The sequence below is a fragment of the Lynx canadensis genome, chromosome D3, assembly GCF_007474595.2.
Source record: "Lynx canadensis isolate LIC74 chromosome D3, mLynCan4.pri.v2, whole genome shotgun sequence".
Taxonomy (NCBI): Eukaryota; Metazoa; Chordata; class Mammalia; order Carnivora; family Felidae; genus Lynx; species Lynx canadensis.
Genome location: NC_044314.2, coordinates 5,687,522 through 5,831,700, shown reverse-complemented (window position 1 = coordinate 5,831,700; position 144,179 = coordinate 5,687,522). Strand labels below are relative to the sequence as shown.

Sequence of the window (144,179 nt, the reverse complement as noted above, 5' to 3'; positions counted from 1 at the left end):
AAATCAAATTTGAAAGAAAAAGATTTTGCTTGTCTCACAGGTCAAAAACGCTTTGATGTTTTGTTTACTTTCTGAATACTAATGAAGTGGGATATTAATCTGTAGGTGTCGATCATTGAGTTTCTTCTTTAGTGAATTGCCTACTCGTAACAAGATATGAATGCTTGATTTTTCTCCCCAAATTGCTCATCCCTCACCTCCACATATAAATGATACCCCACTAAGCCATTACTGGAGTTACAGGCTAAAACCGCATGAGTCATTCTTGAGTCCTCTCTTTTCCTTGACCAAATCTTTCAGCCTGTTCTATCTATCCAATTTCCAAAATATATCTGGAAGTCATCTTCCCCTACAGCCACTTATCACCTATTGTGTAGACAGCTGCTATAGCTTTCCGTCTGGTTTGCATTTCTCAGGGACTCTCTATATAAGCATGCACTTTGAGAGATTGGCCTGGAACCATCTCAGCTTGGAGGATGGGCGGCTATTTTGCAATGTGTCCTTCCAGTAGGGAACCTTACTGTATCTTTCCCCAAAAGTCACATTCCAAGAGTGTGACAATCCTTCCACTCTCCCACTCTCCACATATACTTTCCACAGAGCTGCCAGCACAACCATTTAGAGATATAATTCTGATTAAGTTGCTATACAGCTTTTATCTTCCAATTGTTATCTGACATTTAGGAAAACTCTCTATATATTTTTAAAAATTATTTTGACTTTGAAACAATCTCAAGCTTTACAGAAAAATTGCAAGTACAGGACAAACATCTTTTTTCCCCCAAAACCATTTCAGAAAAAGTAGCCAACATGTTGTCCATCATCCCAAATATTACAGTGAGTGTGTATTTCCTACAATCGGGGCCTTCCCCTATCTAATCACAATATGGCCAATTAAAAGTAAGAAACAAAAATGGGGACATTACTACAATATCATCCTTAGACCCAGTTCAAATTTTTCCAGTTGTTCCAATAGCATTTGTGTGTGTGTGTGTGTGTGTGTGCGCGCGTGCACCTAGGGTAGACTAAGCACTTGATAAACATCAGCTGTCATTTTTGAAAACTAACCCAAGCTATTCATTTTGCAGAAGGAAAAACTGAGGTCTACAAAGGAAATATGACTTCAACAGCATTCTTTATAGCAAAACGATCCAGATCAAAACCATGCCTTAAAATCATGTCTCTTTCTCAACCTTTCTTCAACTTTGACACTTTCAAAAATTACCAGCTAGTTATCTTCTAGAATGTCTTTTCACGTTGGTTTATCTCTTGTCTTTATATGATTTGACTCAGTTTATGCATCTGAGAAGCAAAAAAAAAAGGGGGGGGGATAATGTGTTCTTTTCGTTGTGTCGTATCCAAGTTTGATTTGAATCAATCTCTGTTGATGTTAACTTAAAGCTACCTTAAAGTAGCACCTGCCCACTTTCTCTGTAAAGTTATTTGTCTGGGTAACCAACACCATATTTGAGAGTCAGGGCATTTCTGTCACCCCCTCCTCTCATTTGTTGCTGCCACATTAACTAGTAACCAGAACTCAGCTCTGTCTTCTCCCTTTTCCTACTTCCTCCCCACCCAATTATCACACAAATATGGCAAAAAGACCAACTTCACTAGGGAGCAAAAACTTTTCCACTTTTCAACGTTATTAGAGGCATCATCAATATAGAGCTGGCAGGGCACTGATTGAAAATAGGAGCCTGAATCTTAGACGGCTGGGCTTGGGAATCATTAGCATGTGGATTACAGTAAAAAGAAGAAAATGGACAAAATCATTTGGAGAACATTTATGGAAAGGGGAGTGAAGGAACAACAACAGAATCTTTAGAAACACAACACTGATGCGATTGTTGGAGGACAGGAAGTTCAAGTAATAAAGTTCAAATACTGAAAAAGTAGAAAAAGAGCCACAAGAATGAACAAGTAATAGCTTGAAGAAGGAGCCTTTCAGAGCTTCATCAACAGCAGAAAGATCTGAAGAGTACCCAGAGGTGACGTAGCCAGTCTTTGAAAGGAGAAAAAACAGATATTTGAAACATATGCCTGGTTTCCTGGGTAAATAAAGATTTATGTATCTTGCTCTGTGAAGAAGGAAAACTAACACATATTAGATCCCAATATACATTAGTAATTTTGTTAGATGTCTTAGAATGATCTTATGTAACCAACTCGCATGAGAAAAATATATATAAGTAGGCATTATTATCCCGGAATTTGTAGCACAAGCAACACTCAGTTGGCAAATGTCTCATTCAGATTGGAACTCGGTTCTTTCAGAACCTCGGTCTACACTAGATTAAGTATGCCACAGAAAGTATAAAATAATTTCAGATGTATATGATGATAAAACTACATGAAAAACTAATGTTAGATCAAAGACACATATTTCTGTTGCCCTCTCTTTTGGTGTTTATATAGTAAATTAAGGGTTTGATTTTGGGGAGTTTTAAGTTGCTTTCAAGACCTCCTGAAGGATAAGATTTTCCTCTGCCTTCTCAATGTCAAAAAATCAAAAGTAGACCACATTAATGATTATTGGAAACAGACACTTGAGACATAAAGACTGAAGAATATATAATGCAGAAATATTCCCCATACGTTTATCCACTTAGTCACCATGCACTTAGTGACTGCTTAAAATATTCCAAGCACCCTTTTGGTGTTGAGAATACAGTAATCAGCAAAACATACAAAATCCCCTGTTCTCACAGAACTTACCTCCATAGAACAAGATGACAGAGAACAAACAACCAAATACAATGTGCGAAGGGACTGTGATCACTATAAAAAATAAGGCAGGGTAACGGACTAAAGACTGGGGGTGGAAGACTGGGGAGGATTGTAGGGGCAAAAGATAATAGAGCGGGGCTTTTTAGATGGAGAGCCCATGGAGGTCATCTCCGTCAGGATGACAGGTGAGCAGAGAACTTGAGTCAGTGAGCCAACACTGTGGATGTCGTGGCGAAGCGCTTACCAGGCAAAATAGCAGGGCTTTGCCCTTTGAGGAACAGCGAGGAACCCGTTCTGGTTGATGTGGAGTAGATGAAAGACGGATGCCAGGAAGCAGGGGAAAGATTGTGTAGGACCTACTAGAGCGGATATTCAAAGGTGGATGCCCTATTTTGAACCCATCAGCCCCTTTTATTGTAGTGACACGTTCCATTCTGCTTGATTTTCACCAACAAGTACATTCTTGTGCAGATGTTCAAACTCTAATGATCAAACACTTAGAATGGAAGAAACCCACTAGCTCATTGCCTCTATCCCTCTGGCAGTGCAGAGCAGAGGTTAAAAAGATGCTTAGCAATTATCTACAACTTTAATAAGCTGAATCCTTGTAATTAGCCATACACAACATCCCACTGTGGTTCAGCTAAATATTATGGTTTTCATTTTCTAGATGGGGAACTGGAGTCAGTGATAAAGCTGAAGGCTCCTAAGGATGTTATTTTCAAGCCTAGCTTAAATTTTAGGCTTACTAACTTCATGATATGTTTTTAGCCTGGAAAACCCCAAATCACCAATAGGACCAGATGCAAAACCCAAATGTCTCATTAGGCACAAAGGCACTTAACAGCTTTTAAGTGAGAGGAGGAGAGTGACAATCACAGACCCCCGTCCTAGGATTTTCTCTTCAACCAGGAATGCATGGATTTAAGGCAGAAGGGTCAAGTTCATCACATGAAGAATTCTACAATGGCAGTCCTATGAAGCACACCATTTTGAACACAGAGTCAATGATGTGTCTCTGTAGGATTAGATTGAACCAACGAGAAGTACTTTAATGTCATGCTCTTATTACATAAACTCAGAAACAATTTTTTTTTATTTTTTTTTAATGTTTATTTATTTTTGAGACAGAGACAGAGAGTGAGCCAGAGTGGGCAATCCAGTGGTGGAGGGGCAGAGAGAGCGGGAGACAGAGAATCCCAAGCAGGCCCTGTGCTGACTTGGGACCTGAACTCATGAACCGATCCGTGAGATCAAGAACCTGACCTGAAATCAAGAGTTGGATGTTTAACTAACTAAGCCATCTAGGTGCCCCCAGAAACTATTTTTAAAACCCTAAGAGTATTCGCTGGAAGCCTAGAGATAAAAGTCTTGTATTGAAAAGAAATAAGGATATAAACATTGGCAGAATGTTTTAGAAGAACATCCATATCATTAATAATACAAGCTTTGTTGTTAAACAGGTATGGGTCCAACCCAGTCAACTTGCCTTTGGCAAGACTCTCAATCTCTTTAAGCTTCAGAACCTTGATCTTTAAAATGGGAAAAATAATAATACTCATTTCACAGGGTTGCAGTGAGTGTCAGATAGGAGAATTCCTATAACTCAATGAGCACAATTCCTGTTATAGAGGAAGCACTTAATAAACTGTAGCTATTAGAAAAAACACTTAAACGATCGCACTATGTTTTTATATTCAAGTATATTTAAGTAATAACTCAATTTCAACCCTCCTAAAAATATATTGTTTAAAGATCTATGAAAGTCTCACACCTAATACTTTAAAGAGATCAATAAACTATGCCAATACATTTTTTATCGTATCTTACAACGTAGGCTTTAAATATTATAAAAGTCATTTTGGTAAAAGTGCCATCAGGAGTTCCTGACTCAAAAAGAGATCAGTTATATCTGCACAACGTTGCATTATTTGATTTCACCTAACACATGGCTGTAAAGTACAGCTTTTAGGAAATTAGTCATGAAATAATAAATGGTGTTCATATATGTCGCTATATTTTCTGTATGTCGTTTCAGCGTGTTTTTCTGGGATTGGAAAGAGACAACCTGCATGGTGAACAGAGCTCTAATAAGAACACAGAGATGTGAGTTACTTACATCAAGGACGTTTTCTTTTTTTTTTTTTTTTTTAATTTTTTTTTTCAACATTTATTTATTTTTGGGACAGAGAGAGACAGAGCATGAACGGGGGAGGGGCAGAGAGAGAGGGAGACACAGAACCGGAAACAGGCTCCAGGCTCTGAGCCATCAGCCCAGAGCCCGACGCGGGGCTCGAACTCAGGGACCGCGAGATCGTGACCTGGCTGAAGTCGGACGCTTAACCGACTGCGCCACCCAGGCGCCCCTCAAGGACGTTTTCAATCCAAAATCGTTTTCCTAGAGAAATATCCACCCCTCAGATACAGACAACTCTAGATCTCATGCTAAAATAATTGGAAAGTGAAGGAAAAAAAAAATCTTACCCAGTCAGAGAGGTAGATAAGGATTTCATGCTGAAACTGGCATTTCCTTTGTCATAGAAATTAAAAGGCATCACAAACATTTCCCTATTCTCATGTATTATTTGATAGTGTGGTTTCTGGCAAAGAAACAGGAGAAGGCAAATGCATTTCTCCTTTCTGTATTCTCCACATGGTCTTGACGCCGATTCTGAAGTATAAAAGCTCAACCCTCCCAGAGGGATCGAGTAATAGGTATTCACACCACATGCTTGTATATGCTCTGGAATCTAAACAGGAAACCTCCCTGGTTTTCTCCTTGGTCTCTCTGTGGGCTGGTGAGGGCTAATTTCAGGTAATGATCTTCAGCTGTATTCCAAGCGCCAACACTAACCACCTCTTTCCACCCGTTTTCTCTCACGTTAACTATGTGCAGATGATTTAGCTTGCAAAAAAAGGAAATACTTGAAAGTGAGTCATCCTGAGCCACACTGCAGGGGGTGCTGCCGGTGGCCCGTTGTGTGAGGCATTTGCCATGCCAGAAAACCCTATTTTGAGTTGATTGTAGAGTACTCATTGCCTATTGTGTCATGGGCTGTAATCACCAGATAGTAACGTGCTCCTATCTGGGATAATGAGCTCATTGCCTGAATTAACACTCAACAGAATAGATACTGAGAAGAAATCTAAGGCAAAGCGCCATTAGGAAAACTCAGATCAACTTTTGGTTAAAAAAAATTATGGAGTCTGCAATCTACACATTAAGATGGGTTTTCTTTCTCAACAGAAAATCAAGGACTCTACCATTTCCCAGCAATTCTTGTCTCATGTAGCCTATATTCACAGTACCATTAATCTTCAAAGCCACATGATGACCGCAGTGTCTTATTTCTATTTAATAGATGGAAACTCAGGGAGATGCAGACATAGAAATGGTCACAGAACGCCAAAGTGCCTGCCAGACCGTCTGATTTTCCCACTTTGCAACACTAGCTGCCTCTTCAACAGCTTCTGAGATTCGGCTGATATTTCCGAAGACATTTCTAAAGACTTTATCCGCCCTCCGAAGTAGAAATTTAATTAATAGCGCCCACATAGATGGTCATTCTTATAAATAGAAAACTAGACATAAGTCCACATCAGTATGGATACCTACATCGTTTCTTCCTTTACTTACAGCAAAGTGAAAGCAATCCATATGTTTTAATAACCGACACCGATATTCTTCTTAGCAAAACAACATAAAAAGTTCTCTAAAAAAATACGAGCAAACAAATACAAAATACTTTAAAACATGGTTGAGGAAGAAAGGCAGACTTTGTGTTGGTACGATGGCCTCAAAAGAAAAAGTCAGACTATTGCTGGGGAGATAAAAAAGCGAGAATTGCTTTTAAGTTTCAAACAGAAGTTACATAAAAACATAAAAGTGGCACTTGAGGACTGCAGAGAAGATTCAGAGAGGGGCTAGGACCCTAGGCATCACATGGAAAAATTGTCAAGAAATGTCTATTTTTGCAGGGTCCAGAAAGGCTCACCAAATTAAAAATTTCTACTATGTGATTTTAGGGGCACCTGGGTGGCTCAGTCGGTTAAGCAACTGACTTCGGCTCAGGTCATGATCTCCCAGTTGGTGGGGTCCGAGCCCCATGTCCGTCTGTGCTGACAGCTCAGAGCCTGGAGCCTGCTTCGAATTCTGTGTCTCCCTCTCTCTCTGTTCCTCCCCTGCTCGTTCTCTGTCTCTCTGTCTCTCAAAAATAAATAAATATTAAAAAAAAATCTCTACTAAGTGATTTTGACTGTATATTGGGGTTGAACGGCAGGCAACCTTTCCTATGATCCTTGGGTGTTTGGGGCACACAAATGCTCTGTGTGAGTAGACTGTGGGTGTGCCGGTCAAGAGTGAGAGGCTGGACTTCTTTCCCCTATCTTTTCAGGAAAAGAAGCAAACTCGTGTCGTGCAAGCAAAGGTGACTCTTAAAGTCTAAGACTTTCCTTTACTTAATTGACAAAAACATTTTAGAGACAGCTTCGACACCCCCCCACCCCCGGAGCTTGGGATATCAGCGATTAGCCAAATAGGAACTGGGATGTTTAATGTCAGTGGCCAGCCCAGAGAGGTACATGCGTACGTGAGGCCAACCTGTCTTGGACCCTGTGTATTTTTCTGCTCGGCCATCCTCATCATGGAGACTTCTTCCTTATAAAATCCAAATAACCGCTTCACCTTCACTATGTCGACCGTCCAAACGGACAGAAGCGAAAGTAAAAGCGAAGAGTGACTTGATTCCTTTTTGGCCCCCAAACCATGGCGTCCGCAGAAGCCACACTCAGCAGACATACCTGGGCGTCATTGACTAGAGCTCGTTCACGTGGCCCCGCCTACGCGAGGAGGTGAACACTCCATGGGGCTCACGGGTGCTGCAAACAAAACTGAGATCCTGTCATGAAGAAAAAGGGGGAATGTTCTTGGCCACACTCTCAAGGCTGGGCAACTCTCCAGGGTGCCGGGAATATCATTCCTTTGTATAAAAACAATTTTCAGATTTAAAAAAGGCTACGGATCCAAAGAACTGAGAGTTTGCCATTGTCTCCTCAATTTTAACAGCCCTCTGTGTGTTCCCCCTGTTCAGCCCATAGACCTAATTAATGCAAAGGGTAGTTTCCCGGGGTAGACTCATTAGGTAAATCCCAAATGGATCTCAGGCTGCCAGTTAGGAATAAAATGACGTAGGCCTGTGTACCGTTACCGCATTCATTAGAACCCATCTGGCTTCATGAAAGGACTCCAAAAACCTTCACAAGCCAAAAGGATGTGTTTTATCTGCTGTGACAATAGCGATACCTGAGGCTCTGTGTCAACCGGTTTGGTAATTAGTATGCCAACGTGGCTGCAACTTACTTTACCTCTGGCTCCCTCTGGGTTCTCCACCTACAGCGAATTTCAAGAAATCATTAAATTCCACAACATTCTGACTGAAGAGACCTGGTATTTCTTTTTTTCTTTTTTAAAGAGACAATGTTTTCCCCCTTCTGACGTCGTTAGTATCGACTAAGATACTGTCTCGGAAAGTGAAATCTGCTTTGCAGATGCATTAGGTCTATCTTGTTTCTGCTTGACACAGTTCACTCAATAGGTTGTGCGGGGCATTCTGCAAACAGCATGGAATTGGCGATTGGAAGGACGAGGTCGTATTCTCTGATCTGTTGAAAGACCTTCGGGAAGTAATTGGAATTTCCAGGCTTTCAGTTTCTCATCTGGAAGGCCAGTGGTTTGCACTAGATGACTCCCGGGTTACTTTACGCTGTGTATGTCATTTGATGTAGTTTCCTTTTATTAGACGGCAGAGACTTTCTCCCCTTTGCTTCCAGTTATTGTCATTCACAAAGGAGACTGAGAAGGGAGTGAGGTTTGGGCAAAGACTGAAAAACAAAAGAAATGTAAAAATGTCAGTGTATGTCTAGACAATACTGAGTGCCACCTTGATGGTCCCTAATTAGAGTCACTCATAGGCAGGTTTAGCCATCAGATCACTCCAATCACTTGTAACAGAATATTGGTAACGGTACCTGCGGTAACCCTCCAGGTGATCTATATATATTTCATATATAGAAATGTATATGAAAAATCTGTGGTAGTAATATGGGTTAACCCTGATGACCGCAGTGTCGGGACCACAGCATTTTGTTTGGTGTTGGGAAAGCAGTGATGGGGTACAAATGAAAAAGTGTGAAATGGAAGTAATAATAAATGATCAATACAAGAAAACTATGCTTACCAGTGTAAATTAATTAAAAGTGATCACTGCTCTTTTACTCATGCTAAAGAAAGTAGTAACCTTTATACTGGGGCACCTGGGAGGCTCAGTCGGTTGTGTCCAGCTCTTGATTTTGGCTCAGGTCATGATCCCAGGCTCATGGGATCCAGCCCCCCGTTGGGCTCCACGTTGATAGTAGAGATGGCTTAAGATTCTCTCTCTCTCTCTCTCTCTCTCTCTCTGTCTCTGCCCCTCCCTCTGCTCATGCTCTCTCTCTCTCAAGTAAAAAAAGAAGAAAAAAGGTAAGAAGTTATCTCTATATCTATTACAGTTCCATTTGTCCATAAGTAAGTCGCCAAAATATAAAATAAATTAGCTTAATAATTTAAGGAGTTAAAGAAAATAGAAATTAATAAGGAATTAGGACTTCAATGTGCTCTTATATTAAAGTTTTACTATGTTGCCTCATCTGTCCCCTGAAATCCACATTCTCTAAAACTACATATTTTCATTATCACCCCCAAGACCCTAATCATCTTTATAGAATGAATACTATAATTAGTATAATTAATATTGGTTAACACTTTAGTTATTTAAGGAAGAATGTTTCATTTAAATTTACTCTGCTATTTCTCCTGAAGGATGCTGCTTTAATCCCCAGGTTCCAAAAGATATTAAAAACCTCAGCGTGTCCACCTAATTCTTGGGAAACTTTTATGACAGAAAAAACAAATAGACCCAACCACTCCCTCCCTCATGGTAATGCAGTTCAGATGGGTTAATTGACAAAGTGTCTACTCATACATAATGTAAGATAATTATTCACAAAAAGAGAGCAATTTTGGAAGAGACATGCAAGGAATCATGAGTAGAATACTTAGTAAAATTTTGTCTTAACACTGGGGTGGAAGAAATTTGCTGATAAATTCCATAAACACTTATTGGACATAATCTGCATGGGCCATTTTACTGGATTCTAGTGATAAAATACAAATAGGACCATCCTTCGTCTCACATATTGAAATACACTGAAGAAAAATAACCAACAAAACTGTCATTGCAGTGGTGTGCTATGATACATGAATTCAAGTTTCTGGGAGCAGAATAGAGCAGAGTGGCCACACCAGACTGATAAAGTCAGGCATGTTCCGGCATGCAGGAAAGACAATGAACTTCCTAAGGGATTGCCAAGAGTCAGTCTGGAGGAAGAAGGAGGCAAGAAAATACCAAAGACCTTGGGTTAAAACAGAAGTTATTATAATGCAAACTGAGTCTCTGAAATGACAATTTTGCACCAATGAAATATTGAGGTCAGAATGTTCTTCATCAAAAGGAAGGTGCATTAATCGAGGATGTCCACTTGGAAAATTTAAATGTCTGAATGTCAGCAATGGCAATTAGTGAGAAATAATACACGTAGTGACTGAGAAAGGAAGAACCAGGGAAACTTCCAAGATACTTAAAGAGGGATTCTTTTTGTTGAAAGTTGGTCAACTGTAGTCTGAACTGATTGAAACTAAAAGAAACATTCAAAGGCCCTTGTCCTGTTTACAGGACAAGAGGTGGGGGTGGGGGTGAGGGCGGAATTAATGGCACATGGCTAATTTGAAAAGGGATCTGGACAACTCTGCCTGGCAAGTGACAGAAATTTCGATGATTTCCATATTCAGAGGCCAAGAGCATCACTGAGATTCAACTGGTTCAGACTAATTAAACTTAACAGGTGTTTTCTCTCACATCAGCCTTCCAAGAATCTGATCTCATTCTCCCCATCGTCTTGCAATGGTTTGGGTAAATACTCGATGCCTTTCTTCTCTGCTAGGGATGTTGAGCTTCTCAAAGTCAGAGATCCGCCGTCTTTTGTTCATCATTGTCTCTCCAGATGTGGCATGGTGCTCAGCAAAGTTTGAGTTGCAAGAGCGAACAGTTAGTGAATATATTAATTTGCAAGAAGATAACCTGAGCAAGACCGTCATGATGAACAGCGGACAACCTGGTGTCGACTTACTGTCTCATCTCACCTCCTGGGACAAACTGCTCCCCATTTACAACCAGTGACAGCAGCCCTTCTCCTTGGAAAGGCCTTGACAGCCTCTAATGGTTTCCTTTGACTGCCTGCTTAAGAGCCACTTAAGGGACACAGGGTTCGTGGCCAGGCAAACTGCATTTGAATCTTACCTCTGCCATGGAAGTTTGTCATTACGATGTCACAAGAAGGCGATGTGTATTTAAAAAAAAAGAAAAAAAGGCCAACTTCAGGCATATAGGAACATACGTTTTTCATTTTCTCAGGGAACTACTGTTTTCACAATACTCAATTTATGAGTATATATATATGTAGGTATATGTATATGTGTGTATGAGTATATAATATGAGAATATTTACTATATTATGCAATATAAATATAAGTACACTTATATATCTATGTAGCTTGAATCTATGGTACTGTAATCATCTACTTCCGTGTCTTCCTCATGAGACTATGAATGATTATACCTACATTTCTAGGTCTCAGCAGAAGAGTCTAGTACAGAGCTCGTACTTTATAAAAGCCGATTTAATGTATGAAGGCATGACTGATTGGGTGGACAAATATTCTCTGAAATACAAAAATGAGACAGTTTCCCGTGAGCACCATTAAATAACTTTATTGCTAAACTGTTATATATGTATAAAATATACATATGTAATTATACATGTACATTGTAACACGTTACATAGCTCCATAAATATTTATTGTTTGTTGTTGCTAGTCCAAAGTCAAACTAACAAACACTCTTGACTTTGACCAAGGGCCTGACAAACAGAGGAAATTGTCATGATTTTAGGCAAAATCCATATGTACAGCATTGCTTATATTTGTTAATTAAAGTTTCGTATTTTGATTTAACTTAAGATTTCTTTCAGAAGCAATCTGTCAGATTATTCGAGTTGGAAGACAGCACAAACAGTAACTTTATTCTGAGATGTTTTAAAAGCATGTGGGCGGGAGAGAAGAGAGATTCTTCTTCAAGAATAAAATTGAAAAGTTGAGTTTCCTGCTGCCAGAAACTATATTCTTACATAAGTCTCTCAATGCCTTTCTTCTGAAGGGTACAGCAAGAGATGGAAGGAATGACAGTGACCTAGCAGATCTCTAGAGTTAAAAAGGAAAAACAAAACTCCTCCTTTATTTATACCAAATAGTGTATGTTGGGATAATATATTGCCTGAGGCTGGATACAGACACCAGCTGAACCCCGAGCCCTGGAGGTGGAGAACACATCCCCAGCCGTCAATATCTAAGCCAGTTGATGCCACGTAGCTTAGGTGTGTTCTTGTGAAAGATGCCAAGAGAAAGCAGATTTCAGGAAGCCAACTGGTACGGGGCAAAGCAGTGAAACTAAGTGTTTTTTCCAGCATAAGGACATTTTAGAGAAAGGAGAAGAGGGGTGAGGTGCTGCTCTAAATCTGGAGCTGCCCTTGGACTTTTTTTTTTTTACATGTTATTATATAATGTGCATGAAAACTTTATAAGGTAGATATTTTAGTTCAGTTTGTTACCTACCTTGACGCGAAGATTCAGAGACGGCTGGTGACTGTGAAACTTACAAAGGTCACAGATAGTTAAATTGTACACCTCGAATTCAGTGTTTGTTGCCAAAGAACTTTCTAATTTATGCGATTTTAACTAAGCATTTTGAATAACAAATCCTGGTCCTTGGAAGTCACACTTAAAATGGGGGTTACTTTCTGAAACATACTTACTTTACAGGAGCAATTTTATAGACAGGTAAGGTGGATTGTATTGCTGTTTCCAAAGATTTGCTTCCCCTTTCTTTGTAAGATATTTTATGTCCCTCCCCACTGATTCTGGGTCTGGCCACGTTACAGGTTTGGCCAGTGGAAGGTGAGCAAATGTGGCATGAATCAAGACCAAACAGAAGCATCAAAAATGTCGTTTGAATTTCTTCCAATTCTCTTGTTTTTTTTTCTTCCCAATAGGAACCACATATCCTCAACAAAAGCATCTCCTCCAGACGGGCTTCAGAATGAGAAACATGGGGAGGGGAGCTGAAGGCCCCAACCCGCCGCGTCTGATGTGTAAGGAGTGCAAGAAAGAAATGTTTGTTTGTATGAGCCATTGAGTTCATGGGTCACATCTCACTCCTGCCAAGATGACTATTTTAAAAGAAAAATGTCCTGATGCTGGAAGCTACAAGGCCCTTGATATGAGAAGAAAGCAAGAAAACAGGAAGGAAGGAAGGAAGGAAGGAAGGAAGGAAGGAAGGAAGGAGGGAAGGAAGGAGGGAAGGAAGGAAGGAGGGAAAGAGGGAGGGAAGGAAGGAGGGAAGGAAGGAAGGGAGGGAAAGAACAGAAACTAAACATCAATTATTATTTAAAAATATTTTATCCACATCATTTATATATATTCGTTCACCAAATGTACATTGATAGCCTACTATATTCCTGGAGCTATATTGGATACTGTATATGGGGAGGTAATTAAACAAAACATAGCTCTTGCTCTCCATGGAATTTTCCATCTAGAGGGATGTCTGTTTCCTACACTACTTGTTGAGTAATGCTTGGAGTAATGTTTACCTCAGTGGGGGGGGGGGGGGTTGCGTTGAGGAACACGGGTGATGAGCACCCCCAACAGGAATATAGGGGTACAGGTACTGAGAATTGACTGCAGACCAGTAATGGATGGTGTTTCAGCCAAAATGAAGGTCACACAACAAGGGAAAGTGGATATTGTAGAAGCTATAAAATCCAGTAGCCATGACAGAAGTCTCATAAAAACACAGTAACAATTTTATTTTCTGAGACAATTCTTTTTATTTGTTAGGTTTCTACATTAAAAGTTGGCATGACGTTGAACATGTGTGAAGGCAAACACCACCAGGTAAGGTTCCTCTTGGACATTTGTGCAATTCATCACCACGCATGATAATTGCAAGAGACTGAACGTTTCAGGTGAAAGACGCTGAAACCAGGCGCCTTTGCTGTCACCGCAAGTGACATTCTTAATTGGCAATCGGCTCCAGATACGTTCTTTGCGACACTGTACGAAAGGCTCACTACACATTTACCATATTACAGAACTAGTTTTTCTTCTTGCTCTTTTGAAGATATTATACTAAACAAGTCATATTTTGAATTCACAAATTAGTATTCACTTGTGTCAAACAAAATACTGTCTGTAACTATTTCGATCAGATTGTTAAGAGTCACATAATGTATTTGTGTATTGTCTTGATTCCTTTCAATGAGAAATTTGCAGCAGTGTTATGGATAAAGATTCTTTTATCTGAGACCAAGACAGAATAAGTAACATCTGTAGTAGAGAGAAGGCTGTTAATCTTTATTTAGTGGATACTGATAGATGGGGCCGAATCTCATAATGAACATTTAATAGCACATTTCGTTTTCAAAAGGTTTCCTCTGCATTAATCTTTATGACAGCATCAGTGACAGTACCATCATTTTATGTTTTAGTTTTGTATACCCTGCATGCAAGAAACTGTTTTTTTTCCATTGTATATAGTTTTAATATGCTGCTCCTTGGTGTGCACTAAGACCTTATCTTTATGATCCACGACTTAACAATCCAGGCTGTTAAATCATATGCTTACCTGAACATGTTATTTTCATATGCTTGTACTACATTACCTATCACACAAAAAAATACGTAATTTCTTACAAACTCAATGGGCTCAAACCTTGTATAGACACAACAAATGGTAGCCATGTTAACGGTAAAAAGGAAAGTACATTTTCTAGAGTACAGGCTTTTAAAAATATAGTCAATATATAATATACCAATATCATTATCAACACATTATATCCTTCGTCTCATTTCTCGATATTGAGAACACGGTTCCTATTTTTGCTCTTATGATGTCAAAATCCTTTTGCACATGTGTGTGCAACCCACTTACATCAAAGCCAATACGTGTCATTCCTCTCCTCCCAAGGGCACTATACTTGACTGGTAAAAGAATTAGGTAAACATTCACCTTATCATTTCCACAGGCTTATTTGCACATGTTAATTATTTCTCTGATGCCTTCTATCATTCCCTCCCCTTCACAGTCGACTGGGTAGAATTAAGTGAACTTGCTGCAGTATACATTATTTCTACAATTTCCAGTGTGTTCCACTGAGCGGCCATTCTTTGTTTCTTTCAGAAGGGAAACACTGCACCTTTACTGATGATCACGCACTTGGGATTAGGCCCCAGTACCAACCTTCCACCTGTGTTAGCCTGGGTTCAGTCAGGGAAATAGAATTTCTAGAGCATTTTAAGAATGAGGAATTTAAGATGGGAGTTGGGGATTCCACAGATGTGAGAGGAGATGGCTAGTAAAAGTCTGGAAGGCAGTAGCTGAAGGACTGGAGAAGCAGTCCCTGAGGACCGTTGACCGCAGCATGGGGACTGGACAGAAGCCAGAGCTCACAGACACGTAGAAGCTTCCATGTCTGGTCACCACGATGGAGAACTGGGAGTTCGTGGGTGTGGCCAAGAAGCCGCTGCATCTGCCCCCCAAGACCTCCTGAGAAGAATGGCTTCCACTCCGTCTTCCCCTTAAATTCTTTGTGAGTGTCTGTCACTGACAAACTCTAACCCAGAGCCAGAGAAGGAAGGGAGACTCGGAGACCTAGTTTCCAGTCCTAGTAGAGAAGATTGGTGGTGCTTCTTTAAGAACAGACAACCCAACATCATTCCTACAAAGAGAAACCAAATAAATAACTTCTGATGCTGGGGAAAAACAGCTTTCCTAGAGATAAGGTTGTATACATATTATTGGTTTTTTGTTTTGATTTTGTTTTGTTTTGCTTTGCTTTTGCCTTCCAAATGGTTTTAAATTCTTTCTTTGGCATTGGTCACTGAGAGTCACCGAGCATCGATTCCCCTCAGAAAAAGCACGGGCTGTTTACCCACCAACCCTCCCCCACCCCTATAATGTGATTCTGAGGGTTGAACTGGAAAATGTGTATCAAGCATTAACACATCTCTGGGGCTCAGTATATAAAGTCAGTACTTTCAGAGAAAATGAGTATGTCAGTAGGAATCCTAGGTTAGGGTCTGGGAGTCCCTCCATCTACTGGCTCTGCGAACTGGGTAAATCGGTTGACTTCCTTTAAGATTCAGGTTACTCACCTGTAAGACGAAGAATGTAATAACATCTTCCTTCAGAATGACAGTCAGGATACAGTTAAACAAAACAATGTGTGTCCAAGAATCTTCTTTATAGTTAACCTTATCTTACTCGTAGCAACTTGCCATTTTCATGATGAATGTTTACTCTAAAACATGAGAAAACTAAGTGTCTGTTGTTGAAAACCAGACTCTCCTAACAGATGTGTGGTTTCGCTTGCCTTTGCTGTGACTGAGCTCCAGCTTCTGCCGTGTTCTAACCTACCCGGGACCATCAGGTAAATTGAGAGTGCTCCATGGAAAACAACAGGATCAAGTCCGGTTCTAAAGGGATTTTGCTGGGATTGCATTTTTTTTTTTTTTTTTTAGTAAGCACAATCTCCAAAATGTTTTCTTGGATAGTCCTTAGATATGTCCTTTCAGAACTTGACAAGAAGATTGAGCTGTCTATTTACAAAGTATTGCACCAAAAGTGTAATGGCATCTGAAAAAAATACAAGCATATCAATTCAATTATACTTGGCAAGCCTTGAGAATATAAATCTCTAATCTTTTCTTCCCAAGTCAGTCATGAATAGTTGAAAGATTCCCTGATGAAAATAATAACAATAATAATTAATAATAATAAAAAAAGCAGAAAAAATGAAATGGTATACTCAAAATAATCCGGAGTTGTTTTAAGCCTAGCTATGTCCTGTATACTTTATTAAAAAAAAAAAAAATCTTGCTTCTTATGTATTTTCCTGCTCTTCACATTTCTTTATTTCCTATACTTCCTTCACAAATTCACTCAAATTTGAATTGTAATTTTGTATGGATAATTTCTCTTGAATGGTGTATATCTCTTTACTACACACGTCTCTACTTGTCCATATCAATTCTCTCAGTGTGTTAGCATTCAATTTGTCCTATGATGATTCCTTTTATTATGGAAAAGTTTTCCATTCAAATAAAAAGTTTTGATTGAGTATCCAGGATATTCCAGGAAGGTGCTATCCTCCGGGGATACAAAAATGAAAAGGATCTCTGCTTTCCTCAAAAAGCTGATATACGGGTAGGAAAGAATGATATAAAAATCAGCAAGTTAACTTTTTCATAATGAAATTCACTGGGGTGAACTACGTCCAGAGGACAGAGTGTCACCATACAGTATTTACCTCTCCTCTCTACCAAGGCATTGAGGAATAATGACATACAAAAAGAAAACGACTTTGAAAGCAATACTATAAGCAGGTAATAATTCCAGGTCAAGGAATTTTAGAAAGTACAAATTAATGATAGGATTTGTCACTGATGAGCACTCATGAGAGATTCTACTGACGGAAAAGATGAGGAGGCCATTATTCTCCAAAGGCACGCACAGCCAGACTCATGGGCATGTATGATACCCACATATGTGCAGGCATGTTCTTCAGAACTATCTGTAGACTTACATAATTCCGTGGCGTTTTCCAGAGAATCTTGAGAATTTCAGGATCTTCTAGGCATCATCAGGCTAAAGACCTTTGGGGAAGCTTCTCTGACCTTTGCTCCTTGGGTTTTCCAAAGCTCATATAAGCCCTTAATTCCTAGATGCATTTTAATTCCCGGGATATGGATAGTGGCTTTGGTTTTCCTGACTCTGCACCCTGACAGATATGCCACACCTGTTTCATGCATCACCTGCACTACTGATGTCCTCCTGTTCTCGATGACCTCCCCCTTGCTCCTTTACAGGCTTTTCTCAACCCAGCAGACAGAGCAGAGCAGGGAAAGCAGCCATGTTGTGCCCCTGACAAAACCCTCCAGTGGCTTCCCATTTCAGTCAGAACAAAATCTTCATCGCCCCTAACTGATCTCAATCCTGGCCACTCCACCCTTGATGGCTCCTGCCTTCTCTCTCCCCCTCTTTTCCCACCACAGCATCTTCTCAACCATACCCAGTTCACTCCTTCTGCCCGAAAATCTCTTCCCTCAGATACTGACGCGTCCGTTTTACTCCATTAAGATTTTGGCCAAACGTCACATTCTCAGAGAGCCTGGTCATCTCTTTTCTGCATGAAGTGCCAAACCTGTATCTCAACACTTAACCCCTAATATGCCTTACTTTTCTTTCAAGGTACATGCACAACAGGCCACAGGATTTCTATTGTTATTGCTTTTCTTTGTTCTTTATTTTGTTTCCTTCACCTAGATTACATGACATAAAAGAGTGAGTATCTTTTCTGTTTGGTGACTCAAAGAGCTCCATGAACCTAGTATGGATACAATAAATATTTATTGAATGAACTGCTGTTGCTCCTGGTGTGTTTGTTGAATACATTAACAGGACTCATGACAACCACCAAGTCAAGCCAAACAAGCATACAGTTTCAGCAATGAACTCTGAATTCCACAAGACTTCAACTGGAAGAAAGTCCACGATAAAGCAAACAAGTCAGACTTCCAAGTCAGACTTACAAGAATCACGTACCTCCCACAGAATCAAAATTTACCCATAATTCAAAGAATAGAGGTAATTTTGCATTGAAGGCGACGTATGTGGAAGCTGGGTATACAAACCCAACTCACCGGGTCCTTTATAGCTGCGGCGGGAGAACCTCAATACCATTTACACACAGGAACTCTCGAAGTGTTGCACGTAAGCCATCGCTTGTACAAAGTGAGATATTTTAGTTACGAAACATTGTCATTTACTACTGAGATAGTCACGTGCTGACTCTAACAGTTTTAGCAGGCCTCGTGCTATAAATCCATAAACTCTAAATTTATTTACTAAAAGCAACCTCGACAGACCAGGTGCATCACGCTAAAATGGTTTTGTACGTAGAGATTCTCCACGACAGGTCTCCAGTATCTCCCCAGGAATTTCTAAAGAATGCTTTCAAGCAGAATTGATTCTGTTATCTCTGTCGTCTATTCCTTCTCTCTCCTGTTTCTGTGCTCCCTAGGTTAGAAAGAGTGGATTGAAATCAGTGACTAATATCTTTCTTCCCATTTATTAAAATTAATAAATGGGAAATCACTGAGAAGTAATTTGATGAACAGTCAAGACAATGGATTCTAGGGGTGCCTGGACGGTTCACTCAGTTAGGCGTCTGATTCTTGGTTTCAGCTCAGGTCATGCGATTAAGAGTTGACAACTCAGAGCCTGCTTGGGACACACTCTCTCTCTCTCTCTCTCTCTCTCTCTCTCTCTCGGCCCCTCCCCTGTTTGTTTTCTCTCTCTCTAAAAATAAATAAACAACAAATCATTTAAAAAACAAAAAAAGACCACGGATTTTGTATCCAGACTTCCAAAGTTTAAATCCGGGCCTCATAATGTATTAGTTACATGATCTTGGCAATGATATTTAACTTCTTTGGACCTCATTTTCTCATCTGTACAATAAAGCTAATAATATCTAGCTTGTAAGGTTGTTATGAGAATTAACTGTGTAAATACCTGTAAGATACTTAGGACAGTGTTGCATGTAAGCTGAATATTTGCCAATGGTGACTTTTTTAATACTTTAATGCACAGCTACTGTTTTGCTGGTTGTCACTCCACTGAGATAAACACATGTGAGTGTTCTGGTAAAAATCCAAATTTAAATGGCGTCAAGAATATTTTCTGCACGAAATTAGTTTATCAGAACAAGCTACGGTTTCATACGATTAAGCCAGAAAAATGGATCTTTTCTCCTGTATATTCACGAACTGCAGAAAATTGCAATTAAATAGACCACAGACTGAGTCAAAATTACTCAGTTCACCTATCAGCCACATTTAGTTGTCTCCCTGTTCCCTTGAGATGAAAGTCTGAGGGCGGTTGACTCAGATTAGAATTCTTACCGCCAGGTGATTAGATTCAAAGGCGCTCCCTGTGAAAGACCGAAGTTATAAAATTTTCACTTTGCAAGTTCTGTGGCTGATTCGTTAGAATTTCAATTATTAGCCCTCCTCGGAAATGCCCTGAAACTTCTAATACACCAGAACAGGGTCTCTAGGCTCTCTTGAAGGTGTCAGTAGGCCAAAACTGCCCAAGCATTTGGAAAACAAAAACAAAAACAAAACAAAAACAAAAAGCAAACAAACAAGACAAACAAACAAACAAAAAACCCACTTTATTCCTGAAGAAGAAAATAAAATGTAAGGATACACAAGAATTGATTATGGTGCGCATAAACGAATTAAGAAGTTGCCCGGAGCTGGCTAGGTATGGAATGTAAATTCAAAAGAGGATCCATAATGTTTTCATGTCAAGGTCTTGTCACTACAAATGTCTCCCCCACCCCTTATCTCAACAGGAATTGAGGACTACCCACCCCATGAAAAGGAACACCTGTTCATTACAAACATAGGCATGATCGTCATATAAATTCTAAGAGCTCATGCTATAAAACTAGTATTTCAGAAATAATTTAGCCACTGTGTGAAATGTAACTAGACAAGATCACAAAAGCTAAGCACAAGAATCTTGGGGCAGAATTTTCAAATGCTCTTAGCAAGGACCAACATGCCAGTTAAAATCCATCAGAATCCTCCGGCCAGGAAAACAGAAAACAGACCGGGTACATCAAGAGGGAGTGTGATAAAAGGAATCTGTTGCACAGCTTGAAAGGTCGAGAAAACAGACAGGGAATTAGGAGGTAGCACCGAGTTCATAAGCTATATGAAGCCTGAGCAGCCTTCAGACTTAAGTCCTTGAGGTCTCGAGCTGCTTTTCCATCTTCCTCCTCTACCTTCTGTTAGGAGACCTGAGCGGGGACCAGCTGGCAGAGATATGACCAGTGTGCAGCGTCCCAGGCCTGGTAATTCAGAGCAGTCAAACTGGAGGTGAGGTAGCTGATCTCACCAACAGGCACCGTCCTTAAACAAATGATGCCCATTTACAAGCAACTGAAGGGTAAAGGTCTGGTCAGAAAATACCTACGTAATTTGTAAAAGTCTCAATATAAACGGGGGGGAAAGCTTGGCTATCGAAAGTGAACGGAGAGTGTTTGGCCCCAAGTGCATTAACATTTTACAAAATAGTTGGGATTACCAGGTAATGACTTACTCTTTTTTTTAACACATAAAGACTGTCCTTTCAGAAAGTGGGGCGGGTGTATTATAGGAAAGTGTGTTCCTAAGATCCATCTTAACGATGATGATCTACCTGGAAAACTTGTGTTTTAAAGAGTGATATTTTTAAAAGACACTTTCATTCATAAAGTGAGCAGATGTGAGAAGTTAAAAATCATGAATGATCCACTGATCCTAAGTATACTGGATAGATACGTACTTCAAGCAATTCTACTTAAATGTGAGTCTAAGTTTTGGTTCTTCAAAACTTCCCATTTTTTTAATTTGTATTGTGTGTGTGTTTGCTTAGAAAGCAGAACCTCAAATTAGCTTTTTTGTTTGTTTTTTTAGCTAGTGTGCCTGTAACGATGGTTGCTAAATGTTACTTCTTTAGGCTTACTTTTGTTTTTATTTATTCTTAACCTTTAAAAAAAAAATATTCTTGAGAGAGAGACCGAGCACGAGTTGGGGAGGGGCAGAGACAGAAGGAGACACAGAATCCGAAGCAGGCTCCGGGCTCCGAGCTGTCGGCACAGAGCCTAACGCCGGGCTCAAACTCATAAACCGGGAGATCATGACCTGAGCTGAAGTCAGACACTTAATTGACTGAGCCACTCAGGTGCCCCTCTTTAGACTTACTTTAGAAACTGGCTTAGTTCTGTAACTTCTAGAAGGAAGGGCTAATAAATACAAGCCAGGAGTCAGGTCAGGACATTTATCTGTGACAAATAAAAAATTTATTTGTTTTTAAGTGTAATTTTTCTACTCATTTGCTCATTTAACAGACCCACATTGACTATGCACTTAACAGTTATTTTGAAGGATACCCAAATTGGTCAGTCCTGAGGCTTGTCTTCAAACACTTATATTCTAAAAATTAGCAATTCTCAATTACATGCTTTTAAGTATATTTATTTTGAGAGAGAGAGAGAGAGGGAGGGAGAGAGAGAGAGCATGTGTCTGAGTGGTGGAGGGGCAGAGAGAGAGAAAATCCCAAGTAGGTTCTCCACTGTCAGCACAGAGCCCAACTTGAGCCTCAAACCCATGAAACCTGAAAGTGTGAGACCCTGACCTGAAATCAAGAGTCAGACACTTAAGGGACTGAGCCCCCCAGGTTCCCCAACATATTATTTATACCATATCTGTGTTGGTGTCTCTTCCATGATCATCCTCATTATGCCCAATCAACCGCAACATTCCTTCCATTTGGTCCCATCATTCGTGATCGCTCATTCACTGATGTCAGTTGACTACTGCCTTGAAAGCTGAGGTCTTTTCCTGAGCTGACTAAACCCTTCGGAATCACAAACACGGAGCACTCCCGGGTCATCAGCAGTGGCTGGTTCGTGGATTTATAAAGGTGTCACAGATCAGAGACATTTTTCCCACTCTGGAGAACAGACTGGTAACGCACAAATGGACAGACAGCCCTCACGTTAGTAAAACGGGTTTCGTGTTGTTCGTTCATGGATGCAACTGATTCCAAGTGTCTCAGCAACTGTTTTCATGAGGTATAGGCCCTCTCTTTCACAGATAAAGTCCCCAGAGCTTGGAGGGTTCAAACAGCTTTTTTTAGGAGCACATAAGTAGGATGAAATGAACCTAAAGTTTGAATTCTGAATTTTCCCTGTTGAAAAGGGACACATGACTTTCAGCGCATTATATCACATTTTACATCATAATTGTGGTTAGGAGACTGTAATTTTCAATATAGCTGTCTGCATGCTTGCTTATCCATTGTTTATATCATGCAGATGCATATCCAAAAATTGTCTGGCATTGAAAACAGGATTTTCTTCCAAGTGTTGGTATTTCTGCGTATATTTGATGACTAGGGCTTTGAGGGTCATTTAGTAGCTCTGGAGTTCAATGAGATGATACGATAGAATAAGCATCCGAGAAAATGTCATTTCCTTGAATAACAGTCAGTGGGTTCTGGAAGTCAATAATCTCACTGTGAACACAGGAAGGGCTGGAGATCATCTCCATTACTGCTCTGGACAGACGATGCATTTGTTCTGTGTCGGTTGTAGATGAAGTTTACACACGACTTTGATAACGTACGTAAGGATATACAAAATATCCTCCGATGCATTGTCATTTGATCCTTAAATGCTACAGGGTGGAGAGAAGTTGCTATAATATAAATGTTTACAGTGAAGGAAAGCCAACACGATGGGGTTACTATGAATATGAATTAACTACTTTTGGCAAAACGTATGTTGACTCTTCAAGGGCCATAGGCACATGGGTGAGGATTACTGGCTGATTCCAGCATTAATCAGCTCTGGGTCGGAGTTGGATTTATCACTCCCTTTGGTGAGGTCTTGGAAAAGTTAATAAAACTGTTCAATGTCCTCCTATATACAGTGGAGTAACAGCCGTAACAATGAGCATTGCTATTATTAGTGTTGGAACTGCTAAGATGACCGACAGAATGCTTAATTGTCAAACACTCGGAAGGGTGTTTAGCATATAGCACTCAGGGTGTTGGTTAGTTAGCCAATCACAATCTTGAAACTTAAAAAAGTATGGCAGGAAATAGAAAGGCAAGACAGATATTTCTGGATATCTACCAACAGTTTATTCTTTTTTAGTGTTTTGTTTTTGTATTGTTCTTGATTCCCTTTACTTATTCCAGTCTCCTTCAACTGGACAAGCACACTGCTGTCGGAGCATTCGACTTATAGTTCATAAACCGTATCACGCTATGAAACATTAAAACATTCTCCTTGGGAAAAACACGAACTCCTTTAGATGAAACTACACGTGCTCAGAAATCATGATGCAAATGCCAAACTACTCTTCTAACTATATTTACTGTTTCTCCTTTAGTCTACTCCTACGCTCCAGCTAACTCAAATGAACACCGGGCCTCCCAAGACTGCTCCTTGCTCGAACTTCTCTAGGCACAAATCTCTCCCTGCCCCACTATTCGATGGTCTCCAATCTTGAAGAGCTACTTAGAAAGACAACCATCCATTAAGCCTCTCTTGATCCCCTTGAGAAGATATGTGTATCTCATATGCTACTAACTTCTTTATCATAAAGCATCGTCTTTATTACGTTCTCTTGACAATTGAATATATGTAATCTTCCATTCAAGATCATGAAGAAGGTTACTAATTAGCTTTTTAAGGTGAAAAACTTGGCAAATAATTTTGCATTTTGTTGTTTTGATCTAGCTCTTCTAAATACCCTTCCTTCTATGAAGTTCCATAATTATGTTCCCCAATAGATTTCGGCTTTTTTTTTTTTTCATTCCCAAAGCATTTAAGAAAAATCCCAGTATATAGATTGTACAAGTTCAAAAGAGGCTGGCTATGTTGATGTTAATTTTTTTTAATGGTTTTTATTTACTTTGAGAGAGAGAGAAAGGGTGTGAGTGGGGAAGGGGCAGAGAGAGGAAGAGAGAGGAAATTCCAAACAGATTCTGACAGCACAGAGCCCAACACAGGGCTCCATCTCACAAACTGTGAGATCATGACCTGAGCCGAAATCAAGACTTAGACACTTAACCGACTGAGCCACCCAGGCGCCCCTGGCTATGTTGATGTTAAACTTAACTCACGAGAAAGTGATTAAAGAGTACACATTTTATAGTGTGATACAAAAGAAATACTTCCTTTTAAATAATTTATACATTGTGCTTTCTGTTCACTGTTATATTTTGTGTCTCTACCTGTGACTATTAGGAGCAGAGCAAAAAAATCACTTTTCAAAGAATGGACCAATATAAAATGGCATGCCTCAGAGAGTTTGGAGATGTGTTAGGAGTTGGGGACAAATGAGAATACGTTGACTGCACAATTACTATGAATGTAAAGCCGTGTAAAGTGTACAATCATACTGGTGTGGGAATAAAACATTTTCTAGAAACCAACCCTAGACCCTGGTAACTGACCTAAGTGAGAAGCAGGTAGAGTTTAATTTCCTACCTTTGAGGAATTAAAGACATATTAAGAGGGCATTTACTTCTTTAATAATGCACAAAGAAGTACAGAACTGGAGGCAACAATAAAAAATGATGAGATATAGTGAATGTCTGACATTGGTCACCTACGTTTGGTATTTCTAGGACACTTAGATTTACTTGAATGTTATTATTCAGTTAAAGAAACTTGTAGTACAATTTAAACAACTCATTAATAAAATAAATCAGGATACATCTACGTTAACAAAAGCGGTAAGATTTATGGAATAAAATTATAAAAGCACATCTCTGGCTACTTTTACAATGTATATTTTATTTTGCTATTATTTTCTTTCCTAATTTTATTTATTTATTTATTTATTTATTTGAGAGAGACAGAGACAGCACGAGTGGGGAGGGGCAGAGAGAGGGAGAGAGAATCCCAAACAAGCTTGGAGCTACCAGAACAGGGCCCGACCTGGGGCTCCAACTCAAAAACCTGGAAATCATGACCTGAGCCGCAATCAAGAGTCAGACGCTTAACGCACTGAGCCACCTAGGTGCCCCATTTTGCTACTTGTTTTTCAACCTTTAAGAGGGGGATGTGAAATACTAATTAAATGGATAAGAGATTTATAATAAATTCAAATCCTGAATCTTCTGTTCTTTCTCTACTTAACAATTTGCCGACTGGGCCCTCTGTGCCATGAGCGTGACAGAGAGAAACAAGCAAAGAGAAGAAGAATGCATAAGTAGACGGGATATCAAAACGAACTTGTTTCAGCAAAGTGGGAAAAAACTGAAACTCACTTTCCAAGTCATATACATTTAGAGAATTTTAAAGACTTTATTTATTTAACCTCCCTCCAGAGCTGGAATCTGACAGGACTCATTTTCATCATTGCAATAGACAAACGTCATAATAAGATAAAAATGCTATCATTTATTTCACCACCAAAACATCAATAAATTATTCGCCATTACTTTAATTCAGATAACAGGAACCAGTATCAGATTCTGTCATTTATAATGATATTCTGAAGTTGAGGAAAATCGATTCATGGGATTTTTTAAAAAGCTATCAAATTTGAGAAAAACCCAAATTCCTAAGGGAAAAATAGAGAAAAATTAATGCAACAGTTTACGTGAATATGCATTCAGCTTTTGTCAAAGACCTAACTTTATTAAACACTAAGAATGGCAGTTTATGGAGTCAGACCCATTAAAATATTTTTAGTGGAAAAAAATAATGCAAAACAGAAAAGCTGGCATTTCCACAATGTGGACTGTTCTTTAAAAGTTAAGTGACATTGATCTACAGTTCTGTTTATAGCCACATTTCAATTGTCCGAGCAAATGCAAGTGAATGATAGAAAATCAAACATTACATAAGTCTGCCTGGCAATATGATACGTAGAAATTGCATGTAGATAAAATCAGCCCCCCCCCCCAAACAGTATTTCCCAATCAGCACACCCATCTCGAATTAGGCAGGTGAAATGCACTTGGACAAAAGGAAGAGGCTGAATGCAGGGTTTCACAGGCGTTGCATATAATCAGGATATGTCTCCTGGTGTTTGAAAGTTAATTCAAAAATATAAGAAATAAAAGGAAAATGGCTCTTTTCAAATTAACTAATATAGTGTGCAATTATGCTTTTGGAAAACATCTTACGGAATTAATAAAGCACTTGTGTAAGTAATCTTTAAATTCACTTTATCAAAACATATAATTATTTATTAAAATAACTGGATTTGAAACATCTTGAAACATCTTGAGAGTCTTGAAACATCTCATTCCTTACCTACAACGTGTCTCCCGATTGAAATTGGAAGGTTGATGTTCAGGTGACAGGGTCTGATAAGCCAGTAAATGGAAGTGTTTAATATACCGATAAATTTCAGTAGTGGCTTTTAAGAAGCCTCCTCCAAGGGCCTCCCAGGTATGGTGGACCCCCACGATCTCAAGCCCAGCATCCAGGGTTATTCCGAGGGCCAACAGGATGCCTCCAGGTCCTAGCCTTAGCATTGTCACTACCTTCTCTTCTGATTCGTCAAAACCATTTTTAAATATCTTTAGCATGACCACCGAAAAGACCTATTCTTCATTAGAAGTATTTTGCCCCTGGAGCTGCTGTGCCTTAAATGTACATAAGAAATCCATCTTTATCAATTTACTCAGTGTGGTTGGACTTTTCATTGTTGCTAACCTCCTTTAGCAGATTTCTGGTGCAAAGGTCTTTTCAGCAGTGAACCAACAGATCAGAAGCATCTGCAGATTTAGGAAGAGCTGCCTATGGACAGCTACAGGGCAAGTGGGTCACTTAATTTATTTTCCTTTGTTTTCTGTTAGAAATAAGTCTTGAGATAAATAAATAAATGTGTATATATATATATTTATACATTATATATATATATATATATATATATTATAATTTTGAGATTATTCATTCAAATAGTAAAGGGCCTATGAAGATTTCTAAAAAAGAAAAAGTAACATAAACAAGGCTAGCAATCTGTGGATGCATTACATTTGAATTAAAGGGCATAAGAGTTGGCCTGAGATTAAATAAATCAGTCAAGTTAAATAATAAAGGCTACATTATGACATAAGCAGTATGTATAAAATATGTAGCAAAACAATAAAAATAACATTTCTTTATCATGTCCGATATTTTTTTTCTATTCATTAGTTTATCAGATGCATGGAAGTGGTTATGTATATTGACTTTTTTTCAATATCGATTATTCAGAATTGCTATGCTAATTCTTTAACGTTTCTATCATGAAGTTTTATTTTCTTTCCCATTTAATTGTTTTTGTAGCATATATGAAATTGAATTCCTAATAAGGATGTATGCAAGTAAGTCATCTATGGGTTTGTAAAGCCTGCTTGGGTCACAAAGTTTGAACTGTGATGGACTAGATTGCTTTACTATTCAAAGGACAGAATTCTATAGAATTCAGCAGTTTGGGCGATGTTGGTAAGCAGATTGATAGTAATTCTGATTTTTAAAGTTTATTTTCTAAGAATACACATTGGATATTAAAAAGTACCCATTCACTAAATCAAAGTTTATAGAGTGTGTATATAATTCAACAGCAAGTAAATATATCATATGGTTTTACTTTATTTATATTAAACACATCATGATTAGTAAGCTTTCAGGTAGTATTTGTGCGTCTCAGTATGAGAGCAACTCAGAATGGTGTAATGTGGGGGCATAGAAGGATCTGTGATTTTAAAGCGTTTAAAAAGATTTTCCTATTCTAAACGAAGAACATATTCCATAAAATTTTCGAGATCAAATTTTAGAGAAGTAAGCCTCAATACTAAAAGACATCCTATATAGCCTAACAAGTAGAAAGAGTTGATATAAAGTGAGCACTTATGTTAAGTCAGGTGTTTTTTTTTTTTTTATCACTCTAATAGAAGAAAACATTTTTCTTAACTCAAGTTAGGAAATTATTATACATTTTTATATATCTTTATATCAAAAGTTACAAGTAGCAAGCATATGACACAAAGAAATGGAAGTGTAACAGCAGTATTCAAGAATGCATGCTTTTTACAATGTGTTTAATAAAAAGGATATTTTTCCAACTCAAATATTCAGTACTGACATGCAGGATAGTTTCTCACACTGCCAATTCAGTCATATTGCTAAGTGCTTCATCAAAAAACATTTCTATTGAAGGGTACGAATGGTAAAATACCTGATTTCAAAAACGATTTCTGAAACTTAGTGTCTTCCTTTGATATAGAACAAAAAGGAAGTTGGGGGAATTTGGGAAAGAACAACAAAAAAATGAGATGTTTCTTATTGCAATGTAGTTATTTTTGCTCAAGACTTTCGGCTGCGTTTAATCATAATCCAACAATAGATGGTTATAGTCCATAAAACCTCTAGCTGGTGTGTCCATCGTCCATATTTTCACTTCTTAACTGTAGCATGTTCAAAATCCCTCAGGAGCGCACTATTCTCAAGCAGTCTATCTAATGAAAACAACGTACATGTAACACAAAGTTCATCCACAATCGTATTTTTCACATATCACACAACGTACAATCATATAACGAGGACATAAAACAACATGGAAACAAAGTGAAACTAACAGTGAAAATAAAAATCGGGATAGTCTTAATCAGGAACTAATTTCTTCTTCAAGTTTCCAGTAAATCTCAAAATGTGTTTAAAACCTAAGGAGCACTTGGTGGCCAGCAACCAAATTACGAAATGAACATATCATTGTGCAGCGGGGATGTCTTGCTGAAGGAATAACAAATGTCTGCAATTCTTAAGATTGGATAAAGGCAGTGGAAATGAATTTAGAAATATGTCCACTTTTCACAATTCACTATAGAATTTTCTTTTCACAGTCCCCATCTTTGTACAAATAGTTCTTCTCTGAAAATAAAACACAGTTAAAACATTTTCTCCCAATGAAAAATGCATACAAATACATCAATTTATCAAGGTAATATAGAGCATGGAAGTGCATTCACCTAAGTCAAGAATAGTTGATAGGCTTGAAGTGTTTTGAAGAGTTTAGCTGTCAAGCAAATTTAATTGGAGACAGATTAGTCTAATATAGATATAGAATAGCAAGTGCTAAAAGTAAAGCTGCTATGATCTTTGATCACAAAATAGATGTACACGTAGACCACTGGTATCAATGGAACATTTTACACTGTTAAGCATTCAAATTTTATATCATAAAATTTGACTTCATAGATTTTGACATAACATGCTACATTTAATTTGGATGAGATAAGCTATGTATTCATGCAAAAATAAGAGTGCACAAATTGCATAGGTACCACCAAATACTTAGCGTAGGAGTCTGAGTAGAATATTGCCAAATGAAATCAATCAGGAAATTACCAACTTAATATACTGACTTCGGTTATATTGAGACAATCCTCAAGTGTTTTTATTATGAAAAACTTGCATTTCTTCTGCTCTTTTTAAAAAGAGTTGACTAGGTTTCGGATTTTAACTTTAAAACATGTAAAATTTCACTTCCTGATTTCACATCATTTTAATAACACTGTAGTACAATGCTTGATGGTAAGCAGGTGAACAATGTTTTGAAAGATATGTCTACGACAAATCATCATTCCATCAGCATTGAACCCATTATATTTCTGATTACGAAATATTACGAAACATATATCTCAAGAAATTATGAATAAAGAGCACATTCCTTAAAATATCAACAAGACAACTGCAACAAAACAAAACAAAACAGAATACAACAAGGTGGGAGAAGGAACCAAGGACATTTGCTTACCTTGAATTTTCTTTTTAGACCCTAGTTGTGTTGTATTCAGATTCATGTTTGCTTAGAGACCCAATGAGGCAGAACCTGGAATGTTATGGCTATTTCATTCAACAAAGTAATATTTGCACAAAAAATAAATATTCATACAAATACTTACTTAAAAGCATTCCTAAAAATTTTTAAAACTGTGGAAATAGGGTTTTTTTTTCCCATCAGCATGCAAAAATACTAAATCAACTAAAAATATTTTAGGTTTTAAGATGCACTAATGAATTAAAAAAATATGTACATTCATAAAACAAACTCAATGCTAGTAAACATGCAAAATAAAACATATATAATTTGGATTAGGGGACTTAAAATCGATTTTTTTTTCTAAATTAAATTTTCTTTCCTCAAAATTTTTACTAATTTTATGGCTAATAATTCGATACAGATAATAGTATCTTTCTGTTAAAAGGAACATGAATTAAATGCTGCTACTATTTTTCTCTACATTTAAATAGAAATGTTTTGTATTTTAGCATACCATACTATTATATGCAATTTGTAACGTAAGTATTATGTGATCTGTAGAAAAAAAGGATTTCGGTAATTTCATTGTCATACAAAAAATATAATACATTATATTGCAAAATATGTTATTTTTAATTAAAATTATTCAACAAGATGGGTTAACCATCTTGGTAAGGCAATTACTTCCAAATATCATTTTATATCTGAAAATATATTAAAAGTTGACGAGAGCGACATTTATGACCATGTGGATGCAAATTAGCAAGTCGTATTTATGATAGAAATTAAAACCCTAATCTGTGTAGAAGTAAATGTCATGTACGCGTGGGAATAAATGAACTATCTTTGGTCTGTGTGTGCTCACACACAAACACATGTGTACATAAACAGGGTTCAGGAAGCCTATGGATGACACGGGAAAGGAAAAGGAGGGGAAAAAAATCGAGATCCTATGGTTTGAATCATTAACAAAAAGAGAGAGTGAAAAATGCAGATCGACTAGAACACAATATTCTTGGAGGCATTTTGGTCCTCAGGTTATAGTCGTCATCAAAAAATCTACTGATACTGACCGCTGCACGGCTTTGTCGTGTCGGGACAGCCTGTGACTCGTCGTGGGCACCTCCTCAATCTCGTCGATGTCACAGGCATCTGCGGCATCCTGCGAGTAGCTGTGTTTCATGACGAGGATATTTCTTCTGTTCATGGGCGGGATGAGGGGTTTGATGGGCTGTGGGGGCATCTCCGTCAAGACAGAAGCATCTCTTGTGCTGAGGTTACTGCGGCTGCCCTTCGTACTGGACACGTGGGACCCACAGTGGTGGTCGTGAACGCACTTGGAAGAGGATCTCCGCAGTTTGTGGTAGTTTTCAAAGTCCTCTGCCACATCTGCAAAGTCAGCTGTAGCTCCTGTCCCTCTGAGAGTGCATAACTCATAATGGGGAGGTTCAAACACCTCCTGGAAAACTGTCTGGTCAAAGTCCGATTTCCTTTGGACATATTTTTTACGAGGCTGTTTGATCTGCACAATGACAGAAATGATAATAAGGATGATCACAATGCAGGAAGTCACTCCAATGACAGTCCCACTGGTGTTGGTGAGCTGGTCCAGCAGGCTGGCTTTCCTCTTCTCTACAGGTTGAGGAGAGTGAAAACAACAAACAAAACAAGAAACAATCCACCGCGTATTAATATGGTAGTCAAGGCGCATAGGGAGAACTTTAATAAGACGTACGCTCAGCATGGGACTCTTACAGGCTTCGAGTGACAAAAACAAATCTTTAGAAATAAAACCTTTTGCTTTTCACAGGGGCCCTATCATCCGGCCTTAGAGACAGCCCTCCCACTGCCCAGCACCCCTTCTTGAAACATAAATATATGCGTGGAGAAGGTCTTACAAGACCTTCAGCATGACATTTGGGAATGGATTAGTAATGTTAAAAACGGTAAATTATTTTCCTTCTCATAGGTGTAAGGAAACATCCCAAACTCCACTAGTGGGAACGCAGACTTACCTATATGGTTTCGAATTTATTCCTGACATGGATAATTGAACTCAAAATAACAACAATATTCTGATATCAAAAGGTAATTCGATTTCATGACAGAAATTTCTGGAATGGTGGCATGATGTCTTCCATGGGCCTCTTCCCCAGTGAAACAACCATAACTGGTAAAAGTGATTTAAATAAATAAATATAATATATGTGCATATATATTTTTTGTCTGGAAATTATCTGGAAATGTATCTGGAAATACTATATATATGTATATATATAGTTTCTGGAAATTATCTTAATGGAAAGAGCAAATGGAAGTACATTTATTCAAGAAAATTTACTAAATTTCATTAAGAACAGTGAGAATCTGGCCTTTGAACCCATTTCTCCCAACCCCACCCCAATTCACCATGATGGACACTTAGGGAGGTTTCAGACAACAGCACAGAGTTTCCTCCTCCTAAGCCTTCCCTTCTACAGCTGCAGTATCTCCCCAGGAGGAGCAAACCACTAGCATTTCTCACCACCCCCCTGAATCCCTAGTGCAGGTACTCTATCCTAGGCAGGAGATGCTGAGTTGTCAAGGGCTCCGTTCCTCCTCTCAGCCCCCACTGGTAGGATGGAAGCTCTACAGGAGGGCAGCAGGCTGGGAATGCTTGTCTCTGAGCCCACTTGCCCAAGCTCACTCGTAGAGTCTGTCCGTCTGCCTGGAGGGGCAAGCTGATAAGCCAGAGGTTACCACCCTCGGGCAGTACCCTATTCATAAAGTAGGGGTGTCACTCCAAGACAGGTAGGTCACAGCCCCTGCCTCCCTCCATCACTCAGAGCAGTAATGCAGACGTTTTGCCCATGAAGAGAGGTAAGTCAAGAACAGAGAGCGCCAGAGCTTTCCCCAAAGAACGTTACATTGTTTGGAACAGTGTGGAGAAGTTCAGGCCTAGGGATCTCCAAAACAACAGACATTTTCTGGTAAGCGATTAAGAGGAGACGATCAAGCTCTTCGGTAGCAACTAGCCAGGCCTGAGAACAGGTAGAAGCTTAATGTAAAATGTCAGGAAAATAACTAATAATTTAGAATAAATCATAAAGGCCGAACTCAAAGACTAACCCCACAACAGAATGGAATTGAATTGGGTCAGACCTTGGAGCAATTTATACTCCTGGGAACTGTCCAAAATAACAGAGCAATCATTTGGCACTTGGTGGAGACTAACAGCTGGGTGTGATACCAACAGAGACACATAAACAGCACGGGCAAAGGATGGTCAGAGAGCGCCTTACTAAGCCAGGACCATCTGAGACCATGGCATGGTCTCCGTGGAGGAACGTCAGGACAGACGTCACTGAAACAGGCCAGCCTGGTCTGTGCTCACAAACAAGTCAAGGAGAAAACAGAAGTAGCAATAAGCCCCGGGGAGGGAGGAATCAGTATCCAGAATTGCTACAGCACATTATTTAGCATGAAGTTTTCTTTTTTTATCTTTTCTTTTTTTTAATGTTTATTCATTTTTGAGAGACAGAGACAGAGCATGAGCAGGGGAGAGGCAGACAGAGAGGGAGACAGAACCCAAAGCAGCCTCCTGGCTCTGAGCTGTCAGCACACAGCCTGACACGGGGCTCGAACCCACTAACTGTGAGATCATGACCTGAGCCGAAGTCGGACGCTTAGCTGACTGAGCCACCCAGGCGCCCCTAACATGAAGTTTTCAACAAAATATCACAAGGCGTGCAAAGAAACTGGAAAACGCAATTCATACATGGGGGGTTAAAAAGCCTTAGAGAGGGCCAAACAGCAGACTAGGCAGACAACGAGACAATGATTGCAAAGCAGTTGTTATAAAATATGTTCAAGGAACTAAAGGAAACAATGGTTAAACGGGGTAAAGGAAAATATGAGGAGAAACCCGCATTGTATGCAGAATAGCAATGAAGAAACAGAAATTATGAGGGGCGCCTGGGTGGCTCAGTCGGTTGAGCGTCCGACTTCAGCTCAGGTCATGATCTTGCGGTTTGTGAGTTCGAGCCCTGCATTGGGCTCTGTGCTGACAGCTCAGAGCCTGGAACCTGCTTCGGATTCTATGTCTACCTCTCTCTCTGCTCTCCCCTGCTCACTCTCTGTCTCTCCCTCTTTCAAAAATAAATAGACATTAAAAAACTTAAAAAAAAAGAAACAAATTCTAAAAAAGAAAAAAGTGAAAAATCTAGAGTTGAGCGGCATGGTCACAGAAATAAAAACTGCATTTGAGTGACTCAGCAGTACATTTCAGCTGGACTAGGAAAAGAACAGCAAATGTGCAGATAGGTGAAGGAACGTTATGCAATCTGAAGAAGACTAAGAAAAAAGGATGCAGGAAAGTGGGCAGAGCCTCAGAAAAATAAGACAAGCCATCAATGGCACCAACATCATGGGATGGGAGTAAAGAAGGAGAGAAAGAAAGTGCAGGACAATAATCACATACATAAAGGGTGAGGACTTCCCAAATCTGATGAACAAATCTAAAACCCAAGGATTTCAACAAATTCCAAGTAAGATCAATGAATTGAGACCCACACTCTGACATATGAGATTAAAGATGTTGAAACAGAAAATCTTGAAAGCAGCAAGGGGGAAATAACTCATCACACAGAAAGGACTCCCAATCAGATTAACAGGTGATTTATCATCAGAAATCTTGGAGGCCAGAAAGCAGAGGGTCGACAAATTTAGAACTCTGCAGGCAAAAAACAAAACAAAACAAAAACTGTTGATCGAAATCTAATATCCAGTGTGACGAACTTTCAAAAATGGAGATGAAATAGACATCTCCAGGTAAACAGAAATAAACATAATTTAATGCTGAAAGAATTTACGGCAGTAAAGGAAATATTAAAGGAAATTCTTGGGACCGAAACCAAGAAACTCCAGACAGTAATTCAAACCCATGTGAGAAAAGTAAGTACAAAGTGAATTAAAGTGGCAAATAAACATTGCCGATAAAGGCGATCATATACATAACTACCAAGGACAGTATAGTTGAATATATATTCTGCATTCTTCCCTTAACTTTTTAAAAGAGTAATATCATATGCATAAAATTGTACTATTGGGCCTTTAACTTATAATATATTTGGTATTAATAGTACAAGTGAGTTTAGTAGGAGCAAAACTGTCTTGGAATAAGGAAGTGTCATCAGATGGTAATGCGAATTCACAAAAAACAAAGGAAAGAATGAGAAGTGGTAAGGAGGAAAGGGTTATATAATGAATTATGTGAATACATACTTGCTCTAAAATTATATAAAGTAACAACAGTGATGTATTCTTTGATTTGTAATATACATAAAAGTAATATGTACAATTGTAATAGGTAAGAAGGAAGAGAGAACAGACCTACATAAACAATGTCATTGAGATTAAATTAGTATAAACCTGCAATATATTTTGGGAAATTAGGCTATATGTTATAACCCCTAAAATAACCACTAAGAAAATAACTCCAAAAATACATTAAAAATCACTAAAGGAATTCAAATGCTACACTGGAATATATTCACTCGGTGCAGAAGACAGCAATAAAGAAGAAAAGAGGAATAAAAAAACATGGGACACAGAGGGGAAAAGAAAGTACAATGGCCGATGTAAATCCAACTATATATCAATACCAGCATTGAAATATGAAGGGATTAAACAATCCAATGAAAAGGCAAATGTTTTCAGAATGGATCAAAAAATGAGACACAACTATATCCTGTCTATAGAAGGCATACTTTACATCCAAAGATATAGATGGACTAAAGGCCAATGGATGGAAAAAGATTGCAAGACAAACTGTATTTATAAGAAATCTAGAGTGGATGTGCTAACATTAGACAAAATACTTTAAAGCAAAAAGTTATTAAAGATAAGATCATTTGATAATGATTGATAAAAGGGTCAATCCATCAGGAAAGCACAATAATTTCAAACATGTACAGATCCAACAACTAAACTCAAAAATACATAAAATGAAAGCTTACAGAAGTGAAGAAAGAAGTAGTTCAACCACAATCATCAGAGGATTTTTTTAAAAATAGATAAAACATGGTAGGAAATAAAAACAGAAATGGAAGACGAACAGTGCTATCAACCTACATCTATAGCACAATTCACCTAACAATGGCAAAATGCATTCTTTTCCAGGGCACAGCGAATTACTTAGAACATACTGTAGGTTAGTACATGAAACTAACTCCAATAAATTACAGGCATACCTCATTTTATTGCACTTCATCTTGTCCTTCACAGACATGTGCTTTTTTTTTAAAAATTGGAGGTCTGTGGCAGCCCTGCATCGAGCAAGTCTATCAGCACAATTTTTCCAACAGCATTTGCTCATTTCGTGCCTCTATGTCACATTTTGATAGTTCTTGCAACATTCCAAAGTTTTTCATTATTATTACATTTATTATGGTGACCTGTTACCAGAGATTCGGACTCGCTGAAAGGATTGATGATGGCCAGCACTTTTTAGCAAGAAAGCACTTTAAAATTTTTTTTTTAATGTTTACTTATTTTTGAAAGAGAGACAAAGCATGAGTGGGGACAGAGAGAGAGAGGGAGAGAGCAAGGGAGACACAGAATCTGAAGCAGGCTTCAGGCTCCGAGCTACCAGCACAGAGCCTGACACAGGGCTTGAACCCACAACCCATGAGATCATGACCTGAGCTGAAGTTAGACGCTTAACTGACTGAGCCACCCAGGTGCCCCAAGAAATAAAGTATTTTTTTTAATTAAGGTATGCACATTGTTTCTACAGACATATTGCTATCGCACACTTACTAGACTACAGAATAGTGCAAACAACTTTTATATGCACTAGGAAACCAAAATATTCGTTTGGTTCACTTTATTGCGGTGGTCTGGAACTGAACCCACAGTGTCTCTGAGGTGAGCCAATAGCAACAATCAAACCTGTAAAGGTGTGATCCCCTCTCAAAAAAGAATGAATCAGAAATCAAAATAGTGGTTCTGCCACCTGGAGAAGAGAAGCCTGAAAGCTCATAATGCATATCCGTTCACATTCTCTTCCGTCCACTGTCATGTGAAATAGTCCCTATACATGTGGGAACCAATCCCGTTAGACAAATAAAGCTTCGGACTACCAGTCATTAACAGTGCCGATTTAAGATTCTACTGCACAAATTACGTAATTTCCTATCCATCCATTCAGAAGTGGCTCCTTGAATAATCACCTACTCCTACCCTCAAAATAATTGAGAGGCTGGGCCTTTCTCACTACGTCAACCATGGCTAGGGTGGCGATGCCTGTCTGCTTCTGTCCACAGAAGATGGTTTAATAGACAATACTGGACTTTGAACATGAAAGAGTTCATTGCCTGTTCCTTTTTCTTTGCCAATCAGGTAGTATTGAATGTGAGTAAAAGAATATACCTGGCATTTTCAGGTAAAACACACAACCTTCATAGCCAAGCCGAGGACTGCTATCCAAGTAAACAGACCTTTGTGTACAGGCTAGAGAAGGGAGCAGGGGCGCTGGAAGGTATTTTCATGGGAAAGGAAGAAAAGCATTCGGGGAGCAAAACTGGAAGTCGAGCTAAGTGGCTGGGAGTACCTGAAAGCACAAATGTTCCTTGAACGCACTTGACCTCTAGAATGTGTGCTTACTATCCGATGAAGACATTGGAATAAAGGAGAGTTGCAGGCAGAGATGAAGGGCACCAGGTCTGATAGGAAAAACACACTGCACTAGAAGCTTCATTTCCTCTCCATGTCTCTGCAGGCTCTCATGAGATGTCTTTAATGAGCATCCCAGTGTTAAGGATACTCTACTATGCATCAACGAATGAGGAAACTTCTGGTGAAAGCAAAGACTAAGGTTTACAAATGAAATACCAAATACACACGAAGCTTGAGACAGTTCATAGACAGTCCATTTTTAAGTCTGATACATCCAAGCACTGTAATAAACTTCTTCCCACTCTACAGGCAGAGGAATTTTGCAAATTTTAAGAACCGGTCTTTACCTTTACAATGATTTTCGTCCCAAGGATACACACAGTTCTGGAGTCCATTGCAGACCAGTGTATTGTTAATACACATGTTGCTATGGCAGAAGAATGTATTGCCTTCACAGGGAGCTAAAAATAAGAAGAAGAAAAAAAAGCAAAGAAAAAAGTCATAACGGTGATTCAGTAGTAAATCACTCTGATTGCAAATCGAAAAACAAAAAGATGAGAATGATAATTTGCCATCAAATTGAGATAAACGATCCGACATTCCATTCTCAGGGGTCGCTATTGTGGTAATTATTTCCCATGTTGTGAACAGAGCTGGCGCTTCTCTAGATGTGCTTAGCTTATAAAACTAGCACAGGAGGGTTTCCATGATAACAATGAAGTACATTATCTATACGGGTGCGTTCTTTTTTTTGTTTTTGACTTGCTGCATTCATTTAACGAAAATTAAGTGCCCACTACATGCATAACATTATGCTTTACACTGGAATTCTGTATGTACAAATTTAGTTGTATTATGCAAAAAGTCTTAATTAATTAATATTGAAATAATTTTGTAAAGCATATGTTTACAAAACACGAACGAAGAAAGTAGACATTAAGCAAATCTCTATTGCATTATTTGAACAAATGAACAAAACAAAAAATGTCAGGGAAATTCAGAACAAGAGAAAATTAATCCTGAACAACATAAGAAAAATATATATTATTCCCATCAACATGATTGATGAAATTAACCTACTTTCATGTATTTCACACATTCTAGTAACATTATGTTACAATGGTCCATGATCGCCAGATTACGATGCGCATTTAGGGTGCTGGGAGATAAAGGAAGGATGCCCAGAAGGTATACAATACAAAGATATGAGAAATAGTACAAGTTTAATGTAGCAACGTATAAGGTTAGATAGGACTTCCATATTAGGAAAATACATTCCTTTTTTTTATCAGAGTAATACGATGTTTAGAAAAATCAGTCTCTAGGGGCACTTGGGTGGCTCAGTTGGTTGGGCGACCGACTTCGGCTCAGGTCATGATCTCGCGGTTTGTGAGTTAGAGCCCCACGTGGGCTCTGTGATGACCGCTCAGAGCCTGGAGCCTACTTCGGATTCTGTGTCTCCCCCTCTCTCTACCCCTCCCCTGCTCACGCTCTGTGTCTCTCTGTCTCTCAATAATAAATAAACGTTAAAAAATTCCAAAAAAAAAAAAAAGAAAAATCAGTCTCTAGAATAATACTGAATTAGGGATTATAGTTCACAGACTGTGCTTTTAACTTCACAATGATCCCACATATCTTCTAAAATGTAATTTCTGTGTTTCGTGTTTTTTTTTGTTCAGTAATTGTTCTAAGATCCTTTTAAGGATGACTATCCTAGAAAAGCATATTAGATACAAAACACATAATTTACAGTGGTTAGAAAATCGATCAATAAAGATTTACCAATGATCAGTATTGTCTAAATACCACAGTCATGTTGTAATGATTTTCACACCTTCAAGACTATATATCAACAGGTATTTTAGAAAGTTACCCTTTTTAGGTACATTTGCTATATTAACCACAAGTGTCAAACAAATAATTTGCATAAGGCAACTTGGTGTATTTTAACACTATTAGAGAAATCCTAACCAAAAAACGATACAAAACAAAACAAAATGAAACAAAACAAACAAACAAAACACGCTCAAGTCTTGCAAATCAGAAACATGGTAAAGACGCAGCTAACTCAAGCAAAGGGATTCCTTCTGGCTCTCCACACCCTTCCCCCTATCCCGCTTCCAGAAGACTAGTTCCTTCTTTCCTCGGCTGGAGTTTGACTTTATGGTCTTAAAGTCTGGCAAAAGATTAAAAAAAAAATGCAATAGTCATTTTCGGGGAAAAAAACACATTAAAAGGTAGAAAATACGTAGTAGTCATTTTGAAAAGGAAGTATCGTGCTTAACATGGGCTAGTGCCTTGTTAAACATCATATAAGCCTGTTATAATATAAACTTTAATGATCTGATGCATTATCGCAAAAATCTGCTCTTTAGTACGGAGCTAAATTTAAATTTCTGTAGTCAACCGTAATGGCTCTTGCAGAACAGATATGGTCTGCTAAGCAGATAATGAATGTTGTCAAACTGTGCACACAGAACGAAAAGGAGTTTTCTGCGAGTGGAGTGGTTGCAAAATGTTTTAGTAAAAAACCATAAGAAATACACACATCCTAAGAGACACTGGTGGTACTGAAAACAGAGTTATCAGGGCACCTGGGTGGCTCAGTCGGTTAAGCACCCAGCTCTTGATTTTGGCTCAGGTCATGATCTCACAGTTCTTCGTGAGTTGGGAGCCCTCAAGTCGGGCTCTGAGCTGACAGTGCAGATTCTCTCTCCCTCTCTCTCTGCCCCTCCCCTACTCTCAAAGTAAATAAGTAAACTTAAAAAATGAAAATACACTTATCCACCGAGTGAAGAAAACCTTTAAGAGAGCATAAATACTTACTTCCCTTCCAGGATGAGTTGGAAAAATTACTACAGTTACTATTAAGTAGGATGCATTAGATTTTACAATTTTAAGTATGTGAATAAAAATGACTCTGCATTCTGTAATTGAACAAAGTACAATAGAATACTCGTAAGAGCACCAAACTGTGAATTCCAAATGCTCCAAATGCAGTTGTGTTTGTAGTTCTGCTGCTTCTTGGTTGTGAACATCTCTTATAAACTACAAATCCAGGGGCGCCTGGGTGGCTCAGTCGGTTAAGCGACCGGCTTCGGCTCAGGTCATGATCTCGTGGTTCCTGAGCTCGAGCCCCACATCGGGCTCTGTGCTGACACCTCGGAGCCTGGAACCTGCTTCGGATTCTGTGTCTCCCTCTCTCTCTGCCCCTCCCCCGCTCATGCTCTGTCTCTCTCTGTCTCAAAAATAAATAAACATTAAACAAAAAGTTTAAAAAAACCCAAAAAACTACAAATCCATGTGCCTGTATCAGTTATGATTAAATACTGGCGATTTCACTGGTAACGGGATAGGTAATCCAGGACGGCCAATAAATCACATTCCTGACACACTTCTTTTCATCCAATGATCAGGCAAATGTGCCAGTTAACTGGGATCATCTTGCTTTTTAAATTTTCTATTATTGCAGGTACTAGACTATCTTTTCTCTTACTTTTGCCAGTATTTACAGAATCGCTATGCAAACAAGAGAGATAAAAAAAGCAAATCTTGCAGCGGCTAAGAAACAAATGTGTAACAACTTACAGTCCTTGAACAAAAATAAATGTTGTTTCATAGACAACACCAAAAATACAACATAGTGGCTTCTGAGTGTTCTCGTTATTGTACGTCTGAATATTTCTCTCCTGTAAATGCAGATCTGCGGAGTGCCTGGGTGGCTCAGTCGGTTAAGCGTCTGACTCTTGGTTTCAGCTCAGGTCACGTTCTTACAGTTTGCGAGTTCGAGCCCCAAGTCAGGCTCCACGCTGCCAGCGCAGAGCCTGCTTGGGATTCTCTCTCTCCCTCTCGGGGCCTCCCCCTCTCTCAAAATAAATAAACAAACTTAAAAAAAATAAATGCAGGTCTGCAATGGTTCATCAAAGATTCCTATTTCTATCTCCTATTGAAAACAGCAACTTCCTGCCTCCCAAAGCAAGCTATGTTCTTCTTGTGTTTTCAAGGATGTCTGGACACACTCTGGATACCAACCTTATTTCCTATGATCTTCAACACACTCCCGTTATCTGTGGCTCAGTGGCCAAACACAGTTCCTTCTCTCTCTCTCTCTCTCTCTCTCTCTCTCTCTCTCTCTCCCTCTCTGCCCTGGAATATCCTTTCTCTGTTCTGTTATCCAAATCATATCTGCACTGTATTATCTGTACAGTTTTGAAATACTATTCCAAGCTACCGAGAAAATTATCTTTTTCTTAAATCCTATTATACTTATAATTTTAAACAGAGCTTGGCGGTTAGCATATGCTTATCATCTTTCCCACATGTTCTTTGAGACGAAGGGCAATGCCTTCAAAAATTTTTCATTTTTAAGCTTTCATACGGTTTAACGCTCCTAGGCTTATGGTAAATATTCAACAGAGAGGTTTAATTGATTAATATTACCGAGCAAAAGGTTAAGTCCAGCCAGGGTGCTAGCTGAGTATCCCAGGAAGCGGAAGACTCCAACAGGTGTGGTGAGTAGTGGAGAGCTAACCTCCATGCCATGAATGGTCTTCAAGGGCAGTCCGATTTGCGATATTCTCAGAGACTACAGCTCAGCGTCCTTTCCTTGGCTCGCTCACCATCGCTGACCCAGACACATCCTCCCAGTTGGCGGAGGACTGGTTCTGCTTAGAACTTCAGTATACGTTGCCAAAAGCTCTCGCCTCTTAAATACCAGCTTCCTTATTTCCTAAAATTATCTGGAAGAAGCTCAAGTGAAGGGTGGGATTCACGCACAAAATCGCGGCAGCTGAGGAAACAATCCTTACGGTTCGGAGTACCTCACGTGCCCAGTTCCCATGATCAAAAGAGTCTACTTCTTTCTGGAAGGAGGTTTTCTGTTGTCAGCGGAAGAGCAAATACAGCTTCGCGTTGGCTTTTAGAAAAGACACAGGAGGAACTATTTTCGTGGCTTTTTGTCTCTGAACTGCTTTTAAAGTGTACTTAGATACGATGACCGCGGCTCTTTCCATCTCGCTTCGGTGGAAGGGTTTATGGAACCTCACCATTTCATTACCCAGATGCAATGCTAAGTATTTCATTTTAAGAAAAAAAAAAGACAGAAACTGAGAGTAGTGGAATATTCTAGTCGGCCAACAGAACGTCATGTGTGCAAGCACAGCGTTGCTCCTGATTTAAATCATTCAGGTAACACAGAATGGATAGTCTGACACTGAAAAACGGGTCTTGCCTCACTGTTCCCTCCTCCCTCCTGCACCAGTACAGACGCATTCGGGCAACCAGTCTTTTTTTGTTGGTTGGTTTGTTTGCCTATGTAGGAGACTGCGCGTTAGGATGAAGCTTCGCCTGTGTTCTGCAGACGCTTCACCACGGGATGGAAGGATCCCGACAATGCTACTGTGGGCAGAGCTGGGTCTCAGCTGCAAGGAGTGATAATCCCTGAGGATAGGCCCAGTTGTCACATCTGTAAAACGGGGATAAGGATAACACTTACCTAAGCGATTTAAGTACGCACAGAACTTAGGAGAGTGCCAGCCCGTGGACACAAGCATTAGAACTGTGCGTGCAGCTGCTCCGGGAGGGGAGCACTGCACAGGAGCCGTCGATTCACAGTGTCTGAGACTGAAACCCAGATCCATCACTTCCAGGTTGTGTGACCTTGAGCGAACGTGCCTCAAAATCCCCGGGTTTCAGTAACATCTATACAGGGGGCGAATCTTAACTACCACACGCAGCTGTGAAAATTAAATGTGATCGATCTTTAAAACCCGTAACCACTGTTGTCCGAGGTACAGTAAGCACACATTAGCTCTTCTTGAATGACGGTAATAATTAGCCAAAATTAAATCAACCAATAAAACATACGATGTTAAGGAGATACAGAAGAGACAAGTTCAGTGACCTAATATTTCACATTTCCTAATTTGTGAAGTGAGGACGGTCATTCACAGAGATCTCGTCAACACCAAATGAGAATGCAGGCTGGAAAGAATGGAGCAGAGGTTTCACACATAACAGCGTGCAATCAATAGACTCTAAAGAGAGGAGTTCTACACAGAGGTGTTTACCTTCTTGTGTAACAAAAAAGCATAGCTGTTCTTTAGCTAATACAACGTTGTAAGAGAAATAATATAATGAAACGGGTTGTGGCACATAGCTCTATAAGCTATTACATGCAGGGGTGAGATTTAAAATATGTAACAATCAGTTCTTCATGGGACCCGACCAGGCAGATCCAATGGACACTGACCGCCACAGCTGGGTGCACAGCCTCAGCAACAGCCCAGTTCATACCCACTCGTAAGAGACTGGGGAATAAAGTCATGCGTCATGAAACATCACTTCCTCAAAAACGTCTGGGGACATTTATCTTCGTAAATTTCCCTAGCATATCTTTCTCCAAGCTGTTATCTTCTACAACCTCCATCATTCATTTACAAACATCCCGCCCCGAGTGCTCAGCGGACAACCCCCGTCTATAAGTAAAAAGTGGTTTCAAGTTGCTTCTAATATTACATGAAGTAACGTAAGGGTAGGTAATGCAAATAATGAACCTCACAACCTGTAGAAATGAAGGTGTTTATCCCTCTCTCTCTCTCTCTCTCTCTCAAGCAATCATATGAATTCAGTAATGTATTTAAATGTGAAAAGAGTCACTAATACACCACAAATCTGAAGCTCCAAGCTCTTTGATTCTATGTGGCTCTAGTATTTACCTATAAAAAGGAAAAAAAAAAGTAAGCCTATATACAGTCTCCACTTTTTATAGGCAACTACACAATAAAGACAACTTTTTTTTTTTTCAGTTTATTTATTTATTTAGAGAGAGACAGAGAGAGTGCAAGCGTAGGAAAGGAAGGAAGAGAGGGAGAGAGAGAGAATCCCAAGCAGGTCTTGCATTCTCAGTGCAGGGCCCAATGTGGGGCTTGAACTCGTGAAACCGTGAGATCATGACCTGAGTGGAAACGAAGAGTCGGACGTTCAACCAACTGAGCCACCCAGGCCCCCCAATTTTTTTTTTACGTTTGTAAGACACTTTTCTAAGATATGTTCAGGACATTCCTGAAGCTGAGCCTTGCTAAGTTATTTAAAGATCTTGGGAAGTATATCCCTTTGCTATACCCACGCCCAGTGTAAAATATCACTCAAGTTTTTAACTCTAAAAAAGAAACAGAAAATGGATTGTTTGCTCACTAACTTCAATAAAAGGCAGATTTTAACAAGTGTTTGTACTACTTTCCAGGAAGAAGGTTTAGATGTATGTTATGATATTCCTTGATTTGCAGGAAAACAAGACCATGAGGATAATATGCATTTTCTAATTCCAAATTGTAAAGAGAGCTATTCAGACGCCATCTTGGAAGGCAAGAAAAGCGAGTGTGCAGAACAGATCGTGGTGTTTTGGTCCCACTATAAAATCAAGGCGTATTCTTTTGAAGGCTCTAGTGATCTTATAAACTGAGGTTTGGATATAAGTGACAAGAGTGTCCTGCAACTGAGTGACACGATTTTCAGGACAGAGAAACACGACGCACAGATGCAGGTTTCGAGAATATCTACGGGTACCTTAAATCCAGGCTTAAAATTTCAATTTAAAATACCGTAAGTGAACATTTATCCAAACATCTCATGATAAATTCTTTGGAAACACAAATTTTAATGCCAACAATTTGCTCTAGCGGGAAGAAATGTATTGTGGATTAGTAAGTAAGATGAACTATGGTGCACTTCCTTCCATACATCGGCTTTTGGTGGACCCTTGTTCACAGAGCTCTTGTGCCACGAAGCCCGTTTAACTTTGTTTAATCCAGATGACTCCAATGTCATTAGTTTACCACTCGATACACAAACCAGAACAAAAGAAAAAGCAAAATCTTGAGAAGTCTTGCCCCAGTGTTCAAAAATTATGGTGACAGATTTCTTATTTCTGAAGGGAACAGAGAAAAAGATGAGAAATTACTAAGGTATAAAGTTGGGTGAGAAATGAGGACACAGATCACTGTAAATTATAAAGCCTCACGCACAAAGATACATGTGGAAAACTTTACTGGAAATAAGCCAAAATGGTGACAATGACTATTTGTAGGATATTCACAAGTTACATTTAGCTTTTATTATAAATAATATGTAGAAATATATATGTACACACACACACACACACACACACACACACATATATATATATATAGTAATTGGTAAAAATCTTTTAACTTTTCATGAAAAAAATAGTATTCTTAAAAATCTATTCTGTCTTTCATATTTTAACTAGTAACATAGTAGTTTTCACATAACATCTATAACTTACTATATATTTAAAGCTAATGAGTGAACTTAGTATTTCACTAAATTCACTCCCTTCTTTTGGGTTGTTTTGAAATCCTCACATGTTTCCATTCTCACCACTAGGTGGCGAGCATGCACCAGATTTCCTGAAATAGCATTTGACTCTATTCTGATGTTGAAAATCCTACATGCGTCTGAGACATTTATGCCTATATGTTGCTGATCTATAAGAAATAAAAACTTCAGTAGAGACCGCAAAAATAATTTTGAACATATCTGAATTAGGTAAGGGATGATGAGAGAAAGAATAGCAGTCACAATACTAAGTGTAAAGAAAACTGCATTTAAAATTTTAATAAAGAATCATAAAACATACCGGCTGTAATGTTAAAAGTCTATTCACGAACATTTGATCATTTTTCAGCATTGTGCCACATGTTTATAAATTTTGTTCCCTTTTGGTAATTAATTTTTTTTAACTTATAGTAACTTTTGTTAATGCCAAAGTCACTAAAATTCCTTCTCACTTATTAGTGTTATGTCTACCTAACTGCTTTCCTTTTTATTATTTATTATTATTATTTTATGATCATTATTATTTTCTTTTTTTTTCATCTGTCTTTAAATTCCAGTACAGTTAGCATACAGTGTTATATTAGCTTCAGGTGTACAATATAGTGATTCAAAAATGCTGTACATTACTCAGTGCTCATCATGATAAGTGTCCTTTTAATCCCCTTTCCCGATTTCACCCCATCCCCACCTATTTCAAATCTCCCCTCTGGAAAGCATCAGTTTGCTGTCTGCAGTTAAGAATCTGTTTCTTGGTTTGTCTCTTCTTTATTCATTCGTTTTGGTTTTAAATTCCACACATGAGTGAAAACACACAGTATTTGTCTTTCTCCGATTCGCCCATTTCACTTAGCATAATACTCTCTAGATCCAACCATGTCATGGCAAATAGAAAGATTTAATTCTTTTTTATGGCTGAGTAATATTCCATTGTATATATACATACCACCATCCATTCATCCGTTGATGGACCCTTGGGCTGCTTCCATATCTTGGCTATTGTAAATAATGCTGCAATATGCATAGGGGTACACGTATCTTTTCAAATTAGTGTTTTGTCCGATTGCATTCTTTTTCAATTCAGAAACCCACTAAATGCTACCCTCAGGAAATATTGAAACAAAATGGAAAATAAAACCTGGCAGATGTCTCTCTGAAACACTGATATTTCATATCCTTGTGCTTTGTGGCTAATGAAACGATCAATGGTAGGTGAGTTCAAAGCCAAAGAACATGCTACTCCATCAAGAAAATTTGGAAATGGAAGTGATGCTTGATCCTACTTTTCTTTTAATAATAATATCAGCTAAATAACAGCTCAAATGCTCCCTCGTGTCTCCCAGCACCCGACCCAAATCTCATTCTCTCCATCCACATTCTCCGGCTTCTTGCCTCTCTCGGATTCTTCCAATTTGTTTAAGGTGAAGTTTGTCGAAAGTTCACCGCCTCTGTGGGCACTGCCACACGCATGCACACACACACGCTCACACTCCCACATCACCGAGTCTTCTACCTCTGCTCACTTTTCTTTCCCATCACTTCTCCAATCTGAAGTTGGGATGGAAATGGTTGCAGGAATGTGTAGAGCAGCAGCAAGATGAGGAGACAGCTGAGAGTACATTGACACGTCCTTGCTTCATTTGTAGAATTCAACTTTTATCAGCCTTGAAGACATTGATTTATTAAAACTTTCTGGTAGTCTGGATGTTCTAGAGCCTACCACTTTGCCTGAGAGATGGAAATAAAGCTTATGTTTATCATAAACATGGAAATGTGATACATGTCTGCATTAAATATTTAAGTAATGAATTTATGCTAAAGAGAAAAATCCAGTGCACTTGGAAACGCAATTACTTTTATTCACTAATAATTTTAATTGATCTAGATGACAGGGACGATTTTCCCTCTGCCTCTCAGAACCCTGCAGTCAGGTCTCCAGGGTAATCATGAGAGGCCCCCCTTCTCTTCTCTATTCCAGGGGATCCTGGGAAGCCTGCAAAGCCTCTGACACTCTATTTTCTCCTGGGCTTACCCTTCCAGCTCTGACTCCCATCTGAAGTCCAGATTTATTCCATACCAGCAAATCCCGACATAACTTCTTCTTGGGATTCTAAGTACCATCTTAAGTGAAACATGGCTAGACGATACAGAAACAATTGTGACCTTACTCCTCTTTAACTACCCCTTCCCCACATCATGCTTCCACTCACACACTTTCCTGATATTAATAAGGGCCATGAGTTATTAACATTAAGGCTGCTAAGGCTGAAGGGTTAGGTTCTTTCTTGAGTCTTTTCTCTTCCAACACCCACGTCCAAATAGCCTTTAGTTGTGTCAGCCTTATCTATCTATCTATCTATCTATCTATCTATACATCTATTTATCTATTATCTATCTATCCATTATCTATCTATCTCTTATCTATCTATCCATATATTATCTATCTATCTATTATCTATCGATCTATTGTCTATTATCTATCTATCATCTATCTATCTATCTCTTATCTCTCTACCCATCTATTATCTAGCTAGCTAGCTAGCTATCATCTATTACCTATCCATCTATTGTCTATCATCTATCTATCTATCTATCTATCTACCATCTATTTATCTGCTGAGTTCTTGTTGCCATCGCCATTGGTACAAGTGGCTCATGGCCATTTTTCAACAGCTGGTTTTTTATATCAGATCCATGGACAGAGCAGCCAAAGGAAATTTGGTCATTTAAAAGTATAAATCAAACCATTGCTCACCCCTGTTTATAACACTCCAAAACCTTTCTTTAACAGAGTGAATGCCAAACTCCTCAATACCCCTTGTGCTCATCCAACATCTCAACTCAGCTACCTCTTGAACTCCAATGTCACCCACCATAACCATGGCGCACTGAGATCCACACCCTTCTCCATCATGTTCGTCTAATTTGTTGTTTTTCCAAATACTTATTAGGACTTTAATTTATCTTCTTAAATTCACTTCTCTGTACATCATTTGTCTCCTCTTATAAAAATGTAAGGCAAAGGAGTTGTCTTGCTCACTGCTGTATAACTTGGGCTTTGAATAACTAACACATGCCATTTTGGAGGTGCTTAATAAATACCTACCAACTAACAGATATCAGAACAAAACTTTTTTCAACAGTAAGATAGACATGGAGTGCCATCTTGCCATTCTATTCTGACAATGATTTTATTTTATTTTTTGAGGTTTTAAGAAGTTTCTATTTTTTCATTTCATTTTTTTTTATTTTTTAATGCAATTTATTGTCACATTGATTTCCATACGACACCCAGTGCTCATCCCCACAAGTGCCCTCCTCAATGCCCATCACCCACTTTCTCCTCTCCCCCACCTACCATCAACCCTCAGTTTGTTCTCAGTACTTAAGAGTCTTTGATGGTTTGCCTCCCTTTCTCTCTGTAACATTTTTTTTTTCCCACTTCCCTTCCCCCCTGGTCTTCTGTTAAGTTTCTCAAGATCCACATATGAGTGAAAACATATGGTATCTGTCTTTCTCTGCCTGACTTATTTCACTTAGCATAATACCCTCCAGTTCCATCCACGTTGCTGCAAATGGCCAGATTTCAATTTCTAAGAAATAACTAAACTTTTTTAATGAATTTAATGGAAGAAAATAGCTAACACGTCAGAGATATCAATTATGAGTAAGCATCTGAGTAGGAATTCAAAGCCTTCAAAAACTGGATTGAAAAGTGTCTAGCTTGTTACGTTTGAATCAAGATATTCTAATTCCAGAAAAATATAATGTAAAAAAAATAAATATATTTGGCCATCCGAATTGTCCCCAAAACAAATGTTTTGTTTTTCCCCAAATAAATGGAAAAATTTCCCCTGCCACCATATTTTAAACTTAAAATGGCCTTCAGGCTATGCAATTAGAGAAAATGACATTTTATTTGAAAAATGCTGACCAGATTTCAGGCCAGAAATAGATTTGTGCCTCTTCTCTTCATCTCCTTTATCATCTTCATATATTTTTTTTGAAAGATCAATATCTGCCTCCAAAACTCTATGTTCCAATGTGACTTAGTTATCTGTCAAAAGATCTCGAATTATTAAGATGAATTTTAATCTCTTTTTTAAATACAAGAAAATCTATTCACAAATTTCAATTTAATCCCACTCACATTTATTAGATTCCCCCAATCTTTCTGCTAGAATTGCATATTGCTACTGTCCCAAAAAGACAGCATATTAAAAAAAAGAAAAAGCATCTTCATGAGAAAATTATATTCCATAGATAGAGATCATTTCTTTCCTCACATAGGACATGAGACACATCGTGATCTTATCCATTCTATTTGATCCCAAGAATGAACATATATTTGTATACTATAATTATGTCTGCCTTGGGTCAGCTACATGATGATTTATTCATCATCCCTAATTAGATAGGTCCACAATTACCATAAGGGGGATACTGCATTTCCTTGGGGTCTGTAGTCTGATTATTACCAGTACTCAGACATGGATCTCAGGGTTTGTTTTCATGACTGGTGTACATGTCTATAACAGTTAGCTGGTTGAGACATGCTGTTCCATTAAAGTCACTAGATTTGGTTTCATTGTTGTAAGTGCCAAGTCCCCAAAGCGGGAACTGAGGGAAACAAAGATTAGGGTGGAGAAAATGAATGGGCCATCATAGCCTCAACTTTGTGATCCTCCTAGTTCAAAGGCTAACAAGTCAGAATAATCATTTTCTGTCTCCATACAACAAGTACCCGCAATCTACTTCCAGTGATAGACATAAACTACAACAGCTGTAAACTGAGAATCAAAGAGATCAATACATGTTATCCCCAAGGATCCTGCCAAAAACTACAAGGAATTTGCTGCCTTTATTCTTGTCCACAACATCTCTGGCAGACTGACAACCTCACCAAGACAACACTGATCAAAACATTTTGATGGGGGGGGTGCCTGGGTGGCTCAGTTGGCTAAGCGTCCCACTCTTGATTTCAGCTCAGGTCACAATCTCGCGGTCATGAGATGAAGCCCCACCTCGGGCTGTGTTGGGTGTGGAGCCCGCCTGGGATTCTTATTCTCCCTCTGCACTGCCTCCTCTCTCTCTCAAAAAAATAAATAAAAAGTTCGTTGAAAATTCTGCAAATATTTTCTAAGTAATTCAACACATACACACGGAAATCAACATGATTTAAAGGAAGACAAATATTTTAGTCTAAAAAATCATTCAAGAAAATTGATTTTAAATTTTAATTATTCCACCAGCCTATAAATCTATAGACATACTTTAAAAAAAGGAATTTGAGCCAAGTATTACTTCCAATATTAAAATATTTCTGATCGTTACAAATGGACTCAATCACATGCTTAAGAGGAAGGAAGGGTAGGTCCCTGGAAGACTATACAATTTTATATCATTATCCCTTGCTCAAAATTCTCATTATATTGAAAGTAAGAAACTCCTGACTATAAAGGTTTCAGTATGTTGGTATCCCATTAATGGACACAATAGTTATCACCGACCATTTACCATTAGCTCTGTTTTGAACACATATATTTAAAACTCACAGCTACTCTATACCCTCTCCTTCATTTTCTGGAAAAGAAACTGAGGCTTAAAGTCAAGGTGTTATAGATAAGAAAGGAGAGGAATTAACTGTCACCAAATGGGTACTCTTTCATATATTTTCACACTATTTTGATTTTTTTTATCAATTAAAACACTTTAAAAATTCTTTTAATGTTTATTTTGAGAGAGAGAGAGAGAGAGAGAGCAAGGGAAGGACAGAAAGACAGGGAGACACAGCATCCGAAGCAGACTCCAGGCCCTGAGCCATCAGCACAGAGCCCGATGCAGGGCTCAAACCCATGGATTGAGAGATCATGACCTGAGCTGAAGTCGGAAGTTTAACCAACTGAGCCACCCAGGTGCCCAAAACACTTTTTTGAAATGATCTGTAATTTTGTTTTGAAAAATGCTTAACATTAATTTTAGAATTCAAAACACATACATGCATGCCAAAATTATATATTTATATATTTATGACACATTCTCTTCTTGTACTTTTCCTGTAGTAATAAAAACATTCAACTTTTAAATAATTTCATTATATAGAAGAATACATATTCAGTAGTAGGGCATGAAAGGGACATGTATTTAGAGACACCATTACCATTTGGCATTGTGTACCTTTGGTCTTCGAGTCCAATAAACTATATTTTTCATAATTTTAGGTGAAGAGTTTATCAATTTAATAAAAACAAACAAATAAAAACAGAATAAGAACAGCAAACCTACTGTGGTAAGCTGAATAATAGCTCCCAAAGATGCCCACATCCTAATGCCCCGAATTTGTGAACGTTACTTGATATGCAAAAGAGACTTTGCAGATGTGATTATGGGCTTCAAAATGTGGAGATTATTCTGGATTATCCAGGAGGGGCCAATGTAATCACAGGCATCTTTACAGAGGAAAGGAGGAGCTCCAAGGGACAGAATGTGATCTATAACAAGGAATCCAAGAGAGACAAAAGGTGACCTTGCTGGCTTTGAAGGAGAAGGAGCTATATAACCCACTCAATGGGAAGAGCACAGCTCTAGAAACTGGGACAGGTGAGGGAATGCATGCTTCACTACGGCCTCTCAAGACAGTGGCCCTGTTGACACCATGGTTTCAACCCAGTGACATCTATTTCAAATAATACATTTTTGTTGATTTAAGCACTAAATGTGCTGTTGGAACAGCAATAGGAATGAAGCCAATGTCCCTATTTACACCAGTAGCTAATTTCTCGGAGGAATCAGAACACGATCCACCAGCCCCTGTAGATGTAACTATGGCCACACAACACCGCAACAGGGGCGGGAAAGGCCGAATTGGGAAAAGAGTGAGATCTCTGACATGAGTAGCCAATGGCTTTTGACTAGAACACCCTGCGAGTCATAAGTCACGATTCGCTATGAAATGGTCAAGAGCAACATTTTCTAACTACTGCCATCATTTAAAATTAGAGCAAATTCAAAGATTCACTCATGGCACCCAGAGGAGGAAGGACTGATGTCACCTCTAGTGCTCCAAGGACATTAGAAAAACATAGGCTTAGCCATCAGCATCTGTCATGCCATAAACAAGCCATCGGGTGAGTGTCTTGAGGGTAAAACGTGGAGAAATTCTAGTGTAAACCATGGTGATTATTTAGTCTGAAAGAACAGGTCATTAGATAGTGACCTGTCCTCACCTGTTGGTATAATTACCACCTCCCAGAAAACCCTATTGATTAGTTATCATTTCCTGACATCATAGATGTGTCTTGATTTTCCCAACATAGAAAACAACATCTCTATTCTTGTTTTCTTGGATTTAATACATTTCTTTAGAAAGTCATATCAAAGTTATATTTATTGCTTTTAAAAAAAATGTTTACCAAAACAATAACTGTTCATTGCAGAAAAATCATAAAACACTGAGGATCAAAAAACCTCGACACCTAAAATTAATCACTATTGCTACCTTAAATGAATTGCCTTCTACACACATGCATTACATATACAGCAGACACTCTATATTAAATATTTATCACATATACTTATGATATACTTTTATGTGTGTTTTGTTTGATATTTGCTTTGAGAATTTTATTTTTTTCACATAGCTCAATGTTTGCATCATTCTAACACAGCGTCTAAAGAGTTCAAAGAATATGTACAGGTTCCAAGAAGCATTTAACCAAGCCACTTAATTTTCATTGGTTGAATGCTTTTAAACATACTTATCACTAATATATACATATATTTTTAGATTAAGTTTCAGATCCACAGAAGAAAGCATGCATATATTCTCGTTCTCACACCATCTACAAAACTGGGTATTTTATTGTTGCTATATTTTTAAACAACTGAATAGATAAAAACAGGCCTGATTCCTACTGGAATTTGCATCTCTTTGTTTACTAACACAGACCAGTGTATGTTTCCTATACCAACAGGCCATTTCTGCTTCTCTATGAATTAATTTTTCACTTTATTTGCCCCATTTTCTTCTCATTGGCTTATATAACTTTCTCAAATTGTCTTACACAATCTTTATTCTTTTTTAAAATTTTTTTGTTTTATTTATTTTTGAGAGAGAGAGAGAGAGAGAGAGAGAGGGAGAGAGCGTGCGCACAAGCAGGGGAGGGACACACAGAGAGAGGGAGATACAGAATCCGGAGCAGGCTCCAGGCTCTGAGCTGTCAGCACAGAGCCCGACGCGGGGCTCGAACTCACGAACTGTGAGATCGTGACCTAAGCCGAAATTGGACACCCGCTGACTGAGCCACCCGGGCACTCCAATCTTTATTCTTCATAGTTAAGAATATTTACCCTGCTGTTTATGTTGCCAATTATTCAATTCAGCTTTTCCTTTTTTATTTTAATTATGTTTTTATATTAACGCCTATCTTACTTTTGATGCTCATATATATGATACATCCCCTAGCCACACGGTGTTTTATGTCTACTTTAGAAACAGGTGCCGAAATAGGACACATGTGCAGCAATTTTGCCAGCATATTCTGTGTCGTACTGATACTTCTATATATGCCATCTGGTATTTATGCAGCTGTATGACAGATATAAGTAAATATTTCCTGTATTAACAAAGTAGTCTTCAATGTTTCAAAACGCACCAACTCTTAACAGTGAGGCATGGAGATCTCTACATTAAAACATCAGTTTACAATCAGCAGCATGGCTTCCTCTAATGAAGGCCATTTTCTCTCCTGGGTGAAATGCAGGAAAACACCATGCCTTTGGATCTTATCATTTACCCCAAACTTGTAACTGTGTTGGGGCTTGCTTTTTCTAGAGAGCAAATGAAACATTATTGTTGTGAGTTGATGATCATCAATATGTTTTGGTGTGTATTCTCAGAGAGCTCCTGAGCTCAGTGCACTTGGACGCTTCTAATCAAACATCTCTGCAACTTTTCACCCTTAGGATCCACCAAATTTAGTTTATTGAGGCCACAGAACAATTTTACTTGTATCTGGCAAAGTTGGGCACGTGCACTCCGGGGGACAGAATGTAAATTGTGGACACAAGAGACAGACGGCATGCCAAACTATGTTCCAGACAAGAAACAATAATAAAACTAAACGGTGAAATAATAATCGCTCACTGTGGCCAAAGAGCAAAGATCCTACTAATATAAACGAATGCTGGACAGAGAGGGAAAAAAGACCCTGTGAGAAAAGAGTAAGGCTTTTTAAAGTACAGTGTTTCAGTGGATAGTTTACTAAAGTCAATGAGGAAGTACGTGGTGACGGGGTAGAGCAGAGTACCAGATGTAAATGAACATGTTCTGGAGTGAGTCACACGCTCATTCAGTTTGAATGAGTGCGGGAGCACCATAAGAGGACCGAACATCCCATTCATCTCTGGGCCACCAGCGGTTGGGTGCTTACGCATTAGATGAAGGAACAAAATGGCGAACGGAGGGATTACAAGTAAGTATCAAAAAGAAAACACTGATGCCTAGGTTAATAACACAGTGGTCACTCTACTTTCAGGGTCAAGCTGATGTTAGAGTGATTGTTTTTTATATCTTTCCTACAATTCTACCTTGGTGCATCTCCTCAACTACCAAATCTAGAAAAAGCACGGAACCAGTTAATAAATCATAACGTATCAGTTAATATATGTAAGTGACATATACAGACTGACATCTGGATTATCTATGGCCTTCAAAAGTGCATATTGTTACAACAGGAATGTGTTTTGGTTTTCTATTGCGAAGTAACAAATTACTACAACCTTACCGCCTTACATTCAGGTCATTGGGAGCACTCAGTCTCTTGGGTCGCTGGACTGAGGCTCCCCCTTTCTCCCTGGCTCTCAGATGGGCAACATTCTCGGCTCCCAAAGCCTACCCCCATGCTCTGCCACATGGTCTTCTCTACAACGTGGCAATGTGTGGGGAATAAGTTTAAGAATTCTCTGAGCTTGCACCAATGGGTTAACAAAGCTTAGGGGGGAGAGTCGCCACAGGATGAAAGTGTCCGAGCACAGGTAGAGTCGGAAGGTCGCTGCACCAGGGCAAAAGAGCCCAGGATTAATCGTGAAATAAAACAAAGCATGGAGGGAAAAGCAGCTATAGGGCGAAAGTGCCCAGGGCGAATTAGTGAGAAAAATGCCGTGTTAGTGAGGTGGCACCCTCTATCTGTCTAAGCCCCTAGAAAAGTTAAAATAGACACGGTGCCCGGTGCCTGCAGTAAATGGCCATCTTCTCACCACCAGGACGTTGTCTTGACCCTGACCCCTAACACCACATACCATCAAAACCCCTTTCTCTCACACACGAGTTAATGATCACTGTTGTATTGTCTCTTTCTGCATGTCCGTCACGTATGTAAGCCTTCTGATCCTAATAAAACAGAAACAGGACCCTTGCTCAGGACTCTTGTCTCCTCCCCGACATTAGCCTCTCTCATATTCAATTCTGTGTCCGCTCTTTTGCTGCACAAGAGAGAACTCCAGACTCAAAGTCGGTGACAGCAGCGTGCTCCGTAAATGCCAGCAGGAGTATTTGCTACAGCTTAGAATGCCTCTGACTTCTTGCATTCATGCCTTTTAGACCTTCTTTTAAAAGGGCTTAAAGACTATTACCAGTATTTTTTGTGTATACTCAGCCCCGCCAGGACAGTTTCCCTTTTGATTAATTCAGAGTCAACTGATTAGGGACCTTAACCACTCACGCAAAATCCCTTTTGCCACGACATGTAACATGATCACAGAGTGACATTCCATGATGTTCAGATCCTTCCTGCACTCAGCGGAGAGGTATGTATAAGCTCTATACACCAAAAGGTGGAAATGTTGGGGTCATCACTGCCTATCACTGCCCACTCGTTGGCTCCCAGTGCCTCACTCTTGTCATGGATGCAAAATAGATTCTCCCTTTCTCACGGCTCCCGTGAGTATCACCGCGCTACAGCACTGACTCAAAGTCCCAAACCTCACACCTAAGCCATCTAAATGTGGTACAGAAGAGGCTCCTGGGTTCAGCCCTTATAGGAGTCTAGACCGTAGCCCCAAGAGACCATTTTTCCTCCCCCCATTAAACCCCAGAACCAAAGAGACAAATCACCTGTCCCAACACTCCGGCACACAATGGTGGGAGAGGCACAGCATCATGGGTATAGACAGTCTGGTTGGAAATAGGGAGAATGGAGAGTAAACGGGAGTCTCTGATCCATGATAGTTTTGAAGTCCAGCAGGGCAAATGCTGGATTTCTTGGTACTATGTTTCCATTTCTAGGAAAAACCCTCTGTCGCTGTGGGCTTCACCCTCCAGGCTCGTGGTGCTGTGCTGTCACTCTTCCTTTCTATGAATGGTGACATACGTTTGCAGTTGGGCACTTTTATCTGATGGCTCCATGCCACAAGAACTTGGGGGTTCTGACGATGTCTCTTCATCGGTACTCTGCCTCTTTCAGCCCAAACCAAAAGAGTTTCTGCTGAAGGGGTCTTCTCAAGAAGCCCGTGGCCCTGACTTGAAATTCACTGGGTTTTGCTCTCAGACAGATGCTCACCCAAAGTCTCTGATGCAATCCTGTCTCTCCCCATGGGTCCTGCTGAGGTGGCTGAGGGTCAGCGCCCTAGTCCTCCTGGATGCCCTCCAGTCTGGAAGATCTGTGAGGCACACCTCCAACCTCCGGAAAGGGCCCTTCTGTTACCGACACTGTGCTCTTCTGCTGTCTCTGGTGATTTAGCAGAGGCTATACGGTCACACATTCAGCCTCATCCCCTGCCATGCGTTTGGCAGTCACTTCTGACTTTTAACATCTCTGCCACCTGGAGAGGCTGGCAGTTTTCAAAACCTTCGGGTCCTGATTGCTTTTTGCTCACGGGTTCTCCCCTCGATTTGCTTCTTCCCTCTCACAAGCTACTGCAAGCAGCAAGAGATGCCAGGCTATGCCTTCAACACTCTCTGCAGTAATTTACTCAGTCACGTAGCCAGTGTTGGTCCCTCAGCAGGTCCTGCAGGACAATTTCTCTGAGCTTTCCGCCACGGCAAAACAACGATTTCTTTCCCCCGGTTCCGTCCCAGCCCTCCCCAGCAGCCCTCCGAGTCCAGATTTATCCTGCCCATCTAACGCAATGCAGGCCTTTTCTAGCATGCTCCTCAAAATTCGACCAACCTATGACCACTGCCTGATCCCATGCCGCTTCCACATTTTAGATATTTGTTAGGGCGACACCTCACTTTCAGTACCAAAACCTGCAGTAGTTTCCCACTGATGTGTAACAAATCAGCACCAGTTTAGCATCCATTAGTCTCTAGCTTAGTATGTTCCAGAGCAGAAGTCCCTGGTTATAATTTTATTTGAGTCTAATCTTGTAGGGCATAGGAAAGTGGAGTACTGTAGGATTATAGCATGTTTGTGTAACATGTAGACAGAAGGCACAGCGGATAGGACAGAGGCATCAAAATTCAGGTTGAAAAGCACATAAACCAGTGTTGACACGTCTGAGCTATATGACTGATGTAGAAGTGTTCCCTATTGTTATCGTCATCTTTATCATTCATCATCTTTAGAAAATGGGAGCTCTGTCCATCCCTTACAAGTGACAAAGTCATCCACAAGAGAACTTATGAGCTTCAGAATCAGGTCTTCGATCCTTGCCACGGGACTTTTCAATCACTAAGTATGGAGTTTTGGGTGCACAGGGAAAGTCAGTTACCTTCCCTGGATCTTTTCTTATTCTGTCTGAATTCACAAAATGTTTGGGATTAGAAGAGACAGTCCCTGAGCTCTCCTTTAACATCTAAAAATATAACAAACAAAAACCAGAATCAGACCTATACGTACAGAAAATGAACGGATAGTCGCCAGAGGGGATGGGTTGGGGGGATGGACAAAATGGGCGAAGAAGGGGGGAGATACAGGTTTTCAGTTATGGACTGAGTAAGTCACAGGACTAAAAGGCAGAACATAAGGAACAGAGTCATTGATATTGTGACAGTGCTGTAGTAGGGCAGAGGGACCTACACTTGTGGTGAGCATAGCATCACGGACAAACTTGTCAAATCACTAAGTTGTCCACCTGAAACTAATGGAACATCGGGTGTCAACTCTACTCAAAAAACTACATCGTATGGTCCCAACATGAGACCTTTTGACATATATTAGAATATTGTTGAATGTGCTGTAAGCACTTCTCAACGCTGCACTGGGCATACTGCCTAATAAATGCTAAGAACCAAGAAAAACGTCAAAGTGGTTTCTTATTATTTGAGTAAGACAAAGCTGGTCGTTGATTTCACACCAATAGTTTTCACTCCATATGTGTGTGGATGTGTATGGAGTAAGATTAGAGGCATGTATATTATTAATATTATATATGGATTATATAATATAAATAAGAGTATATTACATATAAACTATGTTTACATATATGATATATATACTATATAAATGTTATACCTATCATCATCAAGAAAACAAAAAGGCAATGCAAAATACTTTCTTAGCCACCAATATGGACTAGAACAATACCATTTGGGGAACTTGAAACGCCACAAATAGAGTTCCTTTATTTCCTTATTAAAGTCCTTAAAATGACCTAAGCCACTCAGTAGCATCACCGAAGTATTAGCACTGATCAAAGTTCATTTCTTGTTGTTTTGAAATTTTCAGCTCTTATCTGGAATACTTTGACTTTGATACAGAAAGGCTTGGTCCATACCCACACACGTCATCACACAATGCCTTTGACCCTTGGCATGTCATGGTTGAAGTCCAACCAGTTTCAGCCAAAAATAAAAAAATACAATGCAAAATATCAAAAAGCTACAGAGGAAACATGACATGGACGATAAATTTGTTCTAATCAAAGCTATTGTAAACCTTATGAGCTAAACACAGAGAATGCTACTGTACCACCTGTCACTGACGTGACCGTGATAAGCCGTCCACTGTGCAGGAACATAAAAATTGGGGTGCTTTCCTCCTATGGAGGACGGATGCCATGTTTTTTCTGGATTCAACTTTGAAAAGTCCACCCGCTTGAAGGACTTCTGGAGATCGTTTACATACCTGCATGAAAACTCTTTCTTTCAGCTCAAATAGAAATACTTCCAATGGCATCTGCACAGTATGACATAATGCACCATTTCTGGTACCAGCAGGATCCTAAAGACTCATGGAACTAATCAGTGTTAGAGTTGAACGGGATCAGTGAAGTTTACCAGTTTGTTCCCTACAAAACTCAGACATCCCCCTACACCATTCACACCACCTGGTGACCCATATTCAGACTGACTGCCACCTAGCCAGAGCCTGTACCCTCTCTGGGAATCCATTCAGTTTGGGAATACCACACATCCTGTGAGCTACACGTTTTTCCTAAGTATCGCTCCAACGTTTCCCTACAATTTAACAAACAAATCTCACCTTCCAGACATCAATCCGTATCACCAGCGTAAGTCTCAGGTAGTGACCACATTTAGAACAAAACAACAACAAAATCTCTCAGATAAACTATGCCGCTCTTCCTTTGACTTTGTCTCATGATTCTAGTTGCTTCTGCATCCTGGCCAGCCACTTCCCATGGACGATCCTCCTTATTAACAATACCCAGAACAGAATAGGTGCTGCAATCTACAGTTTGACCAGTGAGGCTCCCCAAGAGCCTACCTTCTTTGAGTTGTTTACCTACCTTTCCTTCATAGAAGCTAATACTGCAAAAGATATTTTTTGCCAATTGTTAAAAAAAAACAAAAACAAGCTTTAGCTCATACTGTGTTTGAATGAAATAAAACTTTAGGAAGTCCTAGGAGGCAGGGCTCTTCTATACTATTGTTGTTTTAGTTGATACTTGCAACCTAAGGATGTATTTTTTCATTTTTATCCCCATTGCATTTTACGGTATCGTGTTGATAAAAATAGATTTTTGTGATCTTTTTAAAAAATTGATTATATTATCTAACATATTAGCTAGCCCTTCCTTATATGTATCTTTTAAATGAAATACGAGTTTTCAACATATTATCACCCAAGATAGATAAGAATATCAAATAAGTACCTTTAACCACCCCCCCCCCACCAAAGGCAAACCTATTGGTGACAGTGGGGTAATCAGCAAGGACACCAAATGGGCTGACCTTGTAGTCTCAATTTCTTCCCACTCTAACCAAGAAAATGACGAGATTTTTTTTTTTGGCCCAATATCTTGCTGACATAAAAATGCACTACCTCTAACATTTTGATCAACTGTTGAAATGAGGACACGATAGCAACATGCTGTTTCAATCTGCAGTAATCCCAGGAAAGATAATGCACTCCACGGTGGAATCAAGATTGACAAAGACTGAGACGTTTGCCACCTCCAGGGTCCCAGAATTCTCCAACTGGGTAATCAGACAGGAATTTAAAGCCAAACCTATTCACTACATGAAAGAATTGTCCAATATATTTCATATTTATGAATTGAAAAAATATTGGATGCTGTGCCAATCACTGAGAAATTCTGGCGATTTCAAAACTATTTTTTCTATTTATAAATACATAGTTTCAAAATACAGGCTGCTGATTTCCTAAAGCGGAATTTTTCAGGATTATTTTTTTTTCATTTGTATAAATTTATTAAACATGAATTATTCAGGGTTTCTGAAGAACATTCCAAATATATCTATTAATGTGACTCATTATTTGTTAGAACATAATTTTCTAAAATTGCTGCGGTTTGCACATAACTCTGGATATCACCCATGGTGCCATTTTAAATATTTTCTGAAACTTTTTCTGTTTACTCTCCTCCCAAGCAATTCTCTCTCTTTGCTTACTTTAATGGGAACTCGGTCGTCTCAGACCTATTTGCAATAAATGGAATTGCAAGAGAAGCTTACTAAAGAGAACCTACCAAATATTTTTATGCAGGTTTTTAAGACTTAAACTCAAACTTCATCAGAAGCTGCTGAAGTTCCAGACGCTTCGTAAGAGCTAAACCAGAGACAAACAAAATCCTCATTTCCCAGTCGACGCGGGAACTGTCTTAACCAAGGCTATCATGCGTATGCTAAAATAAGGAAGCAGAATGGAATAGGTAACTCTCTCCCGTCGCTGGATCAGAATGAAGGAAAGGGAATCTCAGTGTTATTAACACCTTGTTACAACGCACCCCACTGTGCTCACGCTGCATGGACAAAACACCATTAGCGGCTTACGAGACTTGCATCGTATGACATATGTGAAGGACAAATAGTCAAGTGCAGAGAATCTTACGTTCTTGGAAGGATGTGAACAGCATCTGAAATCTGCTGTTTCGACTGCCCTCATCGGCCCACATGCGGATGACCCCAAGACCTGTGCGGAGCATGACGTCATTGGCCACGGTGCTGCAGAATTTAGCCTTGAGGTCCCCCACGGAACTGCTCCCATCATACACGGCCACAAAGTTCCTTTTGCATTCATTGGAATTCTGCATCTCGTAGTCCAAGAAACGTAGGTAGATCTGTAAAGTAACAACAAAGCCGCGGTCATTTCCGCAGATCGAAACACGCAAGTAGTTCAGTGAGTACCAGCCTCTCTCTCTAGTCTCAGAAGACAGTCTTGATTACACTCAGTCTTAGGATTTTTCTCCTGGGGATAGCAGGAAATAAAGATGTACAACTAACATCAAACCGTGCTTAATATTTTTTTCAAGTGTTATTTTCCTTTCTTCATGGACATACATGTAGGATAATAACTTGTTTGAATTAATAGTAAAGGAAACAGAAATGGTGTCGAAAGATAGTCTCTGATTTCACTTTGTTTAAATCCCTTCCCATAACCACATTGTTTCCTTTTTCAAGTAGAGCATGTTAAAAAAAAAATTTAAAGAAAGGGAGCTAATCTATGATTATTCTCACCACAACATAGAGCCAAAGCCATTTAGTTAAGTCTGCATAAATATAAATTAAATTAACACTTAATGGGTAACAATGTCCCATGCAACCTACACCGTAGATTATTTTTAAATACTCCCAACTACTCTACAAAGTTTTATCGTCCTATTCAGATGATGAAACTAAGACTCCGCGGGTATAAACTGGAGATCAGACGGGGTCTCTCTAACTCCCAAGGCTCTGACCCTTCCACAATATAACACTGCTGCCGATGATGCGGTTTTATGGTCAACAGATATTATTTGACTCTGTTCCGATGGACATTAAAAAATCACAAGCAGTTAATTTAGCTACAGATAAGTTTGAAAAGAAGTCATCTGTCCATGCACGCCATCAGTTTGGCATTACCTACACCCTGGCCTTTGACTTTGTCCCAGACACTGTTAAGGGCCCTGGGGACACAACAGTGAACAAAAGAGTGAGGCTCAGTGTTGAAAATATGTGTCAATGAAACCATGACACCAGGACGTAATGTCACAGCAAAAGAAGTGATATAAAGAAAAAAAAAAAAAACAATCTGTGCTTTGTGACAGGGATATCTGGAATAGTTCTGAAATACAGAAGGCATCCTCACAAATACTTACTAAGTGACTAAGTGTTTTCTAACACGCAAGGCTATGTATGGGAGAGTTCCTCTTCTATACCCTTCTGTCATTAATGCGGTATGGATGTAAACCAAAGACATGCGTTCACCTACAAATCAATCGCTTCCATCTCTATATTCATTTTGCTCATTTCTTCATAAACTCTGAATCCCATAAAACAAAACTTTCTCAGATTCAGTATGTCTGCCCTAAATTTAAAAGTTTCAATGTTTCAAATTAAAAGAAATTTCTCTTTTGTCCTCAATGTTCTTACTGAATGGGGTACTGACCTTTATTAATTTCACCTTCAGAATGGTTCTTTTCCATCTCTGACAGGTCTATAATATTTCAGCAGTCTCCTGCCGGCCCTGGATATGTCCTAGGTTCTTACTTTCCAGTTCATTCCCACAGCACGGCCCAGTCAAAGTTATATTTCTTTTTTTTTTTTAATGTTTATTTACTTTTAATAGAGAGAGAGAGAGACTGAGCATGAGTGGGGGCGGGGCAGAGAGAGAGGGAGACACAGAATCCGAAGCAGGCTCCAGGCTCTGAGCTGTCAGCACAGAGCCCGATGCGGGACTCGAACTCACAGACTGCGAGATCATGACCCCAGCCGAAGTCGGACGCTCAACCTACTGAGCCATCCAGGCGCCCCCGAAGTTATATTTCTAAGAAACAAATTTAACAATCCTACTACAATCTTTAACTGACTTCCAAATAATTATAATTTTTTTTTAAAAAGCTTAAAAATCACAAACGGGCAGATTCTTCTTCTTCTGTCTGAATATTTCACACTTACTTTACAAAATGCCATCCTTTATGCATATGACATTAGTTACACAAAAATGACCATCCCTATTTTCTGCCTACCAACCTCTTCCTGATATTTTTTTACACACCGGTGCCGAATATTCAAGTGCCCCTACTCTCCAGCCACGGTAGAATTATTCTCTACATCCTCTATGATAAAATATTATTCTGAATGTATTATAAGCTTTAGTTGCCGGTTCTATGAAACTTTAGTGTCACTAAACCACGTGCTCCCAAAAAGCTGGGGCAGAGGTGTACATTTTTGTATTCAAAGTGTCGAACCATGTGTTGTATATACGAGGCACTCCATCAAAGTTCCAGAGGGGATGTGCCTGTGAATGACTGACCGACTGACTGGAAAGTTCTATTTTGTTATTGACTTCACTTATTTCAGTACCCAGCAACTATTGATTGCGTCCCTGTATACCCGACTGTTTTAAGGGCTGTAACTAATAATTATACAGAATAATTGGCCTTTTATTACTTGCAGTAGGAAATCATACGCAAAAATTCCCCAAACAGGGTATTTTTAATATAACTCTGAACTGTCAGAAAACCACAAGACAGTTTGTTACAGGCTCATTAGGGAGAACTGACTGAACATAAAATGGGAGTCCCAAGTCCAGAAATACTCCTATAAATTTGAGGAAGAACAACAGAGAAATAGGGAGAAATGGACAAAAATTGAGAAACACTGGAAGGCACTCGAGTTTTATTATGCTCTGCTCGGTGAGGTTTTCACATACACAGGCAGTCTGTAACATTACAGTTCGAGCTAATCTAAAATTTCCAGACACTTTGATGTTAACTTTAATTGCCATGACTACAAACATAATATATACGTCCTAAAAAACCTTGCACGTTCCTCCTTCCCAGTGGCGTTGTGCTTTATGTTATCAGAAGGTCAACTATTACTCAGGTAACCCATCTAGGATTCACTTTTCCCAACCAAATATTACATTCCTGAAAGCCATCCAGGAAACGCCAAAATGTCTCCTTGAACCAGGCATACCTGGGAATGTTAAACCTTCCAGGGTTTTCCTAACTGCTTTGTTTTATGAGTTTCCACGTGGATTTATAAAAAGGTGTTGGGTGTTTCTGATCACCTTGACCATGAAGCTGGAGCGAAGGAGACAAAAAAGTTGCTCAAGGGATATAAGTAAATCAATGTGGGAACCTTCAGTAGGAATAAAATACCTACTCCTTGCTTTACAGCTCTTTTCACTGCACTTCATCACCCCATCCTGACTAAAGGAAACAAATTGAAAGCACTATAAAAATATAAATACCTATAAAATCTAGATATTTTTTCTTATAAGGTAATAAACTTGCTAAATGCAACAAAAAATCAAATACATATTTTAATCTTCAAGTACCATAAGGTCAACCCAACCGAGTTTATTAGCCCTCAAAAGAATTTGCAATTAGAATCGTAAATATGCATAGTTACCGATAGGAGGAAATACTGAGTAGGGGAGGTGAAAAGATCCTTTGGAGTGTCTTGTAAAGTAACCCTTCCCTCCAGTGTCCTTCCAAAGCTATAAAAACCAAACACTATGCCCACAGAAAGAAGGAATTAATCGTTTGACTAATTTAAGAAAGACAGATAGTTGAGAGCCTGCTGTTTCCAGGTTGAATGAGTCAGTGGCCTAATAGGCCTGAACAATTATTTCGAGTATCTTTCTGACGCTGCAGGTAGAAGCCCGGCTTAAAATGTTAATTTATTATTTGCATTGTGTACTGGCAATAACCTAAGACATTGCGCTGACGCATGATTTCACTCAAATCTCTCACTAACAACGTACATTTGCTGCAGCCATTTTAAAATGAAAAGGCCGAGATCAGGGGGTGGGGGGGGTACAGCCAAGTCACTTTCTCACAGTGACCCAGGCCCTTAGGTAAGTCGTTGGTATTGAACGCAGGTCTGCTGGACATTTGCTACTTCTCACTGCACTGCACAGACTCCTATAATTTTTTTTTTAATTATCACAGACTTATAGCCCAGAAAGAAAGTCACAAAGTTAAAGAAAGCAAACACCAATAAAATAAATAACTGAGCAAGCAAAACCAAACTGTTTTCCATTCTCCTACAGGGGCTTGGAAACATGTTGGCAAATCCAGATAAAAACGAGAGTCACAGAAAACAAATGGGTCCCTCTGAAATAAATGACTGTCTTAAATTTTCTTAAAAAGACTGGTTTACAGAAAAGCACTGCTCTTGTTAGAAAGGCAATTTGCATATTCAGCCCATAGTTTCTCATTTTACAGCTCTAGAGAGTTTCCACATTTTCCATGAGAGGTGACTGATGTGTATTCTTACATGAAATGGAGTGACAGAAATCTAAGCCCCTTTTTTCTATTTAAAGGCCATTCTTAGTAGACAGAATACTATTTCTGGAGGAAGTGAACAATTAGTCACTGGATTTTTATATATTCCCTTCTGGAGCATTCCATTATTTTTTAACTTCATTTTTCTTAATCATTTAAGAAAAGAAAACATGCCAGTGGTTATTACCTTTACTGGGGGCAGAGCTGTTGGGGCAAAAGCCAATGTCATTAGCCAGAAAAGTGATCGTGCTTCTCCACACTAGCTCTAGGATACATCATCTCACAGCCTTCCTTATATTATGACTTAAATGGTATCTTGCCAGCCTAAGGTTTGGGCCATAAGATCACCGAGGGAAAGAATGTCACGGTTTTTATTTAAGGTAGAAAACTACAGAAAGTTCTTTAGTCTCTCTGCCGAGAAAAAGGGGAAATGATAAACAGAATCATATATAACCCCAGTAAAATAGTCAGATTACCATCTCCTCTCAGTGAATCATTTTGATGCATTCTTCTTTCTAATCAATCACCAAGAGTTTGAGCTGACAAAGTGATTTATTGAACAGGACCAGAGGGGGTTCAGAGCACATAAGTAATTTCTAGTAATATCTGGCTTCCAAATCACACTAATATGCGAAACAGAATCCCTTTTGTGCACTTAAAGCAAATAACTCTAGCTAACAATTTACTAAGGAATAATATTTACAAACAAACATTTAATACCAGCCTTTCAACCTGGTCCCTCCCCTCGTGTCACAAGGATATGCAGAACACAAACACTGTTTGGGGCAATTATTTAAGACTTCCCAGAACAGCTTTCTCCATGAAAATACACTTTAAATACACTATGGTCTGAGAAACGCTGTCCATGGTTTCAGAACTACTTTCCACTTTGATAAAGAAAGCCACATTCTTAAGGCAAAGTGTGTAGCCTGGGGCTTCTGAGCTTGCTGTCTTATTTGTGGCCGGACATGCCAGCCTTATCATTTTAGATATGACATCCCATGAATTCGGAATGTAGCAGCATCCCCTCTATTTGGAGGAGAACATCAGAACATCATACTGTTTGCTGAATTGTTGAAAAGACACACCCTACAACAAGTCCTGATACGAATATCAAGGCGATTTTCCTGGCCTGTACGAGCGAGTATCAAAGCACTTAAAGTCCGTCTCCAAAATCTGACAGTGCGAAACTGAGATTTCGCTCGAAAACCGGGTGGAGTCCTAACAGGTCCAAGGGTGGTTTTCGTTGTGTTTACCCAATTTTGTTTCCGTTTTTGGAGATAATCAAGTCAGACTCAGTCTTCAGAACCCTAAATCTTATCACTGTAATCAAGGATAGTTACTACCTTTCATCTCTCATGTTAGTTTTCTCCTTGCCCCATAACAAATTACCAGAAATAGAGCAACTTTACTCAAGACCTGTTTTGGATCTCTGAGTCTGTAGGGCAGAAGTAATTGTGGGCTGGCCTGTGTTCTCTGCTAAGGGCATATGAGGCTGAAAACCCACCTGCTCGCCATTCTAGGACCAAGGTCCCTGTTTTCTCGATGACCAGTTACCAGGGATCACTTTTAGCTCTTAGACAGCATTCTTAGTTCCTCTGACTTCCCCTTCTGCCGACAGCCAGAGAAAATCCAGCTTTTAAAGGGCTCGTGTGATTAGATTAGGCTCACTTGGATAAACTCTCTTTTAATTAACCCAAGCCAACTGAGTGGTAGCCTTAATTGCTTCAGCACAATCCCCTTTGCCAGGTAGTTTAACATAATCAGGTATGTGATATTTTATATTCACAGTTCCACCGACGGGGCTGGAAATCCTGGGTTGTCATATCTAAGATTCTGCCTACAATTAAGTTCATCATATAATTAACTTTAAAGCAACTTCACTATAAATTATTGACTTACTATAATTGTCAAGTTTTCCTGTTTATTCAATGCTAATTTTCTTTAAAACATTTTTGAGTCACGTGACAACACATTAAACACTAATGTGAAGTTTTAAATGATGAGTGATTACTAAAAGCTAGAGTTTTATTGTCCCAACACCTTAATCGTTAAGTTAATTATCTTCACCGCTGTACTTTATAAGCGTTTGACTTATTTCTTTTCCTATCTTAACAAATTTGACAATTTCCCCCAAAATAGTGTGGTTTTGTGACATCACACCAGACCGGGAGTCAGGATACGGAAATCTCGCCTTAGCTCTGTACTAACAAACCAAATATTTGGGCGCTTATCAGAGACTCATCACGTTTTGATCTTGAAAGGAGTTTAATGTTACCTGGGCCAAAAAAATTACCTGACTTTAACATTATTGTACAAAATTTGTGCTAAACTTTATTTGGATTCTTCTTATGGATTTGATTTTGGGGCAGCTCCATTATTAAAACCAAAAGCAGAAACCCCGTTTGTACTGAATCAAAAGCTATTCTTTTTGCAGCTTTGAGCATTCAAATAAATTGTAATACTTGAAACACTGCAGATTAACCCTTACCTGCCTGTTCGTCTGTCCTACGACAGTCCTTTAAATGTCTGAAGATGGCTACCACATCCATTTTTCTAGATGCACATCAGTTTGTTGTTTTATTCTGAGTTTTAACTGAATGACAGTCATTTGGCTTGGTACTAAGTATCTAAAGAAGGCCCAGCCTTCACAGAATTAACATTCAAATAGGTACCCTGTTGTGATCATCCAACATTCTTCCCTGTTGGTTCTCTTCTGTACCGGATCCAGAACACGAAGCCATAACACCCTGTGGCCATCCTCGTTCTAGAATCTACAGAGAGACGTCTCTGGATTCCACTCTTAACCCGGGTAAGACTTCTTTATCCTGTCTTAGCTTATTCACCTTTAAAGGAGCCAATCAGTAGCCGATTTCCAATGTTCTTTCTGGCTCTAGCATGCCAAATTCTAAGAAATCTGGATGAATCACCTTCTAATTAAAGGTGATCATCTGTGTTACTATTTTCTATTTGTCAAAAAGTCTGAGAAGCAATGTAAATACTTGATATACGTTTTAGTAGAACCCCAGTGAGCTATTTATTAGCACCTGCATTGTGCAACTATGTTTCAATCCCCAGTTATCATTCAAAAATCCACCACGGGCCACTTCAAGTTTAACTTGTGCTTTGACAGTCTAGTCTCACAAGCTGCTAGGAACTCTGCAACAACAGAAAGCCCACATAGGCAGTCATATTCTTGCTTTTCTCCACCGTTATTCAAAGCCACTTCCTATCCTATCACCTTTAATTTCACAGAGAAAGCCTGTCACAATAGAGTCATCTTTGTCTAACTCTGCAGGCGGCTTCCCCTTTGGGTCACAGAATGCCAAATTCTGTAACAGACAGGTACACTGGGTATTGTTACTCTGGAATTGTACAAAAGACAGCCTATTTACCAGCCGGGGGAAAAAAAAAAAACGATGTGTGTTTACACTCCCATAAAAACCCTCTCTTTAACACTCCAGGGACAAAGATGCCGGGAACAACAATGAGGTGGGGCTCAAATGTTTCCAGCTGGAAAATTTTTTTTTTCTAATCTTTCATTCATAGAGTTTAAGAAAAATGAATAGCATTTGCATGTGAACCCACAGATTATGTAAGAGAGCAATCTAGCTCCCTTATAATCCAGGCAGGGGGTTGCCTTTTATGTTGGGAACATTCTTGGTTTTTTGTTTTTTGTTTTTTTTTTTTTTTAAGGAGGGATCACTGTGTCTTTCTTCATAATACAACAAACGTTTTCAAAGATTTGTACAAATGCAAAGAGACCTGCCGGTGGAAAGACTGGAAGCAGAGCACGGCTCTGAACCTCTGTAACTGGAAGTCTGGGGAGAGGGTGCTGCACGTTCACACTGCATGCAGACCCCAGAGACACATTGACGGGAAAGTCAAGTGAAGGAAGCCAACACGCTTCCTCAAGATCACTCTATTTTCCCCTCATCCTGGATAGCCAGCCACCAAATTCTCCTTTTTCTATCGTGACTATTCCCTTTACCTGTCTACTGTCACAACCAGCCTCCACTGTGGGCATCACGTCCACTGTGGGGATCACCTCAACCATGGGGATCACCTCCACCGTGGAGATCAACCTCCACCGTGGGGATTACCTCCACCGTGGGGATCAACCTCCACCGTGAGGATCACCTCCACCGTGGGGATCAACCTCCACCGTGGGATCAACCTCCACCGTGAGGATCACCTCCACCATGGGGATCAACCTCCACCGTGGGGATCACCTCCACCGTGGGGATCAACCTCCACCGTGGGGATCACCACCACCATGGGATCAACCTCCACCATGGGGATCACATCAACCATGGGGATCACCTCCACCGTGGAGATCACCTCCACCATGGGGATCACCTCCACATTGGAGATCATCACCACCGTGGGGATCACTGCCGCATCTTCCTACTGAGTCTTCTGCCTGTAGTGTTCAGTCTTCTGTCGCTACTTCACAAGGAAAACCTACTTTTCCAGAATGCAAATCTGATCACACCATTTTCCTGCTTCACACTCTTGCGTGTATCACTAATGCTAGTGGGGTGAATCCAAGTTCTTTAGGGTTCCTACAGAGCCCTTTGACTTAAAGACTCACCATCCACCTCCATACATACTCATGTTCTACTTGGTCACATTCAATGACTCAATTCCTAAAAAAAGCTCACTGTCCTATGATTCTATGACCCTGATGGCTATTCCCTCTACCTAGAGAGCCCTCCCACCTTGTCTACCTGATACAATATTGTTTTTCATTAAACTTCAGTGGACACCCTGGCGGAATTTGATTCCACGTGTGACTTACCTTCCGAGGTATACACGCGCTTCTCCCGCTCTCTACTACACCTTATAAATACCTCAACAAGCCTGTCTCATTCCTTGGATTAGATGGTTACATATTTGTCTAAGAATTAAACTGGAAGCATGAGGACAGTGGCCGACATGCTTTTTTCATTTCTCCAGCATGGTGCTCGAGATTTTACAGAGCCACTAAATCTATTAACGAAATAACCAACTGTTTCAAGCTCAATAAACAGTCAACTACAAACCCAATAAATCAATAATGCTTGGTTGAAACAATATAACTGAGGAATAACAATAAAGAGAGGAGGATAAGCAAATAATCGACAGTCTCCACCTATGATAGTGACTGACACAAAATCATTCCCAGTATTTCTTCATATCTTAATAGTAGGATAAATATGGTTGTTCTAAAGAAGTATTTCCAAAATAGTGGCCTGGGTTTGAATCTGACCTCTAATATACTTAATTTCATAACATATACATTAACAATTTTAAGAAAGTATTGCCAGCATTTGAAACTCAAGGTAACCTACATAAAATTCCAACTCCTGCCACATTATGAAAAAATTGGAGGATTTGATAACGCAGCAATACTTTTTCATAACGACAATCGAAAGAAGCGTGATACAGGCGCCTGGGTGGCTCAGCTGGTCGGGTGTCCAACTTTGGCTCATGTCATGATCCGGCGATCTAGGAGTTTGAGCCCTGCATCAGGCTCTTGTGCTGACAGCTCGGAGACTGGAGCCTGCTTCGGATTCTATGTCTCCCTCTCTCTGCCCCTCCCCACTCAGACCGTGTCTCTCTCTCTCAAAAATAAATAAACATTAAAAATTTTTCAAAAAAAAGAGAGAGAGAGAAAGGAGGGTAAGAGGAGGTGAAGACCTGGCTGGTCTCTTTGCCTGGGCACAGACCCCCAGCCTTATCATAAGGTATTTTATATGCCAGAGATACATGATTTTACAAATCTTGGGCAATTTCTTCCAAAGATAGGATTTTAGGTTAAAACAAGAACAGAGTGCAGATACTGACAGTAAAAGCGTATGTGTAATTATACTTAGAATCTTAGCTTACAGATAGCATTTCAATCCATTTTTCAGCGGGGGGCAGTTACATTACAGCCTCTTGGGCAGGTGATCAAATGCCCTCTTCAGCACCCTCTCCATGTTATTTACGACATCGAAAGTTTCCTTGGATGGGGAAAGACAGGTTGCGTTTCAAAACCGAAAGAAAATGACAGCTTATGATCGCACTCTGAAACCTACTAAGCGCGTCCAGTGGGTTAAAGGACGCGCATGTTGCAGACGCTTCCCAAGCTGACTGTCGAATCTGTTTTCCCCTTAAGACTGACCTTGGATCGTGGAGGTGCCCGGATGTACCACTTGCAATCCACGGCCTCGCTGGCAGAAGCTTTGCCTTCCTTCATAATCTGTACAGACTCCACAATTCCTTCTGGGCCGCCCATCTCAAACTCACATGCTAAATAACGAAACGCCAAACAAACATACAGAAATGGAGCTTGAATAATAAACCAAAAGTATATTTCAGAGCAGAAAACAGAGACCTCTGAACATTATTGAATATCTACGTTACCAACCTGGTAATGGTTTCAAAACGCCAAGGTCCTTAAAGTCAGGATCTTAAAAATTGAGAAAAAGATAATTAGTCTTATTCTGCATTTATTACTTAAAACGATGTTGAGTAATACAGCATTACATTATTCAGGAATCTGCCAAGAAATAGATTAAGAGAAATTAAGTGGCCGAATAAACGCCTGCATGGTAATGTTAAGACCGAAATGTTAATTTATAAAACCGAACTATTACCACGGGGTTTTTCGTCAATACGCAAGAAGCCACTTTTCAAGACCTTCCAAGGCCACTCTTCATGCAATCGTCAAATGGAACTACTGCTCACCGCTTCGGACTCCACAATCGGACACTGGTTGTTTTTGCAAAACGTATCCATAGGTAAGTGAGACTTTGAATAAAATTCCATCGCTGACACATATGGTCATTTTGTCTGATTTCCCCAAGTTTTTCTCAGTAGTCTGCTGTGCCTTCCCAACCCCGGCTCTCTCCCTGCCTTTCCCCTCACACCAGGTCCCCAGGACCAGGTATGTGTCCTTGTCTGCTCATGTACTTGGGGGAAGCTTGATTTATCACAAGTCTCAGAAGCGGCCTACTTGTTATAGGCCAAGAACGGTGGTCTTGATTCCATATCCTGAAATTGATTTTGAGGTTAGTATGCAACCAGTGAAATATAATGGTGAGCCTAGTGGAAGGCTTCTGAGGAAAGTTTCTTCGAGAACAAAAAGAAACAGGGTGTATTTAGTTTTCTGGCTCACATTCATGGTCTGGTTTGTACGGGGACCCGCTGGGGTCATGCATGGTGGTCAGCTTATGAGGTTGACAGGCGCTAATGTGAGAAGATGCTAACCTTAAGGCTGAGCAGAATGGAACCATGGAGAACCATGAGTCCTTATGGATCTCTCTGGTGCACCCTCTTCAACTACTCCATAGTCACACTTCTCTAGGCCTTTTGCTTTTTGCAACAATGTACGTCCTTATAACCTGTCACTTTGAGTTGGATTTTCCTTAACTTATGGGTAAAGGCATGAAGGCTATGATTTTTCTTGGAGACACATGGTATCCAAGTTAAAAGGTGACTTTGACATTTAATTTCTTTTTACTACTATGGTATTGGCTATAAATTAAAAATCTTATAAAGTTAGAAATATGTTGGGAGACACTGCTCATCAACAGTCGAGGACTGAAATATGAAAGGGTAGCAACTCTCAGGAGGCAATTATTTCTGGATATCAAGGCTGTGTGTGCATAGATGTCTGTGTGTATCCAAGGGCACTTCTTTGTATGTGTCTATCCTTGGATACACGAGGCCCATGGCTTCAGGCTGACTGTATTACCGTACTTATCTTCATTACGGTTTTTTTTCCTAGTTTTGTTAAACAGTGATGCGTACTGATATGTTGAAACTAAACGGCCTGGATTAGCCAGGCTACAATTTAGCTATGTCAACTATTTAGACATACTTTATCGTAGAACACAATTATAATGTGGTAATACATTTTGGGGTTTTTTTTTTGTTTTTTTTTTTTAATTTTTTTAACGTTTATTTATTTTTGAGACAGAGAGAGACAGAGCATGAACGGGGGAGGGTCAGAGAGAGGGAGACACAGAATCTGAAACAGGCTCCAGGCTCTGAGCTATCGGCACAGAGCCCGACGCAGGGCTCGAACTCACAGACCGCGAGATCGTGACCTGAGCCGAAGTCGGCTGCCCAACCGACTGAGCCACCCAGGTGCCCCAACATTTTGAATCAAGATATAAATTCCTTTGTATAATTATTTTGAAAACAGTCCTCTTACCTTTTAGAAGAAAGAAAGGAAAAAAAGAGAAAGGGAAGGACAGAAGGGAGGAAAGGAGGGAGAAAAGAAAGAAAAAGGAAAAGAGAGAGGGAAGGAGGGAGGAAGAAGTATTTGTATGCAATCTTTATGAAAGGAGCAGAAATGACGATGATCTAGTCAGTTTGGAGCAGGATACCCCCAAGTACTTTTTTTTCCCTCGTCTAAATTAATGGATATTTGGTTATTCTTTAAAAATGTATATTTATTATCTACTTTGTACCACAAAAGAACTATGTTTTGTACAGAATTGCTCAGATTGGTTGTCACCATTAAGCTGTATTCTTGGTATTGAAGACACCAAATATCTTTCCTTATTTTTACACCAACCTTGCCCACCTCAGTTATCCAGATTCTTTATTATTCATTATATCGGTTTTACTATTTTGCATAATGCTTAATAATCGTCATCACCGATTACAATGTTTCAGCCTTGTGTGGCTGTTCTTGTGATTCTTGTGGAAGGGTAGTTGGTATTCTATTTTCTGGTCTGAAGGCTAACATTTGTCATTTTTATAACTCATGTCGGGCAACGTTGAGAGAAATGCCAGTTCTGGGAGTTGAAAATTTATTTTTGTCTTTGTATTAATGGTGAGAGTGCTGATGGTTAAAAAAAAAATGGGGGGGGGGAGAAAAAAAACTTTAGGAAAAAAATCATTTCTGCACTTTCATTCGAGTTAGCCATCAGTAATTTCACAGTGACAATAACAGATGGCCCCCATGACCTGCAAAATACACAGAAAATAAACGACACGATAATTTTTTAAAGCAGCCTAGACCGAATTTAAGAACACGAAGATTGATTTTTTGGTCCCAGGTTGTTTGGGGGCAATGATAGAAGTTACTATGCAGAAGCACAACGAAGCCAGACTTGGAAAGCCATCTTCTACCCAGAATCTGCCCAAATCCGTTCTCCACTAAGCAATCAGAATAAGCTTTGAAAAATATAAATCAAATCGTAATACTCACCTGACATTCCATTGCCCATGGAATAAAATCACAGCTATTTTGAAAGGACTGTAATTCTCCATGTGCCCTTGCCCCTGACCCCCTGGCCCAATGCACTGCCTGCTCTTGACTTTGCTGTCTCCTCTCAAGACACATCAACACTTCCTGTTCCTCCAGTATGTGACCTGCCTCTCTTCCTTGCCTGTACTGTCCCCCCAACTACCACCCTGTGGGTGGATCTTTCTCCTTCTTCATCTCATGACTGGAGTGTTGTTTTCTCAGGAAATCCTTCCTGGATGAGCGTCTCCAAAGTAGCCCTGCCTCTCACTTTCTTTTCTCCCTTCACCACTTCTTTGATCAAAATCCACTATTGTTTTACTATTTACTTTTCTTTTCTTTTTTTTTTTAAGCTTTTTAAAATTTATTTCGAAAGAGAGCAAAGAGCATGTGGGGAAGGGGCAGAGAGAGAGAGAGAGAGAGAGAGAGAATCCCAAGCAGGCTCTGCGCTGTTAGCGTAGAGCCCGAGGCAGGTCTTGAACTCACGAACCCTGAGATGGTGACCTGAGTGTAAATCAAGCGTCAGACGCTTAACCCACGAGCTACCCAGACACCTCTATTTGTTTGCTCTTCTATTGGCCATCTCCTCCCACCAGACTATAACAAAGCACACCCTCTGAGGGACTTCTTACCTGTTGTTCCTCTCTCTCTCTCCAAGACCTAGAACATTGCTTGAGCATGGTGGGTGCCCCATAAATATGGTTGAATCTAATGTATTTCTTTGTGTATATATAAAAAAAATAGTTACTTAATATGAGGTTGATTTTGTTATACTGTTGACATACTTACTACACGTATAACTACATCTTTCCCAGAGGGTCTCACAGTAAATTATCAAATTAGGTGCTATTTGAGAGAATAATCTCTACTAAACCAAACCCAAATCTCTTTCTGGGCACCCAGCTGACTCCGTTCCCCCCAACCTCCCTTGCAGTTGTGGGTAGCTGTGGAACCAAGTTCTCCCAATGAAATGTGGACATAGTGGCTGAACTTCACTTGAAGGCTGAGCTCATAAAAACTACCGGAAAAAATCCCTCTTCCGTCTTCCACGGTCCACCTCAAAAGCCACCCAGTGAAGGTGCGGAATTGCACCAGCTTCAGCTCCTGGAAGAAGATGTGTTGTACTGCCTCTTCCTTGACTCTGATTAGACCACAGAAGCAAGAATTAACTTCAGTTACAGGAGATCACTGAGCTTTTCGATTTTTTATTCTATGGCAAAAGTCAAACTACGTTCATACTACTGCTAAAATGTTACCGTTCCACATTCTCAGTTTCTCGGGAATGTACGGCAGTTTCCAGACATGATATGTGATGACATCATCACTATTACGGTTACTAAAATATTTGCCTGTGTTTTCAAGAACACTCTAAGGTAGTGGGTTTAGGCTATAAGTGATGTACATTTTCAGAGATTAATCCCGTTTATTCTCAAGGATTTTATTGGGCTAGCTTTAATTTTCCCTGCTGTAATCTCTGCAACCTGATTTTTGTCCGATACGTTGTTATGTTGAAATCTAGAATTACGTCTTGGGGCGCCTGGGTGGCTCAGTCGGTTGGGCGTCCGACTTCGGCTCAGGGCATGATCTCGCGGTCCGTGGGTTCGAGCCCCGCGTCGGGGTCTGTGCTGACAGCTCGGAGCCTGGAGCCTGCTTCGGATTCTGTGTCTCCCTCTCTCTCTGCCCTTCCCCCACTCACGCTCTGTCTCTCTCTCAAAAATAAATAAACGTTAAAAGAAAATTAAAAAAAACGAAATCTAGAATTACGTCTTGAACTTACACGGAAGCACAAGCAAAATTCAGGACATTTTCTGTCTTATTTCAGAATTACGTATATGTGTAAAAATGTTTAAATTTTTTTTCTAGTTTTAAAAACTGTATCTAAATGTATGAATATTCTGAAATTCAATATTTCCCCTGAAATAAAAGAAATATATTTGTAATATTCTTCTTCCCGTGAGGAGGGACATTTGCCAGAGATATAGGAGATCGAGAGGCTGACTTTCTCCACCACACTCCATGGTCTACGTCTAAAACTGGAGAAAAGGACGACACTAATATTCCAAAGGAGTATCTTACTCATGAAGAGGAGAGGTCGACTCCAGATTAAAAGGGAAAGCCGTACATAATAAATGAAATCATGACAAAAGGCATCATTCCTTCAGCTTCACACATGCGAATCGTTTGTTTTATTGTGATTGGGGCAGAAAAATATTTTCTGGCAGTTTTATCGTGGCAGTTTGATTGCAACATTATTTTGAGATCAACAGCTGTTCTCAAAAGGATTGAATATTTTAGATGTAGATCTAATCAGCCTTTTCCAAAGGTCAAAGATCTTTTAGCACCCTTTTGAAACTAAAAATGATAAAGGCCCTGAAGCATGTTGCAAAGGGAGTTACTGTCCTGCCGTGACTGGAGTAGCTCACACGTGGCTGGAGTAGCTCACACGTGGCTGGAGTAGCTCCCACGAGACATGAGGGGCCTTGGGAAGCAATGCAAAGCGACCACTGCTGAATATCTACTGGCTGAGTAGTCAGGAAAGAAAGAAGTCAGCAGACTCTGCTGCTTTCTAACCACACAACCACCCGGAGATTGAAAGTTTTAGCCTTACACGAGAAGAAAGAGTTAGTACCTTGTCGACAGACTTTTACTTCTGGGTAACAAGTAGATGTTCAGACATGGTTGAGCCGCTGCTTTTGCTCGAATTCATCAGCGTCAGCGTGAACCAATCACCAAAGGCCTCCTAAGTAGCTGCTTGCCAACAAATGCAAGTCGTGCTGCAATATTCCAGTTGTTAGCAAACTTTTGAATGTTCTGAGTGATGCTGGAACATCTGTGTTGACATTTGCATTGACGTTGCAAACGCAATGGTAAATAAAACTTCTGATGCCTTAGCAGGTTTCAAGACAATGGTACCAAACCACAGCCATTCGTATTCGTTGTATAACTCATCATTACACCTTTGTGCGGGCAAAGAACTGTTTTATTTCAAAATCTCCTTGACAAAGCACTAAAAATTGCCACTCTTTTCAATCTAAAATTTCAAGGGCCTGTCTTTTCTGCAGAACGAACATAGTGAATCTGTTGACTTTAAGGAAAACAACTGATAATATTTGCTGCCAATGATAAAATTCAAGCTTCCAGCAAAGAAAACTGTATCCATCACTGGGCATCCGACAGCTTCTCAATACTTAAAAGCATTTTTAAATGTGACTGTTGACTAAATGTGCAAATATAATTTTTGGTGTGCAACAATGGACTGGGTCAACATTTGGAAGATCTGTAAAACAGTGATCCACTAACTGTCAAATGTTAAAAACTCAGGCATGGGTAAAAAAAAGATAGATATTAATGTAACAGAATACAAAAAAAAATCACTGATATGGTTTCGCATTCCTCACTGCAACTAACCTTTAAGGAGCTATCCCTTTCGGAGGTTTGAGGTAGAATCTATCTGAAAAGTCTATGAAAACACTCTTCTCTTTTTCAGCTACATTATCTCGTGAGACTGAATTTTCTTTTTTTTTTTTTTTGAATATTTTTTTTTGAATTTTCTTCATATACTTCAACCCTAAGAATACAATGCAACACATTTAATAAACAAGTAGATGTTAAGAATCCAGCTGTCTAAGAAGCCAGACATTAAACAGAATTCCAGAAACATAAAGCAATGTAATTCTTCTAAGTATTATTTTAATATTTATTAATTAATATTTTAATTTCAATCGATGCTGTTAAAATGCTTTTAAATTTTTTTTTCAACGTTTATTTATTTTTGGGACAGAGAGAGACAGAGCATGAATGGGGGAGGGGCAGAGAGAGAGGGAGACACAGAATCGGAAACAGGCTCCAGGCTCTGAGCCATCAGCCCAGAGCCCGACGCGGGGCTCGAACTCACGGAGCGCGAGATCGTGACCTGGCTGAAGTCGGACGCTTAACCGACTGCGCCACCCAGGCGCCCCTAAAATGCTTTTAAAATAACACAGAATAGGCTTATTAGTGTAATTTTTCTATGAATTAATAAATAGAAATTTAAAATGCTATTAGCTTGAATTTCTACTGTAATGAGCATTGAATGACACAGCCGTATAAGCCAAAGCCCTATGAAGTCTTCAGTTGTTTCCCGAGAGGACAGATGTTTTAAGACCAAAATATTGCAGAACTTCTGTCCTGGCCAACCCCACCTTTGTATCGTGGGTCCACGCCTTCTTGCAACAAAACTCGAAATTGCAACTTATTAACTCGGGGCCATGCGACGCATTTATTTCATACTTGAAAGAGATTTCCACAATGCCAGCCAGATTGTAGACGGACTTTCAGTAAATGAATATTTACCCGATAAGACTACACCTGAGTCAAGTCAGAGGCATATTCATCTTATAAATGAACAAAATGGAGGTTCAATTACTATAGAAAATGCAACTTGTTTTGAGCAGAAACCTAGAAGTTTTATAGCTAACGTACAATGTTAAACCAATCATTCAATACGTCTGGAATGTATTTTTCCTGAGCTGAAAATGTGGTTGGTCTAGGCTTTTTCCAGTTCATGGATGCCATTATATCACAAAACACAGTGGTATTGCTCTAACAACAGTTTATGGGAGAATGTAATTGCCTGACCTGGCCATGCAAATAGAACTATAAAACCCTCTGATTATAAAACTCAACTTCGATACTTTGATATGTTTTGCAAGGCACAGCTCAACTCCCCAACAGGATCATCTTGGAGAAAGTATTTCCCTCAAGCTTCCATAATTTCACACATCCTGAATTCTGTCATAAGCTATATAATGTCTCCACGTCTCACGTCTATTTACTTTGGAAAGTCCTGTGACATCTGTGGGTATATCTGCATTCAATCAGCTCTCGTATGGAAACTAACTGCCACTCCAATGGCCAGGTCACTGTCTCTAGCATTCCCTCCTTGTCTGTGACCCATCTCAGCGTTGGCTCCCTGTTTCCTAAAGATTGAAAAAAACTGACTTTGTAGTTTTTGCAATCAGTTAACTGAATTTAAGATGCCATTTTTAAAAGCAATTGCAAAAAATCTTGACAGTGCAGTACTAAAATAGCTTACATCAACATATTATTTTAATAATATGATTCCTTTCAGTCTTGTCTAGAAGGAACATTGCTTTAACAGAGAATCCATAGTATAACATTTTAAGCATTTTCCAAGGTTACTGTTATCGATAAGTATGAGGCTGGCAGTTACAACTTCACAATAGAGTTTCTCTTCCCAAGGGTTGTAAGGTGGGCACAGAGTTTGCATATCATGACTTCCGGTTTAACATAAAATTTACTCATATATGGGATTTAGAAATGGAAACCTAAAGAATTTCAGGGAAGAATTTTACAAGCCCTTTAATACATTACCGATATTTGCATGGCTTGTACAGAACTTTTGTTTCCTCATTTTACTTATTAAGCTGTAACACAGGAAGCTTTCTCACGATGCTTGTATTCACAGTTTTAAATAAATTGAGAAGACAGAATTCTCTTTTACAAAATGTATGCAAAGAATATTGATTTTGCTCGTGCTCACGTTAAACAGGCTTTTGCAAGGTTTGTTTTTGATAGATAGTCACAAGATAACAATATTCTTCTATGGGGAAAATGCATTGGCCATGTAGAATAACAAAAAAAAAAAAAAAACTTGCAGGACGAAGGGAAGAAGAAATCTTCAGAAAAGCAAAAGAGTAATGAAGGCAATTTAAAAAAAAATCCTCAATTGTCCAAACGTGTTTGGTGTTTCCATATTGAATGCAAAGGAAACCAAGCAAGTTCTTAATCATTAGCAACGCCCACCCCCCGAATTCTCCCAGAAGCCCCTGTTCGCTCATCCAGCTAAGTACCTCCTAAATCACATGAAACCTCAAATAAATGAGTCCATCTTTCAAGCCATCTTTTTCATAGACCTGGTTTAATAGGGCATTTCTTGCTGGCACAACAAATGCTGACCCTCCCAGCAAATGAACACCCCCAACGCCCTCTTCTTTCTCAGTTACTTCACGTTTCCCGTTTTCCCAACACTCAGCAATGCTTATCAGTACGCACAGGGGAGATACAGGCTTCTGGTTCTGGAACGAGTAAGTCACAGGAACAAAAGGTACAGCGGAGCGAGTACAGTGGATGAGGCCGTAAGAGAGCTGTACGGTGACAGGTCGTAGCTACACCGAAGGTGAGTGTGACACAGCGTATACAGAAGTCGAGTCACTGTGTTGTACACAGGGAACTAATGTCACCTTGTGTGTCAACTCTATGGAAATAAAAGAACTTTTTTACAAAAAAAAAAATGTTATTTCATAGTAATCAGGGAGGGACAGGATTCTTGACCACAGGAGAGTTTGGAGCAAATACTATGACAGGGAGTACAGCACTTGCCTCTGAGGCTCATAACTACGAGAGAGGAGCAGGAAATGACGTCTTGTGGGTGAACTTGAGAGTTTGGGCCCGGGCTAGCAGGTGTGATACTCGGCTACCGAGGAGGAAGATATTCCTGGCTCTGACATGCCAAGAATTGAACGTGCGGGTGGCACCACAAGTTGTGTGTGTGTGTGTGTGTGTGTGTGCGCGCGCGCGCGCATGCTAGGGGATGGCATTATCCTCGCATCAGCCTCTTTTATCCCGCTGTGTCACTGTAAGCTAAACAAATTGTCACTGAAAGTGAAAAAAAATACGTACGCGAGAAAAAGTTACGTTTTCCCAAATCTTTTTTGAAAATAGCAATGCAAGTATCGTGAGAAAGCCTTGTAAGTGACAGCTAACTAAATATGCCGCGGACGGAATAAAGGTGTGCAAGCCGTGCACGTGTAGCTTCAAGACAAAACTTCTCATGCTTCCACTCGATTTGATGAGCCTTAGCCGGTTCTGAATGGAGCTGGAATGGCCTCTAGTTGGAGACCGTGGGAGCGTCCTCTGTTGGTGCCCTTGGCAAGGACTGTGGAGTTTTTATGCCAGGGGCTAGCAGTGCACATGGGCAAGCGGAGCCATCGCGGGGCTGGGAGGGGGAAAGAACAAATGCAAAATGCCAAGCGCTGGCCCTGCAGGAGATTCTCATGAGAGCATGCGTGATTCATCCCCTGATCCGTCCTGGGGATACTCAGGGGATGACATAACAGCACGAACTGTCGCCCATCCCGACGAAGAGTTGGAGCTACTATGTTCTGTCTTCGAAAGGAAGCGTGTCCTAGTTTTAACCCCCAACTCTCATCTCCGTTGACCCAGGTCAGAATCAGTGAACTCTAGCCATCCTTCTGCACTTTGAACCCACAAAACCCAGCCACGCACTTCCTCTAAAAGCCACGTGTGCGCGACGCATCATGTGGGAAGACTGAGGTTAAGAGGACCCAAAATGATTTTCCAGTCAGGCAGTAAAACATGGAAGAAAAACCCTCTGAAACCATATTATGTTAGAGGAAACGACCCTAAAAGCAAAACCGAAACATACAAAACATCAGAGAGGAGGTCAAATATGAATTTCATGAGGAAGAATTCACCAGAAACATTGAATGATGCTAAACCTGCGTGAGGCAGCACCGATTCCTGAGAGAATTCTACCTTCTAAGGTATCAATTGCCTCTTTTCTAATAAATTAGGGTAGAAATATCAACTGTCCAAAGCAGAGAACTTACGAAAATGAGCCAGGTAACGGATAAGATACAGATTTCCTAAAGTGCTCTATACGTTATTCTGTTCATGTACACTTCAGAATTTTAGCTCCTGGGTGGTAAACGGATATAGTAATACCTAAACTTTTCAAAACTTTTTTAAAACATGCCTAAAATATTATTGTTGCTCTAAAACCATATTTACAAGTCAAATCCCACCGTGTAACCTCACTGTCTATTCTGCATATTGTACTTATTTTTGTTAGGAAGCATCTTAGCTTTGGGGTTCATGAAGAATTACTCTCGTTTCCTCAGATGCCTGAGGTAAGATGGAGAATCCCTGCGGAAAACTCATAATGCAGTTCCTGATGCATATTTACAAATATCGAAATAAGGACAGATACCCAGTAAATGCCCAGACATCCACTTTTCCTTTAACATACGACAACATATACTAGGTATAAAAAGCCCTTTTATGTCAATTTAGCTCAGAATCTATACCCTAGTTTTAGATAATGGTAGAATTGAGCTCATTTGAATATGTATGAATCCATTTACAAAAAGCATTCTACCTAGTATCACAGCTGGAGATTTCAGAGACTTCTAGATGCATGCACCTGTCTCAGAACTAGAGAGCCCACTATGTACTTCCTTCTTCATTAGCAGGTAACTTCGGTCCATTTAAGTATAGGGGGATTAAACAGTTACAAAAACAAAAATCCTGAATCATTTCATCTGCATTTCTTGCATTTCTTTTTGTCCCCCTGGAACTAATTTCTCCAATATCACAGCAATTCCTAAGGTTGGAATGAGTGGCTGAAACCAGTGGTTTTTAATGAGCATTTCACTTGAGAACACAAGGGATCAGTCAACACAAGTTCTGAACCCATGTGAAGAAAATTAGACTATGGCTTCTTAAATTCCTCGGCCTCTGAGAAAGAATTATTTCTCGAAAGTTTAGCCTCCATCTTGGGGACCGGAAAGAATTATAGATGTGGGATCTCCAGACAGAGCTGGACCGTCAGGGTCCACTTGGACCCAAATCTGTCATCTAAGGATTGCAAGAATCAAACACGTTTCCAGGGGCACCTGGGTGGCTCAGTTGGTTAAGTGTCCAACTTTGGCTCAGGTCATGACCTCACAGTTTGTGAGTTCGAGCCCTGCGTCGGGCTCTGTGCTGACAGCTCAGAGCCTGAAGCCTGTTTCAGATTCTGGGTCTCCCTCTCTCTCTGCCCCTCCCCACTCATGCTCTGTCTCTCTCTCTCTCTCAAAAATAAATAAAACATTAAAAACATAAAAAAAAAATCCATGTTTCCGGCCTAGGTCAAACACAACTCGATGTGTCTATTGAAATGTAAGTCTTAGAACATTTAATAGTGCTGTACTGACATCTCTTTCCATTGGCATTTAGAAAATATTTGTGTAACTGTAGAGCTGGTGCTATGTTACCAAACCTTAAATGCTTCGCTTCCCCTGAAACTGCAGTTAAAGACTCAGCGGTTTATTGAGACACTTGATAAATCTGCATTCCCTTTGCTCATTTTTCTGTCATTCAAATATAAGAGCACTAAAGCTATTTCATTAAGAGGTGTGAAAATAATGCAAGGTTTCCCCAAAGTAATGGTCTAAAGCAATACAAATCAATATCAGAATTCTTAAGTTGAAAGCAGAGAATTAGGTCTCTCTTGTTTAGTCAGAGAGTGTAATTGATGGGGGATTCTATCAATTTTATTCCTCTAGACTTTTCATTTTATCCATCACTAGACTTCTCCTGATTACCTGAGCTGAAAACTTCTAAAACAAAATTAACTTGACTCCTTCACACTTTTGCTTTCACCAAAAAAAATACCAAGAGCTCTCAAATAGTCTTTGTAAAATGTCTCACTACTAATCCCCCTTTCCAATCTACCATGGTCTTCTTACTCCTGGCCTCCTTCACCTTAGGGTACCAGAATCCTAGCCAGTCTCTTTGCCTTAGACCCCCTTCCATCCAGTGCTTTGTGTATAATATTTGAGCTAAAGTGACACACAAGAAAGAAAGAAATCCTCTCATCTACAGTCACGTGATTTTTGCCAATGGTGCCAAGACATTTAATGTTGGAAGGGCCGCATTTTCAGCAACTGGTTCTGGGAAAACTCAATATCCATGTGCAAAATAGTGGATTTGGACCTTTATCTAGCATGTACAAAAATTAAGTCAAATACATCAAAGACCTACATGTAAGACCTAAACCTATAAAACTCTAAGAAGGAAACATTGGTTAAAATCTTGATGACACTGACTTTGGCAAAGATTTCTTGGATATGATACCAAAGGCACAGGAAACAAGAGAAAAAAAATAAACAAATTGGACTTCATGAAACTCGAAAAAAATTTATGCATCAAAAGAATATCAACAGAATAAAAAGTCAATCCACTGAATGAGGCAAATATTTGCAAAGCAGGTATCTAATAAGGGACTAACGTCCAGAATGGGTACAGAAGTCCTAAAATGAGACAACACCACCAACAAAAAAACAACAACCCACGATTCAAAAATGGACAAATGACTTGAAAAGACCTCTCTCCAAAGAAGATATACAAATAGCTAATAAACACATGAGAAGATGCTCAATATCACACATTCATCATTAGGGAAAAGCAAACGAAACTACAATGAGATATCACCTCATACCCATTAGAATGGCTACTATCAATAAAATAGAAATGACAAGTGTTGGTGAGGTTGTGAAGTAACTAAATCTCTTGTGCACTGTTGGTGAGAAGGTAAAGTGGTACAGTGCCTATGGAAAACACTATGGCAGTTCCTAAAAAAATTAAAAATATAATTACCATATGACTCCAAATACCACTTTTGGGTGGGAGCAAAAAACAAGGCAGAGTGGGAGATGCTAATCATATCAGATTTATAAAAAGAGAAGAAAATGGAGGGCATACAATATTTAAAGAGACAATTTATTCAGAGTTTTAAAAGCTGTTGAGAGACAGAACATATTTAAAATAGCCCAAGAAAAAGAAAAGCAATTTCTTCAAAGGAACTAACACTTGTATTCAACAGAATCCAGAAGACACTGGAATGATGTATGCAGCATGCTAGAAGGTGAGTGCCAACTCTAGTCACACCTGCAAGAAGATATTATCAACACATTCAAATCCTAACATCCAGAGTATCTACAGACTGACAATATGTGAGAGACAACATAATATAAAATGGGCAAAAGTTCTGAACAGGTATTTCACAATAGAAAAAATCCAGGTGTCCAGGAAACATAATATAAGCTACTTAATCTTATTAATACTCAACAATTGGACAATAATTAACACAACTATGTCATCCCATTACACAGTTACTAATCAGAAACACAGATTAAGATTGACATCAAGTTTTTCTGAGGGTGTGGGATGAGAGCTCTCATCCACTGCTGATGGTAATGGACATTGTTACTCCTCCACTGAAAAAGAATTCCATTTTCTGCTTTGGAACTGGGTAGTCAGTTGGAGGTCAGAAACCCCTTGAGAAAATTACCAATGGTGGCTGGAAGAACACTTAGAAAAATCTTACTGGGCTTTTACAGACACCTGTGTTATTTCATGGTGGAACATGTGGCGACACTGTTGCCTGGGTAACACAGAAAATGGCAATGCAGTCCATGAACTTGGGGGTTTCACTGAGGCGATTTCTAGAAAAAAAGCTGAGTGTCAAATGCTTTCTCTTAGGTGCATATGATAAGGTACAGATACAGATCAATGTGACAGGAACTTTTCATCAGAATCAAGGGGAGACTTTGCCAACTCAGGACTCCATTATCATTTGTCTATTTCTTACTTCTCCAACTTGAAAATTATTCTAGAAGTAAAATCAAAGTTGGGGGCAATCAATCCAGAGTGCCGACAGTGGACCCTCTCCTTTGTGGGAGAGTGGAACAGTTCTGTGACTGTTGGTTAACTGCAGAGAGAAGGGGCACCTCAGGTGACTCCTCAGCTCGGCAGCTGTCTCAGAGGATCTTAAGCGCATTTCCCCAAAGCAAGCTGGAGTGGATCATGTTGTGTGACACAGTAAACCTCAAAGTCCTGCTGACTCTTATACCAGCTTTGATTCAAAGGGGCAGAGAAACTTCAAAATGGAAAGAGGCCTCCAGGGTGCTAACCTCCTCTAGTCAGGAAGGACGCCGACAAGCCTACTCCCTGAGAACATGGGCTGCTTTGAGGGGGAAGGAAGCCTCCAAAATCAGAGCTCTGAGCCCAGAGTCCAAAGCCACTGCAGGCACCCAAGGGGAAAGAGCCCCAAACAAGGAAAATTTCCTGCTGCCAATCATAAGAAATGGTAACTCACGTCAGGCTGTTTTCTAGAATTACTATGAATGACAGTACTGTGAGCCTCCCGATATTCCTCTTTCTAATGGGAGGTTTCTAATTATGGTTTTCCATACGGGTCTCACTGTTGCACGTTGGGTGGGAGGGTGGGATGGACAGGAGCGCAGATAATGTGAGTTTTTAGTTTACAGGTCTGGCCACCCAGGGAGCTGCATCTGAACAGCTGTGCCAGTGGGGTGCTGACACGCCGTGTCATCTGCACTTGGACCCAATATATAGATGACGGGATATTAGGCTTCAAGTTGTGTCATAGGAGGTGACACTTGGAGGCTCCTGAATGGGGTGAGCACCTTTAGCTTGTGGCAAGTATGTGGATAGTTACAGCCAGGGGTCACACTGAGGTAGCCAATCTTCAAAGATGCTCTCCAGCAGAATTCTTCTTCTCCAGTTATAGAGATGACAGTTGCCCATCAAGAAGTGGACGTTATGTGCCTTCCCTTTGAACCTGAGGTGGCCCCTGCACTCAGAAATGTGTGCCATCCTGGACTTCTGAAGCCAGATGTTAACAGACCGGCAGTGTCTGCTTCCTTCCTCGGAGCATTCACTCTTGGGTTGTTCCCTCTTACAGAGCCCAGCAAACATACTGAGAGCAAAGTCAACAGACTACATGGAAAAGCCACATGGAAGAGAACCAGGTCTCCCCAGGCAACAGCCCCAGCTGAATTCCCAGCTTATGGCCAACACCAACTGCTTGGCATGGGAGTGAGGACATTGAACCAACTCAGTGCTCAGGCCATCATCACATGAAGCAGAGGAACCAATTAGCCAACAAAAATGCAAGAGATGTACATTGTTATTGTTTTAATGCATTAAACTACAGACCTCTGTGTTGGTGTTTGTTCTTGTTTTTATTCCAAAAGGTTGATACAAATACCAAAGATTAGTGATCTATGAAACCTACATACAGAGATTCAAACACCATGCAGTAAGTAGCCTCTAAGAATGCCCTGCATGTACCCCCCACCCTTGATAGTATTCATGTCCTTGGTGTCACTGCCTCCCCTGCAGTGTGAGCTACACCCGTAGCTCACTTCTAACAAATAGTGACTCACTTCCGGCAATAACAATGGAACGTTACTTCCAAAATTTGCTAGAGAGACAGTGGCTTCCATCTTGTTCTCTCCTTTTCCACACTTTCCCATCTCTGTCTCTCTCTCTCTCTGTCTCTCTCTCTCTCTCTGTCTCTTGTTTGCTCTCATGGAAGTCAGTTCTCATACTGTGAACTATAGGGAAACCCCAGAGCAAGGAAATACTATCTCGGACCAATGGCCAGTGAGGACTCGGCCGTGTCAATAGCCATGTGAGTAGCCATGCGATGCATCCTCCCTGAGAATTGCAATATGAGCTGATAAAGATGTTACCCACTGAGCTATCGATCTTTCTGGCATGCGTCTTAAATAACATTAGCCTTTGATTGGCCCCGCAGTAAGAAAATCCAACCTTTGTACTTCTTGATTTTTAGTAGTTATTGTTAATCAGAAATATCACACAGTGATCAAGAACAAAACTAAAAGGGTATCAATATAGTTAGCAGTAATTGTTTGGAAATTGTTAGCAGGAAAACCACATACAATGGACTTGGTCCCACCATCTATTCACTTTTAGAAGACTCCTAAAATCAATAACATTTTCAAGCAGAAATATAAATTCTCTCAGGCACTTGTCTCTCGCAACTTGAGGATATTAAGGAAAATATTGACAAGAGCATATATGCTGGATTCTGCCTCTGGCAACAGGGTCCTCCATATTTAAGAAACAGTATTAAATCACAGGGAGTAATTTAGGACATTCCGCTACGGACAGCTCAAATCCTTGTGTGGCAAAAGCATGCTGGAAAGAGTGTAGCCGCTTCTCGTGAACTTCTTCCTCAAAATAAAAATAGATGGTTTGATCTTCAGAGCAAAGTACTCCTTTTTAACATTTTAAGCCTATTTTGTAGTAATCAAGACCTTATTCAGCTAGTATTTTCAGATTTTAAAAATTAAACACGAGGCATTTTTTTTAATCGTGGAATACCGCTGGCTAATTGAGATGTTATGACTGATTTGATAAAAATACTTATATTACAATTTGGGGGAAAAAACGTACACCTTATTACCATAAGTTTACAAAAAACATTTTATTGTTTATCTATCAAACAAAGAAAATAGGTAATACATTCTTTTGAAACGCCCATGATAGCTATTGCAATTATATGTATAATTTTCCAGTATTAATAGCACAGAAAAGTAAAAATTAGCTAAAAATATAAAAATGGAAGTGTGGTTATATATATATACATGCCTATATGTGTGTGTGTGTGTGTGTGTGTGTGTGTATATATATGTATATATATATATATATATTCTATTCCTAAAACACACACATGCCTCTGTAATGAATTCCGTTTTTCCACTAGCTTAGATGGAAATGTTTTTGCATAAACTCCACTGCGTTGTCCTTTCTTCCATTTATTTTCCATCTGCCATCCACTTACGAAGTCACAGTCCATCTAAATCACTCCTCCTCTTTCTCCCTGCTCCTTCTCCTCTTCCTTTCTCCTTATTTCCTCCCCTTTTCTTTGTCTCTCGATGTTCTTCCCCACTTGTGTTGAGAACCATCCTGGAGAGTGTTAACGTAAGGCCTCAGGAATCACGTGGCAATCACATCCAGCCAGCAGAGATAAGAGAGGTCCTGCTACATAAAACCGTGCCACGTTCCAATCCAGTGACATATATGCACTTAGCACAAACACTAGTTAATTCTTATATTGGATGTGGCTGCTTTACAGAAACGGACAAGCTTCTGAAGGGCTGTTATGTTTGCTGAAATTTTGAGAATTGATTACTATTTTAAAATTAAATGATGCTATCGGGGCGCCTGGGTGGCGCAGTCGGTTAAGCGTCCGACTTCAGCCAGGTCACGATCTCGCGGTCCGGGAGTTCGAGCCCCGCGTCGGGCTCTGGGCTGACGGCTCGGAGCCTGGAGCCTGTTTCCGATTCTGTGTCTCCCTCTCTCTCTGCCCCTCCCCCGTTCATGCTCTGTCTCTCTCTGTCCCCAAAATAAATAAAAACGTTGAAAAAAAAATTAAAATTAAATGATGCTATGATTTCAAAAACACTGGATATCAATACTGGGTTTATTTCAAAATGAGATATTTCCATAACATTCCTAAATTTTGTCCTGGCCATAAAGCGTTTAATTCGTCTTAGGAATGCAAACACTAAAATATATATATACGGAAATCTGGATTTAAAGAGGCTCATTTAAACTGATAAGAACAGATACTACACTCAATCGTAGCCAAAAGGCCAAAAAGAGATAAAGTTAGAGAGGGAGAGAGCCAAACCATAAGAGACACTTAAAAATCGAGAATAAACTGAGGGTGGATGGGGGGTGGGGGGAGAGGGAAGAGTGGGGGGATGGGCATGGAGGAGGGCACCCTGTTGGGAGGAGCCCTGGGTGTTGTATGGAAACCAATTTGAGAATAAACTTCGTATTAAAAAAAGAAATTAATTAATTAAAAAAAGAGGCTCATTTAAAATGTTTGAACATATTAAAAGGTGTAATATAATCGTACTTTCATTCCTTCATACGCATGTTAAAATTCCTTCCTTAAACACTGAAATTCTGATCATGAAAATTTTCACACAATGAGACATGCAGCAAACATAAAATAATCTTAGGCAAAGGCAACGATGTTACGTGTAGATCGATTTCTAAATAAAATATGCGGAAAGTGAAAATGTATACTTTTTTCTTTAAATACATAAAATTAATTTTGAATTCTATTTGATGTGACAAAGACTGTATTTAGGACATGAAATTTAAATACTGTATCAGGACCTAATTTTTCTTAGCTCATTCGATTTAAATATTCTCAGTCTGTATTTCAAAATTTATTTTACTGGTGAGAGACACATGCAACTGAAGCTCAAACATGTAGATGGCGATACTCTGGGGCCAGAAAGACTAAAAGGTTTCTATTTTTGCTCTTGTACTAGAAGGAAAGACTACATTTTACATTAAAGCCACATAAGTGGAAAAATTCAAATTCATAAGCTACTCTAAAAAATTTTAAAGAGGCTTTCTGATGTATGGATAGTCCATTAATGATCATTTAATTTGTATGCAGACAATAAGAGAAGGATAAACGATCTTTTATATTTCAAAAAAGAATAACAACGTATGTATGAGAATTAAACTTCATAAGCTCCTATTTCTCATGTTTCACCTTCAGCATTACAATGCGCCTCAATGTGGGGCAATTAAACAAGGAGATTAACATGCGGCAAACCACCAGGCAGACTGGAAAGCAAAATCAATTACAGAATACACAGACCCGCTTTCCCCTTTGCCACCTTTACCTCTCTAGGCAATAGAACTCGGTGCCTCTTTCCACCCCGGCCCATTCATTCTCCTCCTGGTAGTGCCCTTTGTTCACCAGACATCTGACCTCCTTGCCACAGCTTTGAAAACATGTAGGATGGTGTTAACTTGACTGGGCCACAGGGTGCCCAGACGTTTGGCCACACATTATTCTGAGTATCTCTTTGAGGTTATTTCTGGATGAAATTAATCTCTGAATCTGTAAGCAGAGTAAAAAGACTGCCCTCGCTAATGTGGGCGAGCCTTACCCACTGATTAAGTGAATTCCAGAATAGAACAGAAAGGGAAACCAGAGGGGAGAGATCCCGCCACACTGCTGGGCTTAGGCAACAGTTTTCTGCCTTTGGACTCGAACTGAAAAACTGGCTCTTCTTGAGTCACGAGCCTGCCTGCTCTGGACTGTAACTGTGCCAGTGGCTGTCCTGGTTCCCAGATCGGTGGATACAGACTGGAGCTAAACCATCAGCTCTGTTAGGCATCTAGCTTGTGGGCTGTAGATCTTTGGATTTCTCAGACTCCATGATCACGTAACCCAACTCCTTATAAATCCATACACGTATCAGTATTATATACCCTGTATATGTGTGTGTGTACTGATGGCACAGAGCCCTTCATGATCTGCCCTACATCCCTCTCCTGCCCACCTCCTGCCTAGGAAACAGCCTTAGGTCCCCCTGTGCTTCCTGATCCTGAAACAGCTTCCCCTGGCTGATGCGCACTACATCCGATCATTTCCCCAGCTCCTTACTGGTCGTCTCCTGGAGATGAGCTTACTTTGCCCTTTATGTCCTCCTTTTAGATAAATCAATAAATGTGTAGGAATATCTCAGAAGAATCATATAATATTTAGCAAGGTCTTACTATATGCCAGGTCCTGGGTAGGAACTTTAACATTGATGATCTCATTAATCCTCAGAGGGATACCTCTCTCGGAGGGCAGTTATCATCCTAACTTTTAAAGTTGAAGAAAGTGAGACCTCAGGTTACCGAGAGGATTGGCGAAGATCATGCTGCAAACAGGTGGCAAAGCAGGAACCTGAGTCTGTAGGCAGAGCCCATGGTCTTATCTGCTCCACAGTTAAGGTGGAACATACTAAGATTTAGTATGAAGGAATTACAATGGGAGACGTGTGAGGCAGTCACAGGGCAGTTAACTCACTGCCCACCTCAGTTACCTCCTGGAGTTTGCCCTGCTGGCATCCTGTGAGTCTTCTAAATTGTCCCCGTGGAGGTAGAGGAAGAGAGGGGAGGAGTGGAGGAGCTGACATTCACTTGCAGGGATCCGATCGAGAAGGAGTGAGCCCCTGAGGGGAGAGGGGCAAGGGTCTTTACCCAACGCTGGGTTCTCACAGCTGCCGGGGAATTTGTATGTGACCCACAGACACAGAGAGGATGGCGGGAGTTCTCTGAGGGCTCGGCTAGGACTCCAGTCTCAGAGGCCGGGGGTCTGGGTGGGGTGGGCACCAGGGGGACTGTGGCGCACGAGTGAGTCAGTGGACTGGAAGAGGGGGCCTGACTCCCCTAGGCTCACGATGCCAGGAGGCTGCAGGCTGTCCAGGGTGCTATGGAGGCGAGCCAACCAGGGGACAACCGAGAACACTGTTCAGATTGCAATGGTGACAGCTGCATGCCACGGCACAGAAAATGACAGCAGGACCGCCGCCGCCCTTATGTCCCCTTTGCAGGACGTGGGGAAATGGAGCAGAGAGCAGAAGCCATCTGCAGAAAGTACATCAAAAAGAATTGGGCAGAATCTTGAATAGGACTTAAAAAAAAGAAAGAAAGAAAGAAACCTCGCCGGAAGGTTGACAACCGTCAAGCACAACTGTGACCTCAGAGTCCAGAACATAATTTTAGTTATGAAATAGAGTGACATTTTTCTACCCCTGAGTTTTATGCATCTTGTAACTGCGACGTAGAGAATAATTGTGCTACTGTTACCAAAACAACACGGACTGCCAGAGGAAAAAAAGTTGAAGACTCGTGAAGACTTCCATGGTTCCGTCAGCTGTTTTATAAATTACCAAATTTTCTTACACTGTCAGGTTTCTGGAAGCAAAATCAGCAGTAGCAACAATTTTCCAGCCTCCCTCCCTCCAAAAAAAAAAAAAAGGATATTCCAAAGAGCTTTTAGTCCATCAATACGTTTTACTGGAACATTCTATGCCCACTCATTCCTGCCCTATCTGGGGCTGCTTGACTGCCACAAGGGCAGAGCTGAATAAATGCCACAGAAATGGTGTGACCCCAAAATATTTACGCTCTCGCCCTTCACCAAAGAGGAGCTTAGCAATGGAAGAACTCTTATCGAAAAAAAAGAACCAGTAGACGGATGTATGGAGGAGTAACTTTGTCTGACTATATTTTTCAAAGATCACTCTGGCTGCTATGTGGAAAAAACTCTTTTGGGAACAAGGGCTTGACTTTATTATACAATTTTATGTCTGTATTACAGCATTTTGTTCTACAGTAATAATGTTTATTCATCCTGAACTTCTAATGGATTAGATATGAACTTTGAAAGTGGGTAGAGTTTTCCAGTTTGTTTTCATCTCCGTAAATATAGTTCTCAGAATTCCGAACATTTAGCGGGTACCCATGCAATAATTGTTAAAGAACTAATGAACTCAAATCATGGGCAGGGACGTAGCTGAAGGTAACTCTATTTTTAATTATATTTCCATGGCGTTCTACTATTAATGTGTTGCTTTTCTCACGAGGTTTTTGTGAGCCTCAATGTTAAAATTATGATCTCAAATTGAATTTATAATTACCTGGCTCTGTATACTTGGTACAGATGAATTATATATCCCTTTTGAACAATAGCAAATGTTCTGAGAAATACTCATTAACTACGGAGGACGTCATAAGATGAGAATAGCTCTGAAGTATCTATTTCGTTTCTTGGACTAGAAAGCAACTTAAGTGACCATAAAAGAGATTTGGGATTAAAAACAAAATTACATCTTAATTTTAGAATAATAGAACAAGAAAAGCTGTCAAATGTTCTTGTGGAAGTTCTAACCAGTAAGAAATCTCCAGCTGTGGACTCATAAGCCGATGGTAACATCCATGGAAAGAGATCAGAAGTAGATGGTTTTCTTTTAGTTAATGTCTATCTTTTTATATTCCTTGATTTTCAGCCCTCCTGCACGTAGGCAGGTATATTTTAAGGTAAGGTGTGTTTTTGTAAGTATTATGGTCCTGACATTTTTCCTTAGTGGAATCCACTTCTCCCTGTTTTGTTTTCTTAACTGGAGAGTTTATTCTATTTACATTTATATTGATTAGTAAAGCATCTGGGTTTATTTTTACAACCATATTTTGTGTTCACCTAACCCTAGTTTTTTGTCTCATTTCCTTTTTCTTATTTTCCTGTTTTCTTTTGATTTATAAGATTTGTTTCCCGTTTTATTCTTTGATGGTTTGGAAACGATAGACTGTTATCTCTGTAACGTTAGTACTTACTATTTTGTTCTCAAATTTGTGAGTTATCTATTTCATGGAAACTTTCCCATATTTGTAAAGGCTCAGTAGTAGGTTGGTAGAATTTTATATTTAGTCCTTTTATATTCTCTTGATCTTTAATATATTCATAATAAAATAATTACAGCAAAATCTTGGTTTGCAAGCATAATTCGTTCCAGAAACATGCTGGTAATTCAAAGCACTTGTATAACAAAGCGAATTTCAAGAACCACTGGGTCAGTTGTGATCATGTGACGTTCGGCATCGCGTACTACTCGTAGTGCAAGACATCGCTCGTCGATATCAAGTTAAAATATATCAGAAACCTTTGCTCATCTTGAGGAACATACAGGACAAGTCACTCGCAATCCAAGGTTCTACCATATTTGAAAATAACTCTGAGGGCTTCTGTGTCTTGTAATACTAGCGATTGGGAGTTCTGAGAAGCACCACACACACGTATGCACACACATGCACCATGGACATGTCCACACACACACATGTGCACGCACTCATGCAGACACACTTCCCTAACAGAAGTCCTGCCAGTCACACTTACGGAGGCTTCACCGGTCTCGGTAGGCACAAGCGGTCTCAGCCCCAAACAATCCTAAACAGCTGAGCCCCTCTTATGCTTGGATCCTGGGCTGGACTAACCGTCAGTAGCTGGGAGAAAAAAACACCTGGAATCCAGAACAGGCAGAAGATCCAGAGGAGGAGGGAATTCGGGGAACAGGAGTGTAGGAAAATGGTCTGAATGTCAGGGCATCCTGAAACAGGTGATCTCTGATACGTGGTTCTTGCAGCAACACTTCTGTGGGGATTTTGAACTTTGGAAAAGAACACAAGGAAGCCAGGCCTGGGCACCTTTTCTGTACCGACACTTCTGGGGGTATCCTGAAATGGGACTGGTCCAATGTTCTCTTCTGCTACGGGGAGAAACAAAGCAGAAGAATAACGGGTCATCCTTGGAGGAAAGTTTCCCCCAAATTAGCACACATTAATGGGAATAGATCATTAATGGGAAAGAACAAGAGCTTACAATAAAAGGGGGGATCACTAGAGTTTGGAGTCATCAAATACAGAATATACTTTTTACGGATATGTGTGCAACATTTTCAGGAGTGGAATCTTCAAAACTAAGCGGACAATAAGAAATTATAAAAAAATACAACAACAAAGAGATCAAAAATGGAATTTCCATATACAACGTCGTTGAAGAACAGAATTGACATTTGGCAATATTTAAAGAAAGAATAGCTACAAATTCCTGAGAGCTGGTGAAAATATGCAGCCATTGATCTCAGAGGTAGAATATCTTCCATGGGAAAAAAAAAGAAACACAAAGAAATCCATGCCTACAGACATGGCAATGAAATCACAAAGCAGAAGATGAAGAGGAAACCTTGAAGAGGCAGAAAGAAAGGCCACGTCAATTAAGGGAAGTGACAGAATGATAGCAGACATTCCAATGGCAAAAACACAAGTCAACAGACAGTCAAATAATATCTACCAAGAGCTGAGGAAAAATACCTGTCAACCTAGAATTGTCAGTGAGCAAAAGGATCTTTCAAGGATGAAGAGGGAAATGAAGATATTTAGAGAGTAAGTAAACACTGAGGGATTTGATCTCTAAGAGGTTGGTCTTAAAGGAAATCTTGAGGTAGTTCCAAAAGCAAAAAAAAAAAAAAAAGAAAAGAAAAAGATCCAAGAACAGTCGCAAATGCAGGAACGATCAGTAAACAAAATGGTAACAAGGAACACTCCACATTTTCTGATCAGAATACAATTTAAGTGAAAAGTTAATGGCAAAAAATTAATTTCACTTAGAAGTTGAATACTGCCATTCGTGCAAAAAAGAAAAGGGGGAGGTCAAGAGATTTTAAAAGACTTACTGAATGGTAGTGAAAGGCACCAGGTATGATGACCGAAATAAGAGGAGAGACACAGCACACACCATGTTCATTAAACACAACACTGAACATACGAACGATGCTAGCTCTCCTGGAGTCAATCTACAGACCAACAAAAACCCCAACAGCGATTTTCTTTAATGAAATGTGACCAGCTCATGCTCTCTCTCGCTCTCTTTTTTGGTGGAAGAATATAGCGTCCAAGATAACTAAGACACTCGAACAAGTTACGAAGTCCTACTACGAGGTCATTTGTTATTATCATCACTGCTAGATTTTCAGTTCTAGCCCATTCCCAACACTCCTGCCGTATTCAAGTCGGTGAAGCCGAGATGCGGATTTGAACATCCAGCTTCTACTGTAGTGGTTAACACGGACCTACGTTTATTTTACCCTAGCAGATGTTTACTTTTCGAAATACAAGCAAATTATTTGCTCCTCTGCCGGAAAGTTGACTAAGAAACAAATGCAATGATGAAAACAGAATTGGAACAAACGGTTTGGCCAGTTTCTCTCAAACCCTGCCCGCACCAGGGTGCTTTAGTTGGGAACAAAAGAGCGCCGCTCGCTGTCCTGTTCTATCACATCCTTGCAGCTCTAAAGGCAATATGTCCATATGCGGGGATAAACGTTGCCGCGCTCCAGCTTGAGCCTAAAAGACATTACCCTAGGATTGGCCCAGGCAGGGCAAGACATTTCTGAATCTATTTGAAGCGTACCCACAGGGGGAGTAAATAAATCTCACTGCAAGAAAAGAGAGACTTCAGGGCGCACATTATCAAGAAGACGGGTGACTCGGAAGGTCATAGTGTATGTCTCTGAGATTGCCTCAAAGCAGTCTCCAGATCTACACACGCAGCTGAAACCAAAGGAAGTACCAAAAAACCTAGTGTTTCATCATGCCATCATATGCGGAGTATAAGGCATCCAGGGACTCGGGAGAGCACTGTGTTGGCGGAGGCGAGAGAGGGCGGAGGCGGTGTTGCTAGAATTGGCAAAAACGAGCTGTCGGCGTCCACACTCTCAGCAGCCTGGACGGTGTCCGAACGTCAGCAAGGGTGGCTGCAGCGAGGTGGGAACCAGAGACATCGCTAGCACCACGTGTGTCTTCAGAAAACTACTGTTCTGTCACCTCTACCGGGCACTGGAAGGGACTGGCGCATCTAAATAAGGATCCCGAGCAAGAAGTAACAAATGTGATGAAAATAGCAAGGGTCCCGGGCTCTGAGAGTTGGCTTGCAACCCCTCCCTGAGTCGGTATAATAAGGAAGACTGAGGAAGTCTTTCAGGAGCACACTTTATTTTGGGGGTGGCAGGGGCCGGGGGGCAGGTGGGTTTCACCAGGTAGAAGCCAGGCATAAGGAAACCTATCTTGAAGCTAATCCCTTGTGGAAACAAGATCTGCATAAAGAAAGGACAAAAAGTGCAATTTAAAAGCGTCCCCTTGACTCTGCACCACCTCTCAAACTCAACCACCTGCCCCCTCTCCCTTCTTGCCATCACACTATTGCTTTCACAGACGAGGTTCCGGGGGCGGGGGTGGTAGTGAGGTTCCTGCACTCCCAGGTTCCAGCCCTCAGTGTTATCCATGGCTGAGTTCTCAGCAGTCTGAATTCTACCTTAACCACCGGGAGGACACTGTTTTTAGTAGGAATATCAATAACTTCTTGTAACCTTAAAATCGCATTGATAATCGTATTCCATTTTCTCCATCGCAAACTGACGTGACTTGAATACGTCTCTTTCCCTTGGTTTCCAGGACCCCTACTGTCCCACCTGAAGCTCCCTTTGCCCTGACACCCACTAGCCACCCTGTTGACTGTTGACTTTTGGCCCGTCTACCAGCGGCCTGCCTCATCCCTTGCTAGTATATCCATTCAAATGTTCTGTCTTTATCTTTCTTGGCATTTCTCTGATGAGCAATGCTGTCCACACCCATGGTTTTTACTACCAACTCCATGCCAAGACCTGACAGGACGCCCCTGGCTGGATCGCTTTGTAATGTGAAACTCTGTTCAAACACAGGAGCAACAAACAACAATGAATTAAAAATGATCTATTTCTTCAGAGACTTGCGGGCTGGTGTGTCAGATAACAAAAGACACCGGATTACTCCACTTCCGTATTTCAATGGCATCTCAAACTGAAGTAATTCACTGTCTTCTCCTTACATATATTCAGAAAACATATATTACAGGGGCACCTGGGTGGCTCAGGCAGTTAAGCGTCTGGCTGCTGGTTTCAGCTCAGGTCATGATCTCACGGCTTCGTGGGTTTGAGCCCCCCATTGGGCTCTGCGCTGGCAGCACAGGGCCTGCTTGGGATTCTCTCTCTCTCTCTCTCTCTCTCTCCTCTCTCTCTCTGTCCCTCCCCCAGTCATGCTGTCTCTGTATCTCTCAAAGTCAATAAATAAATAGACTTAAAAAAAAAGAAAACACATGCTATAAATTTTAAGATCATCATAACACTAGAAGCTACATCTTTCCTGTTCACTTCCTGTGCTACCACTGGAACCGATATTCATTCACCTGGACACCTTTTACAGCGTCCCAATTCATAAACAACTGCAGCCTCTTCCAATGAACTATCTTGTGATCTGGCGGTGTTTCTGTTTCAACTACGCTCCCATCCATATATAAAACATTTTGGTGGTTTCCACTGTTTCGTGACTAAATTCAAATACGTTAGCGTAGCAAATACGGACTTTCATCTTGGATAACTTTTCCAAACACATCACTCGTTATGTTTTTGTGCACAGCCTTTATTTCAACCAAGCCAAATCATCTGCAATGTCTTTGGTAGAAAAGCAAAGATAACGTCTCTGTCTTTGGGCATTGCAGTCCTAGAGCCTGCAAGCCTGGTTCATACCTTCCTCACAGTGATTCTTCTAAATGCCTCGAGATCAGATACGGTGTTACGTCCTCCATGTTTCTCTACCGCTTGGCGTCATCAGTGTTCAGGGTGTCTTACTTCCTAAAGACTACATGTTACCTTTATTATGACATATCACATTGTACCCCCTCTCGCCAGGGAGGGTATGAGCAGGTTCTCAGTTTTATTTATTTGTTACCTCCGGTGCCGGGCACATGAACCGATAAATAACTGACAGATGAACCAGGTGATAACTTTAAAATGTCTGCTAGCTCTCCAATGTGCTTATTCTTAACTTTGATGCAACGTAGAGTGTTCTGTAATTATTAGAAAATCAAATAAAAATGCGGTCCCTAAAACTCACTTAAAAATATTTCACGACATCACAGAAATTCCAGGATGACGCAAAATATTTTTAGGAGAAACACTACTGTTTCCATGGTTAATAAATCTGAGGCCTGCAATTAGAGAGATTTGCATCACCCTCATAAAGATCAGGTTTCGTTCAGGGGAATACAAACCCTTCAGATTTTATTTACTTATATTTATTCTTCAGGAACGGCCCCTTCTAAATCACACTGCAAAAGAATTAAGAAATAGCCGCATAGTCTTCCTTAGGCTTCTATGAACCCATACACCGCACTACGCAGATCTGAGAACTCTGTCTCTGGAGCTCGTGGGTAACATCTGGCAGTTAATGTTTATAAGTCCTGTTACGCAACATCTTCTGGCTTCCTAGTGTCACCCAAGGGATTGATGTGTGACTAGACTAACCTAATATATTCTGCCCGCTGCTCTCACTTCCACAGGCTGTTAGTAATGCATAGGCTCATCTATGGTTTATTATAATTCAGCCTTCCATTTAAAACTTTACAGTTCTGGTGTTTATACGTGTATTTTTACTGACGTAGTAGGGTAATAAAAGCTGTTTTTAATACTGCTATATTTTTGTTAGCAAGTGATACTATGCTGTTCGATTTTCTAATGTATGATTTACAAGGCTGGTATCTTGAAACTAAAGTAAAAGTAAATAAAGAAATAAAATAAAATAAAATAAAATAAAATAAAATAAAATAAAATAAAATATTAGAAATACTCTTGGATAGTGTGAACATTGTCCAATGTACATAATTATTATTAATTTTAAAAATTAAGTATTTATTCCACTTTATTTTCTTTGGTCATAAACCCATAATCATTGTATATATATTGATTCCAAAAGACCCATGGTGGGCACTGAGTAAGATACAGCCTCAGAACAAAGGATGTTAAACCTACCTAGGAATATTTAACACATCTACATGCAATAAACACTATTACCAAATGTGGGGGTAGAGTCCATAAGGGGAATGGTACAAGAATTTAAAGCAAAGATAGGTCACCAAGGTAGGAAGATTTAGGAAGAAATACTTTATGAGAGAAGTAGAACATTTTCTCTCAACAGGGTAAAATGCAGGGAGAGCTGCCCTTGTGATGATTAATGGTGAGGAATCTGAGAAAAATACGGCAAAGGTGGTAAAAAGCTTCTCAGGGTAAACAAAAAGTTACCGTATTATCACACTTCCCTTCCTTCAGTTCTGTTTCTTCGGTGGCCATGACAACCACCAAGTTAATTTTGATATATAAAATCAAAACAGGGAAAAATAAGACAGGATAATCACTGATTGAATACACAATAATTTGTAGGTTGCACTTAGCTTACGACTAAAAGATCCCACTAGAAAAATGTCTTCCTGCTCTGGAGACAGATCTAATCATGCTTCTTGCCCAAATATTCATTGAAGATTCAGGTGTTTACACCAAATCTGGAGAAGAATAACCATTGTAATAAATGCTTATATTCCATACGATGTTCTGAAAACTTTGCATGCCCCTTACTTGTTAAATTGTCACTGTAACCTGATGAGCTTAATATGGTTCCCACTTTATAGGTGAGGGATCTGAAGGTCTCCAAAGGTCACCTGGGTACCAACTTGTGGAGCCGAATTTTAACCAGACTCTCTGAGGTGAGACACTTCCTTCTGAACCACAGCTTATATCCTGTTGTAGCAAAATCTTTAGCAAAATCTTTAGAACACCAGTTAAAAGGATCTAAGTATGGGTGACTTTGTGCCAGATCTTTAGTATTTATTATTATCAATGTTCACATAAACACAGGCTATGCTAGGCAATAAAACATGGAAAAAATATGTGGACCCGAGCCCCAAATTCTATTTTAAGTTATATGATATTTTTAAGTTAATCAACTCTTCTGAACATAATTTCTTTATGAGTGATACAGAAGTACTGAAGAAAACTTAGTTGTCAATTTCATTGACATTGTTGTTCAGATCATAACGAAGTTGAAGACAGAGAAAAATCTGTGTTTTCTAACTCATTAATGTATTTATGTGCTTATTTGTGGCCCTGAAATCATCTCCAACTTTCTCATTGACTAGAGAAATGAAATATTATCTTGAGTTTTTACTGGTATATTGTTTGAGTGAAAATATGATCAATATATGGCAATGCTCAGGTACTGCTGGTAAAAACTAAGGAAAAAGAATGAAGGCGTAATTTTCAAGCTGAAGAACTCACAATAAGCTGGGCGGGCAGTGTGGGGAGGTCACTACTCTACCATTATAATAGAAAGATCACAAATGCCAGAGTAGGGATAAGCATTAACTTTATAAACTTTTTATAAAGTACCTCACAGGAGGGTGGTCTTCACATGGACTTTAAGCTAGGAGTTGGAATTTGCTAAATGGAACTTTCTAGATAGAGCAACAGTGTTGTCAGTGGCACAACTGGTGGTCCATTGGGTGTTCTGAGTGTGGGTCAAGATGCCCAAAGTCCAGCCCTGGGGCAGTTGGAGATCACAAAACATGTTATATGTTCTGCTAAAGAGTTTCTATTTTATTCTGCAGGCAGAGAGCTGCCAATAAAGGACTTTAACTAGGCCAGCTTCAGGATCAGGTGTGAATTTTAGGAAGCCCATTCTAGCAGATGTTTGGGTATTATGGGACGGGTGATCCTGAAGTAGGAACACAAGCTCAAGATCTGTTCTAATAAGCCAGGTTAAAAAAAAAAAATAGGAGCGCCTGCAATTAGTGTTGAGATGGGGTAAGATACAGATTCAGTAAGTCGTCAGAAGGCATTTTTGCAGAATGTGGGGGTAAAGGAGAGGGAAGAATGGTGGGGAATCACAGTTCGCTGCTCGATGGACCACGGTTGGCAGCGTCACGACCCCAAATATGAAACGCAGAAGGAAAACATAGTTTCCTGAGAAGGACATAAGGACATTGCTGAGTTTGAAGAGGAAATGGGGCAGGCAAGTGAAAACAGCAGTGCGTTGGGAAGTAAACGGGTGAGGAGGAGATAATACTTGAAGTACATTCTTCCATATGTTGACACTATAGCTAATGTTTGGAACACAAATGTGACTCACTTACTTCCTTATGAATCTCACAGTTTAGTGGGAGAAAAATTATGTAAATAGGTAATTACAATGCAATGTGAGAGAGCAAGAGAAAGATATAGGTGCTTGTGCGCGTACGTGTGTGTGTGTGTGTGCGTGCACACACACACACACACACACACACACACACAGACTGGAATGTAATGTAAGGATTCCTCTCTGCCTTGAGACTGGAAGAGGGAAGCTGAAAAGAGAAAGCAATTACCCAGGAGGCAGTATTTAGAAATGATTCCTCAATGTTCTCACCACAGAAAAGAAATGATAACCACGTGAGGTGATGGAGGCATCAGATAAGACCATGGGGGTAATCAGTGATCAAAGTAGAAGTGTATCAAGCAATGCAATGTATACCTTAAACTTACACGACGCGTATGTCCCTATAAACCAACAAAAGTTTACCAAGTAGACCTGAGAGCCAGAATAATCTTTTTAAATTACAGATAAAATTATGCCACTCCCATATTGCTAAACTTTCAACACTTACTCATTTTCTTAGGACTTAAACTAAAATGGTTATTATGTTGTTCAAAGGTAGGCGTAGACTTGTTCCGACTCCCTCACCTTCCACGACTTCATTTCAGTGAGAGATGAGGACTTAGTGAGTAGGAAAGAGAAAATCAAACGTGTTTCATACAACGTGGACTTGAGTTTCTGGGTGAACTGTAGTGCTGTTGAGCAATCACAGAGAGAACTTGGCTCGGGGAACGTTCAGCGTGTGCTGTTCACCGGGGGTGTGGAGCCAATGAGCCCAAGTTGGGACATCAAGCACAACGTCTAGCATACATTTAAAGGATGCCTAGTAAGTAGTTCTGAACGCAGAATTGGATCTCCAGGGAAAGTGCAGTAAGACAAATGAAAGCATACCAAGTCACCTGGATTAAGAATAAACAAGCATTGCGTTACCCAGTAAAGGAACAGTGGAGTCGGAGTATTGTTCTTCCTTACTGTGAAGATATCTGGAAGTGTCATTCGTCATTTTAAGTTACATAGTGAGCACTGCATAGGAGTTAGGGTCTGACCGCACGGGTCTTTAATTTTCCTGCTGTAATTTGCAAACTGACTGGTGCTGGGTACATTTTGCAACTTTCGTTAAGCTTCCATTTTCTTCTTTCTAATAGAGGAATACAAATACCTAACTGATTTGCTAGGTTTGTATCTATGAGGCTCAAAAAAAAAAAAAAGGAATAATCAATCTTACTTTATTTTATTTCCAACTCTAGCCTTTGACTGATGGAGAATTTCCATTCCCTGTGAGTAAACGAGAGCTTGGGAGGCTCCTACAGCCTTTTAATTTCTAAGAAATTTCCTGCTACTCTCATTAAGACTCGATTTCTTGATATTTCAGCTGTTGAAAATCCAATAGTTGTGCACATCACCAAAACATCATCTCTCCCCCATCTCCGTCCCTAACGCGTGTCTCTACGAAAACCCTGCAGAGGGAGAAGGGAGACAGGTCCTTCTTTCTTCCTAGTTCCTTCACCCCTCCCGTCCTCTGCAACTGTCTGGCTGAGGGACAGGTTAAAGGAAAAGGAGAAGTTCATATGTTTAGCTGTTGAAATCTGGAGCCCTCTCTTGACTGTTGATGAATCGCTGTGAAAGGGAGGCGTTTAATTTAAAGAATGGTTCTCACGCAGAGGTCACAGTTTCCTGAGCAGTTTGGACTCTTCTCCAACTTATCCTCTTTGATCGTTCCTTGAAACAATTCTTGCAACTCCACTAGATTTGGCCTCCCTCACATGCCACCTGGCTGGGCAGGGACCACCCGGCCCGGGGAAGCATACGTTCTCGCTACGCCAAGAAGGGGGAGTGCAGGGGTGACCCTCTTCCCTCCGACATCTCTGCTTCCATCACAAGCTGCTCCAGCCAGACTCTAGCCTATGAGGTTCTTCAGGTAGAAAGCAGACAGCATTCCTTTTGCTTACATATGCTCCAAACTCCTGGGCACAGAACTCTCCAGTCACCCTGGGCCAGTTCATCCGCATGTGACAAGGTCCTAGCCTCACTTCCTGTGGGAACCCACAGTTTCTAAGACTGGTTTTCTTAGAGAATCCCCAACCAGTATAAAAATGCTCCTACTCTGAGACGTTATGGAGCTTCAGGTTTCTACTTAGCAAGGACTGTTGGCAAGTTGTGGGTGAAATACAAACCACAATCTTGGTCACTGAAGTTCCGTGGGAAGAGATCCAACCGTTGTCTTTAGGATTTAAAAGTTTTTCCTGACCTATTTTTCTCACCTGTAAGGTTCTGACTGCAATTTGCAGGCAACAGGAAAAAAATTATATCCTGTTTTGTCCGCAACAATGCTGAAGTTCTTAGGGTTGTCGTGGAGGTTAAAGGCAACAATGCAGGAAGGACCCAAACGGATTCGCCTATTGTTACTATTATTTTTTTCTACTGTTCCGCCAAGTACTGACACAGGACCTTTAACAAATGGACATTTCTGTTACTATAATGTCAAAAGGGAGTAAATAAAATAATTGCCTTATTGCAGAGCTCTTGTATTGATGCTGTGTATCACGGAATTCTGCTGGGGATAGGAAGTGAAGGATCTGAATCTGTTGTCTCCTTATTTGAATAAAAAGAAACCGTGTAGAATTTAGAGCCAGCAGTGGTGGCTGTCATTGTCAGCCCCTCCAGTTCATGGGACCTTGGCGTGTACAAGGCACTTAACCGCTCGCCTATAGACTGAAGGTTTGTGCCCCGCCCCCGTCCCGACCCCAGATTCCTTTACTGGAAACCTAATCCCCAAGATGATAGTATTAGGTGGTGGGCCCTCTGGAATGGGATTCAGTCGTGAGGGCAAAGCCCTCGACAATGGGGTCAGTTTCCCCTTTAAAGGGACCCCAGAAAACTGCCTTTCCCCTTCTCCATGTGAGGACACCATGAGGAGGTGTTGTCTGTGAACCAAGAAGTTGGTTCTCACCAGATACTCAATACGCCAGTGGCTTGATCTTGGCCTTCCAGGCTCCAGAAGCATGAGCAATAAACTTCTGTTGTTTATAGGCTGCCCAGTCTGTGATATTTTGCTCTAGCAGCCTGAACGGACTAAGACATGTTCCAAAGTTCAACCTGCTCCTCTATAAAACAGAGGAACAGGGGACACGATGCAAATTTGTTTTGCAAACTCAGGCGATCAATGTGGCTAAAACCATTTTTGATGGCATAGGACTGATTCTACAATTTTAGAATGTGAGAGCTCCAACAGGCTTGGATGACATCAAGTTCTATGCACTCCTTTTATAAATGAGCAAATAGAGACCAAAATGGATGAAGAACTTGCCCAAGGTCACACGGCGTGCTCTCAGTCCAGGGCCCATCGGACCTGGGTGTTACGTAAGTGCCTTCAAGGGGAGATAACCTTCCCTCATCTTACCAGAACACCTCCAATGCCTTGAAAATGCCTACTTCTTTAATTTCTTTTCACACACAAAAAAGTACACACTCTCCCTAAGGGATACAGAGAGTGTAAACAGAGAGATATTATCCACATTAAAGGAACAGAGAAGGGGGAAAGGTTAATTTTTTTTCTGAGGCTCCAATGTCCAAGCATATTCAAGAAAGGTTATTATTAAGCTATTTCTGTTTTGAATTCAGCCATAGCCCTTTGCATTCGCCCTGACCGCATGTGTCTGTTTATGTCCCACTCCTGGAGGACAGTGACAGCCTCTATTATCTGTCATTTCCTGTGCCTAACACAGAGCAGGTGCTAAAGGAGCACCGGTTAATGAGTGCCGTCTATGAGCAATGGACCTTCCATGCCCTCAGAGCCAGAAGTTGTTTCTTTTCCTGCAAACTCTTCCCACTTTGTCCTTCTGCCTATAAGGTGTAAGTTGCCATTTAAAATGCAGGTTGCCCTGTCTGGGTGAGTGCAATTCCTCATCCGTAGAGACTAGTTTACAGGGCCATTCTCCAGCCAGGACAGGAGCTCAGAATAAATATCTGCCTGGAAGAGACACCAGGTCGGATTCTAAGATGAATTCTCCACATGGACAAGGGGAGGGAAGCATGGCAGATGGAGGCAGGAAAATGCAAAACTAAAAGCTATGAGCGGACTAAATGCAACTCTCCTTCTCGATGCTCAGCTTTTGCCTTTTATTCTCACAGGAAGCAAGAATGTCTCTAAAGTAGGCATCTTCGGTCTAGTAACATTCCATTTCTGTGTGTACAGTTATTACCCTAGATCTGGAAGCCATTGAACATAATATCAGAGAGCCAATTAAAGGCACACAACCCAACAAATGCATTTTTAGGTGCTGGTCCAGCATTTCATATTTCAAGGATCATTCTTCTAATGATACAAGCAACAGGGGAATAATTACTGAGGATGATTTAGAAAGATCTCAGAAAGTCTACTAGCGGCCTAAAAAAATTTTCCACAAACGTGCATTATGTAACCCCAAAAAGGAATCTGAGTTTGCTCCAACAGCAAATTCAAAGGTGAAGGGGAAAAAAAAAAAAAAAAGGAGCTTCTTAGAAATTACACTCTGGGATTTCACCAGTAATATAGATATAAGACCGAGACTGATGTCAGTTTAAAGGAAGGTAAATTTGCTGGTGAGATCGGTGTTTGCTTTAGGGGTTTAAGGGCCGAATGGCGGACACAAGATGTGGTCACAGTGGGACAGTAATGAAGGGCTTGGTAGACACAGGCAGAGCAGGTGAGAGGTGACTGTAGTACGGTTAACATCAGGTTATTAACTACCTTTCGCAGTGTGCCTGCTAATTCTTAGAGGCCAGGGCAAGGAAGGAACCGTTTCCCAAAGAAGGGTGCCCCCTCCTCACCCCTATCACCAGCCTACCTTTAGGGAACAACGGTTGTTGGTTCTTTAACGGGTGACAGCCTCCTGTTTTGGTGACAGTTCTTCTGGCTGTTGTTTTGATCATCAAAAGGATGGAGGGGAAGGACTTGGGAGGGAGAATCTGAATCAGACTTACTGAAAGATACAATCTGAGCTAAGGGAGAGGAAAAGAGTATTTGGAGGGGAAGTAGATACTTCAAGAAAACATTTAGGAAATCGGCTTTTTGCTATCCGAAATAATGACCCAACCCAGCTCCTTGAAAAACCTTTAGTAAAATTTGCACTGCGGATCAGTGACTTTGCCATGATGTTTGTGGCTTGGGTACGGAGCGACGAAATGGTTTCCAACAATCAACGATCAGGCCCGACGCGAGAGAAGCTGCAAAGTGTCCTATCAATTGGGTTACACATAGATGATCTTACTTAGTCCTTGCAAAACTGGATCAAATAGTCATTATAAGAAGCGCTCGGCGGACAAGAAATCTCAAGCGCGGGGGGCTAATGGTTTTGTTTTAATTAGTAGCCGGATGGTATCCTAACTGCAGCGTAAACCCAAGCTCACCAACTGCCCAAGACTGTTGTCAGATTTCCCAGATCTAAAGTCTTAGCCTCAGCCCGGCTGGCACAAAAGCTGTGTTCTTCTAACTGTGTCACAGGGCACTCCCACCTGCCACCACTAACAGGGGCTGTACCACTTTTGACATTCAGGGTCAAGAAAGTGCAACAGACAGAAAACATATGGAGCACTCTCTGAAGTTTAATAAAAAGGGAAAGCTGATTGAGGCTATTTTCCCACTTAATAAAATGAATAAAATATAGAGAGCAAAGGTTTGGAAGGGGAAGGAAGATAGTTTGTACTTGTAATTTTTCTCTAAGTTTGAAACCGCTGCACAACTGTCTTGCAAAGTACAAAGAAATATAAAGCAGCACCTGCAGAGGGAAATAAATATGGCTGAAGTCCATTATTATTTCAGCATTTGAAATTGTCATTCCCTCGATTTTTACTAGCTGACAACACATAGATGCAGTGAATTAGCCATTTTCTATGGCAAATATGCATTACAATGTACTTGAACAATATGAATATTATTTTTAGGGGCTTAAAATGAACTCATAACATAACTTATAAGCAGTGATATTATTATTCTTGATTACTAATATTTGTGACTAATATGATGATGATGATGATGATGATGATGATTATGTCAATGATGTTAAAATGTTATAATTACAATTTTAAAAATACAGGGCAAATGTTTTGCTTAATTATGATACAGGAGGAAAATACTGCTGTTGTATGAAAGATGTGAGACTCTAATGAAAAGAGAAATTCTACGATCACCAAAAACATCTCAAAACTCCACAATAAAATTACAAAGGGTGAAAAAAAAAATCAATATTTTTGAGAAGTTAAGCCCTGAAGCAAATACATAATTTGTTGACAGTGGGGACTAATACCTAAATCTATACACTTCTTGTATCCAAGTCTCAGCTTTGCTAGGGAGATGACCTTGAGCACAATATTTGAACATTTTTAATCTTTTTTTTTTCAAAAATCCAAGAGAAGAATGCCAATGATATAATACCTGTAAAAATCAAATGGGATCATGCAAGCAAAGTGCTTTGAACAATGCCTGACATATAAGAGGAACTCAATAATTCATTATTTTTATTAAGATGGATATCTTATAATAAGATAGTAGAAAGCAAGAATCACCACCTAATTATACCATTATTTCATTGGAATTAATTTTGAATGACTGCATTTATCATATATTGTTATGCTGGATAATGTCATAGAGAAATCTGGGAGGAAGGTGTTTTACCTAGTAAAAAAAAAACAAACACTTTTCATAAGAAAAAAGCTATTTTTTTCCTGTAAATATATAGGATATATATATGAGAATATTTTGCAAAACAGTTCCCCATTTTAGCCCAACCATCTAAATTGTAGTCAATGCCATTTTACATTGTTACAGCTTGCAATTGTAATCAGTGTAAATCCCAACAGAGAAAATCAAGCAACAGATAAAGTAGCAAATATTGGCTGAATAAGAAGAAAATAACTCAATGAAAAGAGAAAAGCGACTCTTTTCTTTTCCCTTTTCCCCGCCACCATACCCCCCATTCTGTTAAGCTGGACCAAATGTATTTCTTCGAATCTTGCAGAACACCTGCAATCATCCTCATAATAGAGATAGTACATTTTCAAAAGGAAGTATGAACAAATGAGGTCGCTCCTAAAAGGAAGTACGGCAAAGTCATACCAGAAGAAAAACCAAATGTCATTACACCTGCTCATCTAATAGGCACCATGGCTCATGTCTACCTCCGCACCTTTCAGACATATCCCAGATAAGTCTGCTTTGTCTAACCAGTCTCCTAGAAGTACTTCTCTCCATAATTCAGGAGGAAGTCCCTACCAGTGGGAAAGCTCCAAGCACGGGACAAAAGAAGTACTCTTCCCTTCCTTCCTCCCAAAATAAAACCTGTCCCTCAAGTCCATCTATACCCACAGACAAACTGGTTCCAGTTGATAACCTGCTGAAACTATCCATAAGAAAGAGGTCAGGGCTGAATACCATCTAACGTTCCCAAATACTCAGTTTTGTGTTCTAATTTACCCCGAGGAGAGTATCGGCTCAAACTCATCTCACGTTCCACTTTAATATGCGGATGTCGTGATTAGATGGGGTTCTGCGCTCAGTTCCCTGATCAGCTGTCTTCACCCTCCCTGGCTGCTCTTTCTTGCTCCGGCTCTAAATTGCCAACAGCGTGTGCATCGCGTCCTCAAGGACACCACGCTCGTATCTCTCTTCGGATACCTTTAAAAGCAGACGTACCGTTTCCTATAATTTCAGTCTCCAACATCAGTTATGATACACCCCATCACCGAATCACGGAGGATAGCGACCTCAGTCACGTCCGCGGCTCTCACTCATGCACACCTGATGTGTCTCTAAATCTTACTGACTTCAAATTTGCTCTTCCGTTATAGCGTTCCACACATTACTCCCTTCTTGGCTCTCGCAAGGTCCTACTTGCAATGCCTGCATTGTGCTATCTTCATTTTCTGGTCTTCTTTTCTCTCTCTACTCCATCCATCCACTGCGATTCGATTTAAAATAGTAGTACATTTCTCACTTCTCCTGAAGTTGTGTTTGTGTCCATGGACACAGCTTACAGAGCCTTCAGTATCCGAATCAGATTATTCTGCTGATCTCATCTCAACTCTTCCGCTTTCCAAGTCACACGTCCACTTTCTGAAGGGTCTGGAATACCTGCTATACAGTTTACCAACTTTTCCGTACCTGGTGTCTTACCCCTACCTTCTTGGATTACTCACCTCCACTCATTCACTCATTCATTCAGTAACACATCTGGGTATTTCGTTCATGTAAATGTCAGTGTCAGTGAATGCTAGGCGCTGATAAGGCACTGGAAATTTAAAGGGGCACACCAAAGTTCTTCCTTTTAAGAAGTTGGATATTAACAGAGAGAAGGAATGTTGCTGTAATGAAGACTACAGGGGCATGATGGAGCTATGGCTCACGTCACGTCGAGTGGCTCCCCTACTTATCCATGGCATTCATCACATTGGGTATGTTATTTCTCAAGTACACCGCAAGCTCCATGAAAATAGAATCTGAATCTTAATTTCATGTCTCAGTATTTAGGATAGGGCACGTGTGGACCAATTATGGGTCAGTGTCAGTAATCTTTTATTGCCGTTGAATTAATCTGTGAAATAAGGAATAATGAAGTAATGAACCAGGGGTTTAGATGTGATCTTGAGGAGGATCACGCCATGGGAGAAGTAATGTCAGTATTTTGACGGTATCCTTAGGTAGCAAAATCTGTAATGATAATGGGTCAGATGCTGATCTCATGAGGACACTGCAGCTAAGAGATTAAGCAAACTGCCAGAATTTGAACTCAGATAATAGTCTAGCACTATGACCATGTTTCGTAAAACTGTTTTGTGTGTAGACATACATGCAAGTTCATATGCTGTATGAAATTATGAAAAAACTGATAAAAATGGATTTAGGAAGAAATGGAAAACTAAAGACATATACAAATAGACTATGGCAATGATTTGGCATATTGCTAATAGTCTTTGAAAGGAAATGAGTAGCTTCCGCTATATTTTAAGAGAAAGACCCCAAATAAATTCTTTTTAGTTCAATATGTATTAAAATGACAGCTTTAATTATTAGTATTTTTTTTTCCCTGATGAAGAAATGTAAGTTACATTGAAAACAGTTTGAAACCAGAGAGGAGCTTCTCTAGAACATGGATACTTTTAGGCATAAAGGAATATTTCATCCAAAGATAATCAGAAAAACATACCAAATCACATTTCTAAAAAATTTGACTTTTACTTATTTATTTTGAGAGAGACAGACAAAGCATGAGCAGGGGAAGGGCAGAGAGAGAGGGAGAGAGAGAGACTCCCAAGCAGGCTCCACACTGTCAGCGCAGACCCCCACCTGGGGCTCGAACTCACAAAACCATGAGAGCATGACCTGAGGTGAAACTGAGAGACAGACACTTAATCTACTGAATCACCCAGGCATCCCATACCAAATCACATTTTTTGAGCAGCTTTACCTTAACAGAACGTTGGTTTTCATTGTGGATTACTTTATGTTCTAGAATAGAACATGTAACTTGCTGTTAAATGAAAAACTGTATCTAATTCGAGCTCGGCAGCAAAAAGCTTAGCACCATGAACATAAATGCCAACCCTGACATTTCGAACAGAAAACTAACTACCATATTTATTTATATAATTGCTACATTTCTCCTCTATTAAGGGTTCATAAATGGTTCAGATGGAAACAGTATCTGGATTTTTTTTTTCTAGAAAATGTGGAAGGAAACCAGGATATAAAATAAATAAATAAATAAATAAATAAATAAATAAGTAAATAAATAAATAAATAAATAAGTAAATAAATAAATAAATAAATAAATACGGATGGGGCCAGCAGGTCAAGAAGGACAATACAGAGCCCAGAGACTCGACAGCCTAGAGAAGGGGTTAGGTAAAACGAACTGGGAGACACATTCGCCAGGGAGAGGTCAAGGAAAGAGGTACACAGCCACTGCAGGTAAATGGAAAACAAAACAAAACAAAACAAAAAAAGCTAGAAAGACTGGGTGATAGGCAGAAGCAGAGGAAGAATCCAAGAAAATAACAAATAGTACAAAAGGTGAAAGTTGTCAGCAAAAAAGAAGCATGGCTGTATTACTTTTCAGATGATCGTTTTCTTCTTAATGTAAAAGGGAGATAGAAATACACTTTGCAAACTATCGTTAAAAGGAAGTAAAATACACATGCATCCAAAACCGGGAATGCTTTTCTCACCAGTTAACCAACGATCTATGGCAGAAGGTCTCTGCAAAGTTGAATTCACCGCAATGCCCAGGAAAACCCTCAACTTCGGGCTTTACCCATCATCGTCATGACAACCGTCTTCTTTCCTAGTTCCATCAGCACAGCCACTGGCCATTCTACCAATTCCACTTTGTTTGCCCGCCAAATCTGCTACACTTTCCCCTCTGACTGCATCAGCAGGCGTAATGGCATCTGGGGTGGTGTTAAGGTAGTACCGATTTCTGTATCACTCTTCTCTCTGAATCACTTAGAGAACCTCCTTGGGGCTTTGAAGTGCAAATTTCAGAAGAGACGTTCCCAGGGAATAACACAGTCTTCTGATTTGGGTTATGATCAACGGAGAACAGAACAGAAGTGACATATTTATGACTAATACGTCTTCCTGCTTAAAGAAGTCAAATTTCGTTCTTTGGTGGGTATGTGCCTTGCTGATGGTGGAGAGTCCTACTGGATTATAATCACTCTGTAATTCTTTGTGGTAGTCTAGTGGAAGTGAAGTGTCTGGGAGTCGCTGGGAAGGGAAAATGCCATAAGGATGTACTGAAGCAGAATTTCAAGCATCTCAGCACAGCCGTGGAAATGGTGGGAAGCCGGCCAGCGGAGCAAGCAGGAACAGACAGCGCAGCCCTTTTGAAGCAGAGACATCAGGCAGATACACCGTGAAGAGGCAGAGGCTTCAAGAGGGCCAGGTTCTACAAAGAGCTATTATTACCACCAACAAAAATACCACCATCCCATGCACATCTTTGGGAAGGGTTGCAAGTCATTATTTTGTTGGGGTTTCAGCCATATTTATGCATAGAGATGGCATTCACATACACACACACACACATATGGATACATCCACATAAAAACAGAGTATCAATTCGTGTGTAGGAAAGTCAAGCGGAAAGGCTTGGGTAGTCTGCATTTTGACCAAAATGTATTTTAAAATTTTGAACTGATAGAATCAAAAAGTACTATGTTCTTCATCTCGACAGTGAATTCTTACATCGCTTACTTACTTCCTTTCAAGATTTTATTTTTAAGTGATCTCAGCACCCAACATGGGGCTTGAACTTAACAACCCCGGGATCAAGAGTCACATGATCCTCCCACGGAGCCAGCCGGGCGCCCTCCCTTGCGTACTTTTGATATCACTTCCCAAATTCCAAAACACCTTTTGAAAAAATTAGTGACATGCTAAATTATTGGTTTCCTTTTGCTCCCATAACAAATTATCGCAAACTTAGTGTCTTCAACACATATTTCTCATCTCATAGCTCTGGATGTCAAGTCTGAAATGGATCTTACTGAGTTAACATCAACGTGTTGGCAGGGCTGTGTTCCTTTGCCGCACGCTCTAGGAGAGAATCCGTTCCTTGCCTTTCTCAGCTTCTAGAGGATTCCCACATTCCTTGGCTCACGGACACCTTCCACCTTCAGAGCCAACAATGGCCACTTGAGTCTTCCTCATGAGCATTATATCATTCCAACACCAATTCTTCCGCCTCCCTCTTCTGTGTGGAAGGACCCTTATGATTACAGTGGACCCATCCAGATCATCTGAGATAACTTCCCTATCTTTGGATCAGCTGATTCGCAACTTTAATTCTGTCCACAACTTTAATTTCCCTTTGCCATGTAACACACCATATTCTCAGGTTCCAGATTTCTGGATGTAGACACCTTTGTGGGCCATTATTCTTCTTATCATGGTCTAGCTCGTGGCCCACCAAGATTCAAGCCCATCCCACATGCAAAATACATTCATCCCATCCCAAGACACCCAAAAGTTTCAGCCCATTATAGCATCAACTCAAAGTCCAAATTCCAGCAGCTCAACACCTGCATCATTTCAGTCAGGTATGGATGAGGCACTGGGTATACATTCTATCTGTGAACCTTGAACTCAAGAAGAAACATCTTACTCGTTCCAAAAACACAATGGTGAGGGAGACATACAGTAACATTTATAGACATTTCTTTTCAAAAAGGTAGAAAATGAAAGGAAAAGGAATTCCAACAGTCCCAAGCAACCATGAAATCCATATGGAAAATTCCACTTGGCTTCAAGGGCCTGGAAATTATCCTCTGTGTTTCTTAACTCTACCTCTGGGCTCAAGGCTCCATGCTCTGGGCTTGGGGCCGTCCATCTGAATCAGCCTTCCTTTTTCATGGAAAGTAGAACGTGTGTAGCTGAGGAGTTTTATCAGCCCGTCTCTCACTTGTAGATATTTGGGGAACTGACCATTTCCTTTCATTTCATCCCGTCTCAAGACCTGAAGTTCAAGATGGCACCGTTTCTGCTGATGTAACATTTTCAACCACCTCATGGGTCTCCTGTTTATTCACGAGATTCACTCTATTAGCCAAGAGTCTCCTCCACAGGTCTTTTCTAGATAATCCCATCTCTATTTTTGGCTTTGCTGAGATGACTGAAGAGATTTATGAGTCACACACTTAATCATTTGAAAGAGCCTTTTATGAGACTGAATATTTTGATGTTTTTATCTTTCCACAGGGTTAGCAAAAGGTTGCCCAGCCATACCTTCGTTTTTCTCCCTACGGCATGTTTTTCCAACCCCATCCCAAGATGCCCTAAATTTCAATAGGCAGTGAATCTCTTAATTTTGGAATTGCTCCTAACCTAGCAAGTCATTAAGCCTCAATTACTTTTGGTTTAAAAGTTCGTTCTTGAAACAGTCTCTTCCCTCTTGTGTTTTCCTAAAGCACGAGAAGGAAGAAACCAGGCTGAACCTTCAACACTTTGCTTGGAGATCTCCTCAGTTAAATACCCAAGTCTTGCTCTCCATAGGACCCCAGGACACAATTCTGCTAATCTCTCTGACTCAACACGACAAGAAATTCTATTCCTCCTGTTTCCAAGGACACCTTCCTCATTTCCTTCTGAGTCCTCAAGATTGGCACCTTGAACATCGGTGTTTCAACCAGCAGTTTGCTTATGATGACATACGTATTCCTTAAGGCATATATGCTTTATGTGCAATACTCTTCATTTCCTTGTGAGTCCTCCTTGGCCAGGTTGTTATCCATGCACCTCTTAACAGTCTGTTTAAGGCAGGAGAAGCTTTTTCTATCATGCTTCTCCTCAAAATTCTCCCAGCTTTTGCTCACTGCCCAGTTGCAAAACCACGTCCACATTTTTTCAGATGAGTTTGTACAGCAGCATTCTACTCTCAAGCATGAAATCTCTATCTGTTTCCACTGCTGATGTAACAAACTACTATGAACTTAGAGATTTAAACAACACAGATGTATTGTGTTACAGTTCTGAATGTCAAAAATCGAAAATGAGTCTCACTGGGTTGAAATCCATGTGAGGGCAAAGCCTTTTTTTCCTTTCTGCAGGCTCGAGGGGAAAATCCATTCCTTGCCTTTTCCAGTTTCTAGAGGCTCCCACACTCCTTGGCTGATGGGCCTTTCCTGCACCTTTAAGGCCGGAAATGGCATTGGATTCTTTCTTCCATCACATGGCTCTGACACTGACTTTTCAGCCTCCCTCTTTCACGCTGAAAACTTTGGTGATTATACCAGGCCCTCCCAGATAATCCAAGTTAATGTCCCTGTATTAAAGTAATCTTTGTATCCTTGATCCAATCTATTATCTTGATTCCCATTGCCAAGTAACCAAATATATTCACAGATTCCAGGGATTAGGTCATAAACATCTCTTTTTGGAGGGAGGAGGAGATAGGGACATGACTCTGTCTACTACAGTCTATCTGATTTTTGTTTTCTTATAAACTATAAACTCATTGTATGGAAGATAGAGCCTTGCATATACTGAATTTCTACAGGTATATGTATCTTAAGATACAAGTATATGTACATATACAAGTATATGTATCTTATATTCACTGCATTTTTACAGCACATTTGCTGAATAAATGTAACGGCAAATACAGCCTGGTGCAAACTGTTATTCTGTGCATTCACTCCAAGAACAGCTGCATGAGGGACACCTGGGTGGCTCAGTCGATTAAATGTCGGACTCTTGACTTTGGCTCAGGTCGTGACCTTAAGGGTTCGTGACATTGAACCCTTGGGCTCTCTGCTGATAGCACAAAGCCTACTTGAGATTCTCTCTCCCTCTCTCTCTCTGGCCCTACCCTGCTCACGGTCTCTCTCTCTCTCTCTCTCTCTCTCAATAAATAAATAAATAAATAAATAAATAGACTTAAAAAATAATGTAAAAAATAGTTGCATGAGCTATACATAAGGAGCTATAATGGCATACAAATTCTAAAATAAGGAGACACTTTTGGTCCAGAAACTAATAATGCTGGGTTGCTGTCCTGAAAATTCCTTAATTTTTTGCATAAAAATAAAATAACAATAAGCTTCAAACTATATACAAATTGTTATGAAAGAAAATGTTTAAAAAATTAGGTAATAATATTTTCTTAGGCAAAATACATCAGACGTTTGGAATCTGAAATGCATACTTCTTAATATACAATGGTAAGTTAAATGGTAGAGTTTTCTAGATTACCAAGAAGCTGACTGACTACAGACACCCCGCCTCTCCCCAAGCCGTGACAATGCAAAATGGAGAGAAAACATATGCTTTATTTCTTCCTTTTGCTTTGTGTTTTAAATGTTCCCCTTGCTTAAATGATAGGATTTATCTCTAGAAAATAGTCTCTAGGACTATTTAAGTGAAACGTGGAAGCTGGTCCCTTGACGTTGGGACTACTGTGTGGGTACAGAGGTAATGTTACGCTCGATTGAGGCATGGCCTCGGCCAGTCCCTATGAGGCCTTTGTGCAAATTAATAAGTGGAATTGATTTCAGGACACAGCTCTGCCCCCAGATACCTGAATGTAAGTGGGATCTGCCCTTCCTTCTCCTTCAACTGAGGGTCCTTAATGTGCACAACTGTATACAGCAGCCCCGGAGAAATAATGGTGCCGATGCCTGGGACCAACTAGCTTTACAAGAAAAGGTCAACGAGACAAGCATTAGGAACGAGAAGAATTGTGGGAGCCCTGGGAGAGAAACACTGAAGATCTCCCTGGAGTATTTAGCTTGTGGGCCTCAGATTTCAAGTCATGAGAGCATTCTGCACGCAACTGAGCATGTCAGTCATCGCAGATATTCGAGCAAAGGAAATGAATCACACACTTCAGGCTCAGATGGGTGGAAAGGGCAGTGTCTTTAATGCAGGTAGAGGGGGCAGAGGCAACTCGTTCAGGGTCTCTTTGGTCATTGTGCATTGAAAGACATTTTAGACAGCACGACAAAGATGGATTTTTAAATCCAAGCTCTGGTTCCTGGTAAAATGTGAGGGATGCAGTATTCCCCCTTAATTAAACTTCCTACTATAACGGTACTAAAAGTGCTTGCAGTATGTGATGTAATTAAAGTCATAATCTCTACCCTTTGAAGAAGGTGCATCAGCATAATTGTTATATAATAGACAAACAAGGAGTAACTTAACCTCTACACAGAGTCATCAACCTGGGCAGCAGATTTTATCAAGACCTTTGGTATCTTCATCTATGAAACGGAAAGGCAGAATGAGGTGAATTCCAAGGAGTCTTGCAGAACTAAAGAAAAGAAACATCTACAACAGAAATACGCCTGAGTCTCCACACGGTCCAGTCCCAGAGGTACCATGTTCAAAATCATGTGCCAGCAACTAACCCCTAAATAAATATAAACAACTTAAAACGTTTTTCTCTGCCTCTCCAGGAACGAAGTGGAAGAAGTCGTTCTTTCTGTACAGGAAACTTCGTAAAAGTCTTCCTTCTCCTTTGTTACTGCTTCCAGTATTCTCTGCACAGATGGCAGCTAATCCTGGAAATCCTCTCTCCCACTCTCAACTTCTCTCCTGAACACCCACCGAGCCCAAACAGCATTTTGTCTCTCTCTTCATTCCTCATTCTTCCCCCTAACCCCTGTATTGTGCAGATCAGATTAACCAAGTCATGGGCTAGGTGGGAGCGAGGGATGGGTAAAACTGCCCCCGCACGAATATCCTGGGACCCATTACACACTTAAAATGTTTGTCACTTCTGTGACTCGCAAGTTGTAAATTCGATTTCTTAAAAAATAAGCACCACCACCCCCAAAAAAATGTGAGATGTGGTTCAAGATGATGTCATACGAAGACCCTGAACTCACCGCTCCCAGGGACACATCAAGTCGACAGTCACATACAGAACAATTCTCTCTGAAAAAGACCTGAAAACTACTGGGACGGGTCCTCTACAATAGAGGATAAAGAGGCCATATTAAAAAAGGTAGAAGCAGCAGAGATATGATTTCACCCAAAACCCCCCAAGCACAGCAATGCACGAGCAGGAGGAATCTCACAGACACAGGATGTATCACTGAGGAAAACGAAGCCTGAGCCCTACATCAGGCATCCCAGCCCCTGGGACCTGCACCGGAGAGATGAGCCTCCGAAACATCTGGCTTTAAAAATCAACGGGACTTACATCCAAGAGGCCCAAAGGGCTGTAAGAAACAGACATCCAGGTCCAGGAGTCCCAGAGAACTCCAAATAAGATGATCCCAAAGAGATCAACACCGTGACACATCATAGTTACATCTCAAAAGTAAAAGATAAGAAAGAATCTTAGAAACAGCAAGAGAAAACAACTTATCACATACAAGGGAATGTCTGCAAAACTACCCACAGATTTTTCAGCAGAAACTTTGTAGGCCAGAAGAGCCTGTCATGTTCTGTTCAAAGCACTGAAAGCAAAGAACTTCTAACCAGGAACACTCTATCCAGCAAGGCTATCATTCCGAATGGAGGGAGAGATACCAAGTTTTCCTTAAAAACTAAAGAGAGTTCACCACCACTAAATTGGCCTTATAAGCAATGTTAAAGGGACTTCTTTAAGCAGAAAATGAATAGCGTTAATTATCAGCAAAGAAACATAAAATTAAAAACCTTACTGGTAAAAGTAAAAGCCATAGATGACTTATAAAGTTAGCATGAAGGTCAGAAGACAAAAGTAGTAGGAATAACCATAACTACAACCATTAGGTAAGGGATACAGAAAATAAAAAGATGTAAAATGTGACATCAAAAACACAAAGCATAGAAAAGAGTACATACATAGAGCTTCAGGATGCATTCAAACTCAGCTTGCTCTCAACTTAAAATAGACTGGTACCTATGAACTGATATGTACGTTTCACGGTAATCACAAGGCAAAAACCTACAGAGCCACGAAAGATACTAAGAATGAAATCTGAGCATCCCACCAAAGAAAGACATGGAGCCACAACAGAAGAGAACAAGAAAAGAGGCAAAGAATAGAAAAGAACAACAAAAAAAGTCTCAATAAGTTTAAGAAGATTAAAAACATATCAAGCATCTTTTCTGACCCAAAATGTGTGAAGCCGAAAATCAATCACAAAAAGAAAACTGGAAAAATCACAGACACGAGGCGATTAAACAGCATGCTACTGAACAACGATGGGTCAAAAAAAGAAATCGAAAACTACCTTGCGACAAATGAACATGAAAATACAACTTACCAAATTCAATTGGATGCAGTAAGAGCAGTTCTAAGAGCTCATAGCAATTCAGGCCTATTTTAAGAAACAAGAAAAATTTCAGGGGCACCTGGGGGGCTCAGTCGGTTGGGAGTCCAGGTCATGATCTCGCGGTTCATGAGTCCGAGCCCCACATCGGGCTCTGTGCTGATGGCTCTGTGCTGTGTCCTGCTTCAGCTTCTGTGTCTCCCTCTCTCTCTGCCCCTAACCCACTCACATTCTGTCTCTCTCTCTCTCAAAAATAAATAGAACATTAAAAAATTAAAAAAAAGGGGCACCTGGGTGGCGCAGTCGGTTAAGCGTCCGACTTCAGCCAGGTCACGATCTCACGGTCCGTGAGTTCGAGCCCCGCGTCAGGCTCTGGGCTGACGGCTCAGAGCCTGGAGCCTGTCTCCGATTCTGTGTCTCCCTCTCTCTCTGCCCCTCCCCCGTTCATGCTCTGTCTCTCTCTGTCCCAAAAATAAATAAACGTTGAAAAAAAAAATTTAAAAAAAAAAAAAAATTAAAAAAAAGAAAAATTTCAAATAACCAATCTAATGTTACACCTAAAGAACTAGAAAAAGAAGATCAAATGAAGCCCCACATTAGCAGAAGAAAGGAAATAATAGAATCAGAGTGGAAATAAATGAAATAAAGACTAAAAAGACCAGAGAAAAGAGCAATCATTTCTGGGAGCTAGTTCTTTGAAAAGACAAACAAAATGGATCAACCTTTAACTCTACTCACAAAGAAAAAAGAATGAGGGCTCAAATAAAAATCTGAAATGAAAGAGGGGAAATTACAAGTGACCAAAGAAATACAAAAGATCATAAAAGACTACCGTGCATAGTCATACACCAACAAATTGGGCACCCTAGAAGAAATGGATAAATTCCTAAAAACATACAGTCTTCCAAGATGGAATCGTGAAGTAAAAAATCTGTATTGACCAATCACTAGCAAGGAGAGGGAATCAGTAATCAAAAACCTCTCAATGAAGAAAGGTCCAAGACCAGATGGTGAATTCTACTAAACATTCAAAGAAGATTTTATATCTATCTTCCAAAAAATTGAAGAGGAGGAAATGCTAACTGATTTTATGAGGCCAGTATTACCCTAAAATCAAAACCAGACTAGGACACCCCACAAAAGAAAAAAAAAGGAGAAAAGAAAGAAAGAAAGAAAGAAAGAAAGAAAGAAAGAAAGAAGAGGGAGGAACAGAGAGAGGGAGGGAGGGAGGGAGGGAGGAAGGAAGGAAACAAACAAACAAACAAACAAGGAAACAAAGAAAGAAAGAAACAAAGAAAAAGAAAGAAAGAAAAAATTAAAAGTCATTATCCCTGATGAACACAAGTGCAAAATCCTCAACAAAATATTAGCAAACTGAATTAAGTAAAAATGATCAGTATATAACATGCCCAAGCGAGATTTATCCCAGGGTTGTAAGGATGGTTCGATGTCCACAAACCAATCCATATAATTCACCATATTAACAAAATAAAGCATAAAAATTATATGATCATCTCAAAAAGATGCAGAAAAAGCACATGACAAAATGCAACATCCACTTATGATAAAATCTCTTAACAAAGCAAGTAGAGAGGGAATGTACATCAACATACTAAAAGCTCTATATGACAAACCCACGGCTAACATCATACTCGATGGTTAAAAGCCAAAAGCCTTTCCTGTAAGATTGGGAACAGGACAAGAAGGCCCACTCTTTCCATTTTTATTCAACATTGTGTTGGAAGTCTTATCTGGAGCAAAAAAAGAAATAAAAGGCATCCGAATTGGAAAGGAAGAAATGAAACTGTCACTACTGGAGGGCAACATAATTGTATACACAGAAAGTGCTGAAAACTCCACCAAAAAACCGTTAGAAGTAATTAATGAACATAGTAAAGTCACAGCATACAAACTTAATAACAAAATCTGTTGCATTTTTATACACCAACAACACACTGTCAGAAAGATAAATTAAGAAAAAAACCCTTCATAATTGCTTCAAAAAAATAGCTAGGAATTAATTTATCCAAGGAGGTGAAAGCCCTATACACTGAAAACTACAAGACATTGATGAAACAAACTGAAGACACAAATAAATGGAAAGATATTCTGTGCTTGTGGATTGGAATAACTTATATTGTTAAAATATCCATATCTGCCGAAGTAACCTATCCATTCAATGAATTCCTTATCAAAATCCCACTGGCGTTTTTCAGAGAAAGAGAACACATAATCCTAAAATTCCTATGAACCACAAAGGTCCCAAATAGCCAAAGAAATCTTGAGAAATAAAAACAAAGCTGAAGGCATCACAGTCCTTAATTTCAAACTGCATTACAAAGCTATAGTAATCAAAACAACATAGCGTCGGCATAGAAACAGACACACAGATCAAGAAACAGAAGAGAGAGCCCAGAAATAAACTCACACATATACAGTCAATTAACTTATGACAGAGGCAAGAATATACAATGGGGAAAGGACAGTGCCTTCAATAAATGGTGCTGGGAAAATGGGACAGCCACACACAAGAAAGCAACTGGACCCTTCTCTTACACCACACACAAAAAGTAGTTCAAAATGGATTACAGACTCAAATATATGCCCAGAAATCATACAACCTCCTAGAATAAAACATAGGTAGTAAACCCCTTGACATAATCTTTGGTGATTTTTTTTTTTTTGGCTCTGACTCCAAAGGCAATGGCAACAAAGGCAAAAATAAACAAATGGAATTGTATCAAACTAAAAACCTTCTGCACAGTAAAGTAACCACCAACAACATAAAAAAGCAAGCTATGGGTTAGGAGAAGCTATTTTCAAATCATGTATCTGATAAAGGGTTAATATACAAAATATATAAAGAGATCATACAACTCAATAACAAAACACAAATAATCTGATGTTTTTACATGGGCAGAGGATCCGAATAGACATTTTTCCAAAGAAGACATACAAATGGCCAACATAAAAAGATGTCCAACGTCACTAATTATCAGGGAAACGCAAATCAAAACCACCATGGGATAGCATCTCACATCTCCAAGACTTACTATCATCCAAAAGATAAGAAATAAAAACAGTTGGCATTGACAGGAATATAAACTGGTTCAGCCACTGTGGCAAACAGTATGGAGGTTCCTCAAAAAACTAAAAATAGAACTACCATATGATCTAGCTATTGCACCTCGGGGTATTTATTCAAAGAAAACAAAAACACTAATTTGAAAACATATACACGTCTATGTTCCTTGCAGCATTGATTATAATAGGCAAGAAATGGAAACAACCTAAGTGTCCATCAGTGAATGAATGGATAAAGAAGATTGTATATATGTGTGTGTGGATACATGCATATATAATATTATAAAATTATGTATGTCATAAAGAAGATGAATTCAAATACACACACACACACACACACACACACACACACAGTGGAATACTACTCAGCCATAAAAAGAATGAGATGTTGCCATGTGTGATAACATGAATGGACCTTAAGGGCATTATCCTACGTGAAGTAAATGAGACACAGAAAGACAAATACTGTATGATTTCACTTATGTGTGGATTCAAAAAAAAAAAAAACAATAAAATAAAATAAAACCCAACTCACAGAAGCAAAGGACAAATTAATGGTTGCCGGGAGTGGGGGCGGATGGGGAGGGGATTTGGGGGGGTGACATTTGAGAAGGGGATCAAGAGGTATGAACTTCCGGTCATAAAATAAATGAGTCATAGGGATGTAATGTATACCACGGGGACAGTAGTCAATAATAATGTATTGCATATTATATAACTGTATATGGTGACGGGGAAACTAGTCTTATCATCATCATTTCCCAGTGTATACAAATATCAAATCATTATGTTGTACATCTGAAATTAACACAATGTTACATGTCAATGGTACCTCAGTAAAATAAAAGAGGAACTGTGACTCTGTTTCATAACTTTGCTGTCTGACAGCCTTTGCTGTGCTGAAACTTTTTTTTTTCTTTCTTACCAAACCATGTATCAGAACTCTGATTATGTAGAGAAGAAAATTTAGGAGCTGTCAATATGGCTAATACTCACACATGCATTCACATTTCAAATAAGAAGAAAAGCACCACACTGGATAATTAAAATAACATCGAGTCCATGACAATATTTTACCTAAATAATATATTTTGTTTAACATGCGTAGAAATCTTCTTAGAACACTCGGTTTAAATCACTGCACTGCACTGCGTCCTTTCCATTGCCTTTGATGTCAATCGGCTTGGAGTCTAAGAGGAAGCTAGGAATTGGGCAGAATGTTCCTCAAACACTCTGAGCTCTCAGATGAAAGCTTCTGTTTAAGTACAAAGTATCATAATAATTGCAATATATTTAACAACACCACTCCCTTCCATGGCAGCACCTGACTACTGCACCTCTCTCATAGGGCATGTAGAGGGTGTGTTTCATAAAACCAGCTCAGAAAAAAAGATCGGCAAAAGAGGAAGATTTCACAAACATTACATTATATGCCTGTGATTAGCAGAAAATGTCTCCACTGGAAAGGAAAGTTCAAAGCTCACAAAAGATAGTTGTTCCTAAATAGAGACTGGAAGGATTACTTTCCCCAAGAGATAGCATCCTGCATGTTTTTTCTTCCTTAAGATTGAATAAAGTCCCTCCTAATGCTACTGGGCTGGGCACAGAGCAGATGTTACAGGTTTCTCCTTTGTTTATATTTTCCAGGGGTAAAGAACACAGAAGCATGTAGGCAGCTGGCTGTACTGTAAGGGAGAATTCTTTTCTACGCGGAAAGCATTCTCAGTTTGAGTTTAAAAAAATGTGGATTACACAGAAAGGGTATTCCTCTGCTCTGAAAATTCATTTAAAAATTACCAAGTACAGTATTGTCTCTTTTTTTTTTTTAGCTTGAGTACTTGTATTTGTCTAAGTAGTACCAAAAAATACAGCCTCCTTTTCAAAAATGAAAGTGTTAATAATAGTGCTAATAAATTTTCACTGTATCTCCATCTGGGCCCGTTCAATTCTTCCTCGTTCTTCTCCACCCCCCACCCAGGCTAATCATTACTCGTTTTTCTGCAGGACATTTGATTTAAATCTTTAAGATTAAAAAAAATGTCCTATAAGATGAGAAAACGGTATCATTTTATTACTATGAGCACTTTTCTATGTTTTCTCACTAAATTATCTGTGGGCTACCAAACTTCCCATCATGTGGCTTTTAACATTTTCGGGGATTCTGAACTCATCCCTCTTCTCAGAAGCGGGAGAGTATCAGTGAGGCCCCTCTGCCCTTCTCCGGGCCTCACCCTTGTCCCTGGTTTCTGCAGATCCCAGGACCAGACTCAGCCGACTCCTGTGCCATGCTGCCCACCCTCACAACCCTATGCGTGCTCGACTACTCCCTAGGTGATTCATCAGTGCCCTGTGGCCTGGGCACTGACACAGTATCCAAAAGTAGCCATAATCCATGAAATAAAAAGTGAGGACTAGGTCAATGTGTCACCAGATATAGGAAATACCCCCCCTGCCCTTTTTTTAAAGGAAAGACAGAGTGTGAAAGAGAGAGAGGGACAGAGGGAGAGAGAGAGCAAGAGAGAGAGAGAGAGAGAGGGAGAGAATCCCAAGCAGGCTCTGTTCAATCAGCACTGAGCCCAACGCAGGGCTCGATCTGAGGACCCTGGGATCATGACCTGAGCCAAGATCATGAGTCTGATGCTCAACCGACTGAGCCACCCGGGTGCCCCGGAAATACCCCTTTAAGAGTGTTTCCGTGGCATCGTCTCGGGCTCTGCCCTCCTACACTGCATATCTACACATGACCTCCAGGTAGTTAGCTCCCATCCACCACCAGTCCAGAAGCAGAGCTACTGGGAACGTAAGAGTCCCAAACTAAAAGGCTGGTTTTTTTTTTAAAGCCGTATAGGAAGAAAAGTCAAAGAGACTCAGATATTAAGAAATAGAAACAAATTTTGAAACAAGAGCTGACACAAACTCGTGTCCCACTCCAGCAGGATGAAAGCAGAGACAGAACAGGGGAGCTGGCCCACGGTGGTCTGAGATGTGGAGCACCCCCGAAAAATCTCTCCATGCTACCAAGATAAATCATCAAGTACCTTAGCTGGGAGCGATTCAACGGGCATTTATATAATTAAGCTTTAATATTTGCATCCCACACTCACTACACAATCTTCTGATTATAAACTGGACCGCATGTGTGTATGTTTGCTTACAAGAAAAACTGGGCTGTGTGATTTGAAGCATTCTTATTCAAAAGGCATATATTTTTACACATGTGTACGTGTGTGTGTGTGTGTGTGTGTGTGTGTGTGTGTACCAACGTGTACACAGACATATGTATATTCAGCCTTTTTAGCTTGGTTGATATGATTAGTTCCTAAATGTGAGTACATTCTCAGTGTGTTGACTTCAAGTTTCTGAGACTATAAATTAAGACTGAGATTCCAGATCCTAGTAAATTCATAACAATAATAAAGACCACCTGGCCTTCCCACTGCTATTTCTTCTTTGACGATTTTGATGACTTGCCATCACGCATAACTATAACCCCCACAAGGAGGCCTAGACCCACACAAACAAGCTAACAAGGAAAAGTAACATCTTACAGGTACTAGTTTCGCACATTCACTCCCCAAAGCAGAGAAAGAGCAGTTGTAAATGAAAAATTCGGGGATGCTTGTTCTCCCAATAAACGACGCCAATCCCTACTTTGTTCTTAAACAACACATGAACAAATTAATAAAAACAATAGCTACTGATAGTTGAGATCTCGTATTTGAAGTGAAAAATCCACAAGGATGCATGGGTTGGCAGGCGGCCAGTGTTCAAGCAATCCAAAAAACAGGTGGTCAGTATTGTCCCTACTTTATCGACTGAAATACTGAGGCACCGAACACTAAGGATCATGTCCACAGTTTACAGCAAGCCAGAAATAAGAAAGCCAGGGCTGAGGCCAGATGGTGTCCCCAAACCAGTGTTCCTCACAGCTGTGCTGGGGTCCAGCTCTGCAAGTGACCTGGTGGGCGGGGCTCTCCTCTCCAACGCGTGGTCCATTTGGATGCCTTGGTGATTGCGGCAAGGCTTTCGACTTTAAGTCATGACGTCGACTTCAGGAACTCTATGGCTTTAGTTTCGCCAAATCACCACTTAAAGCATCGTCCCCAGTCCAAATTAACCCAAATTAAACCGAAGCCTGCCTGACCCCCTATTCCCTAAACGCTGTCTAAATGATTACTAATCCCTGCCCCCTTCCTCTTTCATTAACTAATTGGCTTCCTCAATACTGGCTCTTTATGGAATGAGTAGCAGATTACTGTGCCACTCAGGCAATGGCCTTGGGCCACGGAACGTCAGAGTCTGCAGTCATGGAAGTTTTACAAGTCTCCCTTTTATGGTCCTACTGTTCCTTCATATGCCAAGTGTGCGCCTCCCCCTGCCCTTAGTTTACTCTCCTTTATCTGAGTGGAAACAGAAGCCTCAGTCCATCCGTAACTCATCCTCAATTTCATGGAACCATCTCCTTTCGTTCCTTTCTGATCCAGTCCTTCATGGCAGTGAAATCCCCTTTTGTATACAGATAAAGTAAAAGGGGCTCTAAAGAAACAAGGCACAAAGAACATTGCACAGGGAACACAGTGGCTTTTTAAAACCCTTGGAAAAGCAGACTGGGCTCCACCATTTACGTTATCTCCGGCAGAGCTAGAAATGTGGATAGCCTCGCTTACGCTGATAAAGTGGACCCGACAACTTTATACAACCTGAGTCTGAAGTCCTAGACACTATCCCCCTGATCTCCAATCCCGGGATGAAAATATAACGTACAAAAACCTAGAGCTATCTTTAAGTCCTGGCTATACCCAAAATTATCCGTTAAGAAAAAAAAAAAAATGTATTTCCATTCACCACTCAAGCACTAGTTAAAGTAATCTCAGCGTCTGCAACTTTTTGGAGCACATCAAGCTAGTCTGATCGCCAGGGTGAAATACTCCTGCTTTCTGTGAAGGATCCAGTATCAACAAAGCACAATTAAAACTACAATATCTCTTAGTGATACTATAAAAACATTCCTAATGCTTGAGGTTGATACGTACAACGCTATCAATACGTGACCTAGTCGACATAAACCATAATATCATAACGAAAGTCATCATTGATCTCATATTAATTATTTTTAAAGTTTTAGCGCTTAACCTGAGCAGCAGAACCCTGCTCTTAACGTTACCTGTGTAACATGGAATAGAAACTCCAACAAATTTTACACATCTTCCAATGTCACCTATGCCTGTTACCGCCTCAGTAAAGCAACCCACACAAACTAAAAATATATGCAATCATATAGAAAGAATGCGTTTCAGGTAAGTTTGAGTCATCTTTCCATTAAAAAAGAAGGACTGTACTTCATCAAATCTCAAATCGCTTCAGCCTGACGCTGCAATTTAAAAAGGTGATAACCAATTTTTATTGTAATAAATGACAACTCATCATCAAGTGAGCCAGTCAACATCATAGACCTTTTTTTTTTTTTTTTTTTTTTTTTAATATTAGCAGGTGAAAAGGAAAATGGACCCAGGATGAATAATTATATAATGACGGATAATGTCTGCAGCAAATGAATATTTGGCTGCTAAGGGCCTCTGGCTTTCATCACAACTGTTAGGAATTTGCATTTCTAAAAAGGGATTAGACTGCTTTATGCTAAGATCCATTTGCCTTAAAAATTATAATTTTCAGAACAAAAGAATTTTTTATTCAGGTTCTCCAAAGATCATTTAGATGGATACATTTTACACTACAATTGTCTTTTCAAGTTTATAGGGATTCAATGTATACTGTAATTAGTTTCTTTATTACAAGTCACCTCTCAAATTACACATTTCAGCATAATGGAAGTCCATTTAATTAACTGTGCTCCTGATGATCATACAGACCCCTGAGTCACTACACTTCACCTCTAGTGGAGGCTAAATTTTAAGGAAAATTTATTTTCCGTTCAGGAAATTTCATTTCCTGACAAAATGAAAAGAGGAAGCACTGTAGGTGTGATGTTGAATAGAACTAGAAAATTCTTTGAACACCTATGAAGCCGTCTTACAAATGTTCTTCTACTATGAGGACAGAAAACTAAGGAAGAGAAAAATAATTGTATGAAAAAACAAATAAACAAACAAACCCTTACTTACCAGGTGTGAAATTGTATCGAGCTGAAAATCCCATAGATTCCAGCTCTCCATCAGCAAAAAATTTAATCCATAGAAATCTTCCACTGGATTTTATTACAGGTGGGTTTTGTTGTCCACAAAAACGTCCAATTATTGGAGAAAATCCAAAAGGTCCATCTCGAACTTCAATATGATCAAATTTGCACTCCCAAGACGGCTCAATAGAGTACTTTTCATCAAAGTAAAGTTCAATGCACTGTCTTGGGGCAGCTGAAAAAAAGGAAAGAGTATGTCTAGGAGGCCGTTTTTTAAGTCTTTAGTTTGATTTCTGTGACGCGACTTCCAATTTTATCTGTACATCTTCTGTCAAACTCTGAGTCTGACATCATGGGAGCACAAAGCAAGTCTGTCATACTTAGCGTTCTAAGGGAAAACGTTCCCATAAGAATGTCTCAGGGATGCTCCTTAAAATTGATGATGTTGCACAAAATATTATTCAGACACAAAACGACCACTTAGATATCTAACACAGACCCGATGATGACCGTGCTTTTGTCAAAGACCACTACCATCGGGCTTAGTAAACAGAAAGACCTCTTTCTGTCACTTTTCCCATATTTGCCGAAGTAAGTATCCAGTTTTGAGGTCAAAAACCACTTAAGAATTGTTCAGCACAGAGTTATCCAAACATTCGAAAAGTCCCAGGGAGATGTATCGATTGCACCCAAGCGCACATACGAAGATATTAAGAGTAGTTTTTCTACAGCACAAACCTTACCACGGCACCCGCAGGTTTAAACTTATTCAGCAACTCTCTATCAGCTACAAGAAAAAGATCAATGCACTTGACATGCAGGACCTTTATGGGTCCTACACTTCACTCCTCCAGGATCTTCCCCTCCAGACACAGCCCAAGCTGAGGCCGCTTGAGGCACAGGGTGTTTTCAAAGGCCTCATGCTCTTTCAGACTTTCATGTATTTTAGCACTTTCTGGAGTATCGGTCTCCAATCTCGCCAACTCCTGTTTGTGTAGGAAACTCTTGCTTTAAAGAACCATCTCTCTAAATCTACTCACAAAAGACAAGAATCTATTCACCTTCGTATTTCAGCACTCAGCGCAGTACTTATCATTGAGGATTTCTCAAAAAAAAAAAAAAAAAGAAAGAAAAAGAAAAGAAAAAAGAAAAAAATACCTCTTTGGGGCAGAAGCGTAAACGAGCTTATCTTCATAACCGTTTTGATAGCTCTCTTAGGAAGAGCCTCAGAGGGCCAGTGGCTCTATAAACCTCTACATGAATGCATTTGCTAGCACCCTTCCATTCCTCCCTTGTCATGTCCAAAAGAGCTCAAAATCCTGGCACTCCAGATGGATATTCAGCCAGGATACCCCAGAATGGCCATAACAGTTGTCGAAATATCCGCACATATTTATCCTAGTTAGTAAACAGCTGTTGCCTCGAGTCCTTTGAGTGTTTCCCTGCCATGTGGCCCTCTTCGGGGACCAACACCCTCCAGAAACTTCAAAGTTAAGACCTGGCACAAGGAAGGCCTGATCCCCATGTGGTCGGTAATCATTCCGAACGACTGCTGTCCCCACCACACCAGTTCTTAAATATGTATTGAATATCACCCTTGATGGCTTTAAAATTAAAGCCTTGTGTGCACGGATGTCAAAAATTTATAGAGAACTGAGATACACGATGACTTGGAAATTAGAGACTTACAGAATAAAATATAACCCTGATGATCCCCGAGGATAAAACTGAAGCTCATTTGGTTAAAGGTCAATGCGTGTTATAAGACTCTTTTGGGGATTATTTTTAATCTCTAAAAATGTTTATGAGTCTTTGGACATTGAAAAGAGACATTTACTGCTCTTACCGGCAAAACCAGGGATGATTTTATCTACCACTAACATATATTCGCAAAGGGCAACAAATGTAGTACTACCTGATGACAGATTTGATGAAGTTCCAGTGATTTTTTTTTTAATCTATGAATTGGAAACTATCCTAAGACATCACTTGGAAAACTATGTTTTTTCCCTTCAAGGTTATTAGTCCAATCTCAAAAAGGCAAAGGCTAGGGGCGCCTGGGTGGCTCAGTTGGTTAAGCGTCCGACTTCGGCTCAGGTCACAATCTCGCGGTCCGTGAGTTCGAGCCCCGCGTCGGGCTCTGGGCTGATGGCTCGGAGCCTGGAGCCTGCTTCCGATTCTGTGTCTCCCTCTCTCTCTGCCCCTCCCCCATTCATGCTCTGTCTCTCTCTGTCTCAAAAATAATAAACGTTAAAAAAAATTTAAAAAAAAAAAGGCAAAGGCTTAAGACACTGGACCCATATACGAATTAGCATTCAGTATAACATTTATACCTATTACCATCTTATAGAATGTGCCTGCTGGTTTATTTCCTCTCTGGCAAGCCAATATAAGTTTCCTAAGGAAATAAACGATTTCAGAATATAGGATATTTCCTTTCGATGTGAATAATGTATGGCTAGGGAACCTTAAAGCAAAGAGAGCAGCCCTGTGCTAACTTACTTAATAAAAATCTGTTGATCAATAAATATCCATCTATTTTTCGCTATTAAGAAATGCATGGTCATCGGACACGAATTCACTTACATTTCCTTCATTTTCATCGTCACTTAAGTTCCCTCCAACGTGGATGAACAAACCTCTCAATGTTCCATTAGGACACATACCAGCGTTATGGCTTTCCCTAGGCAGGACTACACGCGGACAGTTCACTTTCCTTTGGTCCATGATGCAGACGTCAACCACACGCGCTCATATACGAAATCCCACTAACTGAATTTTAGAAGGCAGTAAAATAACGTTTTAAAAAGAAGTACGTCATAGGGGCTCCTGAGTGGTTCAGCCAGTTAAGCGTCTGACTCTTGATATCAGCTCATGTCTTGAACTCAGGGTCCTGAGTTCAAGCCCTGCATTGGGCTCCACACGGGGCATGGAGCCTACTTATAAACAAACAAACAAACAAACAAAGAGCACGTGGTTGTAGCTCAAGACAACGGCTTATGGTGCACGTAAGCCATTGGAAGCTAAGTCCAACTCCCTACACTTACATGTTCTTTCCTTTCAAATCTCTCAATTCACGGCTGCCTTTCTCTGTGACATCTTCTGCAAGTCATCTGGTATGTAAACCGGAAGTTCCTTTTCGAGAAGTCTTACCGTGTCATTGGGCACGGTGAAAACTCTGGGCGCTTTCACCCGAACATAGGTACAGAATATGGCCTCTGATTGGAGGGGATTCTAGGACAACCTGAGAGCCATGCAAGGAGTCTTCCTCTCTGTGACTGGGACGCCACCTGTGTTTACCAGAACCTCACTTTACCTCCAGAAACTTGGCCAATCATTGAGCCCACTCTTGTACTTTCAAGGCACCTTTTCCTACAGAACAGGCTCTTCTTTTCAGAATTAAGTATGACAGTCTGCGCCCGCTGCAAGAAGACGGAGAGACAAAGAAAGTAACTGCCTTTCCACCTTGGGTCCATCAACACCACCCACACCCACACCTCCGTCCGCTGGGAGCCGGCCCCCACGCCTGCCAGGGCACTGAGTGCACACCTCCTAAAGCGTCTCCCTAACAGCGTCTCAGGGGCCTCATGCAACAGATGTGTTCGCTTTTACCTCAGGTTTGTTTGCCGTCACAACTGGCACCTCGGCTTCTCCCTTCTTCCTGAAACGTCACCTGCACTAGGTACTGAGGCCTCTCTCGCCTCGTCTCTGGTCCATCTCCCTGGCTTGTCCTTCACCGCCTCCCTGTCATCCTTTCCTTTACTCTCCCATCTCTTGCACGCTGTTTTTCAGAAGACTATTCTCTTATCTTCTTTCTGCTCTTTCTAGACCAGTGCTCTGGGGCCACTGGCATCCCAATGGAGAGCTATCTCAACATAACGCTACCTGCGGCTCCAGCAAAGACCAACTAAGCCAGAGTTCTTGGGGGCAGACCCGGGCATCGGTATTTTCTGAAAGATTTAAAAAAGAAAAAAAAAAAAAAAAAAAACAGTGCTCCAAATGCTCTCTCTGGATCATTTCATTCATACTAAGAGCCTCAACCACAGTCTATATTTATGACCTCTAAATATCTATTTTCAGCAAAGAGCTCTCCAGTGAGCTGAAAACTCATATACCCAATGTCTTTATGAGGCATCTCTATAAACACCAAAATGGAGCCCATTAATTTTCCTTTAAACACTCCTTCTCCACCCGTATCCTTTACCTCCATCAATATGTCTCCAAGCCAAACACTTTGGAATCGTCCTGGGATTTCCTATCTCCCATCCGTACCTCCAGCCGCTCACAACTCAGTTTCCTAAATACCTCTCATCTCTTCCTTTGGTGCCACAGCCAACGTCACTTGTGCGGGTCAGGCTTTTCCTATGGTTTACGTGGGCTTTCACAATAGTTCCTGCTTGCTTCTTTTCCTTCAGTTACTTCCCCCAAAGGGCGGGTTCGTTCTCCATGTAATTTATTTCAGTGACATCCCCCTGTCTAGAATATTAATGTTCCAACGTCCATGGGTGGAACCAATGGAGTGCCAAGTTCTCCTTCTCTGAGACCCTCTGCCTCCTGAGCCCCTCTTCACTGCCGCTCCCCTCACCCTACGCAGAAGCCCACGCGATTCTCCCTGTGGGTCCCAATCACACCACATCTCAGCACATCTTCACCTGCCATTCTGTACAGAGAATTCTCTCCTGGAAGTTTTACAAAACTGAGCGAAAACACCTGCTCCCCCTTGTAGCCTCGTCTTCTTTCTCCTATTCCGAACGAACGCTGCTAGTTTGGGGGGTGCCTTCAGATTTTTGACTGGAAGAGGCATGGTCACCAGACCATATTATAAGTTCCACAGGCAAGAACCGTGGTTGTTTTGTTAAAGGCTCTCTACACTGTGCCTAGAAGAGTGGCTACTTCTTAGTAGTTGTTCAAAAAATACCCGTTAAATAAAAGCATGGACGGAAAACCATGGCTAGGATAGAGTACTTCAAAAAGGGTGTAGAAATATAACCAATAGCCACGGGAGCTTCTATCCACTTCCCAACTGTAAGTTTTGTCCTTGACATAACGAGGAATGAATGTGACTATGTGCATGAGATTGAAATGCGAGCAATGTTTTTTAATAGGCATGAAAGCACAATTAATACGCGAAACTTTCCCTCTGAATTAATCCTTTAAATGAGAGAAGTCATTGATTTTATTCTTTTTAACAATTCGAAGTTTTAAAATACTGATTCTTCAAAACACGAATTAGGTGAATTTAACCAAGGCATTTAACCCCTCTGTGCCTCTTTCCTTGTCTATAAAATGAGAACCAAAAAAAAAAAAAAAAAAATACTTACTCCCTAGGATTAAATGTTTTACCCTATGATAAGGTCTTTGAAAATTTTATATACATATCTATGCATACATGCACATATACACATAATAGATAGGTAATACTAACTTGATAAAGGGAACAACTAAGTCTAACCCAGAATTTCCATATTTCAATTTCCTTTTCTATCAATCATCTGAGGAATAAAACTGCCAGAGCCCAGATTTCTCAGTTTTAGCCTTTATGATCAGAGCTGAGTCTCTTTCCTTCTTCGTGGAGCGCAGTGTATCTTTGCTAAAAGTTCAACCTCACACACAAAAAGGAGAAGGGCAATAATATCCTTAGCTTAAAAGTTACAAAAAGATAAAAGAATCATTTCTAGATAGAAGTCCTTTTTTTAAATTTTTTTTAACGTTTATTTATTTTTGAGACAGAGAGAGACAGAGCATGAGCGGGGGAGGGTCAGAGAGAGGGAAACACAGAATCTGAAACAGGCTCCAGGCTCTGAGCTGTCAGCACAGAGCCCGACACGGGGCTCGAACTCATGACCTGAGCTGAAGTCGGCCGCTTAACCGACTGAGCCACCCAGGTGCCCCTCTAGATAGAAGTTCTTGAAAGCGGTTAAACAGAAAGCCTCTTCTTTGAAACATCTACCAAATGAACATGCCCCTCATTTAGAAGCAGATATTGAACATAAACTGTCTTTTTCATTAAGGTAGACCAATCTGTCTGTGCCTGTGTGGGCGGGAAGGGTTGCAGGTTTGGGGCTATTGGGTATTCACACTTGTGATGTTGAAATCTTCATCACGAGATGAAATGATCATTTATTTTAGAAAGCTGTACTTAATCGAGTGGTGTCTACAAGGGTAATGGAAATTGGAAATGTTCGAAGAGAAATGAATCTCTTTTTCAGCACTATTTATCTTTTGAGTCAGGAAAGAGAATGATGAGAAGAAGCATCATAATTCGGAATCCTGACTTTGGCATTAAAGTATGATAATGTCACTTGTTAGCACAAATTAAGGCAACTATCACTCAGATTGTTTGGGACCATGATTATAGATTTATTTTTGACATGAATATGTATTTTTGTACTTTATTAACGAAACACTAACAACTGTACAGGTTATTCTACTAACTGTTAGCCAGTGAAATACTAGTTCCCAAAACCATTGTATGTTAGGCAATATTATGCCAACCTGTGCCTCCATTCCACTAATTTAGAATTCTGGATCAATTAAACCAACTGCAAAATTAACTGTTATTGATTTGCTTTTATTTGCCAGACTCTACTTATCTTAACCCATTACTAATAATTTCAATAATTAGCTTGATTCCACATTTTACAGTTTCTTGATTCTTGAAGAGATATTTATGTGCGTGGTCTCGAAAACCAATCTTTGTGATGTCTTGGGGCATTCTGTCCGCCCAAAGCATAGAGATGGCCAGGTCTGGCTCAGAGCTCTCCCCAGCCCTGATTCTTTGCCCCTTACCTTCTATGATGTAGATGCACTCTCGGTCAGGGGGGTACTTGCTGGGGTAGTTGGGAGAGGTAAATATACCTCCCTCTGCATGTTTTGTCCAAGTCCCACACTGCACTGACTTCTGAGTTTCTGAGGTGGTTTGCTTCTCTGTAAAAAATGAAAACAAGAGGCATCATCCAATTTTCTATAAGACTAAAAATAGAGAGGACATTCTTATAGTATCCATTAGTAAATTAATTTTGAAATGTTGTCTTAGTCAAAATCAATCAATTAGACACACTATAAAATGTTCAGATATTCTGGAATATTAAGAATATGAGAAAAATAGGGAAACATAAATAACTAGAGGTCCTCCACTGCGTTTACCCCCAAAAACACACCTGTTCCTTTCTTGGTCGCCCCAGACAAATGGAAGATGATTAAACTTGCTACAACTGAAACAGAAAAGAAAAACGAGAAAGAGATCATATTAATATACACTGAGATGATCATATTCGATAACACCAGAAAGCTCAAATAATACCAAAGCATATTAAGTTTATTACTGCTCACTGTTCCAAGCTAACTCAGAACATGCCCCAACTGGTTACAAATGTACAAGTCAGGACAATTAGTGCCCAGAACTGATGCAAGTTAAGACTGGATGGGACCTGAACTGCAAATGTGCACCTCAAGACTTCGGAGGGGATGCTGTCATCTACCAATGCCACATTACAGTAGGATTTCAGGACCCGCATTGTGTCCAGACTGCCCTTCAAGAATGGCTTTGCTAGCATCTCTGAAGGAAGAGCGTAAGCCAGGGGAAAGTCTGAAAAGGCAAACAATGAGGACCAAGAGGGACCAGAACGCACTGCCAGTGTTGTTGTATTTTAGAAAATAAATACTCAGGCCAATCTTACGCAGGTGGGGGAGGGGCACAGGAGAAAACCGATGAATGTGAATTGGGGGCACTGGGCAGCAGGATAAACACGTTTCTTATAAACAGGTACTGTCCCATCAAGTAACCCCTGTCCTCAGCATTTTCTAAGCGAAGAAATTAATTCCTTCTAACCTTCACGTTGACTTAATATTTGGTATTACCCAGAAATAGATTCTTACTTTGAGGAAGGTGACTTCTAGAAGCATTTTATTGAGCCTATTTTCCGGTTTTATTGACTGCAACAAGAGTAAATCTGCAAAGGACCATTTGAAACCTGAACTTCTGTTTTACTGGCACATCTTGAGTGGCTCAACATTTTTGTAAAACCGGAAGCTAGAAAAGTAATGAAACAATCTGGTCCTCATAAGGTCTGCTTTTTCCTCTTCTACTTCATCGCTGTTCTTTATTTTCTGCCCAACTGCCTAAAATCCCTAAGTTCCATGTGGTGTATAATCGCATCTCCGCTTAAAAATGAATTGGGGGAAGGGAGAGTATCATTCACAGCGATTTCCTAAACCGAAGCACGCCGGCAGGGGCTTATAAATTTACGTTTTAAGATTATTCCAGGAAAAGCAGTAGGCCTTTTTATTAGTATTTGAGAAAGTACATCAATTTTATCACTTTGTGCTTCTGCCTGGTCATCTTTTAGAGTGAAACATTAGTTGTTGTCTGTTTAAACAGAAAAAAATATAGATAGATAGATAGATAGACTCTCTCATTTTAACTTGCCATGATTCTATACACACGCAGACACGCAGGTGCACAGCCATCAATATCAGGCTGTACGCGCCCTGTGTCTTTACTTTGCTTTTCCTGTCGTGGTGGAATCACACGTTGGAGCAAGTACTATGCCTAACGCGTCCACAAAGCCGGGCTTTTAACTGCGTGGCACAGGATTCGCACCGGAATCCTTGCTTGTTAACAACAAATTCCCACCGCACGTTTCTCTCCTATCGCCGTTTGCTCCATGCCTTCCGAGGCCATTTTCCCCTCCACCGCACGCGCTACCCCGAGAACGCACCCCGAGAGGTCTTGGGGGCCACAGGAGTTGAGGCTGGCACTCGCCCTCCCCGCAAGCGCCGCGTTCAGGCGCACCCTGCACTACCTCCTGGAGTGGAAACGTGGGCCCGCGGAGCTCCAGAAGCCCCGGGAAGAGGGCGATTCCCTGCATTCACCTCCCCCCACCCCCGGCTGGCAGCCCCGCGCGCCGCCCCCTTCCACCTGCGCCCGCACCCGGGCCCGCTCCCGGCCGCGCCCGCACGTGCTCGCCTCCGCCCCCGGGACGTCCCCGCAGACCCAGAGGCTGCTTTTCCTCCGCAGAGTCTGAGACCCAGCGACCACCGGCCGCGCGCCGCCCCCACGCCCCCGGCCGGCCGTGCCGCAAGCCAGAAAGTTTACAGGTGCCCGGACTCGCGGGGACTGCGGGGTCCGGCTGGAGTGCGGCGGCGAGGCTTTTCCCTGCGCGTTCGGCCACGAGGGAGGAGGCGGGCGGGAGGAGGGACGGCGAGTGGCCCCGCGCGGCGGCGGGAAAGGTACTCACTGTGAAACAAACTGCGTCCATAGATCATGTCTGTTCCTTACACCAGAGGCTCCGATCTCCACTAATTCCATTTAGAGACGGGAAGACTTCCAGTGGTCGGGAGAGGACGGAGTCGGGGGATTTTCAGTGTGCCAACCGAGAACCGAACGGGGGGGGGGGGAGGGGGGAGGGGGGAGAGATCCGAGCCCACACAGCAGCCAGATCCGAATTCCGGCGTCCTCCGCCCCTGGCTCGCGCTCGCTCGCTGTCTCACCGCCGCGAAGCCAGCATCCCCACCATGACGCTCGCATCACACCCGGGCGCCGATCGCCACCATCAGCACCGCCGGCGGCAGCACCCTCCTCCTTTGCATCATCGCCGCCGCCGCAGCTGTCAGGAGGACGCGCGGGCAGTCGGCGCGCGGGCGGCGGCGGGCGCGGGGCGAGCCCCGGGGCGCCCGGGCCGGGACCGGGGCCGGGGCCGGGGCCGGGCGGCGGGCGCGGCGAGGCGGGGGCCAGTCCAGTCCGACGGCAGCGACGGGGCGGGCGGCGGCGGCGGCTGGGGCTCGCTCAGTCCCCGGTTTCATACACCCCGAGCAGCAGGTCGGAGCAACCTCTCCGGGAGGATGTCCAGCGGCAGCCCTCCTCTCTCCAGCCCTTGGGGATCTTCCGCTGAGGCATTGAAGACAGGAGGAAGGGGTCCGTCATCGGCTCGCCGGGCTCCGCGCCACCTCTGCGATCTTGCGGAGAGCTGAGCGGGTGGGTGGGCGTCTGGGAGGAGGGCGTGAGGGTGGCGGAGGGGAGCGGGGGGGGGGGGGGCGGAGGGGGCGGGGAAGGGAGGGAGGGGGAAAGGAGCAGGAAGATGGCAGAGTTACCAAGTGGGCGCCTGAGTCATAGCCGTGGGCTGCGCGACCCTCTGGGAAGCCCGGCGCCGGGGCAGAACTGGGCAGCACCGCGCGGCCGGCGCCCCCGGGGCTGGTGCGCGGCGGAATGGGGCGGCGGCGGCGGCTGCAAGGACATCACACCCGCTCGGATCCTGGGGGGGGGGGGGGGGGGGGAGGAGGGGAGGACCGGGCTGGGAGCCGTCACTCCGCCAGCCCCGGCCGAGGGGCCCCGGAGGGAGCAGGCAAATCCCGAGCTGGATCCCGAGGCCCCATCCAAGGCGAGCCAGGGGGAGGGGCCACCGCGGGAAAATTCCCTTTGGGGTTCGGTTACCACTTTTCGAGGGTTGGAAATCGCAGCTGGGGTGTCTCCCACCCCTTACACTGCATCTGCCCAGAGCAAGCGGGTTCCCTCTCCGATCAGGGGTCGGGGGGAAGGCTTTTGCCACGCGCTGCGCTCGCTCACAGGCGGGGAGAGCGGGCAGGGGCGCGCCGGCGGCAAAGGCAGCCGTAAAAGTTTCGCGGTTAATCGCCCGGCCTGATGCGGAGGTCGCCCGCACCGAACGGCTTCTGCGAAGACACCTTCCTCTTCCCCAAGATATTTAAAACCCCCCAGGGAAACGCAGAACACCTCCTACCCTACCGCTACCGGCACAGATGCGCGCGCGCGCGCGGCGCGTTAAACTCGGGGGGCGGGGGGTGGGGGGGGGACAGAGTTGCTGGGGAAACAGCTCCGGGAAAGCCCCAGCTTGTAAAATGCGAATAAACGCACGAGAAGGAACAGCAAACGGCGGGCGGCCCCGCGGAGGGCCGGGGCGCGCGGGAGGCAGGGGGAGTCCCTCCCCGGCCGCCGCGGCACCTCCCCGTCCCCGCCGGCCGCGTCCCGCCCTCCCCGGCCGCTGCGGACTGTCCGCGCCACCACGGCCGCCGGCCGGACCTCGCAGCTACCCCGGGGCCGGCCGCCACCCCCACCCCCGGCCGCCGCCTCGGCGGTCCCGGCCCCCGGGCCGCGGCGCCCCGGTCCCCGCTCCCCTCCCCGTGCGGCCTGGGGGCTCCGGCTGGGGACGGCGGCGGTGGGCAGACGGGGTAGCAAGAACCAAGGGGGAGAGGCGCGGAGCCACGAGGGCTGGGACCGGCTCAGAAGGCCGAGGAGAGAGGAGAGGGCCGGGAGACGGGGGGCGGGAGAGCGAGGGCGCCGGGCTGCGGCCGCCGCGGGGCTCCCGGCCCGGCCTCCACCTCGCGGCACCTGCTGCTGCTGCTGCTGCTGCTGCTGCTGCCGCTGCGGCCCGGGGCCGCCCACGTGGGGGCGTGCGTGCCGGCGGCGGTGTCCGCGCCAGGCCCGCCTGCCCCCGGCGCCGCGGCCGCGAGGGGAGGTGCCGGGGGTCGGGGGGGGGGAACGGCGAGGCGACCCCCGAGTCCGGGGGGAGGGGGCTCCCCGAGCCCAGACGCCACCTCCGAGACACCTTGCACCGAGCTTCCGGTCTCTGGATTCCAGGCGGCTGCAAGTCCCCGACGAGGGTAAAAGTGGGTAAAAGGTGTGTGTGCGTGTGCGTCTGTGTGTTTCCATCCAGTCAGTGAACGGTGGTGGGCAGCTGGGGCAGGCGGGAACGGAGACCTGGAGCGACAGACAGACAGACAGACAGACAGACGGAGACTGCGCGGAGACCCAACTCCACTGGGCGGGCTGGGAGCTGGAGCAAAGGGCAAGGAGTGAGCCGAGGGACGGGGAGCCAGGAGGAGGAGCGCCCCCCACCAACCCGGGGTTGATGCGGCCACGTGCGTACCTGTAAAGGGTCTAGAGGCCAAGCCGGAAGAAGGCCCCGCGGGAGTCGTGGGGCCCAGGAGTGACATTGTGGCAGCGCGGGGGTTGGGGAGTGGATGGGAGTGGAGTTGAGGAAGAAACGTCCCAACTGCAAAGCAGCACAAGCGACCAGCGGGCGACCAGCAGCCGGTTCCAGCGGCTAGTAGGTTTGTGAATAAAATGACAAAGGTTCAGGGGCCCGGTGGTGGGGGAGGGTGCTTGAAAAATGGTCAACGCTGCACGTTGAGAGGGGAATGTTGACACCTTTCAGAGGGGATGGCAATTCTGTTTCGCATCCAGAAGATATGCTTTCTTTAGGAGAGTGATAAAACAATTCCATAAAACAGTAACAACGTTAAAAAAAAATGCCTACAGGGAAACTACTGTATTCTCAGTTGCCTGTTGAAGACAAGAGAACAGAACCTTGGTCTTTGCTAAAATCCATCCACTCAAGTATGTCTAACATGTTTCATCCTCTGTTCCCCGGGACCGGTTTCCCAGGACCCAGATTTTGTTACTGGGCCAAGGAAGTGGCCACCGAAATTTTGCTAGACAAGTGGTTCTTGCAGGAAATTCAGGAAGGAAATCCCAGAAGAAGAAAAAAACAAAAAAAGAAAAATCGAGGGGGGGTGCTGGAGATCCAGACTTTGTATACATTGTCTCATTCCTCTGCATAACCTAGCGGCCAGTATGTCTGTGTTTGAAGTCAAGTTCTCAGAAATAAGGGCCTCTTTGATTTATGAGCTTCAGTCCTCTCTGGGGAAGTGTCTGGGGCTGAGAGGTCCCTTTTCTGTGGCCTCAGTGCTGAGGGCATGTCCTGGACCAGGTCCTCTGTTCACTCACCCAGAGACTGAAACAGATGATGATGTGGCCTTTGCACCATGGCCCTGATCCTCCCGGCTGTGGCTGCAACTTTTCCTTGAAAGTTCTCTTCATTTTCCTACAGAGACACACAGAAAGACTTTTAACTACCCACCACATTCTGCTCTCTTGGCAAATCGCCTTCTCACTTTTGAGACCCACCACTTGCCAAGTAATGTTCCTTCCCTAATGGAGACCCACCAGGCTTTTGTTTCTGAGAAACACCAAC

At 40.9% G+C, this 144,179-nt stretch overlaps 1 protein-coding gene and 1 pseudogene across 3 annotated transcripts; both read right to left on the bottom strand.

Annotated features, from left to right (window-relative positions):
- Positions 1–28,485: 28,485 nt before the first annotated feature.
- On the bottom strand, positions 28,486–140,775 carry NETO1 (neuropilin and tolloid like 1). 3 transcript variants are annotated; one of them, XM_030292194.1, is made up of 11 exons: positions 140,430–140,775; positions 138,351–138,404; positions 137,980–138,117; positions 131,177–131,425; positions 73,371–73,412; positions 73,125–73,252; positions 62,593–62,821; positions 38,332–38,445; positions 31,402–31,960; positions 30,323–30,397; positions 28,486–29,581 (listed from the first exon to the last, which is right to left on the bottom strand). In XM_030292194.1, exons 1-10 carry the CDS (start codon positions 140,455–140,457, stop codon positions 30,337–30,339), a joined length of 1,602 nt encoding a protein of 533 aa, XP_030148054.1. In that variant the 5' UTR covers positions 140,458–140,775; the 3' UTR covers positions 28,486–29,581; positions 30,323–30,336. The 3 variants fall into 3 exon arrangements, with proteins under 3 accessions (XP_030148054.1, XP_030148056.1, XP_030148059.1); XM_030292196.1 differs by having other exon boundaries at positions 28,486–29,024; XM_030292199.1 differs by lacking the exons at positions 28,486–29,581; positions 30,323–30,397 and having other exon boundaries at positions 31,774–31,850.
- On the bottom strand, positions 91,355–91,486 carry LOC115498888 (annotated as a pseudogene).
- Positions 140,776–144,179: the final 3,404 nt, after the last annotated feature.

Coding starts and splice junctions, on each gene's coding strand:
- NETO1 (XM_030292194.1), bottom strand. CDS start 140,457: ATGATCTATGGACGCAGTTTGTTTCACA. Junction 131,426..137,979: donor GTGCATCTACATCATAGAAG/GTAAGGGGCAAA, acceptor CCTTTTTTTCAG/CTGCCCCAAGACAGTGCATT. Junction 31,961..38,331: donor GGACGAAAATCATTGTAAAG/GTAAAGACCGGT, acceptor CTCAACCTGTAG/AGAAGAGGAAAGCCAGCCTG.